The sequence below is a fragment of the Aegilops tauschii genome, chromosome 7 (genome assembly GCF_002575655.3).
Source record: "Aegilops tauschii subsp. strangulata cultivar AL8/78 chromosome 7, Aet v6.0, whole genome shotgun sequence".
NCBI classification, from domain to species: Eukaryota; Viridiplantae; Streptophyta; class Magnoliopsida; order Poales; family Poaceae; genus Aegilops; species Aegilops tauschii.
This window is the reverse complement of record NC_053041.3, coordinates 141,070,694-141,214,872: the sequence shown is the minus strand read 5'-3', so window position 1 is coordinate 141,214,872 and position 144,179 is coordinate 141,070,694. Positions and strand designations below refer to the sequence as shown.

The window sequence follows — 144,179 nt, the reverse complement described above, 5'->3', positions numbered from 1 at the left end:
GATAAAATCATGAGAACTGTCATGTTCTTCTAATTAAAAATAGCACTAGTTAGATCGGATCGCTTTCCTGATGGCTCACATGCAGGCTCTCAATGAAAGCACCAACGTCGGTTCTATATCCGGCGTATCTCGTAGTAGGGGTTCTAAGCTAGGCATCTTGGAGCGATGGTAACATGGACACAGGGTTTTACCCAGCTTCGGGCTCTCTCGAAGAGATAATACCCTACATGCTGCTTTTGATTGTATTCGTATGGGTGTAATACATGGTACATGTATCTACCACGAGATTGTAGTAATGAATATGAGATTGTCTATTAACTAGCCTGGCCTCGGTTTATATAACACACCGGAGGCCTAGGGTTTAGGAGAGTCCTCGTCTTGAGTGCCAAATCTTGTGGGATCCTCCTTGTATGCGGCATGGGCTGTACGAAGTGGCCCATGATAGAACCGCCATGGGGGTCCTCAGCCCGATCCGCCTGGCCGGGTGATGACGTGGTGAGTACCCCCTTGTCCAGGACACCGTCAGGGTTCGCCTGCGATTTTCGGCCCGGGCGTCACTAGGTTCGGCATGGCCGGATAGGAAGCCGTCGTCGCGTGTTGAGGTGCGTCCTCGCGATCTGTAGATCGATCTGGTACGACATGATTTGTTGTGCAGGTCCTACCGAGGGCCGTATGTATAATCCCGAGCTGTTTCACGCTCCGGTGGAATAGGCTGCCGTTCGGCTTGAATTGCCGCTTCCTCCCGACCACGTGGTGGTCTGCTAGTCGTATTGCGCGAGGGAGGTACGGACTTCAGTGTATCCTCATCGAACTGAGGTAGCAGTTTGTGCTTCGGGTAACTCTTGGCTAGGGGTTTGAGGCCGTATTCTTCGGCTGTTAGGACATCAGCCCATCTGTTGTTGAGCAGATCTTGGTCAGCTTGATGCTGCTGCCGCTTCTTTTCCAGGCTTCTTGCTGTGGCAATGAGCCGGCGCTTGGAGCGCTCCTGCTCGAAAGGTTCCTTTGGCACGACGAATTCCTCATCGCCGAGGCTTGCCTCATCTTCGAAGAGCGGGAGATAATTGTCATGTATGGCCTGTTCGTCAGGGCTAACTTGCCCGCTTCCTGGTTCCCCCTGTTCGGAAGTTGCCTCAATAGGGTATTCCTCGTTTTCGGCATCTTCCGAAGTATTATTTTCTCCGGTGCCCGTACTGCTGTTTTTTGAATGACATGACTTAGAGCGGTGCCGAGGACGCCAGCGTTTGTGCTATGTCTCAAGAGTTTTATACTCAACTGGATTTTCTTTGTCATCGTCGTTGGTTGTTTTGGGTATATCCACCATATACACGTTGTACGAAGAAGTGGAAGTCCAGCGTCCAGTATATGGTGGATATCGTGTGAGGTTAGGTCTATGTGCGGCTCCAACACCGGGGAATCTATGGCCTCCGTGGTGGGGTTGAGCCTCCCGTCCTTGGATGGCACAGTATGCATGCTTCGGATCTAAGGCCAGAGTAGTTACAGGAGCTATTTCCTGGATCCGGTCTGATGACAGATTTAGGTCATGTTCTTCGAGGTGGCCAGGAGCGGTCGCCGCGGTCTTGAATCGGGTGAAGATCAAATCTCCACGGATGTCCGCGACGTATTTCAAGCCCCCAAATCTGACCTGATGGCCAGGGGCATAGCTATCGATCTGCTCCAGATGGCCAAACGAGTTGGCCCGCAGTGGGAAGCTGCCGAACAAGAAGATCTATCCGGGGAGGAAAGTTTCTCCTTGGACAGCGTCATTGTTGACGATTGAAGGGGCCATCAGACCTTTTGAGGACGACATAGTGGAACTCTCAATGAAGGCACCAATGTCGGTGTCAAAACCAGCGGATCTCGGGTAGGGGGTCCCGAACTGTGTGTCTAGGGTCGATGGTAACAGGAGACAGGGGACACGATGTTTACCTAGGTTCGGGCCCTCTCTATGGAGGTAATACCCTACTTCCTGCTTGATTGATCTTGATGAATATGAGTATTACAAGAGTTGATCTACCACGAGATCGTAATGGCTAAACCCTAAAATCCTAGCCTGTATGACTATGGTAATGAACATTCCCCCCTCCGGACTAAGTCCTCCGGTTTATATAGACACCGGGAGGATCTAGCATTAGACAAGGTCGGTTACAAAGAAAGGAATCTACATCTTCGATCGCCAAGCTTGCCTTCCACGCCAAGGAGAGTCCCATCTAGACACGGGTAAAGTCTTCGGTCTTGGTATCTTCACAGCCCATCAGTCCGGCCCATGGCTAACAGGCCGGACGCCCGAGGACCCCTTGGTCCAGGACGCCCTCACCAGGGCTGCTAAAGAAATTCCAGCCTCTGAAGAACCTACCAGGGCAACCTCCAATGTTGCGCCTAAAGAACAAGCCAGGCCAGTTGAAGCATCTGCTACTGCGCCTGAAGAAACTGAACATGCCAGGGCAATTGCATCAGTTGCGCGTGAAGAAATTGACCCAATTTCCTATGCTCCTCCTGCACAGATGACAAGTATCAACCTTCCTTCTGCATCAGAAGCAAATAAGACCAAAGTTGCGGAGCGAGAAGCTACGAAGAAAAGGAAAGCATCTGCAGCCTCAGAGTCTTCAGCTCCGAAGAAAGTGAAGACTTTGACGAGCTCTTATGCAAACCCGATAGATGTTGTTCCAATATCAAGCATGCCATCAAAGGAGATTGTTCCCTTTGGTGAGGAATATATGATTCCTAGTGAATCAAATGAAGAAGATCCTTCTGCTTCTACGCTAGAGTAGTTGGATGAAGAAATTGAAGTGCATAATAGCCCTTCAACTCCGCTGGTATCATCTCCCATGCCTCAGTTCATAGCTGAAGAGGCAGGCGTTGAAGAAATTGATGAAGAAGATGCGGATGTGGATATTGGATACAACTCCGATTATGAATGATGACTACTGGGAAAGTCATCATCCCAATTCACCACTGACCACTCCTCTGCAACAAATTCCTTAGTTCCCTGTCCAAACTGAAGAACTACATACGGATTCTGATGGACGCCAAGCTTCACTTCCATCTGTTCCAGAAGAAGCACCAGCAACTAGTGCTGAAGAAATGGAGGCCAAGGCTGCTGCTGATGACATTGCTCCCGAAATTCCTCAGCCTGTGGCTCCAGAAGCTATGCATCAAGTGGCTGTGAAGACTTCAACTGTTAATCTTTAGCCCAAGCCACAAAATCCTCATTCCAAGAAGCAAAAGTTCAAAGCTGATGACTTCTTTGCTGAGCATATTTTCTTCACTGACTATAATCCATATGACTCTACTCGACTGTGTCGCGAGCGTTTTTGGACTACCAGCTAGATGAACTTCTATTACTCGCTGCTATTTGATAAGGACAAGATCTTTGACCATGAGCAAATTCCTCATGTGGATATTGGAATCTCTACCGTGCTTCACCCCAGTCCTCAGTGTTCTTCATGACGCTGGGCTTCTCAACTTCTACACCGACATCTGCGATTGGAATGAAGAACTCATTCTTCAATTCTTCGCCACTCTGCACATCACAGGAAACGTTGAAGATGTGAAGTCATGGGTATTGGACTGGATGACTGAAAACACTCACTACAAAGCACCAGCCTCTGAATTACTTCATGTCATTCTAGTCAGTCCTCCCACTAAAGGTGCAAGATGCATTTATGATGGACCAGAACTTTCAAATCATCTGATGCAAGTGCTGATGAAGCCTTTGAAGCCAGGCCAAGCTCCATGGACCACATTCCTCGTCAAGGAATTGCTCTATGTGCCAAGGACGATCTACAGAATATTGACCAAAACCCTCAGTCCAATCAAGGGCCACAACTCTAATGATGAAGAAGTTGTTGGCATAATGAAGAATCTGTTGTCCAACATCATCCATGGTATTCCTATCAACTACCACAATTTCTTCATGAGGACTTTGGCCAATGTAGCTCTGTCACCATTTGAGTTGAAGCCTTACGCTCTTTAGATTATGAGATTCATCAGATCAAGGTCTTCAATTCATTATGAGGCTGATTGTCAAAATCATCTCAGCTATTTGCCCCCGATTGAAGTCCTCAAAAGGACTATTACCTCGGCTGATGAAAAGGGCAAGGCTGCTGTCTTTGATGAAGGCACTCGTCCATTGGATGGACAGTATGGTGGTCTTTTTGTTAAGTTGCAACTCTCGCTCTTTTCAAGTATTTGTTGGATCGAGTTGTAAACTTAAGTCCTATGGTGGTCTGATACTTTTGCTCCATTTCTCTGCATGCTATTTCCTCAAGTTAGCTAATGCACACATGTTGAATTTCATTAGACACCATATTTCATCATGTATTTCAAATTCTTCATATCATATGTTAAATGCGTGTATGAATTACAAGATATAGGGGGAGATCTCCATGATTCTACTCTACAATGTACTTATTCTATTCAAAGCAAATTCCTCAAAGATACACATCTTCAGGGGGAGTTCTTCTATATCTTGCAATCAAATTCCTAAATATCAGTATTTACACTTCATATGTTTATCCCCGTTGAAAACATAACCTATATTGTCATCAATCACCAAAAAGGGGGAGATTGTAAGTGCATCTAGTGCCCCTTAGTGATTTTGGTGTATTGAAGACTTATAGGTTAAGGGACTAATGAGTTTGTGAGTGTACATAGGTCTATAAGTCTATGAGGAGTTTGATATTTACGATGAAAGTCGACCCCTAAAAATGAATGTCTTCAGCTGAAGACTTTGATTTTCTTGAATACTTTGAAAGTGAAGAAATTGGTGTGACCGTGAAGACTTGATATTCATGCGAGGAATATGAAGCATGAAGACTTATGTTTTCGTAGTTTCGTTTTCTCTTTCTTGAGTCATAGGAAACACCGTACTGTTAAAGGGGGTGGAGGTAAAACCAAGGAAAAGTTTCCAAGTGATGCTCATCTCAAAATCCTACACCTACCCAATCCGTTTGAGTGAAACCATTGGAAATCTCATACAGGTCAGTCAATTTCTTCAGTGACAGAGACGAAGATCTTCTGGTCTCTGAGGAATTTGCTCTGACTGAGGAGTTAGGAATTTGCCAGTGCGGATTGCCTACAAGTGAGGAACATGATAGCCTTGAGGAATTTGATACTCAAATATCCAACCGTTGCTGTGCTATGCGCCAGCTGTCCCAAAATATCTACCCACCTAACGGTCATATCATTGAAGGGCATTTATGTATTATCATGTCGGGCTGCTCCCTAGGCTATAAATAGCCGCCCCCTAGAACCACTAGTTGGTTGGCTGCTCCGAGAGAAACTGATGCTTGTCATTGAGAGCATCCCATCCTCCGAAGACTTTGAGCGAAAATCATCTAGTGAGGAAAAACCCAAAACCCAAACCAAACACCTACAAACCCAAAGTGATTGAGCATCATTGAAGAGATTGGCCCTGTGTGGAACCGACGCTTGTTACCTTTGAGGACTGTGCATCCGCCAGACGGTTAGGCGTCATGGTCTAGAACATCCAAGAGGAAATTGTGGATCGCCGAGTGACCGAGTCTATGAATGTTTGGAAGTCACCTGAAGACTTACCACAAGTGATTGGGCGAGGTCTATGTAACCCTATCTCAAGGAGAATACGGTCAGGACTGTCTGTCCAGGACTATGTGTCCTCAGGTTTCAATACCTAGCGGCTCCAACCAGACGTACGCATGTCACAGCTGTTGGAACTGGTCTACCAAATCATTGTCTTCACCAAGCTACAAGCTCTATTTCCTCAACTCTTTCATTTCCTCATTTCTGTGTTGAAGTACTTGATCGTTACTGTTTGAAGACTTTGACTGAAGACTTTCTCAATTTCCTCAATCCTAATTCTTCAGTCAGTTTGTCTTCAGCCTGCTTATCCTGTTTACACGCTACTTGTACTCTGTGTGTTCTTTCATTTCATCATGATGACTATGCTACTGCTCTGTTTTGCATTCATTTGAGTACCTATTCCGCTGCTAAGTAGTTCGTTGCTTAGGAATTTCCTTACCCTGGAATTCCTCAGCGACGAATTTTTGAAAATCGCCTATTCACCCCCTCTAGTCAATATAACGCACTTTCACAAAGCCCTTTAAGTCTGGGTATAATGGAAATCATCGTCCTCCTCCGGCTCCGCTTCGCCCGCGTCGTCGTCCTCCTATTCCGGCTCCGCGTCGTTGTGTCGGTGTACAAATAGAGGGGCACGCTTTTGTACCCCTTTACCTGTGCACGGGCAGTCGGGACCCCGCCCACGGCCACACCAAGCAGAACGGGGGAGGTAAGCCAAGGTAAGACCGAAGGCCAAGATAATCAGAGCAACGCCAAGGCCAAGACCACAAAGAGCAGAGGGACGAAGCAGGCTCCCCCGGCAAGACCCTTGCCGGGGCAGCCCCAGCGGCCCCGGCAAGATCCTTGCCGGGACAGCTCGCCCCACACCAACAGAGCGAGCCGCCCTTGAGCCCACGGTTCCCAACGCCATCATCCACGTGGGGCCAGGGTTCGGGAAGGCACCTCTGTGGTGGCATGTAGATCTTTGTGAAGACATATTCAAGATCAGATGAGGATTAGAAGACGATGATCCTCGGCAAGATCCTTGCCGAGGAAGGCCACCAGACCCCCGGCAAAATCCTTGCTGGGGACAACAGCGTGCCATGGCAAGACCCTTGCCAGGCCACCCGGCAAGGCCCTCGCCAAGGACACCAGCGGGGCCACCGCCAGGCCCGCGCCAACCAAGCGTCCACCACCGTTCACATGCAGCTGCCAGCCCAACCAGTTGGGCGGGCACCTGCGTGGCAACATGCAGCTCCCAAGCCAACTCGTCGAGCGCCTGCGTGGCGGCATGCAGATCTTCATGAAGGCTCCGCCACTGCGCCACCTCAGCTGCCTGCCTGCCTACATGGCACCACGCACCTCATTGGCCGGGGCGCGTGTCAAGGCGAGGAGGAGCGGCGACGGACGGGACGGGCCTCGCCCCCATCCCCAATAAAGCAAGGGGACACCTAAGCTATGCATTAAACGCGTCTTATCGTGTAATACGGGCGATAAGCTCAGGGCACTGTACGCCTTTCCACGCCCTGTGTGCCACTGTGGCAGCCCCTTTCGACTATAAAAGGAGGCCCATGGCATACTGGAGAAGGATTTGGCTCTTTCGAACCACGCACTGACCACAGCTAGTTCGAGAGCTCAAGAACTCTCTGAAATAGACCCACCAAAGCAGGACTAGGGTTTTACGCATCCTCGCGGCCCAAACCTGGGTAAACGATCCTTGTGTTGTCTGCTAGCCCTGCTCTCCTTGCAACCCTGCGCCCCGGCAACCGTAGCAGGGATTCTTGTGATCCCATAGGTGTCGTTCCACACCGACATCTTTGGCGCGCCAGGTAGGGGGCGCAATTGTGAGAATATGGTCTAGTAGTTAGCCTAGCAGTTCTTCGTGACCATGGCTCCTAAGAAGAAGACGGCCACGGCGATCGGCTCGTTCGAAGCCGAACGGCCCGTGCTGGTGTGGACGAGCAGCGGACCGATCGCAGACAGGACTCGGGCCGGGGCCCGGGAGCACCAGCATCCCCCAGGCAGTCGGAGCCTGGCGAGCGGCATCGTTCGCGCGCCAGACGACCGGCTCCATGTTGCCGGATCCAAAGACGGAGCTGGGGCCCCCGCAGGTGGCGCGGGGCCCTCCAGGAGTGTTGCTGTGCCACCCCCGGGTGGCGCAACGACCTCCAGGACGCCCACACCGGCGACCACCGCGCGCTCTTCCCATGGTTTGCGCGCCGAGCAGCGTCACCACGTCGATGACCCTGGCCACCACCGTGGGAAGAGCCCTGTGCGTCATCCGCAAGATGAAGGGGTTCAGCACGCTCGCCGAAGCGCTGGCGAAAGTGGCACGCGGCCGCTGGGTCGTAACAGAGCTCCTTCTAACATAGTTAGAAGTCGAAGCACGCTGCGATCCACGCAGCTTTGGCGTCCGCGCAGCTGCTCCTTGACTTCCCTCCTGCTGCGGAGAAGCTCGACGAGTGGACGGCCACCATCCGGAGCCTCATCGCCGTCACCAACAAAGACGATCCACGACCGGCGGGGCCCTCGGGTCGGTACTCCACCAAGCCACCACATGTTGGCGCTGGGAGGACCGGGGGAGCTGCGGCCACGGTGCACTCTCCTCCTCCTCGCCAGCCGCCGCGGGCGTCGGCCCGTCGTGATGATGCTTGTGATAACATCTTCATAGCATCGTTTGACCCGCGGACCCTCCGCGACCAGTGCCAGGTCCTTCGGGAACGAGCTCACGAAGACGCTCGAACCACCGTCGAGTGTCGGCGTGAAACACGCCGCCAGTCGGACAAGCGGGCGGGACCCGCTATGGACCACCCGGCACCGGGGGGCTCCGGCGGCCTACCTTACGAGGTGAGCTGCCCGGCCTTTACCCGTTGAGCTGCGGCAGTTCCAGTGGCCGTCCCACCGCACGTTCAAGCCCGACGTCGGCGAGAAGTACACTGGCAAGACCCATCCGTCCGAGTTCCTCAGCATCTACACCATCGCGATGCAGGCTGCTGGGGCTCGCGATGACAAGGTGCTTGCCAACTATTTCCCGCTGGCGCTCAAGCCCAATGTGATGTCTTGGTTGATGCACTTGCCAGTGGATTCCATTTCTTCTTGGTCGGATCTGTGCCATGAGTTCGTTGGCGCCTTCACAGGAGGCCACCAAGCTCATGGCCAGGCCAGTGATCTGCATATCATTCCCCAGAAGGAAGGGGAGACCCTGCGCAAGTACATCCAGAGATTCAGCCGGGTGTAGTACAACATCCCCGACGTTCATCCCGCCGCTGTGATTAGCGCGTTCCACCAGAACGTGCGCAATCTCAAGATGCGCGAAGAGCTGGCGATCACCAAAGTTAAGGGTGTGGCCGAGCTCTACGTTCTGGCCGATAGGTGCTCCCGGGCTGAAGAGGGAAGGAAGTACCCCGGCGAAGACGCCGGCGCGGAAACCGACTCTACCGATGAATACGGCGCTACCCCGATGAAGAAGGGCCGGCGTCGCAACAGGAAACGCAAAGGCAAGGCCATGCTTGCCGTTCAGGGATCTGACGACACCGGTGCCGGCAAGAAGGTCAAGGCAGACGCCCCCGGCAAGGAGATTGCCGGGTGCACCGCCTGCCGGGCCTTGGCGGCTACCGACAAGCCAGGAAGCTCCGGCAAGCAATACTGCAAGATCCACCGCACCAAGGGCCACGACCTCCAGAACTGCCGGCAAGTCAAGCTGCTTGCTGAGAGGCAAAAGGCTGAGTACGAGAGGCGGGACAAGGAGAAGGACCAGGACGCTGCGGAGGGATCCGGCAAGAAGCATGGCGGCCAAGGAGGCCGCCCCGGCAAGGACAACCAGCAAGAGAGGCCCGCCCGGGGCCGCGACAAGAAACTAGAAGACGATGATCACGACGAGGACGACGAGTCTGGTGAGCAAGGGTTCCAGAAGGCTATGGAGGTCATGTGTGTCGATGGCCGCGCCTCGCTGCATACCTCTCACCGCCAGCTCAAGCAGTGGGCGCGTGAGATTACAGCAGCAGAGCCGTCGTTCGACGCACAGAAGCCGCTGAAGTGGTCCAGCACGCCCCTCATCTTTGACGCCGAGGACCACCCTGACCGCACTACTGCGGTCGGGTGTTTGCCATTGTTGGTCTCACCAACGATATGCAACCTCAGCGTGAATAAGATGTTGGTTGACGGCGGGGCCGGCCTGAACCTGATCTTGCCAGTCGTGATCAAAAAGTTGCAAATCCCTAATGGAGACCTCGAGGAAACGGGCACGTTTCAAGGGGTCAATCCGGGGAGGAGCCAGCCGAAGGGAAAGGTCACACTGCCCGTGACATTTGGAGGAGAGTTGAACTACAGGACAGAGAGGATCGTCTTCGACGTGGCCGAGATCCCCTTGCCCTACAACGGGATCCTCGGCCGCCCGACGCTAGCCAAGTTCATGGCGGCGTCACACTACGCTTACAACATGCTAAAGATGCCCGGCCGTTGACCATCATCTCCTTCCCATCCGACAAGAAGGACGCGCTGATCTGTGCCGACCAACTCTACCGGGAAGCAGTTGCAGCAGCTGCCATCAAGGCACCTGCTCCTGCTGCTCAAGGCCCGGGAGGGAAGAAGAAACCCGGCAAGACCTCTCGCACCCACTCCGGCAAGCGCACCTCCTTGGAGTGTTGTGCTACCTTCAAGGACGTGCCAGAGAGCTCTACCGACAAGAGCAAGAGATCCAGGGCCGAGCCACCGCAGACCAAGAAGGTGCCCGTCAAGGAGGATGGCACGTGAGGGGCCTTCACCATAGGCTCCACTATTGACAGTAAATAGGAAGGCGCCCTCGTCACCTTCCTGCGGGCGAATGTCGACGTGTTTGCATGGCAAGCATCCGACATCCCCGGCGTTCCCAGGGAGGTGATTGAGCACCACCTAGCTGTCTGCCTCCATGCGCGGCCCGTCAAGCAGAAGGTTAGAAAGCAGGCTCTGGAGAGGCAGGAGTTCATCACAGAGGAGATCAGGAAATTGGAAGCGGCAGGTTTGGTGAGAGGAGTGCTCCACCCGACGTGGTTGGCCAATCCGGTAGTGGTGCGCAAGGCAAATGGGAAGTGGAGACAGTGTATTGATTACACAGATATCAATAAGGCTTTTCCTAAGGACCCCTTCCCGTTGCCGCGCATCGACCGGATTGTTGACTCCACAGCCGGGTGTGATCTGTTATCATTCCTCGACGCCTACTCGGGCTACCACCAGATCTTCATGACGAGAGAGGATGAAGAGAAGACAGCATTCATCACCCCATGTGGTACGTATTGCTTTTTACGGATGCCTTTCGGGTTGAAGAGTGCTGGCTCAACGTTCGCAAGAGCAGTCCAAATTGGTTTTGAACCTCAGCTCCATACAAATATGGAGGCCTACATGGATGACATAGTGGTCAAAACCAAGGACGGGCCAACTCTTGTGCAAGATCTGGAAGAGACATTTACCAACCTGCGCAAGATCAACCTCAAGCTGAACCCTGAGAAGTGCGTCTTCGGCGTTCCATCCGGAAAGCTTCTCGGGTTCTTTGTGTTGCGGCGCGGGATCGAGGCAAACCCAGACAAGATCAAGGCTATTGAGCAGATTGAGGCGCCTAAGCAGATCAAGGATGTGCGTCGGCTCACCGGCTGCGTTGCCGCCATGAGTCGATTCATCTCCAAGTCCGCCGAGCACGCCCTTCCTTTCTTCAAAATCTTGAAGAAGGCAGGCCCAATGGAATGGACCCCAGAAGCCGAGGCAGCATTGCAGGATCTGAACAAATACCTTTCCTCCACGCCAATACTGGTTGCGCCTAAACCACGAGAGCCGTTGCTGCTGTATCTGGCGGCGACAAATCAAGTGGTCAGCCGCGCTGGTGGCACAGAGGGAGGTCGATGAGAAGGCAGTGACGGCGGCAGAACCAGCGGATGGCAAGCCCAAGATTCCCCCGGCAGGGCCTGGTGCCGGCAAGGTGAGGTCCCCGGCAGAGTCTGATGCCACCGAGGCGGTGCCCGCGCAGTCAAGTGAGGTGGTGCAGAGGAAGAAGATGATGCATCACCCGGTTTACTTTGTTAGCTCCCTCTTGCAGGGAGCTAGATCGAGGTACTCCGGTGTGCAGAAATTGCTCTTCGGCCTCCTTATGGCCTCGAGGAAGCTGTGTCATTACTTCCAAGCCCACGAGATCACTATCATCACCCGCCTCCTATTGCAACGGATACTGCACAACCCAGATGCGACTGGATGGATTGTGGAATGGGCCTTGGAGTTGTCAAGCTTTGGTTTAAGTTTTGAAAGTACATCGACAATTCAGAGCAGAGTCTTGGCGGAGTTCATTGCAGAATGGACCTCGACACCTGACGAAGAAATCCAGGAGACCACTCTCCCCGGCAAGGAAGCAGACCGCGACTGGATCATGTACTTTGACGGGGCTTTCTCGCTGCAAGGCGCCTGGTGCCGATGTGCTGCTTGTCGCACCCACCGGAGAGCACCTCAAGTACGTGATCTAGATGCACTTCCCTAGGGAGATGTCCACCAACAACACTGCTGAGTACGAGGGATTGCTTGCCGGTCTCAGGATCGCGGCAGACCTCGGGGTTAAGAAGCTCATCGTCAGGGGTGACTCGCAGCTCGTTGTTAGACAGGTCAACAAGTATTATCAGAGCCCATTGATGGAAGCTTACGTAGATGAGGTGAGGAAGCTGGAGGAACGCTTTGACGGTATCCAAGTGGAGCACATCCCCCGAGCGGAGAACGACACCGCCAATTACCTCTCAATGCGTGTCGCATTCAAGCTACCTGTGGAACCGGGTACCTTTTTGCTCCGGCTAACTCAACCATCCGTCGAACCATTAGCAGGGCAGAACAAGCGAAGAAAGTCAGGCCCCGGCAAGTACTTTCCTACCGAGCCCCCTGGGGCCGCCGGCAAGGGTCCTGCCGCGAACGCTGAGCCTGCCCAAGAGACACTGGCTCCGGCAGGGCGTCAAACCCTGGCCGTAGAGACAACCGCTCCCACGGCGGAAGAAATGCCTTTGGCCCTTGCCGTCGAGCCCCAGGCTCCGGCATGGGCGCAGCACACCGTCCAATTCCTCCAAACTGGGGAGCTTCCTGAGGAGCAGGAAGAAGTGGAAAAAGTAGCCCGTCGGTCCGCCCTGTACCAGTTCGTCGATGACATCCTATACAGGAGAAGGCCAAGCGGTGTGAAATTGAAGTGCATCATCCCCCGGGAGGAAGGAATGGAGCTGTTGGCGGAGATAAATGGAGGCATATGTGGCTCCCACATAGGGTCGAGGGCCCTCGCCGGGAAGGCGTTCCGGCAAGGTTTCTTCTGGCCCACCGCCCTCCAGGATGCGACGGCACTAGTAACCAAGTGTGAAGCGTGCCCGTTCCATTCAAAGAAGCTTCATCAACCAGCTCAAGCCCTTCAAACAATCCCTCTCTCCTGGCCATTCTCGGTCTGGGGGCTCGATATACTGGGCCCCTTCCCCTGCGCTATCGGGGGCTTTGAGTACTTGTACGTTGCAATCGACAAGTTCACAAAGTGGCCGGAAGTGGAAGCAGTGAGAAAGGTGACTGCTCAATCAGCCGTCAAGTTCTTCAAGAGACTGGTCTGCCGTTTTGGTGTGCCAAATAGAGTCATCACCGACAACGGCACGCAGTTCACAAGCCACACCTTCATGCAGTACATTCAAGACCTCGGTAGCAAGGTCTGTTTTGCTTCCATGGCACACCCACGGAGCAACGGACAAGCGGAGAGGGCAAATGCTGAAGTGTTGCGAGGCCTGAGGATGAAGACCTTTGACAGGCTGCACAAGAGGGGAAAGCGCTGGATTGATGAGTTGCCGACAGTTCTTTGGTCGATAAGGACAACGCCAAATCGAGCCACCGGCCAGACACCTTTTGCCCTAGTATACGGGGCAGAAGCAGTTCTCCCCATGGAACTCATATACGGGTCACCTCGAGTTCTCGCTTATGATGAGCTTGAGCAAGAGCCGTTGCGCCAAGATGACGCGACGCTCCTTGAGGAAGATCGTCTTCGGGCGGCTGTGAGACCGGCACGCTACCAGCAAGCCTTGCGCCGCTACCATAGCCACAAGGTTCATGCCCGAAGCTTTGAGGAAGGCGACCTTGTTCTTCGGCGCGTTCAGTCGGCCAAGAATTCCAACAAGTTGATGCCGAAGTGGGAAGGCCATTATCGGGTAATCCGAGTCACCAGGCCCGGTGCAGCCCGCCTCGAGACCGAGGATGCTGTCCCAGTGAGCAACTCCTGGAACATCGAGCATCTTCGCAAGTTTTACCCGTAAGGCACGGCTTGCCGGGCCTCCCGGCAAGCCACCTTTTTTACAAGCTTTGCCGACAAGGCATGTGACCCTTTGTACAAAGCCAGGTGCAGACCCTGAGCATAAATAAATGAAGTGCTGGCGCCCTATGTCATAGCATGCATGCTAGGTCGAGTCTCTTCCTTGGTTAGGGTTGATAGTGCTCAGCAGCGACTAACCCCTAGCTTAGAGGTCGAGTGCGCGTCTATCTTTTTCTCTTCTGTCCTCTTTTGGTTCGCAGGGCACGTGAGCACATCTGTTGAGCTGCTTGGAAGAAAGAAAACGGACCGGCGTCCCGACCCCGGCAAACCAGAGTTGCCGGGGGCTGCAAGCACGGGGATCCAACCGCGGCAAGACAAGGTTGCCGGGGGCTGCAGATCCAGATAAGTCTTTAACCTCCGTCATGCATTTCAGAACGGGACTGGGGCATGTGAAACCTCGTTTTTATCTCTAGGCTGACATGCTCCCCTTTTTCCTATACCTAAGGATTATTTCCTGGGTCCGGATTTGGTTGTAGCCGCGGCGGCAAGGAGGTAGAGCGAGGGGCCTAAAGCCCACTCCATCCCTGCCTCCGCCAAAAGCGCGAGAACGGTCGAGTGGAGTGGGGGGACGGCAAGGCCTGTTGCCGGCCGAAAAACGTTTATCTAAAACAATAACAAGGATTCGCTCCTTGTCGCAGGGACTTACCCATGAACGAAAAACCCGGCAAGCATCCTTTTTCATTAAAAACATCCCATATAGGTGCAGTTCATACGAAATGAAAAACATGAACAAAGGGGATTACAAGCTTTAAATTTAACAAGGGCCGCAGGCTTAAAGATTAAAAAAGAGATAAGGTGCCTGTGATCCCTTTCTTGTCCCTCTCCTCAGGAGGCAGGTCAAGGAGGCGAGAGAGCAAAAGGGGTGCCTAGGCGAGCTACGAGCAGCAGAAAGCACCAAGAGAACACCTCGGTGGCCACCCACGGGCGGGCCGGTGATGACGGTGCTGGCAAAGGAGCTGGAAGACGAGGTGGCAGGACCGGCAATACGCGATGAAGGCGTCGGTGCCCGCGTACTCCGAGTTGACGGCCTTGCCACCCGCCCTCTTCCTCTTCGGCAGCCTCCCGATGCCAGCCGCCCAAGGAGACGGCCCCGAGAAGTTCAAGGAGCTGGCCCCACCCCCGGCAAAACCCTGCCGGAGGAGCAGCCAGGTGCAGATGCTGCTGCTGCCGTACCCGCCCAGGCGCGGGGCGTCCGACGCCTAGTCGGACTCGTCCCCGCTGTTCTCCTCGTCACATTCGCTCGAGGAAGAGCTTCCATCGCCGGAATCTCCATCAGAGGAGCTCTCCACACAACATTTCAGGCGAGTTCCAAACTCTCCGAAGACCTTGACGGAGAGCAGGCCGTCCTCCATTAATTTGAAGTAGAGGACGAGCCCCGTCGTCAGGCTGTGGATGCGGGCGAACGTCTTCCATCCACGGCGGAGGTACATAATCCGAGGAGCCGGGAAGTCAACGTCGACCCGCGTGCCCCCGTTCCCACAGCCCCTCATGTGCAGCCTGAGGGTCTGGGGTGGGTCATGCTCCATCACCCGAGCAAACGGGGCAAGGAGACGAAGATGACAACGCGGAGACCGGCGCAGCCTGATGAGGAACTCGCAAGGCTGGTCTTCAACGTGGCCCTCCATCGGGAAGGGCATCATTGGCGGAGGCAAGGCCGGCGCGCCGCCCCGTCCTCCTCTTCCCCGAGCGCTACGGCCTCTGCCCCGGCCTCGCCCCCTCCCCCTTGGCCTCGCGGCCGGTTCCACCACCGCGGGCTCAAGAGGAGGAGGGACGCGCTATTGAGCGGCGACCCTCGCCGCCACCGTCAAGGGACCAGGATTCCCCTTCTCCATGGCGGGTGAGAGGAAGAAGCAGAAGCAGGAGGAGATAGAAGATGGAAGAATGCGGGATGCCATCCCCCTTCCCCCTCTTTATAAAGGAGCGGGGTTGGGGCTCGGCCGCCCCACTCGACCAATCCAGACACCGGAGGCGCAGGGAATCAGGACCGACCCGCTGCCCCAACCAGCGACGGCCCGGTTTCCCGCCTCCACCGCTTGTCACCCCAGGCGCATGAAGGATGCGTGGCGGACGTGCAGAACTGAGGGGACGGGTGAAGCGACCTCTCCCCACCCTGTGATCGTGGGGAGTGGACGCCTTGAAGACCGCACACCGGCCCCGCTCAGTAAATGAGCCACGCCTCCACACCTCCCCCTTTTTACGGGGAAGGCGCGAGCCGCCTCTTTACTGCAATATGACGCATGCGTGTGGAAACCGCCCCACGCATGCCGCCCACATCACACACACCCCTCCACGCTGCGCCGCGCGCGGGTCGTGGGAAGCGAAGCGCGCGAAGAGTCTTACCACGGTAAAAACCGCCCCGCCTGCCCGCGCACCGTTTTGGGCCTGGCCCAACAACGTGTCGCGCTTATGTGTGGCCCAGGCCCGGGGGCTCCTGTCGGTGTACAAAAAGAGGGGCACGCTTTTGTACCCCTTTACCTGTGCACGGGCAATCGGAGCCGCGCCCACGGCCACACCAAGCAGAATGGGGGAGGTAAGCCAAGGTAAGACCGAAGCGGCCTCGGCAAGATACTTGCCGGGACAGCTCGCCCCACACCAACAGAGTGAGCCGCCCTTGAGCCCACCAACGCCATCATCCATGTGGGGCCAGGGTTTGAGAAGGCACCTTTGTGGTGGCATGCAGATCTTTCTGAAGAGATATTCAAGATCAGATGAGGATTAGAAGACGACGATCCTCGGCAAGATCCTTGCCGAGGAAGGCCACCAGACCCCGGCAAAGTCCTTGCCGGGGACAACAGCGCGCCACGGCAAGACCCTTGCCGGGCCACCCGGCAAGGCCCTCGCCAAGGACACCAGCGAGGCCACCGCCAGGCCTGCGCCAACCAAGCCTCCACCACCATTCACATGCAGCTGCCGGCCCAACCAGCTAGGCGGGCACCTGCGTGGCAACATGCAGCTCCCAAGACAACTCGTCGAGCGCCTGCGTGGCGGCATGCAAATCTTCGTGAAGGCTTCGCCACTGCGCCACCTTAGGTGCCTGCCTGCCTACATGGCACCACGCACCTCACTGGTCGGGCGTGTGTCAAGGCGAGGAGGAGCGGCGACGAACGGGACGGGCCTCGCCCCCGTCCCCAATAAAGCAAGGGGACACATAAGCTACGCATTAAATGCGTCTTGTCCTGTAATACGAGCGATAAGCTCAGGGCACTGTACGCCTTTCCACCTCCTGTGTGCCACTGTGGCAGCCCCTTTCGACTATAAAAGGAGGCCCATGGCATACTGGAGACGGATTCGGCTCTTTCAAACCACGCATTGACCACAGCTAGTTCGAGAGCTCAAGAACTCTCTGAAATACACCCACCAAAGCAGGACTAGGGTTTGACGCATCCTCGCGGCCCGAACCTGGGTAAACGATCGTTGTGCTGTCTGCTAGCCCTGCTCTCCTCGCAACCCTGCGCCCCGGCAACTGTAGCAGGAATTCTTGTGATCTCATAGGTGTCGTTCCACACCAACACGTTGTTCTCCTCCTCCGGCTCCGCATGCTGCTCCGGCTCCAATGCCTCCTCGTCCGGCTCCAGCTGGTCCGGACTCCGGAGGCAGGGTGGCTGCGATCCGGGCTTCGTGCCGCTTCCAGATTAAAGCGTCACTCAGGTGGGAGTATGGCGTATGTTGTTACCTTCGGCCGGGCCATGGCCATCGGGTGACGGCGACCAGAGAAGAGGCGGCGGGAGGGGAATGAATGCAGCTACAGTTTGGGTTCACCATCCGGCTTAAATAAATGCGCACCATCACGTGTACCCGCGGGTGCACAAGTTATAACATACGGGTCTACTTAAGGGGCGTCACATAACTGGTGTGTGTGTGAGATTGTGAGAGACAGAGTGCATGTGTGCGACTCTACTCTTCGGACATGTACTCAACCTTTTGCATCGGGATATAAGTATAATGGTATTACACTTTAGCTAGTGATTTACGTGGCCATGTTAACGTGGTTGTGTAAAAAAATGTCACTTCCTGCTCGTGATTTGCGTTATATAATTATGAGAAGTTTGCTAACTACTAAAGTAAAGTGGAATTTGTCCATGTTATACAAGTAAACTAAGGTGAGTGTTTATCATACGGGTAAGGTTGGACGAAGGGTGGTAGGAACAAATGCTCCGCCTAGAGCATGTGTGTGAGATGGAGTCTTAGTGTGTGTGGGGGGTGGGTGGGTGGGTGCGTGCATGTGTGTGTGTGTGTGTGCGCGCGCGCGTGTGTGTGTGTGTGTGAAGCGGAGTCTTCGGTGGCAAAAGTAAGTTAAGTGTGCGTGGCTTCATCGTAGAGAGGTGATGTGTATGGTAGAGGCCACCAACGAGGGGGTGCGAGAGAGAAAAGGCCCATAGAGAGGGAACAGAAGGCATGTCACGTGAGAGGAGTCGACATTGAGAGGACGTGTTTGTTCAAGAGACACCGAGGAAGACTACTATATATCGATGGTGCATGTAGGCGGGAATTAAACAAAGGGATGGTCTTATTGGTTTCGGGGATATAGGGGAAGAGTGAGAGAGGGGGTAGCTAGAAGGAGATTGTTACGTGTGAATGTGTGTTTTACCCATCCAGGCGGAAGTTATGTGCACACAAGAAGAGAACGATTCGATGTGGGGTTAGAGTTGAAGGTAATTAACTACGTATGTAGACATAGGAGACCTTGAACGTGCATGTGCGAGAGGTATACATGTATATGTGGGATGTGTGTGTGCGCGCGCACGCATGATCGAGATAAAATAAAGAAGACATAAGTCATAAGATCAACGACATGGGAGAGACGGGTCGGTATGGCAATATACATGCATGTGAGAGTGCAGGGAAGAAGGCCCGATAATTGAGCATGTGTTTTTGCTTTAAGAGATAGTGGCGTGGGCTGGAGCATGCATCTATGGCGAGCAGAGGGAGCGAGACACAACGATTGTGCAAAAGAGATCAACCTATAGATGCATGTATGGAGAAACAGATATAGTGTGCGTGATAGGAAGCAAGAGTGCATGCGAGAAAGAAATGTTGACGGAGAAACTACAGATAGATAGAGAGATAGAGATGCTAGCTAGAGGGACATCGGCTAGTTTGAGTGTTGGAGATGACCGACGAGTGGTTCAGAGGGTGAAGTTATGTGTGTGTGAGAGAAAGATAAAAAGGAGGGCACATGACTGCATTTAGAGAGAAACATCTATAGTGTGCGTGATAGGAACCAAGAGTGAGGGCGAGAAAGAAGGTTGATGGAGAAACAGATAAATAGAAAGATAAAGATGCTAGCTAGTGTGTGTGTTAGAGATAAGAGTCGAGTGGATCAGGAGGCTGAGTTATGTGTGTGGGTGTGAGAGAGATAGAGAGAGGGTGCATGTGAGTCACATACAAAGAAATATCATACAAAAATGAGATCCCGAGAGATGGAGTTTTGTGTCTGCGAGAGAGAAAGATATTTCACAACGAGAGTGATAACTAGAGAGACATATCAGGGAACGCGAGATATCTCTAGGAAGAGAGTGTGTGTGAGCGACATACAAGAGAATGGTGGAGAGATATGAGACCCTCGGAGATAGAGTTTGTGTTTGTGTGTGAGAAAGAGATATTTAAGAGGAAGAGTTGTAGCTTCTCATAACTAAGGACCTCAAGACATCTCTATGTGAGAGGGGGTGTGTGAGTGGCACACAGGGGAATAGTAAAGAGAAATGAGACCCCGGGAGACGAAGTTTGTGTTCGTGCGAGGGAAAGAGATTCCACATGGAGAATCATAGTTAGAGACACATAGCAGGGAGTGAGATATACTTAGAGAGAGATAGAGTGATGAAGGTCGAGGGAGAGAGCACAATCAGTGTGTTACGAAGATAAAAGATCATTGTCGACATACAAGTAGCATGAGAGATACCCGAGAGACGATGAACGCGTATAGGTCTAGAGAGATACTCCAATATAAGCATGAGTGATAGCTATATGAGACGAATATCTGGACTAAAGGAGATTCAAATATTTAAACTAGAGATCACGACATCGATAATATCATAACGAAAATTGGTGTTTCAAACATGCATATTCATTTGAATTTGGGGACACGTGTAATGTTATATAGTTTATCAATATTCACTACAAAAAAAGACACATCCGTGACATTTTGGGCCGAAAGAAAAAAAATTCTATCATACTTATGACACTTCTATGACGATAATTGTGACAAAACCCGGTATCATCATAGATGTGGTGGGATCCTACTTCTATGACAAAAAATCACAACAGAAAATGGGCTTTTCGTCCTGGGCAGGCCGAGACTCAGCTGCATGACATTCTTTGGGCCATCCATGACGGAAAAAACCGTTGCAGAAGCGAGGGCGAGGAAAATTTCGGGGAGTTCCCTGTTATGGTGGGTGGTTGGGGGCCGAGCGATGCGCGTTTCTCTCGTACACATACGCGCGTGTGTGCGAGGCGTTGGGCTCTAACCGAACCCGAGCGAGATGTTGAGCTCTAACTGAACCCGAGCGATTGCACTGCAGGCTACGCGTTAGTGAACCCGAGCGATCGATCGATGGCTGTTAACTGAACCCAATCGAGCGATTCCTTTGCTACTGCTGCTAACTGAAGCCGATCGATGCTGCCTCTGAATGAACAGTGAGCGTTGCTAGGGGGTGTGGATGAACAGTTCCCAGTGGGGGTGGATGAACAGGACCCCGTGGTGTTGCCTCTGGATGAAGAGGACCCCGATAGATCGAGCCGGTTGGGGCTGGATGAACAGGACCCCGTGGAGGGCTGGATGAACAGGACCACCCCGTGGAGGGCTGGATGAACAGCAGACGGTGGAGGGCTGGATGAAAAGTACCCCGTGGAGGGGTGGTTGAACAGGAGCCCGTGGACAGGGCTGGTTGAACAGTAGCCGGTGGAGTAGCGCGCGGTGGAGGCTGGATGAACAGGAGCCCGTGGATGAACAGTCGTAGGTGGAAGCTGGAGGAGGTCGACGGTGGATGAACAGTAGCCCGTGGAGGCTGGAGGGTGTCGACGATGGAGATGAACAGTATCCCGTGGAGTCCCGTTTTGCGGTACGCCACACCTCTCCCGATGAACAGGACCCCCATTTCGACCGTAGTGCTCCAACACAAGTCCGTTTCCTCCGTTTTGCGGTACGCCACAGCCCTCCCGATGAACAGGACCCCCGTTTCGACCGTAGGAGGCCCGTTTCCTCCATTTTATGGTACGCCAGACCCCTCCCGATGAACAGGATCCCGTTTCGACTGTGTCTGGTCGAACACAAGGTCGTTTCCTCCGTTCTGCGGTACGCCAGGCCTCGTTTCCATCGGCTATTCCGTCCAAGCCCTCCCGATGAACACGGCGACGCATTTCATTCCGACCCAGCCGGTTGGCTCCCCATGAACACGACGACGACGCAGTTTCTCCGTTCCGACCCAGCCATGTACAAGAGCCCTGGCCGTACGTATGCGCGAGTAGGCGTTCGAGACCCCGCCCGTATGTACGTACGTGGTCGTATTTTCTTTCTTGCACACTGGCCACTGTACATATGTATACATGCTACGTGGGCACCTCTACATCGACCAGTATGTACGTACACGTTCGCGACCAGAATGACAACGCTACGTACGCTTCGACCAGGTGGGTCCCGACTGTCAGGCACTTCCTGGCGTGTGAAGGTATAGCTAGAGGGTCCCAGCAGTCAGGGGGGCGAATCGTTTTTTTTACACGGACGCACTTCCTTGCTTTGAAGATGTAGCTGGTGGGTCCCAGCAGTCAGGGGGCGAATCGTTTGTTTTTGCCCGGACACACTTCCTTGCGTGCGAAGATGTAGCTGGTGGGTCCCAGTAGTCAGGGGGAAATGTTTTCTTCATGAAATATGGTGGCCTGTCCGGCGGGTCCCCGCTGTCAGGTGCAGGAATAATTATTTTGCGCGTAATAAGGAGGCACTTCCTTGCGGCTACCGTGGACCCAGCTGGCAGCCTCTCCACGTAAATTACTCTTCCGATGGAAGTCGGTCGTTGACCACATTGATCATGCCATGCCGAGAGCACCACGGTGGTGGACGACGGCGAGGCCTAGGAAGGGGACGACGCGGAGCCGGGGAAGACGCGGCAGTGGATACCCACACGGAGAGGATTACGATGGTTCACTGGTTCGGCTGCGGTGTGAGGCTGTCGTCGCCGCAGAATAACATGGGGTGTGGGTGAGTGGAGGGATGGCTTGTCCGGCGGTGGGAGTAGTAGGGGGCGGTGAGGCCTCCGCGACAGCACAGCCGGCCATGGGAGGCAGGAGCAGGCGGCACGACCGGCGCTACTTTGGGCGGCTCGAGCAAGAAGACCAGAGGTTGAAGAAGCACGGCGCTATATTGACTAAGTTGACAAAGCCCTTGGTACGCATCAACTTAGTAGGCCCACAGGTCAGCTTCCGAAACGGTGCGCCCAATCAATTTTTGGGCGGGTGAAGCTAGAATATCCGAGATTGAAGAACAAGCACGGCATCCGTTCGATGGACATCCAACGGCCCCTACTGCTAGAACCGTGTGTTGTCTATAAGTTGACAAAGCCTTGCATATGCGTCAACTCTTTTTTTTGAGGGGACGCGTCAACTTAGTAAGGCCACAAGTGTGTGGCAGAGAACTTATAGCCCATTTGAGATTTGTAAGAATGTGCAGCCAATTTTTGAATTCGAATGGAATTTACTACAACCCATTTACAGTTTGTAAAAGTACAGCCCATTTCAACCAACCGTTCAAAACAGAATTCAATAAAATTTCCCACATTTTGATGGGATCCGAAATATTTTTATCCCAAAATTTCTAGTCAGATGAAATACAGTTTCAATATAAATTTATATTATGTAAAAATCGAATGAAACATTGCGCTCGCAACAATTAATGAAATTAAAATTTTCAATATCCAAAAATAATATTTTATAAAGTAATTACGTGTTTGGTGCATTTTTTATAGTTACTGCCCAGTTTTTATAATTACATCCCATTTATTATTTCTTAAAGCCCATTTTCTTGTTAAGCCTAATGCATCCCTCCTAGGAAAGATTTGCAGCCCAGCGGGGCGGAGAATAACAACTTGACCTTGCCTGGGTATTCCTAAGAAAAGTATAGCTGGGCTAGCCATTTTCAGCTTGAAAAAATTTAATATCTGGGCTGGATATCTGGCCTGGCCTAGACGGGCCACAGCCCGCGAAGTTAATAGCTGCAGCGATGTTTTCGTTGTTGTTCAGATGAGAAAAATTAATATCTGGGCTAAACATCGCTCAAGAAAAACTCTGCAGTGCTCACACCTCAAAAACACAAATACTGCTCGAGCTGCTTGGTCCCAGCTGTCGGCCGCTTCTTGTGCAATTCTCTCGTTTATTGACTACATAGGTTGACAATGGTGTGGGACCGTGATGTCAGGAAACTAGGAGGAAGCCAAAATATATAGTTTTATATACTAATAAGGAGGCACTTGCGTACGTGCGGCTATGTCCCTGGTGGGAGCCCACTGTCATCCTCTTCAAGTAAAGTCATCTCCTCATCCTCATGTCTGTTGACCATGCTGACAACGCGAGAAGGCGGCGCCACGGCGAGTGCAACAACTCGAAGGACGACGGAGAGGGCCTCGCGGGCCCTACGGATGATCTGATACAGCGACCGCTGCTCATTCGGGAAGCTAGGATCATAGGGCAACATGTCCGCGACGGCATTGTCGTTCGCTTGTGTGACACCCAAAATTTTATTTTTGATTTTATCAAAATCTTTTATTGGATTTGAGGAGGGTATTTAAATTTTCTTCTAAAGAACTCTCCCTCTCAAAATTTTCTTTTGTGACAAATATTTTGTTTGGATTCACCCAAGACATGATTATTGGTCTTGGAGGTTTTTCATCTCTTTTTGGCTCAAGGGTTTTTCATTTGGAAAAATATCTTCTTCTTTTTTGAAAATCTTTTAAATAGCCTATGGCTTTTGGAGTGATCTTTTGCCCCTTTCAAAAATCCCTCTTGCCATGACCCAAGTGGAAATCCCCTCCCAAGAGCCTTTCCTCATCTTTGGATCATGATATACTTCAAATCCAGCAAGTTGAACCTCTCCATGTATTTGTTTCCATTTAAATTCTTATAAAAAATATTCCTGCCTTCTACTTTGGCTATTGGAGGTTTACAAAGGAGCTACCCTTTCTACTTTGAGTTTTGCCTCCAAATCAATTTCCCCAGCTAGTCCTTAGAGTCCTCAACCAAGATCCATGAAGATCCACTGGTCTCCAGTTCAAATATTTCAAATTATACTTACTGCAAGTTTGGACCTTATTTGCCAAATTTGATGAAATTCATTTGAAATCTCCTCCTAAAAATCTGAGAAAATTCAGGCAGCCTCTGGGTGCATTGAGAGGTCACCTCACCAAGTCCCAGCTCCAGAAAAAAATTTCTTCATGCCAAATCATTTCGTCGAACACCTGCTGGACACTGTTTCTGTCAAGTTCAGTTTTCAGAGAACAGTTTCAGTCACTGCTGTCGTTTTCTTCAGAACCCGTTGTCGATCTCGCCAGTGCCGCGGTGGCGCCTTGCTCCCTATCCCCGCCTTCTTATCCCTGCGCCGCACGTTCGTCTGGAGGCTAGCTGGCGTCGGCGACGAGCAGGCGGAGGTGCGCCACCCCGTGAGCGACGGCAGCGGCGGCTTTGCGGCTGCAAGAGAGAGGCGCAGCGTGGACGGCGCCGCCCAAGTCACCGGAGACCGCCGCGTGGCCACCCACTCGCCCGTGCGCGCTGCCAACCTTCGTCGTGAACTGCTAGGCGCGGAGCGCGCTCTCTGCCGCCGCCGTGCCCGTACGGCCGCCCCGTCGAAGATTGGCGCATTACGCCAAGCCCGACCGAGGTTTAGCGGGGGAACGGCACCAGTGAACCTCCCTGATGCTGCCTGGCCACTTAAACTCCCTTCCCAACCCCTGCCTCGCCGTAATCTCTCGCCGAAGCTACCCCGTTCAGGGCCACCCCCTCGGATCGCCTATAAATAGAGGCCCCGAGCTCGAACTCGAACCCACACCACCTCTGCACTCCACCAAGACCACGCCAAGCCACTGGAAGAGCCCCGAGGGAGCCTTCTTCCCCAACTCCGGCCACCTCGACCCGCCACGGGATCCAGCTCGATTCACCCCCGTGCGTGCACCTCTACCCCTCATCTCTTGCCAGTAGCCTCCTAATGCATCCACTCTCCTGACCCGCGCTTCAATTTGGAGTTTGCAGCGCCCACTGGAGTACTCCAACCTCGCCCGAACCACCGTTCGCCGGGGAAAGTGTCGCCGTCGACGTGGTGCTCTCCGACGACCAAGTCCACCACCCACCGACGCGGAAGAACACGCTGAACCTCTTGGTACCCTCCGATCTCCCTGTCTCGCCGCGGTTCGACGTCGGCGACCACCGCAGCCTTCGGGCGCCGGCGAGCTCCGTTGGCCGTTTTTGAACCTGACGTGTGGACCCCCCCCCCCCCCCCGTCAGCCTCTCTTCTTTCTCTCCCTCGAACCGTTTTCTGTTGGCGCCTTCGGGCAAATACGTTTTCTCTTTGGGCTGGCGCCTTTTCCTCCGAACCGTTTTCTGTTTTCTCAGTTAAGTCCCTGGATCTTTTCTGTTTCATCACAGATTAGTCCCTGGACTAAAACACTTATAACTTTTTAATAAAAGATGATTTTTGAATGATTCTTTTTCTGTCAGTCTTGTATTTTTGTCTAGTTTTTTATAGTATTTATTTGGAAAAAATTTGGAACAATTTTTACGCACGCGATGATTTTCACGTTAGTATACGTTTTCGCTATACCATAGGTTCCGGAAGAGGTGACGGAGCTGCGAACTTCGCCGAGCTAGACTCCGACTTCTCCGAACCAGGCAAGCATGTTTGAACCTTTGATATGATAGGTGTTTTGCATGTTTGATTGAATGGTTTGTGCATGGCATAAGAGCATCGGTGAGTTTGACGTTGCATGCAAGGCAACTGACCATGTGTTTCGAAGTTAACGTGATCTCTGATGAGAGATGACCTGATCATGTGGTGACATGAAGGGTAGTAAGATGGTATTGTTGTAGCATGCCAGTCTTACGTCATCCGATAAACTCCAACGTTAACGTGGACTGAGCCACGTTATCGTTCTTCCCCTTCCGTGCTGCCATATGTTTTCTGCAAAGAATACGATTTAGTAAGTTGATAACCTCTTTCCGTGTACACACCAAATAGAGGGGCCGGGATGAGGGTTCCATGGCCCTGGATTAAAGCCAGTCATCCGGTCAGGGGGCATGGGTGTTTCTGGTTGGGACCGAGAGGGGGGCACCCCTTAGAGCGCGCGTATATAAATTTGATCCCATGCTACGCGAGGTTGTAGCCTCCCCGTCTCAAGGTTTTTCTTGAATGTTGCCGAGGGTGATTCCTGGCATCGGAATGTTGAATGGGTGTGTACTGGTTAGATGTGTTTCTCCCAAAACACCGTAAACGGAACTAGTCCTTGTGACTACTGAAATCCATTGGCTATGGTTAAAGTACAAACTCTGCAGAGTCAAATCTTTCCGAGTCATCGTGTCCGTGATCAAGGACCATGGCTAGTATATCCATATCTATGTCAATCCTCGTGGTAAATCCCCGGTGAACACGCTTGAGTGGTACCCCCGTTTGCATTGTTATTCCTGTGGATGGACTAACCTTTATTTTATCTCGTACTTGATTATTCCCGTGGAATGAATTAAATTCATGAGCTACTGAATTATTAAGTTGTGGAATATAAGCCCTTTATGTGATGTCGCTCAGACGTCCGACTGTGGCATGTTCGTTATTCACTTTTGATATAAGCCCTTTATGTGATGTCGCTCAGACGTCCGACTGTGGCATTCTTGTTATTTACTTTTGATATAAGCCCTTTATGTGATCTCGCTCAGACGTCCGACTGTGGCATGTCCGTTATTCACTTTTGATATAAGCCCTTTATGTGATGTCGCTCAGACGTCCGACTGTGGCATGTCCGTTATTCACTTTTGATATAAGCCCTTTATGTGATGTCGCTTCAGACGTCCGACTGTGGCACGCACTGTCATTTATTTTCCATCATAAGCCCTTTATGTGGCGTCGCCTTGACGCCCGGCTGCGGCATTGTTATTTCATTTGTATCCTTTCGAGGAGTCATTCAGACACTCGTCTGGCCCTCAGTATTACTTTGGGGTTTCGGGAGGACTACCGCCCGACTTCCCTTTATTTTCCCATGCATTATTATCTCGTTGTTTGAGTGCGCTCTATTAATCTGTTCGTATGCATCATGTTTACATTTGTTATATCTTATGTCCGAACTGTCTTGCGAGTACTTTCATAGTACTCACCTGGCTTGTTGATTTGGCCAGATGTTGACGAAGGCGATCTCATGGATGAAGAGTTTGATAGCGAGTCCGACGCCTAGAGGAGTCCCAGTCAGTCCCGTGCGATCCTGGATATTGGTCACTTGTATTATATACGCTTCCGCCACCCACAATAAGTATCCTCGAGCCTCACTCCGACGCTCGAAGAGCTGTTAGTTTCAGGAGTCACGTCACCCACTTCGCTGTGATTTATCCACCACCGCTTTTATCGTGTGTTAGTAGTTATGCCACCCTATCCGCCTTTATGTGTTATTGGCGTGCTTGTAATAAATTGTTGAGCAGTCGCCGCTCAACCTTGTATTATATCTAGTACTTCTGGTTTTTCTTATGTGATCAAGATATTGTCTACCAGTGAGAAGGAATTCTTCTCTACTGGTCCGTAAAAGGGATCGATTTCTCAATAAATATTTTCATTGGAAAACCGGTCGTGACAAGCTTGGTACGAGAGCCAGGCTGATTGTAGGAAGCCACTAGGTGCGATCGCTAATCGGTTATTATCGTCTTTAGTGCTTTTTCAGCATTTTGCAAATGTAGCTATTTTCTGTTGGTCATCATAAATTTATGATATGACTACTCAGAATTTTTGCCTACTTTTGTAGATGGCTGGCAACGACTGCGAGACTCGGGTGTTCACTAATGTGCCCGAGGGGTTCGTCAAACTCCTCGTCTCCATCACCAAGCTAGCGATCGGGCCAGCGACTCGTCCGGAGTTCACGCTCTATCAGCACAAGCTCAGCGACGACGGTACTATGCACCAAGCCGTGGTGCAATTCAAGGGAGGACGTTCTGCGTCTCGCCACTTCCGTTTTGTTGGAAGGGCCATGCCTACGGAGAGGCATGCCATGCAGATGGCCGCCCGTGAGGCGATAGCTCGCCTTCGGGATATCCTTCCTATGATGAAGACTCGTCGCTACCGCTACCTCCCATGCCATGTGCCATATACTTGTCACTATGCATTCGCCTGCCATAGGGGAGAGCGAGATGAAGCCATCAAGATGATTGTGGAGTATCTCAAAGCTCTGGAGGAATCTTTCGACAACCTCGTGGACGATCTTGTGGCTGCCCGCATGGACTTAGTTCGGGGCGGTCCTGCCAGCAGGAAGGAGCTTCTCCACACGGCACCGCCTCTGACTTTCGTCTCGTCCTCAGCATCTTATTCACCGGCCATTTTGGCCACTGCTCGCCGTCTGCCTACTACTGAGGAGTTCGACCGAGTCATCGCTCCTACTCCAGTCAGAGCTGCACCGCCTGCCGCACCCGCACGGCTGCCTGTCGCACCCGCGCCATCTCCTCAGCGCAGTGCTACGCGCCTGGAGCCTACTAGGGAGGAGGTGGAGGTTGAGTCTCCTGCACCGCTGGGTCTTACCCTCGGCAAGGGGAAGGACATCTTCACCATCTCCGACTGAGTGCGCCGAGTAGCCGCGCGATGTGCCTGCATGTATGTTATGTTTTATGTACGTTAGTTTGTAGTTTTTGGTGTGCGCTTCATGTAGAATCCCGGAGGGGTGTGCTAGCCTTAATAACATGTCAGGAGTGTGTACGCACATCCTGAGTGCTGTATCGTGTGTTTGCATTTCGCGTGTAAGATATGTGCTAAGCAATCCTTTTCCGTGCGCAGTCAAATATTTCCTTGGAAAAAATCTTGAGGTCTTTAAAAAAATTTGTCTTAGCAAGATTTTCCTTGTGCCACACAGTTCTTCTCATGAGTTTTGCAAAATAATACCCCAGAGTGGAAAATGTCTCGTCCTTGGACTCGTTCCCTGCCCAATCAGCCAGAAGAAGTTTATGGAACACAGACCAGCAACAACTTCACTCAGGGACAATCTAGTCAACAGGACAGTGAGGCAGCCTTATCTCAAGTATGCCGCCTTTTCGAACAAAGCCAGCAGCAACACCAAGAAATGATGAATCACGTCATCAATATGGGAAATCACCGTGAGCCATACCAACCACACTCCAAGTTGTCTGAACTGCAGAAGACACTCCCTACAACGTTTGCTCACACTGATAGGCCACTGGAAGCCGATGATTGGCTTCGTGACATCGAAAGAAAGTTGATTATTGCTCAATGTTCTGATCATGAGAAGGTGCTTTATGCACCTCACTACCTCACTGGAGCAGCAGCAGCATGGTGGGAGAACTTCCTACACATGCATCCCAGTGAACACAACATCACCTGGGAAGAGTTTAAGGAAGGCTTTCGTGGGGCACACATCCCCAGGAGCATCATAAAAATCAAGAAAAGAGAATTTGATGACCTCAATCAAAGAGGCATGTCAGTGACAGAATACAACGGTCAGTTTACCCAGCTATCTCGTTATGCCTATGATGAGCATATGACTGAGAACAAAAGGATGGAAAAAAAATTTGGACGGCCTGGCGCCAGCATTAAGATGCCAACTGGTCGTACACACTTTCCCAGATTTTAAAACTCTGGTTGACAAGGCCATTACTTTGGAGAATGAGCGCCGCAGTCTAGAAGATATTCGTAAGTGAAAGAGGGATAAGACAACTCTTGCTCGCAACAACCGAAGCAAGACTGATGTGTAGAGGATTGAAGCAAGAAAATCCACGACTGCTGATCTAAGGCCAACCAGACAATTTCATTCAAGGGACAAGGACTTCACATACCGTCCAGGGGTCACTTGCTATGCTTGTGGTGAAGAAGGGCACTATGCCAAATAGTGCCCAAGGCCAAGGAACTCAGCCCCCAAGCCGAACAATGGTGGGAACAATCCAGCTCCCAAGCGCAACAATTTCAACCCCAGCAACAATCACAGGATGGGTCACCTGAACCATGTGACCAGGGAAGAAGCCCGGAATGCCCCAGACATCGTGCTCGGTACGTTCCCTGTCAACACAGTACCTGCCACGGTTTTGTTTGATTCTGGAGCTTCTCACTCGTTCATTTCGAAGAGTTTTGTTTTGCAACATGGTTTTCCAATACTCCCTTTGGAAAAATCTATGATCATCAAGTCCCCCGGAAATAAGCAAATCGCTCAGGGTTACTACCAAGGAGTAACCATTGAGTTCAAAGGGCTAAAGTTTCAAGCTAATCTCATCGTGTTGGAAAATAAAGGACTGGATGTCATCCTAGGGATGGACTGGTTGACCACCAACAAGGGATTTATTGATTGTTTCAATCGGACTGTGATTCTCACTCATCATCACGGCAAGACAATAAAGGTTACAGCTCAAGAGAGACCACGGTCACGGCAACCAAAGCTGAACAAAGTGGACATTTCAGAATTGAGAAAAGTTCCAGTGGTCTGCGAGTTCCCAGACGTATTTCCTGAAGAACTACCAGGCATGCCACCAGACCGAGAGATAGAGTTCAGCATTGAACTAGCACCTGGCACCACTCCCATCTATAAGAAACCTTATAGGATGGCACCCTCAGAGTTGGTGGAACTGAAGAAGCAAATAAAGGAATTATTGGACAAAGGATTTATTCGAGCCAGCTCCTCACCTTGGGGTTCGCCAGTATTATTCGCCAAGAAAAAGGATGGGACACTGAGACTGTGTATAGACCATCGAGCTCTCAATATGGTCACCATCAAAAACAAATATCCGATGCCACGGATAAATGATTTGTTTGACCAGCTCGCGCAAGCCATGGTGTTCTCAAAAATTGATTTGAGATCGGGATATCATCAATTGAAAGTACGGACAGAAGATATCCCTAAAACAGCATTCACCTCCAGATACGGATTATATGAGTTCACAGTAATGCCGTTTGGACTGACGAACACCCCTGCATATTTCGTCCACCTCATGAACAAAGTGTTTATGAAATTCATGGACAAATTTGTTGTGGTGTTCATTGACGATATTCTGGTATATTCAAGGACACCAGAAGAACATGCTGAGCATCTCAGAATTATTTTGGGAGAATTAAGGAAACATCAATTGTACGCCAAATTTAGCAAGTGTGAATTTTGGCTAAGACAAGTTGGTTTTCTGGGCCATATATTGAACCAAGAAGGCGTGGCCGTAGACCCAGAAAAAGTCAAAGCCACACTTGACTGGAAACCACCAGCCAACGTGACCGATGTACGGAGTTTCCTAGGAATGGCTGGATATTACCGGAGATTTATTGAAGGATTCTCCACTGTGGCAAAACCAATGACCCAGTTACTCAAGAAGGACAAGAAGTTTGTATGGACGGAAGCGTGCGAGAAAAGCTTCCAAGAACTCAAGAAGAAACTAACAACGGCACCAGTTTTGACCGTGCTAGACATACACAAGAGTTTTAAGGTGTATTGTGACGCATCCCGGAAGGGCCTCGGATGCGTATGGATGCAGGACGGCAAAGTTGTCGCGTATGCTTCCAGGCAACTACGGAAGCATGAGGAAAATTATCCAACTCATGACTTGGAGCTAGCAGCAGTCATCCATGCACTCAAGGAGTGGAGGCACTTTCTGCTAGGAAATCGATGTGAAATATATACGGACCATAAGAGCCTTAAATATATTTTCACACAACCAGAGCTAAATTTACGACAACGACGCTGGTTGGAATTGGTCAAGGACTATGATGTCGGCATTCACTACCATCCAGGGAAAGCAAATGTAGTGGCAGATGCTCTTAGTCGGAACCCCAGCCCGGACAACGACAGTCCACAAAACTTGAGGCCTGAGTTTCAGCAGGAGTTCGCTAGACTCAACATGGTGTTAGTCTCTGAGGGCACCATATCAAATCTGGAAATACATCCCACCCTTATGGAACAAATTAAGAAGGCTCAGCATGGGCATCCCAGCATCGAAGGTATAAAGAGAAAAATGAACCTTGGCAAGGCTTCAGAGTTCGTCACAGACAATGAAGGAATATTATGGTACGGGGACAGACTTTGCGTACCAAACATTGAGGAACTCAAGCAACAAATCCTAACCGAAAGCCACACCGCTCCATACTCGATCCACCCCGGAGGAACCAAAATGTACAAAGACATTCAAGAAAGATTTTGGTGGCACGGTATGAAAAGGGATATAGCCGCATTTATTGCTTGTTGCGATTCATGTCAGCGCATTAAAGCCGAGCATCAGAAGCCAGCAGGGCTACTACAGCCAAACCGGATACCTGAGTGGAAATGGGATGAAATTGGAATGGACTTCATCATCGGACTACCTCGATCACAACGCAGAAATGACGCCATATGGGTCATCACAGATAGGCTAACCAAGGTAGCCCATTTCATTCCCGTGAAGACAACCTACTCCACTCAAAGGCTAGCCAAGCTTTATCTCTCCCGTATAGTTTGTTTGCATGGAGTCCGAAAAACCATAATATCCGACCGAGGCACTCAATTTGTCTCTAAATTTTGGGATCACCTACAACAAGCTCTGGGCACGCAACTAGCATTCAGTACAGCGTACCACCCTCAGACGGATGGACAAACGGAACGCGTGAACCAAATCCTAGAAGACATGCTGAGAGCCTGTGTGCTCACCTATGGATCCAGTTGGGATGAATGTCTGCCGTATGCCGAGTTTGCTTACAACAACAGTTACCAAGCCAGTCTGCAAATGGCACCTTTTGAAGCACTGTACGGACGGAGATGTCGTACCCCACTAAATTGGTCAGAAACAGGTGACAGTCGTATCTTCGGCCCAGACATGCTCAAGGAGGCCGAGGAGAAAGTTAAACAGATCAGGGACAGACTCAAGACAGCTCAAAGCCGACAAAAGAGCTATTACGATCAAAAACATCGTGAAGTCAGCTTTGAACCCGGTGATTTCGTATACTTACGAGTGTCTCCTATGAGGGGCCTGCAACGGTTCAAAATTAAGGGGAAGCTAGCCCCGAGATTTATTGGACCTTTCTGTATAGTTGCACGAAGAGGCACAGTAGCCTACCAGCTAGACCTACCCAAAGAACTGTCAGACGTCCACGACGTGTTTCACGTCTCTCAGTTGAGGAAATGTGTGAACAACCCGGAGAAGCATGTATCTCATGAGAGCATTGATGTGCAACCAGACCTCACCTACAGAGAGCGACCAGTAAAGATATTGGAAGAGTCTGAAAGGAGGACCCGTCAGAAAACGATAAAAAATTTCAAGGTCCAGTGGAGCAATCACATCGAGGATGAAGCTACATGGGAAAGGGAAGATTTCCTTCAGGCAGAGTACCCATATCTATTTGAGGATCAGCAGAAATCTCGAGGACGAGATTTTTCCTAAGGGGGTAGGTGTTGTGACACCCAAAATTTTATTTTTGATTTTATCAAAATCTTTTATTGGATTTGAGGAGGGTATTTAAATTTTCTTCTAAAGAACTCTCCCTCTCAAAAAATTTCTTTTGTGACAAATATTTTGTTTGGATTCACCCAAGACTTGATTATTGGTCTTGGAGGTTTTTCATCTCTTTTTGGCTCAAGGGTTTTTCATTTGGAAAAATATCTTTTTTTTTAAAAAAATCTTTTATATAGCCTATGGCTTTTGGAGTGATCTTTTGCCCCTTTCAAAAATCCCTCTTGCCATGACCCAAGTGGAAATCCCCTCCCAAGAGCCTTTCCTCATCTTTGGATCATGATATACTTCAAATCCAGCAAGTTGAACCTCTCCATGTATTTGTTTCCATTTAAATTCTTATCAAAAATATTCCTGCCTTCTACTTTGGCTATTGGAGGTTTACAAAGGAGCTACCCTTTCTACTTTGAGTTTTGCCTCCAAATCAATTTCCCCAGCTAGTCCTTAGAGCCCTCAACCAAGATCCATGAAGATCCACAGGTCTCCAGTTTAAATATTTCAAATTATACTTACTGCAAGTTTGGACCTTATTTGCCAAATTTGATGAAATTCATTTGAAATCTCCTCCTAAAAATCTGAGAAAATTCAGGCAGCCTCTGGGTGCATTGAGAGGTCACCTCACCAAGTCCCAGCTCCAGAAAAAAAATTCTTCATGCCAAATCATTTCGTCGAACACCTGCTGGACACTGTTTCTATCAAGTTCAGTTTTCAGAGAACAGTTTCAGTCACTGCTGTCGTTTTCTTCAGAACCCGTTGTCGATCTCGCCAGTGCCGCGGTGGCGCCTTGCTCCCTGTCCCCGCCTTCTTATCCCTGCGCCGCACGTTCTTCTGGAGGCTAGCTGGCGTCAGCGACGAGTAGGCGGAGGTGCGCCACCCCGTGAGCGACGACAGCGGCGGCTTTGCGGCTGCAAGAGAGAGGTGCAGCGTGGACGGCGCCGCCCAAGCCACCGGAGACCGCCGCGTGGCCACCCACTCGCCCGTGCGCGCTGCCAACCTTCGTCGTGAACTGCTAGGCGCGGAGCACGCTCTCTGCCGCCGCCGTGCCCGTACGGCCGCCCCATCGAAGATCGGCGCATTACGCCAAGCCCGACCGAGGTTTAGCGGGGGAACGGCACCAGTGAACCTCCCTGATGCTGCCTGGCCACTTAAACTCCCTGCCCAACCCCTGCCTCGCCGTAATCGCTCGCCGGAGCTACCCCGTTCACGGCCACCCCCTCGGATCGCCTATAAATAGAGGCCCCGAGCTCGAACTCGAACCCACACCACCTCTGCACTCCACCAAGACCACGGCAAGCCACTGGAAGAGCCCCGAGGGAGCCTTCTTCCCCAACTCCGGCCACCTCGACCCGCCACGGGATCCAGCTCGATTCACCCCCGTGTGTGCACCTCTACCCCTCATCTCTTGCCAGTAGCCTCCTAATGCATCCACTCTCCTGACCCGCGCTTCAATTTGGAGTTTGCAGCGCCCACCGGAGTACTCCACCCTCGCCCGAACCACCGTCCGCAGGGGAAAGTGTCGCCGTCGACGTGGTGCTCTCCAACGACCAAGTCCACCACCCACCAAGGCGGAAGAACACGCTGAACCTCTTGGTACCCTCCGATCTCCCTGTCTCGCCGCGGTTCGACGCCGGCGACCACTGCAGCCTTCGGGCGCCGGCGAGCTCCGTTGACCGTTTTTGAACCTGACGTGTGGACCCCCCCCCCCCCGTCAGCCTCTCTTCTTTCTCTCCCTCGAACCGTTTTCTGTTGGCGCCTTCGGGCAAATACGTTTTCTCTTTGGGCTGGCGCCTTTTCCTCCGAACTGTTTTCTGTTTTCTCAGTTAAGTCCCTCGATCTTTTCTGTTTCATCACAGATTAGTCCCTAGACTAAAATCCTTATAACTTTTTAATAAAAGATGATTTTTGAATGATTCTTTTTCTGACAGTCTTGTATTTTTGTCTAGTTTTTTATAGTATTTATTTGGAAAAAATTTGGAACAATTTTTACGCACGCGATGATTTTCACGTTAGTATACGTTTTCGCTATACCATAGGTTCCGGAAGAGGTGACGGAGCCGCGAACTTCGCCGAGCTAGACTCCGACTTCTCCGAACCAGGCAAGCATGTTTGAACCTTTGATATGATAGGTGTTTTGCATGTTTGCTTGAATGGTTTGTGCATGGCATAAGAGCATCAGTGAGTTTGACGTTGCATGCAAGGCAACTGACCGTGTGTTTCGAAGTTATCGTGATCTTTGATGAGAGATGACCTGATCATGTGGTGACATGAAGGGTAGTAAGATGGTATTGTTGTAGCATGCCGGTCTTACGTCATTCGATAAACTCCAACGTTAACGTGGACTGAGCCACGTTACCGTTCTTCCCCTTTCGTGTTGCCATATGTTTTCTGTAAAGAATATGGTTTAGTAAGTTGATAACCTCTTTCCGTGTACACACCAAATAGAGGGGCCGGGATGAGGGTTCCATGGCCCTGGATTAAAGCCAGTCATCCGGTCAGGGGGCATGGGTGTTTCCGGTTGGGACCGAGAGGGGGGCACCCCTTAGAGCGCGCGTATATAAATTTGATCCCATGCTACGCGAGGTTGTAGCCTCCCCGTCTCAAGGTTTTTCTTGAACGTTGCCGAGGGTGATTCCTGGCATCGGAATGTTGAATGGGTGTGTACTGCTTAGATGTATTTCTCCCAAAACACCGTAAACGGAACTAGTCCTTGTGACTACTGAAATCCGTTGGCTGTGGTTAAAGTACAAACTCTGCAGAGTCAAATCTTTCCGAGTCATCGTGTCCGTGATCAAGGACCATGGCCAGTATATCCATATCTATGTCAATCCTCTTGGTAAATCCCCCGTGAACACGCTTGAGTGGTACCCCCGTTTGCATTGTTATTCCTGTGGATGGACTAACCTTTATTTTATCTCGTACTTGATTATTCCCGTGGAATGAATTAAATTCATGAGCTACTGAATTATTAAGTTGTGGAATATAAGCCCTTTATGTGATGTCGCTCGGACGTCCGACTGTGGCATGTTCATTATTCACTTTTGATATAAGCCCTTTATGTGATGTCGCTCAGACGTCCGACTATGGCATTCTTGTTATTTACTTTTGATATAAGCCCTTTATGTGATGTCGCTCAGACGTCCGACTGTGGCATGTCCGTTATTCACTTTTGATATAAGCCCTTTATGTGATGTCGCTTCAGACGTCCGACTGTGGCACGCACTGTCATTTATTTTCCATTATAAGCCCTTTATGTGGCGTCGCCTTGACGCCCGACTGCGGCATTGTTATTTCATTTGTATCCTTTCGAGGAGTCATTCAGACACTCTCTGGCCCTCAATATTACTTTGAGGTTTCGGGAGGACTACCGCCCGACTTCCCTTTATTTTCCCATGCATTATTATCTCGTTGTTTGAGTGCGCTCTATTAATCTGTTCGTATGCATCATGTTTACATTTGTTATATCTTATGTCTGAACTGTCTTGCGAGTACTTTCATAGTACTCACCTGGCTTGTTGATTTGGCCAGATGTTGACGAAGGCGATCTCATGGATGAAGAGTTTGATAGCGAGTCCGACGCCTAGAGGAGTCCCAGTCAGTCCCGTGCGATCCTGGATATTGGTCACTTGTATTATATACGCTTCCGCCACCCACAATAAGTATCCTCGAGCCTCACTCCGACGCTCGAAGAGCTGTTAGTTTCAGGAGTCACGTCACCCACTTCGCTGTGATTTATCCACCACCTCTTTTATCGTGAGTTAGTAGTTATGCCACCCTATCCGCCTTTATGTGTTATTGGCGTGCTTGTAATAAATTGTTGAGCAGTCGCCGCTCAACCTTGTATTATATCTAGTACTCCTGGTTTTTCTTCTGTGATCAAGATATTGTCTACCAGTGAGAAGGAATTCTTCTCTACTGGTCCGTAAAAGGGATCGATTTCTCAATAAATATTTTTATTGGAAAACCGGTCGTGACAGCTTGTTCACCGGTGCTCGTTGAGGAGACGGAGGTTGCAGCACAGGTCCTCCTGTGCTGGTAACTCTTCCGCCATGAGGGCGTCGAAGTGTGGCCGCACCTGCTCTATGGTGAACACGGGATGAACCGGCTTGGATAGTGCGTCGACTCCTGGTCGGAAGCTACGTCCATCGTCTGATTGTCGTCGCTCAGCTCGGCGAGCTAGCTGGCGAGCCAGCATGTCCGCTGCTGGACTGACCCGCTGCCAAGCACGAGTCTGACTGCCCTGGCCCACCCAGACCGCCTCCCTCGCCCGCGCGAGCTTTCCGCCCGAAACGGTCAGCGCCGCCCGCCCCGCTTCCCGGTGCATGCGATTGCTCCGCCTTCAAACGACACAAGTGCCGTCCGTCCGTCCTTCTGCCGCCCACATTAATGATACGCGATTGCCGAGGCGGCTACTCCGGCGCCACACGTCTGTCCCTCCACCGCCCACCATTGCTATATAAACTGCTGCGCCGGCCATAGCCGCAGTCATCCCCATCCGTTCCCTTTCTCCTGTCCACACCACTACTGCCCACCATGGCTTCCTCGCTCTCCAGCGCTCTTTGGGACGAGCGGACGACGGACCACAAGGAGATGGCAGCCATTGCTGCCGACTGGCTGGCCGGCAGGCAGCCGGAGGATGACGACGTCCCAATGGAGAACATGGTAGTCGACGATCGGGCGCCAACCCCCTCCTCCGCGCCATCCTCGCCGGTGCATTGCACCATGACCATCGGCGAGGCTCGTGCCCAATATATGGACACGGTGAGGCAGAAGCGTGAGGAGCAGTTCTGGGAGGCGCAGGCCGACGCCGACTACAACCACCATCTCCTCCAGGAGCACCTGCAGGCGGAGGAGCAGATTGTCGTGGAGCGGGCGTAGCAGGAGGCGCTGCTCGACTCGTACCGCTCCGCCCGTGAAGGCCGCCTCGAGCACTGCGGCCGCCAACAAAGAGGGCGATGAAGCGGGCGAGCTACTGTTTGGCGAGACCGAGGACGTGGCAGAGGACAATGCCGGCTCCGATGAGTCCTCGCTCTGCTGGCGTCGACGAGGCCCTGCTCCGCCGAGGCCCCGCGGCGCGAACAACAAGGCAGAGGACACCGCCGGCTCCGCCGAGGCCCCAGCCTGCCGGCAACGAGGGGGAGGATTTCCCCTGCTCCGCTGAGGCGTCGCCCGTCGGCAACGAGACAGAGGACATCGCCGGCTCCGCCGAGGCCCCGCCCCGCTGCCAACGAGGCCGCGCCACACAGAAAACGAGGAAGAGTAGAACACAGTAGGTCACCGCCACTCAGGTCCAAGTAAGGCCACCGCTGCTACCCTCCGGTTGCTGGCACTAAGTTGTACATCATGGAGCAATTCTATGATTACAGGATGATTGAAGAGCGCTCCGTGGTTAAGCAAGCTCATGAGATACAGTCATTTGCTAGAGAACTTGAGCACTTCAGTTGTATGCTACCGGACAAGTTTGTTGCCGGAGGTATCATCACTAAGCTTCCTCCTTCGTGGATCTCATTGGCACTCTTGATGTGGAAGAAAAGGCGAGAGCAAAGGACACACATTCTCAAGGAATTGAGGGAGGATCTAGTGCCAATCTCGTACAGAAGAAGAACTTCCAGCCCCACAAGTTCAAGAATAAGGGCAAGTTTGATGGTAAAGCAAAGTTTGATGGGAAGAACAAGGTTGTGCAACACACGAACTTCAAGAAGAAGAATGACAAGAAGAAAGGTGTTTCTCATGTGGGGATCCTGATCATTGGGCTCCTAGTTGCCCTAATCACTATGACAAGCTAGGCGGGTTGACCACTGACGGCCGGTTAGCTTCTTGGCGGCGACGTGGAGTCAGAGAGCTATGTTGGAGAAGGACACTGCTTCTACTTAACTGCTGGTGCAGTTGGCTGACTGACACGTGGGCCCAACACGCATCTGGTCCACATGTCAGTTACACAACTGCACCTTCAGTTAAGTCACTGAAGCTTCTGTTCGGCTCAGCCGGACACAGGTGGGTAGCTTCGGTTAATTATACCTCCAGCGCACCCCTTTTTAGTTGAAGAATGTATGAAATGTAATGAAATCCGGCATGTTTATATGAAATCCGACTGTGTATGAATGAATTTATTTCGATTAGTTTGAATTCTTGTATCACTAGCATTGGATGAACATGCAAAACAATACGTACTAGCATTATTCCAAGGGTGATCACCTCGTTTGCAGCAGTTTCACATGTACTCCCTCTGGTCCTTTCTGGTCTGCATACAAGTTTTGTCTGCAGTCAAAGTATCCCTACTTTGACCAATCTTATAGAAAAAAGTATGCACTTTCACAATGTGTGAAGTAAAAAGGAACAGAAGGAGTACAAAGAGTTTGAGCAGCTTTTTAGCGTTCATGTACATTGCAATCAAACACACAAGCCTGGCAATTCATAAAGAACATTCAAAACAATCTATGATTATGCATCTCAGCGATTCACATGTCAGAGCCAATATTTACTTCACAACTAAAGAATAAAGAAAAAATGGATCGACGCTACTGGCAGCAAAGGGCGTCCCATTCAAAAATATCAAACGCATGTTTTCTTGCTAAAATCAATGAGCAAAATTTGACAAGGTTGTCCCATTCCAAAATGTCAAATGCCTACGATTGTGGAATGGGCAGGGTTTGCCATCGGTTCAGACATTGACATGGAACCTCGTGCTAAATAAACCATCTGTTCTTCTTGTGCAGTTCCACTAAAATCAACCAAATTCGCGCGGCACCTCCTTTCTTGTGGTGGAAATGAATGATTCGATGTATTCATGAGTATTTTGTGCAGTTCCCATTGAAATCAAGCTGAGCACCCCTGTTTGCACAAATACAAAAAAAGTGATTAGTATAAAGCAAATTGGACTATGAATTGATAGTTTAAACAGGCACCTACATGGTCCATGTAGAGCACACTTTTAGAAAAATGGAACTCACCGGAAAGAATCCTAGAACAACATTGTACTCGCGTATCACAGCAAGAAAATGGAAATTTGTCAGTCCCTCTGAGCTGAAGTTAGTTTGGTCTTGTGTGGGTAATGTAACCATCCTTCAACTGCTCCTTCTGATGAGAAGATAGACAGGGCTTCTTCATCCTGGCATAATCGAAACTAGTCACTTCACGTACTCCATAATCTTTTTCAGAGGAGGATGATCCTGTTGTGCAAAGACAAGAGGACAACTAAATGCTAGCATCCCTGTTTGCTCGAATAAAAAGGAAAAGAAATATTTAAAACAACACGCATGAAGCACTTCTCAAGGACAATACCACTTTTTGATGACAGTATCTAAATAGTAGCACAACACCAATAGAGATGACAAAGCTCAATCATATGGATGAAATCGGTGGGCGAGTACCAACCTTTGTCAGGAGGCTAATTGTGTAGAGCATACAGATGAAGCACTTCTCCGAAACCATCTGTTGCTATCTACTGTGGTGGCCATGCTTACTATATACTCCTCGATTAGTTTAATGTTTCCAACATCTTCTTGTGCAGTTCCACTAAAATATATGGTATCTTCAAAGAAGATCCCTGTTTGCACAAGTAGAGATAATTATGTATTACATTAAGAGTGGCATCAAATCAGTGGCAAAACAATTGCTCGTTCCAGCCATAGCAATAAATTAAGATGCAAAACTATATCATTACTTGTGTCATCACAGTTCCAGTGCTTCATTACAGCACCGGGAGTTGATTTTTGTTTTTCTTCCGCTTGTTCTTCCCCTTCATCACTTGGTTCAATAACAGATACGCTTCTCCTTCAATGTAAGATTTGGCATGTCAATTAGGTTGCACAAGTATAGCACTAAACAATGACATTAATTTTCTGATGAAAGTGGCAAAATACAGGCCAACCGTTGTGAAATATCCTTATCTTACCTTAATGGGATATTACGGTGCACATACAGATTGGAAGTCTTGTCTCCATTTGTGAAGTTCACTAAAATCAAGCAACATTACCATACAAGTAGCACAACATATGAAAGCACACTACAGAATCATGTGAAAGAAGGCTAGTACTGACCTCTCATGATGCGGAATTCAAAAACCTCACAAGGAGAAGATCTGAACCAAATTTGCCAACACGGATAGGAAGTAAGATCTCCTCTTGTGCAGTTCCACTAAGATCAAGGAATCAAGCAACGTTATCGGTGTGACATTTTGGTTGAACTGCACAAAACACTCTTAAAACAAAAGTGTTTTGTGCAGTGCAACAAAAGGTCACAATGGCAACGAGGTGAAGTAGATAACCCTGTTTACACAGAGGTGCAAAGGAAACAACTAGTGGTCAATAACGGTGGATGACACAGAAGCCAACAAAAAGAAGCATCTACCTTATCTAAATGGGAAAGAAAGCAAGACAGTAGCATTTCTCAAACGGTGGCATTGATTAATATTAACAGAGAGATTATATTAACAATAAAATTCGTTAAACATGTAATTTGCTTTTAAATGTGGCATTGCATCAATTTTCCAGCGGCATTATTAGAGGGTGTTTGTTAACAGGGACATTTTGGTGGAGGGACTAAAAAAACTCCGTGTCAGTCCCATCTAAACCAAACAAGAGGGACTTTTAGGGACTAAAAGTGGGCATTTGGGACTAAAGAAAGAAGACTGCGAGGGAGAGTCTTTTTGGGACTTTTTCCAACAGTTGCCCCTGCCACGCATCGCACCTTGTCTCTATTAGTTCATTACTAGGGGTAACATAGTCTTTTAGCATGTCATTTAATAACCTCTAGTCCATGTTTAGTCCCTGGAACCAAGCAGGTAGGGACTAGGGAGTTTTTAACCAAACAGGGCCTTAGATTAACAACAGCTAAAGAGTTGCACGGGACAGTGGACGCACCAGCACCATGTGCATCTACCGATGTACTGGGGTGATGCACAGTCTGTTGCAACAAAGAACAAAAAACCAAGGAGCATAATTGTGTTGGTCCCAGTTTTGTTATCTTTAGACACCTTTCCCTATGTGAGCGCAGCAAATCTAGTCCTGCTCAAACTCTACAGCCTTGTCCCCCAAACAAAAGATCAGTTCGTTACAGATGTGCGTACTGCGTTTGTCATTCTTTTCCCTTTTCGACCAACGTAGGTGCTGGATAGCCAGTCTGTACTAGTACTTTCCCCACTTCCTTTCCTCTTTGAACCACATCCTAGATTTATGCTATACAACTTTCCCCACTACTTTCCCCCATTCCTGTCCTCTTTGAACCATGTCTTAGATTCATGTGATACAACTTTCCCCACTACTTTCCCCCTTCCTTTCCTTTTTGAACCACGTCCTAGATTCATGCTATACAACTTTTCCCACTACTTTGCCCCATTCTTTCCTCTTTGAACCACGTCCTAGATTCATGGTATACAACTTTCCCCACTACTTTCCTGTTTGATCCAACACCTAGATTCGAGTGCAAAAGCAGAAAAAACCCACATGCAGCTAGAGCAATGCATGTGGAATAAGTAAATTATACCTTAAGGTTCTTGGGGTGTGGTTCGGTGGACGACCGGAGGCCGTTCGACCCACACTATGTACGGCGGCGAAGAAGAAGGGGTCGGAGGCCCTCCCGCGCCGCCGTTGGGTGAAAGTGAATAGCTGCACCGGTAGTGGATTCCCTCCCTCGCCGACGTCGACAGCGTTAAGCCTCCTTCCCTTCCCTGCAGACGGATCCTGCCAGCTCTTTGACCAGCGGTGAGGGGAGAGAGAGAGAGGCCAACGAAGTCTTGTTTAGATCTAGAGAGGGTGAGAGAGTGTGAAGAGAGCAACTACAAGCAGACCAGCAGTGAGGGGAGAGAGAGAGGCCAACGAAGTCTTGTTTAGATCTGGAGAGGGTGAGAGAGTGTGAAGAGAGCAACTACAAGCGCTGAGGCTCCAGCGTGTATATATATACTGGAGAGAGTGTGAAGAGTGCAAACCCTAAAAAACAAGCGCCAAGTCTGTAGCTTATATGTGATGAGGTGATTATACGGTCACTACGAGATCGTATAGCTCCGTATCCATCCATTTTGACCAGTCAAAGAATCCTCCTGGCACAAATTATGCTCAAGTGTAGTTATCGAACCCGAGACCTCAAGTTTGATGAGCGAACAGGCTAACCAGCTACACAACCCTCCCGTTATGTTCAACGAGAGGAAAATAACCTTTTATACATTCCTGCATTCGTGTGACAAGCATGCCGTGTTTTTTTTGTGTGGGAGTCATTGGGATTTAAATCATAATCGTGTCATGTGGCTTTGGTGGTAAGACTATCCACAGTGGTGCAGAAATAATGCAGCCTTAGTCACCTTACCTCTCTTCACGTAGTATGTTGGGTCCCACCAGTCATAGGGTAAAACAAACAAATTAATAAGAAAAATTAAAAGCGCCAGCGGTGTAAAATACCTCACACATCTCGCTACTTCTCAGGAACACTGTCCAATTGATACCTCTGTTTGCTCACGTACTATTTTAAGTGAATCCTTATTACAACATGCACACAATTTTGGGCACTTGTATTCGACCTAAGTCAGTGTGCCATCGTATCTCGTATGAATCCCTCCATCTAGGTGTAATAAGTCACGTTAAAAGGTGCAGCGGGACCAAGGTGCAAGTAGATTGGAGGAGAAGGAGAAACTTGACTGGTCATTCCTCCAATCAAAGCCCTGATTTCTGCCTCTAAACGCAACAATTAATCCAAACAACTAAGAGATGTCGTTTTAGCTACCATGCAGGGCCACGTGTTAACTCGCATGCAAGCCGACTATGATTTCTTGACTGATCAACGCGTAGTTGTGCTCCATGCATTGGGTTTCCGGGGGAGATAACAAGGCAGAGTAAGGATCGTTTGGTTACATTGCTTAGGCTGGTCATAGTGGTGAGTAACTTGGACTAGTAACATGCATATGTTACTTGTCTATGTTACTACTACGCGAAGTTTGCCATCGGAAGCGAGCTGATCTGGCTCTCCTGAGCTAGCAAGGTTTTTCTAGCCCACCCAAGCTAGCTGGCCCACAAAAGCTAACATATTTTAATAGTTCCAAACGCCTAACCTTGCCCAGCTATGCTATAACCTGTTCTTGCTAATTATCCGAACGCTCCCTAAGTAACAACGCTCGCTAGCAAGGAGGCCAGGAGGGGATTGAGATGCGAAGTTAATGGACGACGCCTAAACATTTTGGGAATATCTGATTTCCGTAGGATGACTTAACACCTAGACGGAGGGAGTACTACTCCTCAGTCCAAGTTTGATGGAATATTCGTCACCTCTTCTCTTCTTGTACGTACTCCATTTGTATCTCACTTCCTATGGCTTCGCACTCGCACGATTTTCCTATTCTATGAACCTGTGTGTGTGTGTGTTTAACAGCATGTGTGTGTTAGAGAGAGTGACAGATCGACCTACTCCTACAGAGAGATGGTGTGTAGTGTACGATTTTAGCCGTGAGAGTCGGTGCATCCTCCCGTTTCCGGGCGTCCGGTAGGGACAGGCGGATAGCTGCCACGTCCGCTCCTGACCAGCCTGGCCCACCCAAAGCCCCTCCATCGCCCGTGGGCACTTCCCGCCCGAAACGGTCAGCGCCGCTCCAAAGAATCGGTGCCGCATTCATGCCCGGGCAGAGCGGACGCGACCTCTCACTGGCGCCTGCGTTGAAGGGAGAAGCGGATTCAAGAGTGATGGTTGCTTCGTCCGACCAAATTACTGCTGGGTCTATGTGATTTGACGGCTCATTGGTCATTATTACTGAGGTGGTAGGACTGCTAGATGTCCCACGCTTTCGGCGAAAGGAGGTACTCCCTCCGGTCCTTTTTTGTATGTGTCTAGGAAAATTTTGTTTTTTCCTGCAATGCTCTGCGCATTGGCATTTTTTCGCTGCTCTTTCTGACCATGCCCTCCATCCCTTTCCACCGCATGCGTGCCAACAATAATCCCATCTCTCTTTCCCATGTGCTTCGTATCTTCCCAAGGCAGAGAGAGTTGCTTGCATGCAGAAACAGGAGAGAGAGGAAGAGGCGCATGTGTGCAGAGAGATGGACAGGGGAGAGAGAGAGAGCCGACATGCATGCAAAGTCTGAGCCAATCTCGCATGCAACCAGGGACTCCTTGGATGAATCCAGGGGCAAAACAGTCCATTTTTTGCTAATTGGTCCTCTCCTAGGTATGCGGGCTGGACCTTAGACACAGAGAAAAAAGAACCGGAGGGAGTACTACTAGATTACAATTTTCTCCATTCTTACGGTGGAGGAGTGCAAGAGCAATAAAAACACGCAAGCTCAGTGATTACATGGCCCACCTCACACTATCACCATATTTTCTGGACACCGTGCGACACCTAACTCTTTACATAGTACTCCCTCCATACCTAAATATAAGTCTTTGTAGAGATTCCACTAGGTGGACTACATACGGAACAAAATGAATGAATCTACACTTAAAATGCATCTATATACATCCGTATGTGGTTCATGGTGAAATCTCTACAATGACTTAAATTTAGGAACAAAGGAAGTACTTGTATAGTACGTATTGTAATTTATCAGCGAGTTAGTACAATGCTATGAAGCTTCCAGCTTCTGTTACATGCATCTTGCATCCAAGGTTGCCCGTTGCAACATTTCATCAAATACAAAGGAGACTAACATGCATGCTATTGCATCTCAATGATTGACAGATCATAACAAATATGTACTCCCTCCGTTCCAAAATAAGTGTCTCAACTTTATGCTACATACGGAGCAAAATGAGTGAATCTACACTCTAAAATACGTCTATATACATCAGTGTTTGGAGTATGTACTAGTAGTTCATATTGAAATCTACTAAAGGACATATATATTCCAAACAATATGATAATCTCTCTAACCAAGGTAGTAGGGACGAGAAGTAAACGGAGGGAGTAGTAAAATTTTCTCCTCGTCCTGCGAGCCACCGCGTGCGTGGGCGAGGGGGCGGGCGTAAGGCGTACAGTACTACTACTAGTAAGCAAGCTTCACCTCATCCCGCGAGCCACCGCGCCCATGGGCGGGGGAGACGGCATACTAAGCAAGCTTCTCCTTGTTCTACGAGTTGACGGGACACGTCAAAAGTACTCCAGTGTATAGAGCCTTGCCTCGAAGGTAGGCCCCACATGGTTTGCCTCTTTTTTAACATAACGCATCACGTCGCAATTTGATTGTTCACCCGTGGTAGACGATCCTCCCTCCATCTAGTGGACAACCAGTACACGTGTCAAATTACCATGTGGGCTGCCTTTTCGTACAGAAATGAGCTCCCGTGTACCCGCGCGGGTGTGGTTGGGAAAGAGACGGGAGTACGTGCGCCGTGCGTGCACCTCTTCTCTTCGTGCACGTCCCCCACCTACGTGGGTGTGTGTGAGAGATACAAACCCAGACAAATGGCATGTGTGTTCGTGAGTGTTTTTTGTTTTGGGGGGGGGAGGTTGATTTCATGAATGTATTTGTGGGAATATGTGTCGATGACATCTCAAACAAAATTTTGCATGCAATGTGTGTGAAATGGATCGGAGACCTATCCATATCATATATAGAGGGTCGGGCAATCCACGAGAAGAGAGGGAGGGGTCATAGATATCGATAGAGTCGAAGAGAGGATCAAGTGGGTGGGTGCGAGATCGATGAAGAGAGCCATCGAAATTGTGTGTGTGTGCAAGTCAAAGATATAGGGTGACCGACCTACCGGAACGTCAGAGGGCACAGGTCAAGTTTGTGTGTGGCAGGGAGACATGACTAGAGCGCTCGATGTATCGGTGTGCGTGTGTGTGGGAGGGGGTGGGGGAGGGGTAGGCAGAGACCTAACTATAGAGGTAGAACGACTCGTATATGTGTTGAGAAGGAGAGACCCAGCTATGTCTTGAGGGAGATCGGTCGACATCCATACATAACTGAAGGACGGGAAATAGGATGGGACAGAGAGAGGAGAGAGAGAGGAAGGGAGAGGGGTAGAGTGCTGGATGGGTGATGGAGTTGCTTCTCGAAGATGGTGGGAGAAGCCTACTAGACAAACTGAGGGTGGAACTGCAATATTATCAATAAGAGTGGGGATGTGTTTCTGTGTGTACCTGTGAGTGATAGATCTGTCGGGACGCATCCATGGATGATGAAGGGGAACCATGTGTTTGGTAAGCAAACCTAACTAGATCAGTAGATCAATTGTTGTTTGTCGGAGGAAGGGAGAGACATAACTAATGAGGTAGATCGATCGACGCGTGGGGAAAAACGAGTTATAAGGACCTAGCTAGCTATATGTATAGCGGGAGATCGGTCGGTGTACGTCCATTTTTTAGAGGCAAATAAGGCCCGGCGAGACGGATAGACAGAGAGAATGGAGCTAGGAGGTGGTGCGAGAGGCCCAGCTACTAGCTAGATAGGGGGAGGAGTGTGCGGTTGTGAGATCGATGAAAAGAGGGGCGAGAGTTTACACGTGTGTGGGACCGTATGAGAGACATGAGGCAAGGATACATAAAGGAGGAGATTGAAGGTGTGTGTGTATGTTGTAGGCAAACATCGCTGGAGAGGTTTATCGATTGGTGTGTGTCAGAAAGGAGTTGTGGAGACTGTGGGAGAACGACCTAAAGAAAAAAAATGAATGTGCGCGTTGGATAGAATGCTGAGGGAGGGGGAGGGCGAGGAGGGCGTGTGCATGCACGAGAGAAAGTTAGTGGTAGCTACAAAGGTTAGAGGATTGTGTGGGTGTAAGAGATTAACGAAGATCATAATTTGATATGAAAGTGGATTCATATATTTGAATAGGAGATCATAGTGTTTTAAACATATGCATGCATGAATATAGCGGTGATACGTGTGTTGTGGTTTTGCACATGTTATACCATAATGTGATAATGCATGGCATTTGCAACTCACAGCTAAATGTCGAACAATCTAAACCATACTATACATCGAACAATCTAACATTTTGTTTGAATTTGTGATAATGTGTGGTGTTTGCAGCTTACAACTAAATATCGAACAATCTAAACAATACTATATATCGAACATTCTCACATTTTATTTGAATTTGTGGTAATGTGTGGTGTTTGCAACTCACATCTAAATACTTGTAGGCGTAGGGGGCGGGGCACCATACATAATGTGATAAACACATTATACATATGATACATGGTTTAGATTATGAAGATCTAGCCAGAGCTTGAAATTTACTATGATTTGAAATCAACATAAAGTGGATTCAAAAAATCGAGTTCGAGTTCATATAGTACACATAGTTCATATGGAACTCGAGACTAATCATGTGGTGTGCTGTGAAGATAATACACAAACGATGGTTTAACTTGACAATAATGACGATTGTAGTCTTATTAAAACAGAGAAATGAATTCAAATGCTTTGACTTCACAACAATCATTATTGTAGATCTTATTCAAATAGGGAAACGAATTCAAATTTAGTTCATATTGAAGCGGTATTATATACGTTTGGAATGCACTAAAACGTTCATTTGATTACTAGGTTGCATGCATTATACATGTAGCGAAATATTTTAAATGAACATAACATGAATTCAAAGTTTTGAATGACATTTGTAATGCAAATTGATTTCGTACAGTACACGTTAGGCTTGTCCGGAGATTTCAACCCGCGCCTTGTTACCCCGAAATATTTAAGATATATCTTTTGTCTCGTTGTGCTCCGACAACACCCTCCATCTCAACCCGCGCCTTGCTATTCCAAAATTACAACGCGCGCGAAAACTCCCAGCTCCTGTGAAATCCCAACACGCGAAATGCCCGTGAGACCCCTGAACCGAAAGAACCGCCTCGAATCGGTGGGGGTACTTTCATAACTTACCCACATTTCGGACAAGCGCGTCCCTAAGCCATGGTTCCCCACTCTCATCCCATCCGTCCACCCATTCGTACACTGAGGCCGGGAAAACCGCGAAGCCCCACACCCTCCTCCGTCCACCACTCAGCCGGAGCCTCTTCCCCGATGACGTCGTCCACAACAACACCTCGACGTCCCTCATCCACCGTACCGGATGAGGATCCGTCGTCAATCTGGTCGTCCCGCTGGTTCAGCCACCCCGTCCTCCACTTCCAAGGAGCTGCCCGACATTCCCCTCGTCTTTCACGCCACCTCCATTCCCACATCGCCGTCTTCACCTGCACCATCAGAAGAGCATCATCATCACCGTTTCCTCGGATGAAGCTGCGGCCTAATCGGCGCCACCAAAGAGGTTGTACACTAATCGCCGCATTTTCTTCTTGATTCAATCTCACGGTGCTGCCGCTGCTCGGTCCCGAGCCGACACGGCGTGGCTCCATCCACGGCGGCGTCGCCGGCCACTTCCTCCATGGCGTCGCTCCCTCGGCGGCGACGTCCACATCAGTAGGAGTTGCTGCTGCTTTAGCTCTCGCTCGCGCTGCTGCTCTGCTCTTGCTCTCGGTCCCCTGTTCTTGTCTGCTCTTGCTCTTGCTCGCGCTCACGCTGCTGCTCTCGCTCTTGCTCTTGCTTGCGATGCTGCTCTGATTTAGCAACACTTCAGTCGACTGAATCGACTTTTGGGTCAGTCGATTTTCATGGGGTGGGGGGGGGGCTTGCCGGAGTCAAGGAAGAACCAGTCGCAGCGGGGAGGGGGGCTCGCCGGAGAGGTACCCCACTATCTATCTTAGGGTTAAGGGCGGGGCGGTGGTGGGGCGGTGGCGCGGGGATCGCCAGAGAAAAAGCTCAGCACGGGGGGCCTAGAGGGATGGCCGGGGCGGCAGAGGACCGGTGGTGAGGAGTGTTTTCGGGGCGGGCGGGGCGGCACACCGCCGGCCGCGAGCGGCGGGGGGGCGGCTGTTTGGCCGGTGGTGGCTGGCGGCTCAGGGGGGTGGAGGTTGAAGATGAACTGCAGGCCCTTGATTTGTATCCAACGGCTGCAAAATCGACTGACCAGAGATGAAAAAGTCAGTCGACTGACGTGTAGCCTCACCTCTAGCGCGTTCAATTTCGACAGTAAAATTCAGTTTCGGCAGCAAAATTCAGTTTCGACAGTTAAGTTCAGTTTCGACAGTTAAATTCAGTTTCGACAGTTAAGTTCAGAGATGAGCGGCTGATGTATTTTACATCTAGCATTTTGTGGTTATGTATTTTACGTCATCTATTGGAGATGCTATTAGAATTCCACTCAGGTTAACGGTGTCTCTCTTGTCCTGCTTCAGCCTCGGCGTCGTACAACTCACCACAACTTCTCCAATGACGAAACCCTGCATCACAGCGGAGCAGTACCTCGGGCTCGATCTCTAGACGCCTAAGATCTTCTTCCCCTCCTCCGACAGCCAAGTCAGCCGGAGCATCCTCACCGGCCCACCAAATCACGCTGAGATCAACATGGCTTCGCCAAACAGGTTGTACACTTGTTGCATCCCTTTTTACTCTACATGTTATATATATTGTCCAGTGAGCACACAGAGTAACGGGAAATACGATTATTTTATCCTACTATATGACAAGCAGTGAGGTACCAGGCAAGTTAGCTATCCGTGATGGACTCTCTTGAACGCCATCCTTATTTATCTCTGCGTGTTTGAGCTATGCATTTGTTGATGGCCCTGGGAGCTGAGCTAGTAGGGAAGTGGCTTGGGTCCAAAGTAATAGAAGTAGCACAAAAACATTTTTTTAGTGTAGGCTTTTCCTTGCTCAAGCCTGCCTACTAGAATCGCCAGTGCTTGAAAGGAAAAGTGCTTGAAAAACATAGGAATTGGAAAGTTTCCTATGGTACTACTTTTCATGAATTTGGTGCAAAGGAATGGAGCAAACGAAAACTGTAGGATTTGTTCCTTTAGTGCCTCCTTGAAAGAAAAACCATAGGAATTTTAATTTCAACTTGTCCTCCTTTTCAAATTCCTATTCATGAAGCACAAGACTAAGAGATAGTAGCATAATAGCATTATAACCGTACATTTTCTTGTGGTTTGACTTAATCTCACCATGCTTCTCTGCATCCTGTGTTCTTCCAATTCTTGTTAACCAAACACCCAGATTGGCAAAAATCCTGTGTTTTTAAATTCTCTGTTTTGGACGTGCATTCCTATCCTATTCCTTTCTATTTCCTATCCCTGCATTGTTAGAATCCTCAAATTCAAACAAGCCCTTACACAATTACTTCTGTTACGGATATGTGTCAAAGAAAACCTTGTGTGGTTTGTCCTGCTCTTGCGGTGCTGTGTTCCACCCCAGCTCAGCTGCTCCAACGACCGAAGGGTTCACCACAGCAGGGATCCGCTCTCCAGACTGTCTTTCGCCGCCTCAGATCTTCTTCCCCACCGCCGGCAGCCACGACAACTACATTACCATCAACTGAGCAGATGACCTCGAGGACTACACGGGTCCGCAAGAGAGGTCGCACTCTTTCATGTCTGCTTACGTTATGCATCGCTTAATATGATGACATGCTACTTTATCGTTGTGTTCACCTATTAGACTCCGAGTCAGGTCCAAACTTATGCTGAAACTTGAGTTTTTAAATGGTTGTGGGGTACATATTGGGGCAGCAATCAGTACTATCTGTCTACTATCTGGTTAATCTCGGGTGTCTACTATGAGTTTCATGTTGGGTGCAAAAAAACATTAAAGGAGCCATTATCTGTATTTTTTAACTAAAGCTATTATCTGCCTGCTATCATTGGTTTTGGGTCTATCCACAGTTTGCTACCATCACTCTGGATTTGTGCATGCACTCCTTACATAATCTCACTATGTTTTATTCCTATGCATGTTAGTTATTGTACACAATGGAACTGAACATGTAGAGCAAAAGATACGAGCCTTGCGTGGCAATAAAATTTCATGCAGACCTCACTCCATGGTGGGCGCAAAGGCGGCCCCCCTCCACCCATTTCGGATCATAATTAAGAGGAAGATAACTGTTCTGAGGGGGATTCAGAAGCAGAAGACCACTCCTATTTACCCCGTGAGGTCTTCGCTCTAAGTTGGCATGCTGATGTTGGTAATACCATGCATATGGTGCCTTGCATTGCTTACTGTATACATCAAAGATGTCATCTGCTTAGTTTAGACATGCTTTGTGTCAATGCCATCTGTTTAGTTTCTTTATCGTATGTGTGAATCATGCAATGCCATCTTGTTTAGCCAGGCATCATATATGTGAATTTTGCAATGCCACCCTGGTTAGCCAGTCATCTTATATGTGAATTATATCATGACATCATTTTTTATTACGTTTTAAATTTGTCAACAATTTTAGTACATTCAATTACTCTTCCTGTGCATCAGCCATTCGGCACGGTCATGGAAAAATCTGGAGTGGTGATACGTCCATTTTGCATCATGCTTTTATGTTGATATTTATTGCATTATGGGCTGTTATTATACATTATGTCACAATACTTATGCTTATTCTCTCTTATTTTACAAGGTTTACATAAGGAGGGGGAATGCCGGCAGCTGGAATTCTGGGCTGGAAAAGGAGCAAATATTAGAGACCTATTCTGCACAACGCCAAAAGTCCTGAAACTCCACGAAAGTTATTTTTGGAAATAATAAAAAATACTGAGCAGAAGAAATACCAGAGGGGGCCCACACCCTGGCCACGAGGGTGGGGGCGCGCCCTACCCCCTTGGGCGCGCCCCTGCCTCGTGGGCCCCCTGTTGGCCCTCCGGTGCCCATCTTCTGCTATATGAAGTCTTTCGTCCGAAGAAAAATCATAAGCAAGCTTTCGGGACGAGACTCCGCCGCCACGAGGCGGAACCTTGGCGGAACCAATCTAGGGCTCCGGCAGAGCTGTTTTGCTGGGGACACTTCCCTCCGGGAGGGGGAAATCATCACCATCGTCATCACCAACGCTCCTCTCATTGGGAGAGGGCAATCTCCATCAACATCTTCAGCAGCACCATCTCCTCTCAAACCCTAGTTCATCTCTTGTATCCAATTCTTGTCTCTAAGTCTGGGATTGGTACCTGTAGGTTGCTAATAGTGTTGATTACTCCTTGTAGTTGATGCTAGTTGGTTTATTTGTTGGAAGATCATATGTTCAGATCCTATATGCATATTAATACTCCTCTGATTATGAACATGAATATGCTTTGTGAGTAGTTACGTTTGTTCCTGAGGACATGGGAGAAGTCTTGCTATTAGTAGTCATGTGAATTTCGTATTCATTCGATATTTTGATGAGATGTATGTTGTCTATCCTCTAGTGGTGTTACGTGAACGTCGACTACATGACACTTCACCATTATATGGGCCAAGAGGAAGGCATTGGGAATTAATAAGTAGATGATGGGTTGCTAGAGTGACAGAAGCTTAAACCCTAGTTTATGCGTTGCTTCGTAAGGGGCTGATTTGGATCCATATGTTTCATGCTATGGTTAGGTTTACCTTAATACTTCTTTTGTAGTTGCGGATGCTTGCAATAGGGGTTAATCATAAGTGGGATGCTTGTCCAAGTAAGGACAGCACCCAAGCACCGGTCCACTCACATATCAAATTATCAAAGTACCGAACGCGAATCATATAAACGTGATGAAAACTAGCTTGACGATAATTCCCATGTGTCCTCGGGAGCGCTTTTCTCTATATAAGAGTTTTTCCCGGCTTGCCCTTTGCTACAAAAAGGATTGGGCCACCTTGCTGCACTTTATTTACTTTTGTTACTTGTTGCTCGTTACCAATTATCCTATCAGAAAACTATCTATTACCTATAATTTCAGTGCTTGCAGAAAATACCTTGCTGAAAACTGCTTATCGTTTCCTTCTGCTCCTCGTTGGGTTCGACACTCTTACTTATCGAAAGGACTATGATAGATCCCATATACTTGTGGGTCATCAAGACTCTTTTCTGGCGCCGTTGCCGGGTAGTGAAGCGCCTTTGGTAGGTGGAATTTGGTAAGGAAAAATTTATATAGTGTGCTGAAATTTACTGTCACTTGTTACTATGGAAAGTAATCCTCTGAGGGGCTTGTTCGGGGTATCTTCACCCCGACCAGTAGAGCAAAGAGTTGCGCCTCAACCTACTGAACCTACTGAAAATGAAAATGTCTACTTTGAAATTCCTTCGGGTATGTTAGAAAAACTGCTAGCTAAACCTTTTGCAGGAGACGGAACAATGCATCCTGATGAGCACCTAATATATGTGGATAAAGTTTGTGGATTATTTAGGCTTGCAGGTGTGCCCGATGATGTTATTAAGAAGAAGGTCCTCCCTTTATCTTAGAAGGGAGATGCATTGACATGGTATAGGCTATGTGATGATATGGGATCATGGAACTACAAACGATTGAAATTGGAATTTCATCAGAAGTTTTATCCTATGCACCTTGTTCATCGTGATCGCAATTATATATATAATTTTTGGCCTCGCGAAGGAGAAAGCATCGCTCAAGCTTGGGGGAGGCTTAAATCAATGTTATATTCATGCCCCAATCATGAGCTCCCAAGATAAATAATTATTCAAAGTTTTTATGCTCGGCTTTCTGATAACAGTCGCACCATGCTCGATACTTCTTGTGATGGCTCTTTTATGATGAAGACTATTGAATTCAAATGGGATTTATTAGAAAGAATTAAACACAACTCTGAATATTGGAATCTCAACGAAGGTAAGGAGTCAGGTATGACACCTAAGTTTGATTGTGTTAAATCTTTTATGGATACCGATGTTTTCCGTAAATTTAGCACTAAATATGGACTTGACTCTGAGATAGTAGCTTCTTTCTGTGAATCTTCTGCTGCTCATGTTGATCTCCCTAAGGAGAAGTGGTTTAAATATCATCCTCCAATAGAAGTAAAAGTAGTTGCACCTATTAAAGTTGAAGAAAAGATTATCACTCATAAGGATCCTATTGTTCCTACTGCTTATGTTGAGAAACCACCTTTCCCTGTTAGGATAAAAGATCACGCTAAAGCTTCAACTGTGGTTCGTAAAAGCAATATTAGAACCTATACACCTCTTGAGCAAGTTAAAGTTGAACCTAATATTGCTATTGTTAAACATATCTTGTCTGATAATATTGATGGGCATGTTATTCATTTCCGTGACGAAACTGCTAGAATTGCCAAACCTTGTGCTAAAGATAAACATAGACCTGTGGTAGGCATGCCTGTTATTTCTGTTAAAATAGGAGATCATTGTTATCATGGCTTATGTGATACGGGTGCCAGTGCTAGTGCTATACCTCATGACTTATACAAAGAAATTATGCATGATATTGCACCTGCTGAGATAGAAGATATTGATGTTACCATTAATCTTGCTAATAGAGATACCATATCACCCATTGGAATTGTCAGAGATGTTGAAGTCTTGTGTCGGAAAACTAAATATCCTGCGGATTTTCTTGTTCTCGGTTCCCCACAAGATAGCTTTTGCCCCATTATATTTGGTAGACCCTTCTTGAACACTATTAATGCTAAGATAGACTGCGAAAAGGATGTTGTTACTATTGGTTTGGGTGATATGTCTCATGAGTTTAATTTCTCTAAAATTCGTAGACAACACCGTGAAGAGGAATTGCCTAGTAAAGATGAAATTATTGGTCTTGCTTCTATTGCCGTACCTCCTAATGATCCTTTGGAACAATATTTGCTAGACCATGAAAATGATATGTTTATGAATGAAAGAAGGGAAATAGATGAAGTATTCTTTAAACAGGAACCCATCCTGAAACACAATTTGCCTGTTGAAATTCTAGGGGATCCTCCTCCACCCAAGGGTGATCCCGTGTTTGAGCTTAAACCGTTACCTGATACTCTTAAATATGCTTATCTTGATGAGAAAAAGATATATCCTGTTATTATTAGTGCTAACCTTTCAGATCATTAAGAAGAGAGATTATTGAAAACTCTGAAGAAGCACCGCGCTGCTATTGGATATACTCTTGATGATCTTAAGGGCATTAGTCCCACTCTATGTCAACAGAAAATAAATTTGGAGAAAGATGCCAAACCAGTTCGTGATCATCAACGACGGCTGAATCCTAAGATGAAAGAAGTGGTAAGAAAGGAAATACTAAAGCTCCTTGAGGCGGGTATAATTTATCCCGTTGCTGATAGTCACTAGGTAAGTCCTGTCCATTGTGTCCCTAAGAAGGGAGGTATTACTGTCATTCCTAATGATAAAGATGAATGGATGCCGCAAAGAATTATTACAGGTTATAGGATGGTAATTGATTTCCGCAAATTAAATAAGGCTACTAAAAAAGATCATTACCCCTTACCTTTTATTGGTAAAATGCTAGAAAGATTATCCAAACATACACATTTTTGCTTCCTCTAGATGGTTATTCTGGTTTCTCTCAAATACCTGTGTCAGCCGATGATCAATCAAAGACCACTTTTACTTGCCCGTTCGGTACTTTTTTGCTTATAGACGTATGCCTTTTGGTTTATGTAATGCACCTGCTACCTTTCAAAGATGCATGATGGCTATATTCTCTGACTTTTGTGAAAAGATTTGTGAGGTTTTCCTGGACGATTTCTCCGTCTATGGATCCTCTTTTGATGATTGCTTGAGCAACCTAGATCGAGTTTTGCAGAGATGTGAAGAAACTAATCTTGTCTTGAATTGGGAAAAGTGCCACTTTATGGTTAATGAAGGTATTGTCTTGGGGCATAAAATTTCTGAAAGAGGTATTGAAGTTGATAAAGCCAAAGTTGATGCTATTGAAAAGTCAGGCGACTTGCATGTAATAGTCGACTGACCCAAATGATGAAAGTCAGGCGACTTGCATGTAGATATTCCAATATATTCGGTACTATTATCGTAGGTGCTTCGAGACGTACGTGCAAGCAGTGCTCCTCAACCCATCAAGCTAAACAACATGGCACTCATAATTCCAAACTTAGTTGCTCAAATACGAATCTTGATGCTGACATGTACTAAAACTGAGAACGTTTAATTGGTCAGTTAATGTTCCTACTTTACTTTCGAAAAGCACATGCGCCACATATCGAGGGACAGCAGGGAGTTGCGTTCTTTATGTGCTCTGGTTCATCATGTGTGGCCAGCAACATTCTATTATCCAAAATCTACTTGCTCTTCTTTAGCATGCTCCTCTTCTGTTCTTCCTTTGTAAGTACTCTCTCCGTACCTAAATATAAGTCTTTGTAGAGATTCCTCCATGGACTACATACGGAGAAAAATGAGCGAATCTACACTCTAAAATGTATCTATATACATCCGTATGTGATCCATAGTGGAATCTCTACAAAGATTTGTATTTAGGAACAGAGGGAGTATAATAGTTGTACATTATGTTCTTTGTAATGAAGAGGAGCAGGGACATTTGAAGTGTACAGGTCTATTCTGTCGCTTGTCATGGACGCTTTCAACTCTTCGTGTTGGTCTTCATATCGATTGTCATGGACGCTTTCAACTCTTCGTATTCGATCATATGTGTCGCCTTTGAGAGTTAGGCTGATAGTAACAGTACCGCGCCTTCAGTTGTAGGGAGCTAGTATGCAAAGCTTTTCTAGCCGTACCGGCAATAATAGCACATATATTCCAGCAAGTTCCACTTTCCTGATTTTACTCCTGATGCTTAGGGTTTTCCCATTATATCTACACTACAATCTGCGTAGGTGCTTTGTGTCCTACTAGCAGCTGTCCACCCTTTAAAGCTAAAAACACACCAATCATACGTCCTAAGGTTCTTCAAATATGAATGTGATATGATACTAACATTAGCTAACAGACACACATTTAACTGGTTAGCTAAAGCTCCCAATTGAGTTTCCAAATGCATGTGGCCACATATAGAGAGACATCATGGAATTGCAGTTCTTTGGGCACTCTGATTCATCATGGGTGGGCAACCAACATTGTATAGAAAGAAGGGGAATCTCAATAATATGCTTCCCCTTCTATTCTTTAACATGTTCCTCTTCTGTTCTTCTTTAGTAAGCACACTATGTTCCTTGTCAGGAAGGGGAGCAGGGACATCTGCAGTCGACAGCTCTATTGGGCCGGTACTGCTAAATGATTTCGCACTTCGAGTTGGTCTGCCATAATACCCCGGAAATGGTGGGAGCCACATGGTCTTTGATAGACTAAACTGATAGTAACAGTTGTGCTCCTTTAGATGAATAGAGCTGGCATGTAGGTGATCGATAGGCCGCATATTAGTAGCGCAAAACCCTGTGTTTTCCGGCCAGTTCCGCTTTCCCGATTTATTTATGGTGGTTATGGTGTACCCCTATTATCTACACTATGATCTGCCTATTGGCCCTGTGCTCTCGTTATCATGGTTTGGCAATAAACTTTCTATACGGTATATTATGAACCTATCATCTGCCAACTATCCTTACATCTGGGGCTCCCAACAGGGAGCCTATTTTTTTGTGTAGTTATGCCAGATTATATTAATATACTCATCAATATTACAGCACACATGGGCTCTCTCATCAGAATCCAGTGATAGCACACAAGGGTTTACAGGGAGCCTCTTACAATATCCTCTGCATTACAAAGATAATCTCACTACTATTTATGTTTTCATGCTTTACATATATTGTATGTAATCACAATGAATATAAGAATGCGCACATCAGAAGAATACTATGGAACAGTTCAATGGGTAACAAACTTGGCATCAAGGGATTGAGGTCCATTGTGGTTGCAATGAAACCCGCATGCTCCCAACCTATAGATTCGTATTCAGAATATACTCCTAATGACTATTCTGAGCTCAAGGAGTCAAAGGCAGATGGCCTATCATATTCACCCAATAAGGTGCCTGTTCTAATTTGGCAAGGTTTTATTGGTTGCACATATCTTGCATAAGGTGTCTTGCAATTCTTTTGCTTCATTGCACCGCCGTCTACTTAGTTTACTCATGATATATGTGAAGATCCCATGCCCATGCATTATCAACACCTATTCCATTTGTCGTCATACCATGTTTTTCCATTCAAATGTTGTTCTTGTGTTTCAGACATCCAAAAGGAAGAGGGTGATTGTAGAAGCTGAAGGAGTACAAGCAAAGTCCTTGAAAAAGGTGGTGCTACCGGAGAAATCACATAGCACCCGACGTATAATGGCGATAGAATCAGCGCCGCAAAACCTAGGATATCGCAACTATGCTGGTCGCTGCTTTGCTCTTGTGAGTACCTATTGTCATATCGCTATCCTTACATTCATACCTAGTGGATTATGTGACATCATTGTGCCTTATAGCTTGCTTATCCACTGTTCGCTCCAAATTATCAGATCTATATTAATTCTTAAATTAATGTAGAATAAACCCAATGCTTATGAAGAAATTTAGTTCTGCATTGTTCTTGTAAGTATCTGTTGTCCTTCATCACTGTACTTATATTTGTCAGCTAGTTCTTCATGTACACTTTGCAGCTTATTTTCCCTTGTCCTCCATTTTTCTACACATCAGATCTACATTTACTCTTGCCTAAATATTGAATAAAATCAATGTTACTAAATAAGTGTAGCTCCACATTGCTCTTGTAAGTGCCTTCCACCTGTATGCTGTCTTTACATTTGTACTCTACATCTTAAGTTAAATAATCGCCATTTGTTCCTATATTTTCACATCCATATTTAATCTTAAACAAATGTAGAATAAAGGCAATGCTCTTGAAGAAGAGTGTGCGGTAAACTTCTTGAATTGACCCCCCATCAATATGGACAAGGGCTTTATAGAGCCTGTCTTCACTACTAATGTAAGTTTGTCCTCCTCGAGCCTTCAAACTATGAACAATGGTCTGGTGAAGCTGGCCGCTCCTGCACAATGCCATTTCCTGTCGTCTTAACTATGAACAATTCCTATTGTGTTAATGCTATTTTTAAACTGTGTCCCTTTATTTCTGACAAAGAAATGAGATGAATTTACAGCGATGATGCTTATACGTGCAAAACCTGTTATCTACCTACTTGATTCTCTTTTAGGGTGACAACACTGCTGCTAGGAAGAATTGCCGCAATGATAGTGAGACGAACCCATTGTTTGTCCCTCTAACATATATTCCAGAGAAGAAGGCAACACATCTTGAGGGTAGGGATACAACCACAAAGTCATATCTTGATGTAGTGTCGAACTTACTCAGTGACACAAGCTCGACGAAGTCGCCGCCTGAATCTGTTCGACTTCTTCAGTCTGAAATTCAAGCAGAAAGACATGCTTCCGCTCAAATCTGACTGGAACTCCAATCTCTATGCAAGATTAACCATAAGTATAGGACGTCTATTGATTCTATGCAGCTTAAGTTGGTGGATATAAGCGTCAAAGAGGCGCAGTCTCATCAGATTGCTAAGCTACTTGCGCTGCAGCTCCTGGGTCAGGCTAACCATTCTTGAACTGTGTTGAAGTGCTGTCGGTTCTCTATATTATTTTGTCGGCCTGTTAACTTCCACTGGTGGCGACCTATTAACTTCCACTAGTGGTGACCTGCCCAGTTTATGGAATCTGTTGTTTCATTGCCCTTTATAATTATCACTGGCGGCGAACTTTGATGCCCAGGGGATGTAATATGCATTAATTTCTTTGTTGTATAATCTAGGTTTATTCTTCGTCACGATGTTGTAACTTATTTGTTGTTTCTACTGTCGTCGCTCTCAGAAAAGGTCGTAATCTTTGCACAATGAGCCAATAGGTTAGGTTTATAAAATAATAATTTCTGTACTAAAACTGGTCGGTCGCCAATCGCTAGTATGGGCCGAACCATGGGCCTACAATCATCTTAGGCCATTAGTTAGGTCTAGTTTTAATCTGGCCCACTATTACTTTCAGGCCTTTAAAAGGCCGAGTAAAATGCTTGCCTTAATTGGGCCGGAAAATTATATAGGCTTTTAACAGATTGAAAACTAGATTCAGCCTTAATTACGGCGAACAAATCACGGGCTGACAGCGCGCTGTAATATAAATCGGCCCATTCGGGTGACGGGCCATTAACAGGGTGAAATGTTTCTGGGCCTTGGCTGACCCAATTACATGACAAGCGGGAAGCAGGCCGGATGTATAACGGGCCTAAATTAGGCCCAACACTCTCAAGTGCCTTTAACGGGCAGATAGGCGGTTTGGGCTAGAATGTATGCACGAAGACTACGGGTCGTTAACACTACAAAAAAAAATACACTTCCGTGATGATACGTGTTTGTCACAGTAGGTCACGTTTTCTGTCATGCATGTACATCCATGACAAATTTATGACAGAATGAAGATAGTCATACCTGTGCTGTCGTAGAAGTGTTCCATGACATTACCAAAATTATCATCACGGAAGTGTCCACTTCCATGATGATAAATCGCGCGTCACAGAAGTGCTTTCGTCAAGGGTGACCGACACGTGACATCCACCGTAACGGAACATCGTTAAGCTATCGGGTCCGGTTTTGGATCCGATAACCCGTTAACAGCCTGGACCAATGGGGATTTTCCACGTGTAAAATTCTGTTGGCTGACGGAAACACGTGTCAGCTCCGCGTTGGCACAGGTGTCACTCATCCAATGGGCGAGATGCGCCTATGATATGTTGACACGTGGACCGGCCCAAAAGTGGCCATAAAGTTTAAATGGCCCGGCCCAACTAAAGGCCCACAAGATTTTGCGGTCCATAATGGGCCAGCCCAGCAAAAGGCCCACGAGATTTTGCGTATCATAATGGGCCGGCCCAGCTAAAGGCCCGTGAGATTTTGCGGGCCATAATGGGCGGCCCAGCTAAAGGCCCGCGAGATTTTGCGGACCATAATGGGCCGGCCCAGCTAAAGGCCCAACATTCTCAGTTAAGGCCCGTATGGCTAGTGTGAAATCGACCCGTCAACGGCCTGTCCTAAACTTGTCATCATTGCGGCCCATGGTCACTTCTGGCCCGTTAATAGTCCGCTAAGTGTACGGGCCCAATTACGGCCCGGTGTATTTCTGACCTGTTAAAGGTCCTGCTTCATTTGGGCCCATTTACAGGCCATTGAAACTTTCGGCCCATAAACGACCATGAAGGATTTGGGTCCTATTCGGCCATGTCTGACATTCGGCCTGGTAGAGGCCCACTATAGATTTGGGCCACTTTTGGCCTGTTGTGATTTTCGGCCTGTTAACGTCGGACGAAATCCATGGGCCATATGTGGCCCAACGTCACATCGGGCCCATTAACGGCCCATATAAAAATGACGATAATCTAGCCGGACCGAACTTCCGGCCTGTTAAAGGCCCGTGTATTAGGTCGGCGCATTTACGGCCCGTCCGAATTTCGGCCTGTGAAAGATCCGCATCGTAAATGGGCCCAATCTCACTTTTGGTCTTTTAAAGGCCCATGTTTTTTATGGGCTGGAGATATTTACACCTGTAAACGGCCTATTGTTACTGAGGGCCCAAATTATGTTTAGGCCTGTTAAAGGCCCACTATGGGCACAGGCCTACCAGAAAAATATGAAAGCTTATGCTGATTTAGGCCCAGATATTTTTATTGGGCTACATGCAAATTTCGGCCCATAATCGTTTTTAGCCCAATTGGAATGGGCCCGACGAATGTTGGCATGTTGGGCTCGTACGAAGCTTTCGGCCGAATACATTACTAAGATAAACCTACACTATACAAAAATAGCATTGTAATTATTGCAGCCTTTGGCAGCATTATAAATGTTGTATCACAACAAAAGGCCTGTTGGCATAAAGTTTATAGTCCTTGCAGATAAAAGCACCATCATATGTATAGAAGCACAGATCATTTGACCTGAGTGCTAATGTTTCAGGCTGTAGAATCTGATGGAGCAGCACTATCTTCACCTTTTTTCTGCCATTGCTCTTGAACAACGAAGCGAATGTCTGATAGTCTGGTTTCAAAACCATTCATATCTTGACGACATTTTTCAACCACTATTCTTGTTTCCAAAACGACGTCCATTAGGGATTGGACTTGTGTCTGGAGCACAGACATATCACTCTGTCTAGCAGGAAGATTTTGTTCAGTAGGCGATTTGGACGAGGTTACCTTGACAACCAACCCAGAATTACGCAGGAAGGTGCTTTTTGCACTGTTAGTGGAGAGATAATGACGCATTGCAGCAAGAGGTGACATTGTGCCTGTGGTACCCTCGTCACCTTCAGGTGCTTGTGGCTGTTCAATCATTTTTTCCATAGCTTCCTGAAAGTTTGAACTTGTAGATTAGTGTACCACATAAGTTACTAATGAGATAAAAACAAACAAAGTAGGTTACACGTTTATACATAACTTATTTTGGTGAACTACTGTAATACATTAGCATGTATTTTAGTGCCAACTACATAATAAAATCACTTTCGGAACATATGTCCATGTAGCATGCCTACTGTATTGTCTATTTCCTCACATTCGTTGACATCTAAGGATAAAGAGACATGGTTTAAAGTAGGATGAACATAGTATGACATCATTCATATCATGGGCAAACAGATATAAAACAAACAGGCTATTTTATCATTGTGTGAGCACATGAATATAACAACTAGAATACAGATCAAGACCAAAAGAATATCCTTCATCTCTTTTAAACCATGTAAGGTGAAATGATACGTTAAGACAACTGTGTATAAAAGTGAACAGAGTAACTGACATTGGCTGCAAACCAAGTAGTTAAATGAACACATCACAGTACCAATCAGTTCAAAGGCAGGAGGAGTAAGGACTTACAACAGCGGCTTGAACTGGTGTGTTCATGCCCTTCATCTTGCTGGTGTAGCAATCCTTGAAGATTCGCACTGCATTCAGTTCAGGTTCTTTTTGGTCCGCATAGGCTTTCCTCTATATTTGGAACAAGTCAATATAGATACGATAATATGGCACAGAAAAAAGAAGGAAGTAGCAGCTATTTACAAGAGCCTCGTAGTGTGAAATATAGCTACGAGATCATGTTGTCTATTGGAATTTCACTTTAGAACGGTTGGTCTTGTTCTTCAAACAGTTAACCTAGAAGAAGATACACTTGTAAGGCACATACATAAATACAAGTTCAATATGTGGTCTGATCAAATACATATAGCCTACCTCATACTTTGGATCAGACCAGTGTTTAATGAGGGCTGTCCAGTCTTCATCTGTAATATATTCCACTAGAGATGTTTGGGCGATTTCATTGTTAGCCTTGCCTTCAAAGTGAGATTTTCTAAGGTGGTATCGATACTGTCGCAGAGCAGACTGAAAAACATGAGTGCATGCATGTTTAGTTGCATCATCTTTCGGATCCAACTTGAACCTCATCTGTTGAAAAAAGAATGTGAGTCTTATTAGGAGGAAGCTAGAAAGTATGGGACAGAGCAAGACAATATTACTAATTGCGATGAATAACATTACTTACGGATAAATGGTCAAGGAAGGTGTTAAACTGGGTATTGTCTTTCTCATTCCTGTACTGGATCCACGTTGGGAGGATACATGCATGACACCTAACGGCAACGGCTGCCTCTGATACTAACTTGGCTGACTCTGTAGCATCACGTGGCCTTTTTAAACCTGCCTCAAAATGGATCTCCATTCTTCCCCCTTTAGATTTTGTTAATCTGTCAAGCATTATCCCTGATGTCTGTTTCTGCTTGAGTCATGGTGCTAGTTCAACAACGAATATGTAAAGTGTTAGTGTACATGAAACTGTGAGAGTACATATAAAGGAGCATGCAACTGTAACTTGATTCGGTCAGGTACCATCTTGGTGTTGATGCTCATGAGGTTCATCTGATCTTGCCAAGTCCTATTGTGTCAGCAGTGCTTCGGAAGTAGTGTTAGGTGTGAAGGCTGCTTGGGAACTGGCTAGTTCCAGAGCAAACAAACGAGTAACTCGTTGAGATGCTGGTACAGTTGAAGCGGATGCTGCAGCTGGTGGAGCAGGTGATACTGTGTTTGTAGATTTAGCCGGTGGACTTGGAGCTTCTACTGCACTATAAGTACCAGCAGAATCTGGACGGCAGATCCTTTTCTGTTTCACCCGACGAGTAACACCACTCACTACTATATTATTTTCCTTGCTCTTTTTTGACTTTGCCATGTCAAGCCGTACCCACAACACAAAAGAATAAAATCGCTCTTCAGAACTCATTGATGCATGATACAGACAAGCAATACTTTGATGTAAGACAACCGTATGAGGATGGAATATGTAAGAAAAATAGGACGGCATGACATATTCACAGCTACGATGTGTAAACTAAGCAGAAGGATTTTCAAGAAAATAGAAGTAATGCAAGCTAGACATCATATGAAAGATGCAACCAATATTACTCTGCCAAGTTAAAAGTGTCTTGTCATAAGTGGCAATTCGAAAAATTAGAAGCAGTACAGAAATCAATGCAAGATGCAACCACTATCAAACTGCCATGTTAAAAGTGTCCAATCATGAGTGACTGATGCGGGATACACAACAGCACTACTTTGATGTAAGAACATAGTATGATAGATAGATGCAGTGTATTCTAGACACAGAACACCATGTCATATGCACATGTATAACGTATGAACTCAGTAGGTGCAATTTAATAAAAATAGAAGAAATACAGGCTAGACAACATATGCAACATGAAACCAATTATCACACTATCAACTTAGAGCAAGCACCTGCGATGGTGGAGTACGGGAGATGAACTCATCATGTAGACTTGGGACTTCAACTTCAGTAGCAGTAGCAGTGGCAAATCTAGAGAGTCTCTATTTGCGTCGGTGCGAAGGACCACCAACATCCCCTAACTTACTCTTTTCCTTCCTATTTTCTGATATTGCCTTATGAAGTCAAAACCACAAGAATATGAATAAAATTAGCTCTACATAACTGGTTGATGCATGATACAGACGAACACTACTTTGATGTAAGGCAAGCGCAGGATAGGAGGATGGAATATATACAAAAAAAGATAGCGTTTATATTCACACGTACGATAGGAGGATGGAATATGTATGAAAAAACAGTAAGCGGAAGGCATTTCAACAAAATTAGAAGAAATGAAAGCTAGGCACCATATGAACATGCAACCAATATCACTCTATCAGGTAAAAAGTGTCTCGTCATAAGTGCCATTTCAAGAAATTAGAAGCAGTACAAGCTAGAAGACAATGCAAGATGCAACCTACATCACAGTCCCAAGTTAAATGTGTCTTATGGGTAAGTGATCATTGCAGGTATAAGTTGTAAGCTACGCAGATGCAATTCAACATAATCAGAAGCAATACAAACTAGACATCATACGGAAAACGCAACCACATATAACAGTTCCAAGTTAGAGCAAGCACCTGTGATGGTGGAGTAGGGGAGATGTGCTCATCATGTACACGTATGTTCTAGAAACAGGAACACGTGTCATATTCACAGGCATTATGTGTAAAGTAAGCAGACGCAATTCAAAAAAGTTAGAAGCAATACAAGCTAGACATCATACGCAAGATGCAACCACATATAATAGTGCCAAGTTAGAGCAAGCACCTGTGATGGTGGAGTAGGGGAGATGTGCTCGTCATGTACACGTATGTTCTAGAAACAGGAACACGTGTCATATTCACAGGCGTTATGTGTAAACTAAGCAGATGCAATTCAACAAAGTTAGAAGCAATACAAGCTAGACATCATACGCAACATGGAACCACATATAATAGTGCCAAGTTAGAGCAAGCACCTGTGATGGTGGAGTAGGGGAGATGTGCTCATCAGCTACACAGCTACGTTGACTGTCTAGCCTTGCGTTGTCTTGCGAATCTTGTTGGGAGGATGGCGGAGTAGAATCTGTAGAGAACCTCCATTTTAGTTGCTCGGAAGGACCACCATCATCCAATGCCTTGCCAATTTCCTTCAGCTTTATTGATTTTGCATTGTGAGGTCAAACCGACAAGAAAAAGGAATATAATTCGCTCTTCAAAACTCATTCATGCATGATAGTGACGAACACTACTCTGATGAAAGGCAAAGTCATGATACGAGGATGGAATATATACGAAAAAATGGACGGCTTGACATATTCACACCTATGATGTGGTAACTAAGCAGAAGGCACTTCAACAAATTAGAAGCACTGCAAACTAGACACCATATGAAAGGTGCAATCAATATCACTCTGCCAAGTTAAAGTTGTCTCGTCATACGTGGCGTTCATCAAACTAGAAGCAATACATGCTAGAAATCATATTCAAGACGCAAACCAATATCACACTGCCAACTTAAAGGTGTTCCATCATAAGTGACTGATGCAGGATACACAAGAAGAGTAGTTTCATGTAAGAACATGGTGTGATAGACAGATATTGTATGTACCAAAAATAGGAAAGCGTGTCATACACACGTATCATGTGTAAGCTAAGCAGATGCAGTTTACACTAATTAGGATCAATACAAGCTAGACACCATATGCAACATGCAACCAGATATCACACTGCTAAGCTAGAGGAAGCACCTTGGATGGTGGAGTAGGGGAGCGGAGACTTGGACCTTGTAATGCACTATCAGTACAAGGAGAATCGGTACAGATGCTCCGTTTTATGTTGCTGCAGAGGACCACCATCATCGCCTTCCTTGCTCTTTTCCTTCCTCTTCCTTGATTTTGCCTTGTCAAGTCAAACACACAAGAAAAAGGAATAAAATTTGCTCTTCAGAACTCATTGATGCATGATACTGACGAACATTACTTTCATGTAAGGCAGCCGCATGATAGGAGGATGGAATATGTATGAAAAATAGGACGGCGTGACATATTGACATGTATGATGTATAAAGTGTAAACTAAGCACAAGGTGCTTGAACTTGTTAGAATCAATGCAAGCTAGAAACCATATGAAAGATGAAACCAATATCACTCTGCCAAATTAAAAGGGTGCCCTAACAAATGTATTTGACCAAATTAGAATCAATACATGGCAATAGGCTAGAAATAATATGCAATATGCAACGAATAAAGGTGACTCATCGTAAGTGATTGATGCAGGATACAGAAGAGAGGTAGTTTCATGTAAGAACAAGGTTAACACATAGATGTAGTGTGTACCAAAAATAGGAAGGCATGTCATATTCACAGGTATAATGTGTAAACTAAGCAGATGCAATTTACCCTAATTGGAAGCATTACAATCTAGACACCGTATGCAACATGCAACCACATATCACACTGCGAAGTTAGAGCAAGCACCTATGATGCTGGTGTGGGAGAATTGCGGTCATCAACTAGAGAGCTACATTGACTATCTTCATTTAGCCTTGCTGTTTCTTGAGAATCATGTGGGGAGGATGACACTGCACTCTTTAAACGAGTATGGCGTCTCACAGTAACCCACCTAGGTGACTGTCTCATCATAAGTGATCGACGAGGGTTACAAAACAACATGAGTTTGATGTACGAACATGGTTAATAGACATATGTAGTACTCCCTCCGTTCGGAATTACTTGTCACAAAAATGGATGTATCTATAACTAAAATACATCTAGATACATTTATTTCTTGGACGAGTAATTCCGAACGGAGGGAGTATGTATCAAAAACAGGAAGGCATGTCATTATCAAAGGTATAACGTGTAAAGTAAGCAGATGCAATTTAACCAAATTGGAAGCAATACAAGCTAGACACCATATGCAACATGCAACCACATTTGACAGCGCGAAGTTAAAGCAAGCACCTGGGATGGTTGTGTGTGGCAATTGAGATCATCAACTGCAGAGCTACGTTTACTGTCTCCAACTGCTAACACTGCATCCTTTAGAGCGCTGAAACGCTTAGTGCTTATCTTTGAATTACACTGGAGCGACTTCTGTCTTTTCTTTTCAGCATTCATCAACACTGCGTCAGAGTCTGAAATACCCATGCATAAAAAAACAATAGTGTGATTATGGGTGAAGTGTGTGCACAATTAGTACAGTGTAAAAGGTAGCAGATAGCAGGTCGGTGAGAAATAAATGACGGGAGACATATGATAGCTCTGCAACATGCATGGCACACTAAGTTACTACATGATTCTATGAAAATAACATTCGACTGAAAACAAATAGGTCAGTCCATTTTTTCTGCACCGTCCGATGTACAAAGAACGGGCAGATCGCCTTCATCTACCTCCAGCTAGTCAGTGTTGACGATCTTCCTCGAAACGGCAGCGACCACCGGCCCAGTCCCCTGCCTGCGCCCTCCCCTCGACCTCACCGCACCGCCGTGCTTGGCACCGCCCCCCGGCAATCCATTCAAGCCCCGCCGACCTCCAAATCGGGCGCAAGCAGCTCCTGCGCCCCACACCCCTATGATAGACACTGATGCGCCGCTTCCCCGGCGAACAGGCGGACTAGGTGCTCTGCGCACCTAAGCGGGTGCTGCTTCTTTTAATTGCAGTTCGACTGAACCTGAATTGAAATCCAGGAGGGCTACTGACCTCTAGCAAAGGTGAAATAGTAAAGGGAGGAAACCTTGTGCATTTAGTATCACGAAGAAGATGCACTAAGAAGCGCTCAACTAGTTTCTTTCGTGGGATGAATACGGTGTGAGCAGAGACGTAAGGTTTGCACGAATAAGGGAAGAGGAGTACCTCTTTCTGCTGGCAGTGTTGTGTCATCCTTCTGTTTTTCCAACGATCTTCTTGTGGTTCGCCGGAAACGAGAAGTTGTGGAGGACGGTGCAGCCTTGGACGAACCCATGGCCAAGTTGTTTAGTGTGGTGCGGTGGCTGTCTGTCGGCGGCGGGGAAGCAGATCCGAGGCGGCGAACGACAGCGTAGTGGGAACAGCTCTGGTGCTGTGGACGGTTGCGACAGTGGAGCGGCAGCAGTGAGGCGCAGGACGGCGTGGTCGGAGTAGTTCTGGTACGGCGCACGTCGGCATCAACGTCGTGGAGGCAGTTCTACATCGGCTTCAGCTGCTAAGTCCTTGAGGGCGTTGCGGTTGCGGTTCCGTTGGACGACGACGTCGGGGTACCGGCTCCGGTGTGATGGAGGAGGGCGACGGTGGATTGGGCGCTATGGGGTGGAGGACGGAGGAGGCTGGGGTTTCGCGGCTGGTGGAGAGGGCGTTGTGGCGCCCACGGAGTATGAATGGGGAAATGGAGGGAGGCGGGGAACTAAGGGGAGACAATGTTTCAGTTTGGGACACGCTTGTTTGAAATTTGGGGAAAGTTACAAACTTTGCCCCATCTAAACTTTCGGACATATTGCGGGTTGGGGTAGGACAGTAATCTCAGGTGTCCCAAATGTGGGCGCGATAGATTTCGGACGAGCGCATGGGTGTTTAGGCGCCCACGGCGTATGAATGCTTCTCGGAGGCGGTTGAGACTGGCGTCTTGGTAAAGTTACAAACCTACCCCGGTTTAGACCTTTGGACATCGGGCCGATAGGCTACACGGGCCAGAGTGAGGACAGTAATTTCCTACCACCAAACATTAGTCTCGCGTGGTTTCGGGTGACTAGAGGCCTATTTGGCGCTTTGTTCAATATTTGGGAGCAGAAGCATTAACGTTTTCAGTTCTCTTGAATTGAACATTCAGGATTTGTCAAACTTCGCAAATCTTTACTCTTGAAAATCCTAAAGCTACGATTATTTTGGAATGGAAGTGGTACATTTGAATATACATTGTACACGAGTATATATTAAAAAATATGCAACTTACCTCAGTTCATGCATGGTTCCAGATATAATCTCCTTGGTTGCAAAAAAAAGTTAGACATGCGTATGAATATATATAGCATGTTCAAATGCACAACAAAGATTGATGCCCCCTTTTACATCTGATTTACAAATGCCATTATCTCGGGTTCAAATAGATGACTGCACTTCCTATGAATTTGAATCTTCGAAACCCCCTTTATGTTGAATTCGACATGTATTCTATTTCGTAGCTAGCAATTTGGAATGTATCCATGCAAGTGACAAATGTATAAAGTGCTTCACACTAACAACATGGAGTGCACTAATTAATGTTTATATATGAATTGCAAAAGCATGCATTGCCTGTATTTCAAACCACTCTCACTCTATGGATCGATAATATGAAATCAACACATGCACATGCTAGAATTCAATAGAGTATGGGTGTCGATAGACCGATTTTCGTCCATACGCAATTTGCAGAATTCATGATCTCATCCAAAAATAATAATGCCATTTATATTTTAATTTAATGCGTAGAACCGCCTTTTACACGTAGATGCACTATGCCTCGACCCGTTCTCACAAACGCGCTATATATCTCTCTATCTACCGCATAAGTGCACACACTTTATATGCATCGGCATTTCTCTTTCACACATGCTCACAATCTCTCTCGGGGTGTCGAGGAGTCTCACGCACATGCTCTCTCTATATCTCTCTCTCTTTTTGACTACTATGTACCACTCTTTTCACTAATCTCAGTTGGAAAACACTATTTCTCTCACATGCATATATACACACGCACGGTCTCTACTAGCCCTCTATACGCACATATATGTGCCTACGTGTCTCCCGCACGCACATTATCTTTAGGCCTCTCTCGCACACATTTCCCTCCCCCCCCAGACACAACTCTCTCTTAGTAATTGGCAGATATGATTCCATCATATCATTCGGTAGGATATCCCTGACTGTTAGGCTGGATGGTAATACGAGGCAAAGTTTTACCCTAGTTCGGACCCTTGCAGTTGAGGAAAAGGCCTACTCCTTGTACTGTATATTAGTGATAGGCGTGTGTACAAAGTACACGTGGATACCAGGCATTGTGCGTGTGTGTATACTATCGACGAACTAGCCCCCAAGCTTCTATAACATACTAGGGGCCTAGGGTTACAAATCATGTATAGTCGGCTTATCACCAGTGGGGATAGAGTCCTCCGCGACTCTGGTAGCTAGCTTCGTGTTGTACGCCGAGTCCTCCACATGGGTCTTCGTATAACGCATCTCGATCCAACCTATGTGGCGCAGGATGGAACTGACCCATGAGTCCTCATGTTGACCCACCACAACTAGAAATGATGTGCCCACCACACCACACACGCAATCGACCACTAAGAAAATAAGCATATACAATAGTACAATGTTATACATGAAAGTTAATTGCATAGTGCATCCAAAAATATTTGTTCTGCATTGTGAATGTTTATATTCTCCTAAAATATTAGTCACGGGAAAGAGAAACGAAGGGCATATCTCTCCTTGTCTCCATCGGACATCCCCTCTTTCTACACCACTTTCATGTACGCACACAAACTATCTCTCGGCCCTCTAAAAGTATGCATGCCCACGACACATTCACGCATGACGGTCACTCTATTTCAAGCTAAAGCACTATACGGTCACTGGAGTTCAGAATATGCTCATTATGGTCACCGTATACATTCTCGTGGTGATCATACGGTATCTAGCTCACGATACGTCTCCGTATTTTCTTGATGACACTGACGGACTTTGCATTTTATTCGTGCTCCGTATTTTGTTGACGACACTTACGGTCGTTGTATTTGAAGTGAAAGCACGATATGGTCACTGGACTTCAGAATAAGCTCATCACGGTCACCACATACATTTTGTCGTGCTAACCAACATGTGGTTGGATGGTTAGGAGGACAGTGGTTTCTTGAGCCCACCAGGGTTAAAGTCCCGGTGCTCGCATTTATCCTGGGTTAATTTCAGTATTTTCCGGCGATGTGCGTTCGGTGGGAGGAGACGTTCCACTCGACTACGAGGCACCTATGGTGACTTTGTAAAATCTCAAGATCATATGCTGGCCCACTCTCTCGAAGGTGCTCATAGGGGTAGGGTCTGCGTGTGTGCGCTTATAGCGGTGAGTGCTTGCGCGTACATATGAGCCCTTGCGTCTATACCGTGTTAAAAAATACATGTCATGATTATACGGTCACTGGCTCACCCGTACAACTCCGTATTTTGTTGATGACACAATCAAGTGACCAGTCAAACGTTCCACGTGGCGCAACTAGTGTTGCACCATCGGGGCGCGTAATTGTGGGGCCCACCTGTCAGCCCGTATATGAAAGAAAGAAATGGTAGCTTGAGTCTGTACTGCGTTAATAAAATACATTTTAGGGTGATCATACGGTCACTAGCTCACCATACAGCTCCGTAATTTGTTGATGACACGATCAATTGACCAGTCAAACGGTCCACATTCAGCAGTGCACATTACCATAGGGCCCACCCGTCAGCGCGTATATGAATGACAAAAATGGTAATAAATTAGTTGTCGGTGGGTACTCGAAGTCGTGAGACCTCTGGTTGGCAGTCGCCGGCGGTGGGGGCGCGTTGATTGGGCGGTGGGGTGGGGATTGCCGGAGAAAAAGCTCGGCGCGGGGGGCCTAGAGGGATGGCCAGTGCGGCGGAGGATCGGCGGTGAGGAGTGGTTTCGGGGCGGGCAGGGCTGCGTGGCGGCACGGGCCGGCCGCGGGCGGCGGGGGCCGGAGGTTCGGCCGGTGGTGGCTGGCGGCTCAGGGGGTGGAGTTTGATGATAAACTGCAGGCCCTTGATTTCGTATCCAACGGCTGGAAAATCTAATGACCAGAGATGAAAATGTCAGTCGACTAACGTGTAGCCTCACGCCGCACGTACACATGCACGCACGCAAGACACGCACGCATGCAGGCGTGCAACACTGACACATACACATAACGAACACACGCACGCATGCAGGCGTGCAACACTGACGCGTACACATGCACTCACGAACACACGCACGTACGCACACATGCATGCAACACTGAAACGTACCCTTGCACGCACACAACACTCGCACGCCTGCATGCACACAGCACACGACGCAAGACACACGCTCAACCTATACGTGCATGCACCCTTTGTTAAGGACATGGATTGTTACGGGTATTAATCAATCTTATCTGTGATAAGCAGAACATTGATGTTTGTAGCGGTCGAACGGGCTATCAACATAGTAGGCTTACCTACATGAAAAGGATGACGTCACACTCAATGAACAATCATCGGTTTATGAAATGCCCGCTTCTGACCGCCCTGGCCCACCAAAGGTTCCTTTGCTGTGCGCTGCCTGCGTTGCGTCACTGACATGCAGGCCATGTACCCAAAGAGCCCACACGTCAGTGGAAGAACAGCGCGCTGTCCTACGTCAGAGTTGAGGGCGCCACTCACTGCACGCCCGACTGACCACGCCTGCTTGCCGCATTCAAACGCCTCCATGAAACCCGCCCGTGTGGAAGCCGAGAAACCCACTCTGGACACACGTCCGTTCATGACCGGGCCGGCATTAAACGCAATGCCGGCCGAGCTCCTCCCATCCGCCGTCTATTTAATCTCCTATTTAAACGAGGCCAAACGCCGGCCAAGAATCGCACACCTCCGCCGCTCCCCTATCTCCTCCTTCACCATTTTGTCTACTCCTACAATGGCTTACGAAGAGTAGTTATTCCGCATCCAAGCCGGCTGGGTGGCCCGCCGAGCCCGCCGGATACGAGCTATGCAGCTCGCTGATCCACCTCCCTCCCCTCGCCCGACGGAGCCAGTTGCCGCCCCAAGCCGGCGCGCGGTTCAGCAACTCGCCGCTCCAGGCCAGCTCGACGAGGAGCGGCGCACGGGCGCCGTTGCTGCCGTCCACGTCGCCGCCTCGTACCGCGTCTCCCGTTTCTGTGGCCGAGACTCCCATGCCGGCGGCCGCGCCATGCAAGCAGCGACAGAAGCCGGGTGCGCGTAGAGCGACGAGTCGGTGGCGAGCGCCTCCGCGTCCGCCGCCATCATCGAGGAGAAGTAGAACACGGGTGGCCGTCGCCGCTCGGGTCCCATGAAGGCCACCACGGAGGCGACGCCGGCGTACACAGCAGGTGTCTTGCCGGATCCATTTCTTGGGAGGACCTTCATCGACCCCGCGTATACCTCCAGGGCTCCCGGCAGTCCGGTGATCGTGCTGCCGGACATAAGGAACACAAATCGATCGGCGGGTGACCATTTAGGCCAGGTATTATATACCTGTGCTGTCTAGAACTAGCACCGCGTAGTTCATTTGAATGTAATGAAATCCATCATGTTTGTATGAAAATCTGGTATCTTATATGATTTCCGTTGTTGTTTATATGAAATATCACCGTGTTTGCGTGAATTTGGTCCGGTTGGTTGACTTGCTGTCATAATGTGTGCGGCTACGATTGGATGGCGTAATTTGCGGGTCGCCGGTCGGTCTGCGGGTGGCTCGGGCGGCGTGGTGGGACAAAAAGAACACAGCTCGTGCGAGCTCGTCTCCAACGTGTGCGCTGGAGGATGCATGAGAACCCGAGCCATTCCTCGTTCATCGGTGGCAAAGGCACCCGTGGACAAAAGGGTCGCCAATATTTTGGCTACCCCGAGCAAGATCCAAACAGCCTCTCCCAACAGATTCAAATCCCTCGTTCGTCGTGGAATTTTGCCATGTGTTGTTTTCATGGACTAGCAAGATCCCCGTGCATTGCACGGAACATCAAGATGCATCTTTTTACAAAACACCTGTTGTGATTGACCCATGCAGGAGTAATCCCATTTTGAAAAAACTAATGATTGCTCGAGAATTTTATCGGATAAATGGTATCTCGAGAATTTTATCGGACTCCATTTTTGTATACAAGGCCACAAACCAATATTACAGGTACCAAGGCAAAAATTAATGTCTTCTAAATCAATGTTGCAAGCCACCTTGTTTCCTTGTTTGCCGTGTAAATTAATATGTATTCTTCTCTTTCATGCACATCAAGCCAATGCTCACACTCCCGCATGCATGCAAGGGATAATTAATGTCCTCCTCTGCTAGTAGTACTACGAGGCAAACACCATTAATATTGCATCGATAGTGTTAGTGGCCTTGTATATCTGCAAATTGTAATTTTGATAGTGGCCTTGTATATAAAAATGGAGGGAGAAAGATGAGAGATAAGGTGAGGAGGAGTGGGGCGTGGTGGTGACTGGTGGTCGGACTGGGCGGAGGCATGGGGATGGCGGCACATTATGTCTAGGTTTGTATCTCTATAGTCCCTCTCACACACACCCATGTAGGTGGGGGACGTGCACGAAGAGAAGAGGTGCACGCATGGCGCACGTACTCCCGTCTCTTTCCCAACCACACCCGTGCGGGTACACGGTGGAGCTCATTTCTGTACAAAAAGGCAGCCCACGTGGTAACTTGACATGTGTACTGGTTGTCCACTAGATGCAGGGAGGATCGTCTACCACGGGTGAACAAACAAATTGCGACTTGACACGTTATGTTAAAAAAGAGGCAAACCATGTGGGGCCTGCCTTAGAGGCAAGGCTCTATACACTGGAGTACTTTTGATGTGTCCCGTCAACTCGCAGAACAAGGAGAAGCTTGCTTAGTACGCCGTCTCCCCCGCCCACGGGCGCGGTGGCTCGCAGGATGAGGTGAAGCTTGCTTAGTACGCCTTACGCCCGCTCCCTCGCCCATGCGCGCGGTGGCTCGTAGGACGAGGAGAAAAATTTACTAGTACTCCCTCAGTTTACTCCTCGTCCCTACTTCCTTGGTTAGAGAGATTATCATATTGTTTGGAATATATATGTCCTTTAGTACTCCCTCCATTTACTTATACGAGGCCACTATAAAAAAATACATTTTGCATCTATACAAGGCCACAAATAGTAATCGAGACAAAAGTTACTACTCCCTCCTTTCCAGTTTATGGATCAATTTCAAAATCTCTCCAACCAAGGTAGACGGTGAGTGGTCGAATTAATTTCGTACTCCTAGTTTGCACAAGTAAGTAGTATGCTCGTTTTTCTCAAGAAGTTATGTTTACCGAGGCATTAATTAGAACGAATGCATGAAAGACCACTAAATTTCCATGAACTTCTACATGCATTGGTGAGTTTTCTCTTGACACTGCTTGCACATGTGATGGTACTAGTACTAGTACTCCCGATGCAAGCAGTGTCAAGAGAAAACTCACCAATGCAAGTAGTAGAATTGAGACTTATAAAACAGAAAAACGAATGTTTTTTAATTGAGCCCTATAAACCCTAGTGGGTACGTACTCCGTAAAATCAGATTTTCCCAAAACTAAGTCGCTCAACCTTTATTTGCTTGTTTCCCTTCCTGCCTCCTTGCCTCGAACAGACTATGCCAAACTCCCCTGCCTGCCGCGCGGGAAAAGACCCGCCCTCACCTTTTTTTAGTCCGGGTTTGTATTGATGGATCGCGCGAAGCAGCAAAAACCCAAGCCGTGTCTTGTACTCCTCCATCGATGCTCGCTTTCATGAATTCTGTACTTCCTGTCGCCGACATGTGGGACATATAGCAACCGGGTCAATGTGTCAAGCACCAAATAACAGTGCAGAACAGCAGGGGGACGCACCCCAGTCGTACCGCCCCAATAGTAGTAGTAATGAGCAATGAGACGTCAAATCACAATGCCGCACCTTCCCAGACGGACGAAGCAACCATTATTTCACACTTCGGTTCGCCATCATCTCAAACCACGCAGTATTGCTTCTGCCTCAAGAGGGACAGGCGCATCGCCTTGGTACATCATGACACGTGGGACCGCATGACAGGTCATGCTCCCCCGCCGATCGCTCGGTAAAATCACCTCATTTTTACTACTATACTTCCTCCGTATCAGTTTACATGGCATGCACGTCGTTCTAGGCTGAGAATTTAACTGGCTATATATGTGATGAACAGTATATGTTTAGAAACTACATCCGCTTAATAATCCAATGATATACTTTTTGTGACATAGTAACTCAGATTTAGTTAGTCAAATAGATGACCTAGAACTACGTGCACGCCCTATAAACCGAGACGTCTAAAAAACGAGATGGACTGGGTAGTTCAGTACGTATCTTTTTAGATCAATATAGTCGGGATTCACCAAGGAGCAAAACCAAGTGGTAGGTTGCACCTGTCGTGTTGGCGTAGCGACTCAAGCAGGGTTAGTCTGTACACGAAATGGCGACACACTTAACAGGACCCCTTTGGCTGACATGTGGCTCATGCACCGTCTTGTTCCACGTGCGATGCACCAAATTACAGTTCGGAGCAGCGGTTGGAATTGGAGGCACCCCGGTCGTAGCGTCGCGGTAGTAGAAAATGAGCGATGAGGGGTCAAATCACAAAGCCCCACCTTTCCTGCATTAAGCTGGATGGACGAAGCAACCATCATTTCACTCTAGGGCGCAAGAGCATAAAGAAAAGAGAAAACCAATTATGCGTGCGGCAGCTACCTAGGGCACCCTAGGGTAGGGGTCTCCACTACAGATCATTTTTTTGAAAGCGCCTCCACTACAAATCGGCTTCTCCCTTGTCCTCTTGAAGGAAACCGATGATGCGTGCGGCGGTAGGGTTTGTAGGAGTACTACTAGGGCGTGCGGGGCCACGTCATAGTAAACGGGAGAGGGAGTGAGTTCGAGTCAACGCCTTAGATATGTGTGGGCCGCTTGGTTTCAGGGGAACGAGGCAGCATTTTGGGTTCGGGGACCAGTGGAGATATAGTACGTACAAAAAATTGTGGATGTAGGTTCGACCGAAAGGCAATGATGCATGGGCCCTGCATTTTATATACCCGGGGCCGCGTGAAATTTGCTACTCTACTAAAAACTAGTAAGGTACACATGCATTGAACGCATGAGATTTCGAAACCAAATTATGAATAAATACACACTATAGCATGTAAAGCTTTGAGTCATATATGCATGATGTAGATGTTCGTTTAGTTCTTATAGTTCATCTCATTCAAAATCAATTAGTTTTATAAAAAATGTTAAGATTCTTGGGGTTGTGCATTGTAAAGCATAAAGTAAAAAACAAATAATGGCAATTCATTTTAAAAAAAATCAATTATGATACGGAAGATTCTAGAACGAAGGAGAAGTGCTTGTGTTTTGAGGTTTGTGCATTATGCTTAAGTTCAACCATGGAGTCTTCTAAATTGTACATGTGGCAGATCTGGTGGAATGTTGATGATATCCAACGGCCAGTAGTGCTCGGATTTGCCATCTCTGCACTGTCGGATTAGCTTCATCCAGCGACCATCTTTCAAGTTATTCGCACACTATATAGTTCTTGTGCCATAGTTGCATGTCTTGGAAAAAAGCTACTAGTGGGTTATACTAGCTATTTAGGAATATAAGATGTATACATGGAAGTTGTAGGGAAAGAGATGACATGGAGTATCTCAATTCCTATGAGTAGGGATTGGAAAAGAGATGTCATTTCGTTTACATCATAGGAACTTTTCTATTGAATCTAGAGATGACATGTATCTCAATTCCTATGAGGAGGGATTAGAAAAGAGATGTAATTTGGTTCATATCATAGGAACTTTTCTATTGAATATACGATAATGTTTATTTTCCTTTTAAATTATGGGAGTATAGGAATCCATTCATATGAACCAAGTGGCTCTAAAGCTATAGAAATGATATCATGTTTATTTCCTTCGAAATGTGGAGTATATGAATCTATTCCTATGAACCAATTGGCTCTAAAGGAAAAATCCTATAAAAATCATATCATATAGAGTTCCTATGATATTCCTCCACACCAAAGGATGGTTGAAATTGTTGCAGGTGATACGATGGTCTTTCTTTGTAGACTCCTCCCCCATCTTTATAGTTACCTCTCGAAGATGAATGAAATGATATATACAGGGTATTCTACATGTGCAATTTGGTACATGAAAACTTGGTAAAAGTTTGCGAGGTTCGAATTTTCAATAAAGCTATATGCACTGCATTTTGGAACGGAGGGAGCATACAGCAGTGTCTAACACTCGCGTGGAAGATTTGTGTGTAGGAGGAGTGGCTGTTTTGTTAAATGACATGGCAAAATTGACACTGTCGGATGCCGATCTAACGGTTCTTACGGCGTTTGTCAGGAAAAGGCTTGTGGCGAACGTTTGTCGTATAATGATTTATGGACACATGCATTGCATTGATACGTGCCCCCCTCTCTCTCTCACGCACACGAACCCTCCTGAGTCCTCTCGCACCCACCGTCTATCTACAGGTAGACATCACACACATATGTGCTCTTCACACCCTACCCTCAGAACTTCTAAAAAACAAAAGACGTTGCGCACATTTTATTTTAGCTCACACGTCACACACTTATACTATTACTCTTGTCGCGAATGTTCTTTGGGCATAGTATATTGTACTATCACGAAGAGAAGCGGTGCACGCATGCACTAGTTCTCTCACACCCACTCGCGGGTACACGTAGGAGCGCATTTTTTTGAAGCTGGTACAATAAAATCACTCCACTATATATATAAGTAGGAGCCTTAGCGCTTGCTTTACTAGGGTTCCTCTCGTTCACTTTCTCATGCTCTCCAGATCTAAGCAAGACATAGGTGTCCACACTCTCTCTCAGCTCACGGCTGGTCACAAATCCGGCCGGACAACCTCGACCGGGGCAGGGGTGTAGGTGCATCATTCACGCTGTCGGCGGCGGCGAGGGAGGAGACCAACGGCTGCCCGCGCGTCCCGATCGGCGGCCGTGCCGTTCTCTCCGAGAGATTGCCGGCTCCGGAGGGCCTCCGACCCGTTCTTCCTCCCTGCGGTATTGTGGCCAAGATGCGGCCTCCCGACGACGTCTTTGCCACATGCCGACGACCCTCAGGTATATATTCCTTCGAAACCTGCCTTGCTCTACTACCCCAGCTCCCCACTTGGCTTCGTGTGGATCTTTTTCTACTTCCGTCCGTTTTTCCAAAGCCACCTAGACTTTTACTATTATTAGAGGTAAAGCTAGTTCATACAGTCGACTCTAAGAGTTGGTTCAAACAGGGAAGAAAGTAGGAAAGTTGTAGCATGAATCTAGGACTTGGTTCTAAGAGAAAACGGGGGAAAGTAGTAGATACTGGCTAACCAACAGGTCTCTTGGTTGAAAAGACGAAGAAAGCATGGTGGATGGCGAAGGGTGGGGGAAGTGGACCTATCTCTTGGTTGAAAAAGGAAAGAAAGTGACGGGTCTTGGGGGACAACGCAAATGAGAATGAGCAGATCTAGATTTCCTGTGCTCACATAGGAAAATGTCGCCGAGGAGATAAAAATAGGACAAATGCAGACATGCTGCCTGAGTGTTTGCCGCTCTCGGCAACCACATCTGCCTCACCACTTTACGCCTTTGCTGTCCCTACACCCATATCGCTACCGTTCATGTAAAATCACATGAAGCATTAAGCAATGCTACCTAATTTCACTATAAGTAATGGTCTAGTGCCGTTGATAAATTGAAGCAATGCCACCACCATTTTATGAAGTGCTTCCGTCTTGCTTCATTTCCCATGAATTGTGTTTTTGCAGTTACACTTAAATCTCACACCACTAACATTGCTTCATCCCAGTGGAACTGCACAAATTTGATTGCACATTTACTGACCATGTGCTGCTCTCATGACAGTAATACTAATGCTATTGTTCTGCATGTTAATCTAGTGGCAGTGTTGATGTGATGTGATGCTAATTACTTAAGGACACTTTCATACTGTCAATCTAGTGCCAATTATAACACAATAGATGCTGCTATTAATCATACGCCACTGCAAATATCTGTCACTGTTTAAATAACCATATTTCGTATTTGCGCAAACAGGGATGTCTATCTCCATATCGTTTCGGGATGTTTGTCTCCGTATCGTTTCTATCCGCGCAATCAAAAGCACACACCTCAGTTCTAGTAGAACTGCGCAAAATGAGATGGCTATCCCTCGTTGCCTTCGTCTAACCACCCGTCTTCCAGGTATTCCTACATTGGTAGTTACTAGGTAGAATGACCAACGCAATCTAAAAGAAGCTGATTCATATGTTTTACTTCCTGATTGCAGTGCATGGACGAGCGAAAACATCTGCATCCTAGTCCTGAATGCACTTTCCTCCAGTTCATCCATGGACCGAGGACAAGCTGGCACGGCTGCACGGAGGTTTTTGGGACAGGTGCGCGGACAAGAGGCATTGTGGTCTGCTTATTTCTGCAAATAGCGGCGCATGACTTTCAGCTGGTCGGTACACTGCATGGTTCAGTTCAGCATTCCAGCTGAGAACACAATTATAATTGGTTATTCTGGAATGAGAGAACCTAACCCTGGATGGTGGCAACAAGAAAAAATCAGAGTGAACTCCAGGAAATTTAAGCCTGCCAGGAGGCCCTTTGCTCAGAGAAGCCTTGCTTGTTTTTTCCTGATTTGTAAACCTTCTCACAACTTTGTCTTTTTCTATTAACTAGTATATGTTTGTTATGTTCTATGAATCATTGAGATGTATAAAATTGCTTAACTTATGCTTTTCAAGTTTTTTTATGAAGCCGAGTTTAATGTGAGTGTTCCACATGAACGCTGGACTAGCGTGTGAACGTTTGGAATTTACATTGTGGCCTCAGTTAACTGCATGAACCACGGTAACAAGATACATAGTTGCTTATATGTCAGACAGCAGATTGTTGATTGTTAGCTGGTCGATAGCCTAGTGTTGAAGCGAGCTGAGCCAATGTATCGTGTTTTGGACAACTGCTTACAAGTGGGGTAGCACCAACAGTGTTTACAAGTACTTATGTATACGTCGGCGCACAGTTCTCAAACGAGTACTCTATTTCATCAAAAAACACACTGCTCGTATGATAAAACTAGTGAGGACGCATCTGTTTCGGCAACAATTACGATGATTCATGGGCACACAAAAGTAGCAGCAGTTCCCATAGACGGATTCAAACAGAGTACTAGCCCCAGAGGGCTCGATAACAAACAAGGTTCAGATAATTAGACAGAATCCAAACTACTATTAAACACTAGCTGGGGCAAGTATTTCATGCCTCGATCTAATTTGGGTTGGACACAAGACGGACCTTGCCATGAACATCATCGAGGACGTCCGGCAGCAGCTCAATCCTGTGAACCTTCATGAAGACAACCTTGTGGCCTTGCCACTCATAAACTTGTTTGTGGAGGCATGCCACGTCATCTTCCTGCGTAAGCTTGACAAGAACATTATGCCTCACAAACGAAGGAGTAGATTTGAACTTCTTGTGCTTCAGTACACCCTGGACAACACGCCTGACAACAGTGAGGCTGGAATACAACTCTTCATTGGTATAAGCACAAATGGCTTCCAGGATCCAACAGCCTAAAAACTCTGTTTTCCCAGTGCGTATATTCAGGTCATCCGCCTCATAGCGAGTGACATGTACAACCACACAATCCTTGTCTGCATCAGGGCTCTAATTGAAGCAAAAACAAATTCTGAATTACTTTCCAGCATAAGAAACACAAGTTATTTAAACCACTATGTATAGCATGGCATCGAAGCTAATAAAATTTTGCATTATTCATCACCACATACTTAGATGAAAAACCACAATCGAGATCGGCAAAGAACAAAATCACCTTGGGCAGCTCAGCGGGCGGACACATCCTCGAAGGGGGAAAACTGCTCCTGCAGTGCCACGGGGGCTGTAACCTCAAACGGGGCGTTGACCATCTCAGTAGTGGCCGTGAGCGTATCTGGGGTCGGCTCGGTGGCTGCCTCCATCTTCTTCGAGCTCTCTGTCTCGTGGGGATCAGCCTCCTGCATCTGCTCCAATATCGGCAGATCTTTGCCTGGTTCTCCTTGGTCCATCATGAAACTGAAGAATACTAGGAGACCACTGAAAGGAAAACACAATCGCAATGATAATGAAACAAAAAAGAGAGTGAGGATCGGTTACTGCTTTGCAAAAGTTCTTTTTTTCTCTGAACGAACATATACCAACATCACGGATCCGCTTACCTTCCCTTCGTTGGGAGAGAAGAACAGTGGAAGATGCGAGTGTTGCCTTTCTTGAAGACGGTGAGGGAGAAGGGGATTCACCGAAGTGTGAAATGATGGTTGCTTCGTCCGTCAAACTTAGACTGCAAGGAGGTGGGGTTTTGTGATACGACGGCTCGTTATTGCCGCGCTACAACCGGGGTGACTCTCCGCCTGCATACTGCCTTCTAATTTGGTGGATGGCATTTGGGCCCGCGCGCTGCATAGCCCGCATGTCGGTGAACAAAAGTATAACGGCATTCAGTAGAGGGAGACGTTTCGATGACCTAGGAGGAGCCAGCAGCGGTATTGTATCCACTTTCCTAGTAGTAATTGTTTTTCTAGGTAGCTGTAGAGTGTCTCCATTGTACTAGTAGTAATTGTTTCTCTGGGCCCAAGACAAAACAGACCATCCACCCTAGTAAATAGTAAAATCAATTCAAAAGTCCATATATTTACTGAATGAGAGGCGCTACCCACACCTAGCACACCGCCCCCCCCCCCCAAAACCTGGGTGTTCTTCTTCCTCCTCACTCCCACCCACCTCACGTCAGCTCGCTCCACTCGTACCCCCAAATTCCTCACCTCACTCCTACAGAAAACCCCAGCTCCCCTTCTTCCTCACTACTACAGAAAAACCCCAGCTCCCCTTCTTCTTCACTCGCACTACAACTAGGCTCGTCGTTCGTTACTCTGCTCAAATCCGTGAGCGCGACGTGACGCCCTCGAGGAAAATGGAGTCGGCTGACCCCAGCGCCAAGAAGATGAGGCTCCCGCCAGCAGCGACGCCTGTTGTAGATCCCGCACCTGGCAGCGCGGGGAAAAGCGGCGCCCCCGCCCCCACCGGATCCCAGGAACCCGTAGAATCTCGGGTGGACTGCATCAGCAATCTCCCGGATGCCGTCCTTGGGGAGATCATCTCGCTTCTCGCCACCAAGGATTGCTTCCGCACCCAAGTCCTCTCAATTCGGTGGCGCCCTCTATGGCGAGCCGTGCCCCTTAATCTCGACTGTCGTCAGCTATCTCTCTTCAATGATTTTGAAATCCCCAGAGCCATCATCTCCTCCCACCAGGGCTCCGTTCAAAGCCTCTGCATCCATCATGCTACCTGAGCAAGCATACCATGCCCTGCACGGTGGACGCCTAGCTGAAATCCCCTGAATTCACAGAACTACAGCTCCTTGAGTTCTACTATTCCCCTGGAAATCACCTACCAGATACCGAACGCCATCTACCTGTGCCCTCAGCACCGATGTCCATCTCGCGGTTTTCCTCCTCTCTCTCCACACCGCCACCTTTGCATTGTGCGACCTACCAGACAATCTGGTACTAAACCTTCGGCTCCCATTTCTGAAGAAACTTTCACTTGTGCGGGTTCGTATATCGGAGGCCTCATTGCACAGCATCATTCACTCCAGTTGCACTGCCCTGGAGTGCTTGGTGCTTGTTTTCACAGTTAGAATCGGTTATCTCCAAATAAAGTCGCCTAACCTTGTAAGAATTGGAATTTGTTTTGACGGAAGGCAGCTCATCATTCAAGATGCCCCTTCACTTCAAAGGTTGATCCTTGATTCTAGTTATTCACCGTTGCAAATAATCGTCCTCTCTGCGCCTAAACTGGAGACCTTGGGTGTAATACATGATCTCTATGCTCATTTCAATATGGTGTTTGGCTCCACAGTTCTTCAGGTACTTTACATTATCATCTACACTTGTAACCATAAGCTGCATTTTAAATTTCTGCGCATAAGTTATATGTCATCTTGGAGTACACATTTTGTACTAATATTATGTTCTATGCTCAATGAAGAGTTTCTCCATGGATGGCCTATCAATGGTGCTGGATTCTGTCAAGATCTTATATATACAAATGAATAGTTTTGATCTGAACAAGATTATTGGCTTGCTGCAATGCTTTCCATGTCTGGAGAAGTTGTATATAAAGGTGATAATTTCACGCACATTGGAAGCCCGCATATAGTGTACTAGAATTAACCGTTCCGCTGTTGCTCTTTCGACACTCTTTTTTTAGACCTTAACTGTTTTCAATCTTCATGTCTATTTAGGCAACGGGACGGGGTAAAAAAGTTATAACCAATCGGTGGATTCGTAACCATCGGGATTTTCTCACTTCTCATGAGATTCGATTGAAGACAATAACGCTAGAACGATATGTAGCCAACCGTGCAAACACTAGATTTGTCACATTCTTCCTGCTGAATGCGAGGTTACTATTGTCCATCAGGCTTAAGTTTATCAGTGGCATGGTTTTGACGGATGGGTATGTGGAAGAGTAAAAAAAGGAGTTTCAGGTGGGCAAAAGAGCTTCTGAACGTGCCGGGCTTCTATTTACAACATATAGTGGTCATAATCCAGTAAATTTTACGACCCAGGATGTTCATTCTATGGACCTGACCGATCCATTTGACTGTGACTACCAAAAACAGTGTTGGAGTTAGATGTTGTTGCCCTTTTCAACCTGGGTTTTTTTGTAAACCTGATGAACAATTAACCCTCGTACTTTTGTACAGTTTGTAAGCTGGAGTTAGATCTTCTTGCCCTTTTCAACTCGGCTGTGACTGTCATATTTTCTTTGAAGAAAGGCAAATGGCTTGTCGGTCGTTTAATTTAGAGTGAAATATTGTAACAACTAACAAATCCCAACCAGTTATTTATACTAGTTTTAGCGACGGATCAGGGTAACAACGGGGCTGTGCGGGGGCTGTGGCCCGTCTAGCCAGGGTTTTATTTATGTTTACCACATCATGAGCCCAGTTGTGTTTTCTTCTTGCTGAAAATGGCTAGCCCAGTTCTATTTTTTTTAAGAAATACCCAAACGAGGCCTGCTTGCTTTATCGGACCTGCTGGGCTGCAAATCTTTCAAGACGAGGAGAGTTTCATTCGGTTTGCCCAGAAATGGGCTGTACATTTTTAAAACACATCAAATCGGGAATTGGTTTCAATTCTTTTTCATTAAAAGATTTTAAATTCCATTGATTTTTATGCGTGGACAATTATTTGGATTTTATATTTATATAAATTATTTTTCAAAATAGTTTGAATGTGAATCGATATTTCGGGATTAAAAACAGTTGACCGCACCGAAATATGCAAAAAATTCATATACTTTTTAACCGTGGCCAAATATGGGGTGTAAGGCTAACAAAAAGAAGATGGGCTCCACAACAATTCTTAAGAATTAGCAAATGGGCTGTACATTATTAGAAATAATGCACACGAGAGAAGTGATTATTGGATGTCCATCCAACGGCTGTCGTGCTTCTTCAATCTCTGCTTTTCCTGCTCCAGCCGCTCAAAGAAGCGCCGGCGGGACTGCCTGCTCCTTCCTCCCGTGGCCAGCTATGCTGCCGCGCAGGCCTCATCGCCCCAACGTACTCCCATCGCTGGCCTAGCCATCCCTCTACTCACCCACACCTGCTGTTATTCTCCGGGGACGGCAGACGAACCAGTAAACCGTCGTACTCCTCCGCGTGGGAAACAACTGCCGAGTCTTCCCTGGCTCCGTGTCGTTCCCTTACTAGGCCTCGCCGTCGTCCACCGCCCTGGTGCTCTCGGCGCAGCCTGGTCAACATGGTCAATGAACGACATCCATCGGAAGTGGACTGTACGTGGAGAGGATGACAGGTGGGTCAACGGACGCACGCAAGGAAATGCCTCCTTATTACGCGCAAAATAATGATTCCTTCACCACACAGCTAGGACCCATGGGAAGGGCTTCTGTATTTCGCGGAAAAAACATTCCCCCCGCTGACAGGTCGGATCCACCAGCTATATCTTCGCACGCAAGGAAGTGCCTCCTTATGACGCACAAAAAAATGAATACCCCCTGCTAGCTGGGACCCACCATGGTGGGTGGCTGACTTGTGGGCCTACTAAGTTGACGGGGACAGAGGGCTTTGTCAACTTAGTCAATATGAACGATTCTAGCTCCAGTGACCGTACGATGTCCATCCAACGGCCATAGTACTTCTTCAACCTCTGGTCTTCTTGCTCCAGCCGCCCAAAGCAGCGCCGGTCGTGCCACCTGCTCCTGCCTCCCATGGCCGGCTGTGCTGCCGCGGAGGCCCCACCGCCCCCATACTACTCCCACCACTGGCCAGGCCATCCATCCACATACCCACACCCCCTGTTATTCTGCTGCGACGGCAGCCTCACACCGCAGCCGAACCAGTGAACCCTCGTACTCCTCTCCGCGTGGGCATCCACTGCCGTGTCTTCCCCGGCTCCGCGTTGTCCCCTTCCTAGGCCTCGCCGTCGTCCACCGCCCCGGTGCTCTCGGCGCGGCCTGGTCAACATGGTCAATGAACGACATCCATCAGAAGTGGACTGTACGTGGAGAGGCTGACAGCTGGGTCCACGGCCGCACGCAAGGAAATGCCTCCTTATTACGCGCAAAATAATGATTCCTCCACCTGACAGCTAGGACCCATGGGAAGGGCTTCTGTATTTCGTGAAAAAAACGTTCCCCCCGCTGACAGGTCGGACCCACCAGCTATATCTTCGCACGCAAGGAAGTGCCTCTTTATGACGCACAAAAAAATGAATACCCCCCTGCTAGCTGGGACCCACCATGGTGGGTGGCTGACTTGTGGGCCTACTAAGTTGACAGGGACAGAGGGCTTTGTCAACTTAGTCAGTATGAACGATTCTAGCTCCAGTGACCGTACGATGTCCATCCAACAGTTATAGTGCTTCTTCAACCTCTGGTCTTCTTGCTCCAGCCGCCCAAAGCAGCGTCGGTCGTGCCGCCTGCTCCTGCCTCCCGTGGCCGGCTGTGCTGCCGCGGAGGCCTCACCGCCCCCATACTACAACCCACCGCTGGCCAGGCCATCCCTCCACTACCCCACACCCCCTGTTATTCTGCGGCGACGGCAGCCGAACCGGTGAACCCTCGTACTCCTCTCCGTGTGGGCATCCACTGCCGTGTCTTCCCCGGCTCCGCGTTGTCCCCTTCCTAGGCCTCGCCGTCGTCCACCGCCTTGGTGCTCTCGGCGCGGCGTGGTCAATGTCGTCAACGACCGACTTCCATCGGAAGAGTACTGTACGTGGAGAGGCTGACAGCTGGGTCCACGGCCACAACCTATTTTTTTGTGATTTGCCAAGTAAGTCGCTTTGTCAGGCTTGTTGGGCTGCAAATCTTTCAAGACGAGGAGAGCTTCATTCGGCTGGCCGAGAAAATGGCCTATCAGTAATGAGAAATGGGCTGTACATTTTTAAAACACATCAAACCGGCAATTAGTTTCAATTTTTTTTATTTCGATATTTTAAATTGCATTGACTTTTATGCGTGGACAATTTGTTGGATTTTATATTGAGATACATTTATTTTTAAATCAGTTTGAATATGACTCGAAATTTCGGGATTAAAAACAGTTCGGACCGCACCGAAATATGCAAAATTTCGTATAATTTTTTAACCGTGGCCACAATATGGGCTGTAACGCTAATAGAAAGAATATGGGCTCCAAACAAACCTTAAGAATTAGCAAATGGGTTGTAAATTATTAGAAATAATGGCACATGGGTTGTGTGATGTTTCCACAGATTTGAGGCTTTCCTAAAAAAAGGTTGACGCACAGGCAGTGACTGTTGGATGTCCATCCAACGGCCGTCGTGCTTCTTCAATCTCTGCTCTTCCTGCTCCAGCCGCTCAAACAAGCGCCGGGGGGACTGCCTGCTCCCTCCTCCCCGCGGCCGGCTGTGCTGCCGCGTAGGCCTCACCGCCCCACCGTACTCCCATCGCTGGCCTAGCCATCCCTCTACTCACCAACACCTGCTGTTATTCTCCGGCGACGGCAGATGAACCGATAAACCCACGTACTCCTCCGCGTGGGAAACAACTGTCGAGTCTTTCCTGGCTCCGTGTCGTTCCCTTCCTAGGCCTCGCCGTCGTCCATCACCCTGGTGCTCTCGGCGCGGCCTGGTCAACGTGGTCAACGACCGACATGCATCTGAAGTGGACTGTACGTGGAGAGGCTGACAGCTGGGTCCACGGCCGCACGCAAGGAAATGCCTCCTTATTACGCGCAAAATAATGATTCCTCCACCTGACATCTGGGACCCACCGAAAGGGCCTCTGTATTTCGCGAAAAAAATGTTACCGCCACTGACAGCTTGGACCCACCAGCTATATCTTCACACGCAAGGAAGTGCCTCCTTATTACGCACAAAAAAACGAATACTCCCCCTGCTAGCTGGGACCCAGTATAGTGGCAGGCTGACTTGTGGGCCTACTGAGTTGACGGGGACGGAGGGCTTTGTCAACTTAGTCAATATGCACGATTCTAGCTCCAGTGACCGTACGATGTCCATCCAGCGGCCGTAGTGCTTCTTCAACCTCTGGTCTTCTTGCTCCAGCCGCCCAAACCAGCACCGGTCGTGCCTCGTGCTCCTGCCTCCCATGGCCGGCTGCGATGCGGCGGAGGCCTCACCGCCCCCTACTACTCCCACCGCTGGTCAGGCCATCCCTCTACTCACCCACACCCCCTGTTATTCTGTGGCGACGGTAGCCTCACCACGCAGCAAACCAGTGAACCCTCATACTCCTCTACGTGTGGGCATCCACTGCCGCGTCTTCCCCGGCTCCGTGTTGTCCCCTTCCTAGGCCTCGCCGTCGTCCACCACCCTGGTGCTCTCCGCGCGTCGTGATCAACGTGGTCAAGGAACGGCTTCCATCGGACGTGGACTGTACGTGGAGAGGCTGACAGCTGGGTCCACGGCCGCAGCAAGGAAGTGCCTCCTTATTACGCGCAACATAATTATTCCTCCACCTGACAACGGGGACCCACCAGACAGGCCACCGTATTTCATGAAAAAAATGTTTCCCCTGACTGCTCGGACCCACCAGCTACATCTTCGCACGCAAGGAAGAGCCTGACAGTCGGGACCCACCTGGTCGAAGCGTACCTAGCGTTGTCATTCTGGTCGCGAACGTGTACGTACATATAGGTCGATGTAGAGGCGTGCACGTGTCGTAGTAGAGGCGCGCACGTAGCATGTACACGTACGTACAGCGGCCAGTGTGCAAGAAAGAAAATGCGGCCACGTACGTACATACGGGCGGGGTCTCGGATGCCTAATCGCGCATACGTACGGCCAAGGCTCGTGTACATGGCTGGGTCGGAACGGAGAAACAGCGTCGTCGTCGTGTTCATGGGAGCCAACCGGCTGGGTCGGAACGGAATGCGTCGTCGTGTTCATCGGGAGGGCTTGGACGGAACAGCCGATGGAAATGAGGCCTGGCGTACCGCAGAATGGAGGAAATGGCCTTGTGTTCGACCGGCCATGTTCGAAACGGGATCCTGTTCATCGGGAGGGGTCTGGCGTACCGTAAAACGGAGGAAACGGACCTCCTACGGTTGAAACGGGGGTCCTGTTGATCGGGAGGGGTGTGGCGTACCACAAAACGGAGGAAACGGACTTGTGTTGGAGCGCTACGGTCGAAACGGGGGTCCTGTTCATCGGGAGGGGTGTGGCGTACCGCAAAACGGGACTCCACGGGATACTGTTCATCTCCACCGTCACCCCCTCCAGCCTCCATGGGCTACTGTTCATCCACCGTCGACCTCCTCCAGCCTCCACCTGCGACTGTTCATCCACGGGCTCCTGTTCATCCAGCCTCCACCGCGCGCTACTCCATCGGCTACTGTTCAACCAGCCCTCTCCACGGGCTCCTGTTCAACCACCCCTCCACGGGCTACTTTTCATCCAGCCCTCCACCATCTACTGTTCATCCTGCCCTCCACGGGGTGGTCCTGTTCATCCTGCCCTCCACGGGGTCCTGTTCATCCAGCCCAAACCGGCTCGAACGATCGGGGTCCTGTTCATCCACCCCCACCGGGAACTGTTCATCCAAACCCCCCAGCAACGCTCACTGTTTATCCAGAGGCAACGCCACGGGGTCCTATTCATCCACCCCCACCGGGAACTGTTCATCCAAACCCCCCAGCAACGCTTACTGTTCATCCAGAGGCAGCATCGATCGGCTTCAGTTAGCAGCAGTAGCGAAGGAATTTCTCGATCGGGTTCAGTTAACAGTCATCGATCGATCGCTCGGGTTCAGTAACGCGTAGCCTGCAGTGCAATCGCTCGGGTTTAGTTAGAGCCCAATGCCTCGCTCGGGTTCTGTTAGAGCCCAACGCCTCGCACCCACGCGCATCGCTCGGCCCCGACCACCCACCGTAACCGGGAACTCCCCGATATTTTCCTCGCCCTCGCTTCTACCACGGTTTTTTCCGTCATGGACGGCCGAAAGAATGTCATGCAGCTGCGTCTCCGGCCCGCCCAGGACGAAAAGCCCATTTTCTGTCATGATTTTTTGTCATAGAAGTAGGACCCCACCACATCTATGATGATACCGTGTTTCATCACAATTATTGTCATAGAAGTGTCATAAGTATGACAGAAAAAAATTTCGTTCGGCCCAAAATGTCACGGATGTGTCTTTTTTTTTGTAGTGTAAGAGGCCGAAAGTAACTACATACCATAATTAGGCCTAGGTGCAACTCGGGCCTTTAAATGGCCAAAATTGAAACCGGGCCGAAAGAGGCCCATATGTAGACAGGGCCGCTGACAGGCCGAAACTAATATCGGGTCGAACTGTTAAACGGTCCATTAAGTGGCCGAAGAGCAAATCAGGACGCCAATGGGCCCAATGGCATAATAGCTGTTAAAAAGGTTGTATCTGTTATGGGCCGTAATTAGGCCCTAGAAATGAAAGTCGGTTAACGGGCCGGATCAGGTATGGACCGTATTTAGTCCAAACTATTGCGGGCTGTTAACGGGCCGGATCTGATACGGGTCGTAAATTGGCCCAGAATATTGCAGTTATTTAACAGCCCGTATCTGATGTGGGCTATAATTTGGTCCAGAAAATGTTAGGCTGTTAATGGGTCGGCCCATTAGATCTGACAAAATATTGTGGGCCTATTCCTGGGTTGGCTTTTAAACCCATATGGGCCTCTATTGGGCCATCCAACGTGTCAACGTTTCATTGGTGGTTCTTGTCAAAGAAATGGTTGACATCTGTCCCAACATTGAGCCGACACGTGGATCGTCGACGAATGAGAATTTTACATGTGGAAAATCGCCATTGGTCCGGGCTGTTAACGGGTTATCAGATCCAAACCGGAACCCGATAGCTTAACGGTGACCCGTTACGGTGGATGCCACGTGTCGGTTACCCTTGACGAAACCACTTCTATGACGCGTGATTTATCGTCATGGAAGTGGACACTTCTATGATGATAATTTTGGTAATGTCATGGAACACTTCTACGGCAGCACAGGTATGACTATCTTGATCCTATCATAAAATCGTCATGGATGTACATGCATGATAGAAAACATGACCTACTGTGACAAACATGTATCATCACGGAAGTGTATTTTTTTGTAGGGAAGTCTCTTTACTCGTTCCGTAATACATCATCTTGTAACTAACTCATTAGTCACTTTGCTTGCAAGGCTTCTTATGATGTGCATTACCGAGAGGGCCCAGAGATACCTCTCCGATACTCGGAGTGACAAATCCTAATCTTGATCAATGCCAACCCAACAAACACCTTCGAAGATACCTGTAGAGCATCTTTATAATCACCCAGTTACGTTGTGACGTTTGATAGCACACAAGGTATTCCTTCGGTATCTGAGAGTTGCATAATCTCATAGTCGAAGGAATATGTATTTGACATGAAGAAAGCAATAGCACTAAAAATGAACAATCAATATGCTAAGCTAACGGATGGGTCTTGTCCATCACATCATTCTCCTAATAATGTGATCCCGTTCATCAAATGACAACACATGTCTATGGTTAGGAAACTTAACCATCTTTGATTAATGAGCTAGTCTAGTAGAGGCTTACTAGGGACACGGTGTTTTGTCTATGTATCCACACATGTATCAAGTTTCCGATTAATAAAATTCTAGCATGAATAATAAACATTTATCATGATACAAGGAAATATAAAATAACAACTTTATTATTGCCTCTAGGGCATATTTCCTTCACCAACTACTATCTAAACAAATGACAGTGGCACGGCAAACATTCTAGCACAAGAATAATCTAAACCTTAATTTAATTACTTCTACAAAATAAAGAAATTGTAAATTTCAACCCATGGCCTGCAATGCAACACAACTCCTAGTCTTCACCTCCTGTATTAATTCCTTCTGGAAATAATTTAACATTGCTTTTGTAAATAATACATAAAGTCAAATATTTTGTCCAAAAATTCCAAATAGGTCACATAAATCCCAAATTAAATCAACAAATAAAGAATTTCATTAAAAAGTTAGCAAAAACAATAAACTAAAAAGAACCTATAGTTTAAAACTTACCACTCGTCAAAGTTGTTCAACAAAACAATTTAAATAAAACAAAATAATTTAAACAGAAAATCCCATGGCAGCCACATTGAAGGCGTATTTCAAAACTGCGTCTCCAGTTACGTTCCGCTTCGGCATGGAAATGAGTCGTCGATAGGTGGGCCCCAGTGATGTCGCTTGAAGCTACGTTAGTATTTCCCCAAAGAGGAAGGGATGATGCAACACATCGGCGGTAGGTATTTCCCTCAGATATGAAACCAAGGTTATCGACCCAGTAGGAGAACCAAGCAACACAACGTAAACAGCCCCTGCTCACAAATAACAACCACGCGCAACCCAGCGTGTTAAAGGGGTTGTCAATCCCTTTTGGGTAACGGCGTCATAAACAGTGCGCGGACAGGATAAAGTTGTAATAGATTAAATAAATAGATCACAAATAAAATAAAGTGCAGCAAAGTATTTTTGTATTTTTGGTTTAATAGATCTGAAAACAAAAGCAAGGAAAAAGTAGATCGCAAAGCAAATATATGAGAAAGAAGACCCAGGGGCCGTAGATTTCACTAGTGGCTTCTCTCGAGAAAAATAGCAAACGGTGGGTAAACAAATTACTGTTGGGAAATTGATAGAACTTCAAATAATTATGACGATATCCAGGAAATGATCATTACATAGGCATCACGTCCAATATTAGTAGACCGACTCCTGCATGCATCTACTACTATTACTCCACACATCGACCGCTATCCAGCATGCATCTAGTGTATTAAGTTCATGGAAAAATGGAGTAATGCAATAAGAACGATGACATGATGTAGACAAGATCTATCAATGTAGAGATAGACCCCATCGGTTTATCCTTAGTAGCAACGATACATATGTGTCGGTTCCCTTTCTGTCACTGGGATCAAGCACCGTAAGATCAAACCCACTACCGGGAACCTCTTCCCATTGCAAGATAAATAGATCAAGTTGGCCAAACAAAACCCAAATATCGGAGAAGAAATACGAGGCTATAAGCAATCATGCATATAAGAGATCAAAGAAACTCAAATAACTTTCATGGATATAAAAAGATAGATCTGGTCATAAACTCAAAGTTCATTAGATCCCAACAAACACACAAAAAAAAGAGTTACATCATATGGATCTCCAAGAGACCATTGCATTGAGAATCCAGCGAGAGAGACAAAGCTAGCTAGAAACTAACTACGGACCCGAAGGTCTACAAGGAACTACTCACGCATCATCGGAGAGGCACCAATGGAGGTGGTGAACCCCAACCGAGATGGTGTCTAGATTGGATCTGGTGGTTCTGGACTCTGCGGCAGCTGGATGAATATTTCGTCGAGTCCCCTAGGGTTTCTAGAATATTGGGGTATTTATAGAGCAAAGAGACGGTCCAGGGGGGCACCCGAGGTGGGCACAACCCACCAGGGCGCGCCTGGGCCTCCTGGCGTGCCCTGGTGGGTTGTGCCTCCCTCGGGGCACCCCCTAGGCGCAGCCAGGGCCCGTTGTGTTCCTTCTGGACCATAAAAAATCTCCATAAAGTTTCATGGCATTTGGACTCCGTTTGATATTGATTTTCTGCGATTTAAAAAACGTGGAAAAAACAGCAACTGGCACTTGGCACTATGTCAATAGTTTAGTACCAAAAAATGATATTAAATGACTATAAATGATTGTAAAACATCCAAGATTGATAATATAACAGCATGGAACAATCAAAAATTATAGATACGTTGGGGACGTATCAGCATCCCCAAGCTTAACTCCTACTCGTCCTCGAGTAGGTAAGTGATAAAACAGAATTTTTTATGTGGAATGCTGCCTAACATGTCATATCATATTTCTTTTCTTTATAGCATGGACATTTGGACTTTTAGTTTTTCAAAGCAATAGTCTAGTTTTGACATGATAATTTAGATACTCAAGCATATCAACAAGCAACCATGTCTTTCAAAATATCAACGCTAAAATAAGTTATCCCTAGCCCATCATCCTCAAACATTGATCATGAAACGCACTTGAATATTAGCTAACCCAATACTTAAGTACGATCATATTGCCTCCTAGTTGGTGCTCCTATAAGAGAAGATGGAGACTCAAATTCAAAAATAAAAATTTCATAAAGTAAAAGAAAGGCCCTTCGCAGAGGGAAGTAGGGATTTGTAGAGGTGCCAGAGCTCAAAGCGAAAAACATAGAGATAAAAACATTTTGGGACGTGTATCCATCCCACCAAAGAAAACGACTTAGAGTTCCAAACACTTTCCATGCTAGATATATCATAGGCGGTTCCCAAACAGAAAATAAAGTTTATTCCTTTCTCCACCATACTTTGACTTTCCATGGCTAACCGTATCCACGGGTGCCTTCCATACCAACACTTTCCAAGGAATTTATTATTTGACAACATAAAGTAAAAAAAATTGCATTTCGGGACTTGGCATCCCTAATACCTTTGCCTTACTCTCGTGCAATGACAAGTGAATAAACACTCATCTTGAGAATAACACATCTAGCATGGAAAATATTAGCCACCCTTCACCGTTCCGCGAGCGAAACAAACACACAAAAGAGAAGTTTATTTTGAAAATTAGAGATGGCACATACAAATTTGCTTACAACGGCAAAAGAATACCGCATATAGGTAGATATGGTGGACTCATGTGGCACAACTGGTTTAAGGGTTTTGGATGCACAAGTAGAGATCATACTTAGTGCAAAATGAAGGCTAGCAAAAGATTGAGAAGCGACCAACCAAGAAACGAATAATCTCATAAGCAAGCATTAAGCGTAAATAACACCGAATAATGCACCACAAGTAGGATATAATTTCATTGCATGACTATTGACTTTCGTACTTGCATAGGAATCACAAACCTTAACACCAATACTCTAACTAAAGCGTAATTACTCACCAACATAACTCACATATCACATCATCGTATCTCTAAACTATTACTAAGAATCAAGTTTATTTTGTCCAATGATCTTCATGAAAGTTTTTATTATATCCTTCTTGGATATCTATCACTTTGGTACTAATTTTCATGTGTTGCTTCTTATAAGCTCAAACAAATATAAGTGAAGATCATGAGCATAAGTTTTTCTTCTTTCTCTCTAATTAATTTAAGTGAAGCAAGAGAGAATTTCTTGAAAATTTACTAAATCTCAAATCAATCTAAGTGAATCAAGAGAGCATTTCTTGAAAAATACTAAAGCACACCGTGCTCAAAAAGATATAAGTGAAGCACTAGAGCAAGTCCAGTGCTCATAAAAATCTAAGTGAAGCAAAGAGAGCAATTCTAGCAAGTCATGACATAATTTTGGCTCTCTCAAATAGGTGTGTCCATCAAGGATTGATGACTTAAAACACAAAATAAAACAAGCAAAGACTCATATCATACAAGACGCTCCAAGCAAAAAACATATCATGTGACAAATAAAAATATAGTTTCGAGTAAAATACCGATGGTCGTTAGAAGAAAGAGGGGGTGCCACTCGGGGGCATCCCCAAGCTTAGTTGGTTGCTCATTTTTGTATAATAGCTTGGGATGCCTAGGCATCCCCAAGCTTAGGCTCTTCTATCCTTCCTTCACCCATCGTAAGACAACCCAAAACTTGAAAACTTCAATCACACAAAACTTAACAAAACCTCCGTGAGATCCGTTAGTGTAAGAAAGCAAACCACTACTATAAGTACTGTATCAAACCAATTCATATTCTGTTTGTATTATATCTACTATATTCCAACTTTTCAATGTCAAAAACTCATCAAATAAAACCATAGAGCCATCAAAATAAGCACACAACAAAAAGAAAACAGAATCTGTCAAAACAGAACAGTATGTAGCAATCTGACTTAAACAAAAACTTCCGGAACTCCAAAAATTCCGAAAAAAATAGGACGATCTGAGCAATTTGTATATTAATCTTCTGCAAAAAGAATCAGGGAAAAATCTCTTTCTGATAAAAAATAAGAATTATTTTCGTGAGAGCAAAGTTTCTGTCTTTTTCAGCAACATCAAACAACTATCACCCAAGAAGATCCTATCGGTTCTACTTGGCACAAACACTAAATAAAACACAATCATAACAGTAGCATAATTGTGCTAACACTCAAGAACAGAAAGAAAAAAGAAAAAAGAAAATTGTATTCATTGGGTTGCCTCCCAACAAGCGCTATAGTTTTACGCCCTTAGCTAGGCATAATTTTTATTGATGCTCACAAGGATGATAATAATTGAAACACAAAGAGAGAAACATAAAACATGTGACAAACACATTTAAGTCTAACATACTTCCTATGCATAGGAATTTTATAGGAAACCAAATTAGAAAGGCAAGCAAGATCTAGCATATGCATGGAAGAAAACAATAGCAATCTCAACATGAAGATAGATAATTTAGTAACATGAAAATTTCTACAACCATATTTCCCTCTCTCATAATAATTACATGTGGGATCATATTCAAACTCAACAATATAGCTATCACATAAAATATTCTCTTCATGATCCACATGCATGCAAAGTTGACACTCTTCCAAAATAGTGGGATCATCATCAAATAAAGTCATGACCTCTCCGAACCCACTTTCAATATTATTCCAAATAACATATTCATCATGAGGCTTAAATAAATTTTCAAAATCATAAGAAGAATCACCCCAATCAAGATCATTACAATAAGTAGTGGACATAGCAAAACTAGCATCCCCAAGCTTGGGGTTTTGCATATTATTAGCATAGTTGACATTAATACAATTTATAGTAAAATCATTGCAATCATGCTTTTCATTCAAGGAGCTATCATGAATCACTTTACAAATTTCTTCCTCACAATTTTCAGATTCACGAATCTCAAGCAAAACTTCATAGAGATAATCTAGTGCACTCAAATCACTAGCAATTGGTTCATGATAATTGGATCTCTTAAAAAGATTAGAAAGTGGGTGAGGATCCATATAAATAGATTATTAACAAGCAAGGATGCAAGCAAATAGAAGGAACATGGTAACACAAGTAGAGATAGCAAACAAGAGATCTGATGAGAAAAAGGCGAATGAAAAATAGGGCGAATAAAAAGGGCAAATTTTTGTGAAGTGGGCGAGAGGAAAACGAGAGGCAAATGGCAAATAATGTAAATTGCAAGGAGATGAGATTTGTGATTAGGAACTTGGTATATGTTGAAGATCCTCCCCAGCAACGGCACCAGAAATTCCTTTTGATGTCGCTTGAAGCTACGTCGGTATTTCCCCAAAGTGGAAGGGATGATGCAGCACAGCGGCGGTAGGTATTTCCCTCAGATATGAAACCAAGGTTATTGAACCAGTAGGAGAACCAAGCAACACAACGTAAACAGCCCCTGCACACAAATAACAACCACTCGCAACCCGACGTGTTAAAGGGGTTGTCAATCCCTTTCGGGTAACGGCGCCAAAAACGGTGCGCGGACGGGATAAAGTTGTAATAGATTAAATAAATAGATCGCAAATAAAATAAAGTGCAGCAAAGTATTTTCGTATTTTTGGTTTAATAGATCTGAAAATAAAAGCAATGAAAAAGTAGATCGCAAAGCAAATATATGAGAAAGAAGACCCGGGGGCCGTAGATTTCACTAGTGGCTTCTCTTGAGAAAAATAGAAAATGGTGGGTAAACAAATTACTGTTGGGCAATTGATAGAACTTCAAATAATTATGATGATATCCAGGAAATGATCATTACATAGGCATCACGTCCAAGATTAGTAGAACGACTCCTGCCTGCATCTACTACTATTACTCCACACATCGACCGCTATCTAGCATGCATCTAGTGTATTAATTTCATGGAAAACAGAGTAATGCAATAAGAATGATGACATGATGTAGACAAGACCTATCTATGTAGAGATAGAACCCATCGTTTTATCCTTAGTAGCAATGATACATACGTGTCGGTTCCCTTTCTGTCACTGGGATCAAGCACCGTAAGATCGAACCCACTACCGGGCACCTCTTCCCATTGCAAGATAAATAGATCAAGTTGGCAAAAAAACAAATATCGGAGAAGAAACATGAGGCTATAAGAAATCATGCATATAAGAGATCAAAGAAACTAAAATAACTTTCACAGATATAAAAAGATAGATCTGATCATAAACTCGAAGTTCATCAGATCCCAAAAAACACACCACAAAAAGAGTTACATCATATAGATCTCCAAGAGACCAATGTATTGAGAATCCAGCGAGAGAGAAAGTCATCTAGCTACTAACTACGGACCCGAAGGTCTACAAATAACTACTCACGCATCATCGGAGAGGCACCAATGGAGGTGGTGAACCCCATCCGAGATGGTGTCTAGATTGGATCTGGTGGCTCTGGACTCTGCGGCGGCTGTATGAATGTTTCGTCGACTCCCCTAGGGTTTCTAGAATATTTGGTTATTTATAGATTAAAGAGGCGGTCCAGGGGGCACCCGAGGTGGGCACAACCCACCAGGGCACGCCTGGGCCTCCTGGCGCGCCCTGGTGGGTTGTGCCTCCCTCTTGGCACTCCCCAGGCGCAGCCAGGGCCCGTTGTGTTCCTTCTGGCCCATAAAAATTCTCCATAAATTTCGTGGCATTTGGACTCCGTCTGATATTGATTTTCTGTGATGTAAAAAACATGGGAAAAAACAACATTCGGCACTTAGCACTATGTCCATAGGTTAGTACCAAACAATGATATAAAATGACTATAAGTGATTGTAAAACATCCAAGATTGATAATATAACAGCATGGAACAATCAAAAATTATAGATACGTTGGAGACGTATCACCCAGTTGTTGGGTTTTTGTTTAAAATTGTACGGTCAGTGGAGCATCGGCTCACCGGTGGCCGTTTGCCGCCATAGAGGGCACGACAGAGCACGGGGGTGGGTGCATTGGAACAGCGCAAAGTGGGGGATCCTTCTCGTACTCGTAGCTTCTCCTGATACGTTGTGACGGCATCGCTTCCTTCCTCTCCGACAATGGCGGTCTTCGGGCTCCTTTGAACTCCAGCAAAGCGTCGTGGATTGGGGAAGCTCCCTAGGGGCTTTTGGTTAGTGAGGTGTGGCGGTCCTAGTGGTGGTGGTGGTGTGGTCGGAGGTTGTTGACACTCAAAAGTGTCACAATCATAAAAGTGGCTTAAGCTATGTCAACTTTAATTTAAACTTAAGATTGGATGTCACTTCGGATGGCTCGCTTCAAGAAGATCAAGATGGATACGAAGATGGTACAAAATGGACCTCGGATGTAAAAGTTATCACAATATCAGAGAAGCTCATGTTGACATCAGACTATAAAATGGCATGATACTCAATTAAGATGACCTCGCTGGAAAAAGTTTCAACATGAAAGTTGTGTGTCTCATAGAAACGGTTGATTTTAATATAAAAAGTCTTAATCTAAGGTCGTATGCAACCTGTGGAGTCAAAACAAGGTCAAAAACACAAACTGTAGAGTCATTTCGGACCGACCGGGCAGATTTCATTCGGTGAGACCGAAATGACTCGGAAATTCCGAGTTAGATATAGAGGATTACAGAAAGTTTGCCACGTCCACTCAGTGAAACCGAGCAAAACCACTTGGAGACTCCAAGTTGATCCAAAAAATTGTCAAAGATTCCTGTCCGAGTTAGGTTAGGGTTTTTGCCATTTTGGACGGAAATTTTAGTTCTTTTCTTGTATGGGAAGTCCAACCGCCTCATAAATAGTGAGAGGTGACGGCCTGAAAACGCACAATCAAATATTCAATCTACCACTTTTATCTTTACTTTTACCTTCTCCCTTGTATCTTTCTTCTCGTTCTTTCTTCATTCTTTTTCTTGTAGGGCGACGATCCACGAGGCCCTAGGGGCGATCACGTCGACGGGATCCCTCCCGGGCATGTGGGCTTTTGGGTCTACCAAAGGGCCCACCGGATTGCTTGGTACCACGCTTCTGGACGGGTCTCCTTCAACGTGAGCTCCGGTGCATCACTCTCAGCATTGGAGTTACACAATGATATGTTCATGTGAGAACACACTTTTTTGTGACTCTGCTGGGAATGAAGTTTCGAACGGTCTTTAGCCCATTCTTGCTACGAAGAGATCGCCATCTAGGGTTTGCTATCTATAAAGGTAATATGAATACTCAATCTCCTTATGTAGATGCAAATAATTCATATGGTATTACTAAATCGTTCAATGACTATACTCTATTGGACAGCCCTAGTTTAGTCAATCATGCATCTAATTACGTGGAAGGGCCGATTCGAAGTAATTTTCATGCTTCAACTTCTTATGATACTAGTGACATGCACTATATGTATTCTAACTCCCATGCATCGGCAACCCCACAAATCTTTATGCCGATGAACAATATGGTGAGTTTGTTAATAAATTTGAAACATCACAGGTTAGAATTTCCTTTGCCATGCAAGAAAGTATTTTACCCGTTTATTCATCGGCAACTAACTTGCAATATACTAGTCCAACCACGCCGACGAAGGGGAGAATTGGCCATGGTAGCTACTACTAGCTATTCACCCAGTTACTCTCAACCGTCATATGCTACACCTCATGTTAGTAATTTTTGGCACCATACGCAATTGTAGATGTTAATTCGGCTCCGCAGCTTCATGGTCATAGCCAAATAAGTGAAAATTTTGCAGGAACGCACATGCATTCACCTAATATTGTAGCATATAATGCATGCTATATGCAATTGCATAATTTAGGAAATACTCACAAATCATTGTCAAAAGATTCTAAAAGTACTGTGGACCTATCCCTTCAGAAGCAGTTGTGGCTGCGTTCAAAAAGAGCTTAGCACAAAATAAGAGAATTAGTGCTCTTTGCCTTCAACAATATGAAAAGGGGTTGTTTCCTGATTATGATGCAATAAAAGATAGAGTTCTACAAGAGGATGAATCTTTGCCAATTGATAGAACTGGCGAGCAAAAATATGGTTCTACAACAATGCATATGCCTTCACCAAGTACTACATCATATTATACATCCCCTATACAATTTCAAAGTTTCAGCAACACTAGTGTCATTACCGAAAAAATGTAAAAGAATTGGGGGCAATCATATTCGGAGTGGGATAAAATTGAGAAAAAAATTAAAACCAATTTTGCTGCTCAACACCAAAAACAAATAGAAAAAGGATTGGCTCAAATAAAAGCATTGCTAATTGGTAGAATCAATGGAAAGAAGGATGATTCTGAACATGAAAGTGCTTCGGTTGAAAAAGCCAAATCAAGTAGTATATATTTTGAATCCATCAAATCAAAAGAGGTAAACATTATTGAGACAGGGCATGGTAAGCATAGGAAAAGAATTGTGCTTGATTTTTCTAAAGTTAATGGAACCTACTTCCTGCCATATGAGTTTCGTTCCGTAGAAATTTACAAGCCTCAAGGACAAGAACAAGTAGCCGGACAAAATTCGGTTGACCAGGATCTTCAAGGTCATGATGCACGAAATCAAGAAAAGTATGATGAAAAGGCATTGGGGAGCCATCCAAAGACGGAACAATATATTGTTCAAGTCACACCACCATTATGCTCTCCCAACATATTTGAATAGGTATGTCTAGTAAGTAATTTACCTATTTTCATATTTGATCACAACTTTATTGTTGATGCATCTATTAGAAAAATTCTCATAAGTAATTTTGAAAGACCAATGAAGAAGGGTAATTTACTTTTTAGCAATAAGATTGTTATAAAGCATATTAGTCAACCCATTGCGCTAGTTATAAAGACCGATACTGACTTATTGTTGCAGTCAAGGCTTTCCCCAGTGCATTATCTAAAGTTCATATCTAATTGGGTAGCTTTGCTTATTTCTTAATTGGCTTGCATTTGGTCTCAATTGAGACATATGTGTTCTAACTATTTTTGTTTCAGAAACATAAAGCCAAGTTTAGATTCTTTTGAGAAAACCGATGCTAGTATAATATCTTATCCAATGACGTCGGGAAAATAATGCAAAAGAAAATTCATAGCCGAATGGGGAGATGTCAAATCTAAACCATTCATTTTCTCAATTCCAAAGCCGTTCTCACAACAAGATCGGCTAGAGAATCAAAATTATACCTTCAATTTATACATGTGTGCTCAAATCTTTGATTTCTTGTTGAGAAATTATAATATTAGAATTCTTGATTACCACGTCAAGCCATCAATCGAAGGATGAATGTATTGTAGGTTGCATCATTTGTTCAAACATAATTTTGAGGATTGCAATATGTTTCATCAAATAGTTTAATCGGCCATTGATAAAGGACGATTGAAATTTGTTGAAACACCAAAGAATAATCAGTCTATTCCGATTGGTCATGATGGCAAGAAGTTTTTGCATCGTCTGCTTCAAGCCGATCCATTTAAAGAGAAGGTAAAACTGCTGGTGATGGAATCAAGCTTCTAGTAAAGAGATTGTTCAATTGCACAATGAAGATAATCTTGAGGGCGAAAATTCCATCGAAGATACAATGAAGATGCCACGCACTGGGGGGCAGCAATCAAATCCAATGTGTCGGGGATATACCCCGCGGTATAAACCGCCGAATGTATGACCCGGCTGGAGTTTGGCAATTCACTGGCGACCCGCTTGGACCTGGCCGTTTATGATTCATTGGTAATCTGGCAGACGGGTCAGAGGAGCGACAAGACCCGGTGGCCCAACGGGAAGATCATGAAAGGCCGGCTCATGTTATGGTGGGCCGGTTTAAGAGGAAAGGCGTGAGGAATATTTGTCTTACAAGGAGTTAAGACCTGGACTTGTATCCGGTTTGTATTAGAGATAGACTAGTCCTAATTCTAATAGGACTCCACATGTAACCCGCCCCTTCAACTTATATAAGGAGGGGCAGGGTTCCCTAAAGAGGGAGAAGGAAGAAGAAACAATCTCTAGGGCTAGACACAAAGAGCCGGTTTACCGGCGACTCCCTCATGATGATAATGAGACCTAGCCACAAACAGCATATAGGGTTATTACCGGATGATGTTTCCCGGGGCCCGAGGCTGTCTAAATCCTTGTCTTGTGTTGCGTCTCTCGATTCCGATCAACCCCTGTCAAGCTACCGCATAGATGCGCGGCCTCACGACTAAGTCCTCACACTAGGACATCTGCCGTGACAAAACCACGACAGTTGGCGCCCACTGTGGGGCTCGCGCACGGTGGTGTTGAGTTCTTGGAGGGATCTTTTCTAGGGTTCGAGAAGCTCGCAATTCATCGGATGGAGAAGAACCGACAAGCTCATTATCTTGAGATCAAAATCGTGATTAAACTTCGGAATTTGCGTATACGGGATCAAGAGTGAGTTCAAGATATTCCGAATTTTAAATGAAGAAGTTCGTAATTTGCCGGGGCCAAACCGGCGTGGAAAGCTCACATCAAGTTTATCAGTAAGATTGACGAAGTGTTTTCCGGCGGCGGGGTATGAGATTAAGACTGTTTTTGGTTATTTGTGTGTGCCGCCGTCGCGTTGTACGATCCGCTGAGATCGACAGAGGTTCAAGAGAATTTCGACGGCTTGCTGTGCGCCGTATCCAGCAATCAATTCAATCGCAATTTCCGCCAAGACGTCAAGTACCAGGAACGAAAGCCACTTCGAGTTACAGCGGTTTAAGTTTTTTCACCGAAGACAGTTATGGCTAGAAACAGACAGAGACACGGATTCGTTCTCACGTGAAAAAAAAGAGGGAAATCAATCACGATGTGGAAGTGAATACAGAGTTGACCCGGTTTCCGCACTGCCTTCCTTGGCAGGCGTGGCCTCTGAGCCGCCGTGGTCGATCCCCCCGAGGCTTGCCCCTGCGGCCTCTTCACTCTGCCCGCCACCGGAGCATCACCGTTCCGCTCCTCCGCTGCGGATTTGCCGGGGCCATCCGAGCCGTATCTGCTACTGAGGCTGTTGTGCGCTGCTCCGAGTGGCCGCCGCTGCTCCAACCTATTGCTCGAGCCCGACCTCCGCAATCCCTGCGCCAGCTCCGCGCCGCATTTGTGGTTTGCCTCCTCCGAGCCGCTCGACCTGTCTGCGCCGCCCGCTGCTGTTGCCGCGTCTCACTCCGGTGTTGAGTCGCCCGTTTTCTACTGCGAACCACTGTTGCTACATCTTGCTCTCGCCTTGAGTCGTCTCGCTGCGGGTTTTCTCGGCCGCGCACGAGCTCGCACCTACGGTTCTGGTCCACGGCGTCGAGCAGCCGTCGACCGCGCCAGGTCAACCTCGCCGCTGCCCCGAGCCATCTTGTTGAGCCGTGCGGTGCCTCGCGCCCCCGCCACCGTTTCACCCTTACGGGGAGCCGCCCCGCGCCGACCGGCCTGGAGCTGCTATTGCAAGCCGCCGCGCCAACCGGCCCTCCGCCGCCGAACTGCCTGCAAGACGCAGGTGTGCCTCGGCCTCGCTCCCCCGCTGACGAGCCGCCGCTCTTCCCAATGGGCTGCTTCTGCCCCGTCTACCGCTGTGACCCGCTGCGGATCAATCTGCCTCGCCTCGGTCTCGGACGCGAATCTCCTCCGCCACCGGTGCCGTCCGCGTCTGAGCTGCTCCGCCAAGTGGCCTTTTCCACTGGTTCAACCCTGTTCTAAACCGCCTCCAATGTAGCCATGGAGAGCCGCCGCTGCCTTTGCAAAACACTAGCGCCCAGATGTCAAGCTGCTGGCAACTAGACCAACGCCGGCCTCGCTCCGCTCACACCGGTGTGCCTCTGAGCCACCTGTCTCAGCTTGCAAGCTGCGCCCGCGCGGCAACCCGCATCACCGCCCCGTCGAGGCGACTCGCCTCTGCTTCCGACCTCGAGCCAGACTGCCTTTGCCGCCATGGCCTCGTCACGCTGGGGCCAACAGCGTTGGCTTCCTTTCTTCGTTGGTGTGAAGAGCCATGCCCTGTATGTTCTAAAGCAACAAAAAAAAGGTTGACTTTCCAAGCTGGTCAATCGAGATGGAGAAGTTCTGCAGATCTGCTGCTGAATTGCTGTTGTTTTCCTCCATAAAAAAAGAGAAGCGGAGATGCGGCAACGTCTGGAAAGGCCAGACTGCCAGGACAGATCGAAGCACAAAGCTACAGCTATGGCAGTACATGGATGTGACAGCGCCGCGTATGGTATTGGTGCTAGTATCAAGTATAACAAGGCTTCAATTAGTATGGATGTTACAGAGCCGCCGTTATGGCCGCTTCGTTCTTCACGTGGAGACCTCAGGCATTTGAAGACAAGAGAACCAATCAATTCTTTTGTCAAAAACAAAAGCAACACTATGCATTATCCAGCGCCGGCATCCGTGTTCATCCGGCAAAAAATACCGGGTGTTATTTTTTCAATGAATTTTTTCAGTACATACAACAGTTACTCTGGCCTGTAATATTTTTATGCAGGACGGCTATTAAAAGAAAAAGGGGTGGTATTATATCGCGGAGGCACGTTCGGCTGTGCCGCGCAGCTTCACGGACACGCGTATCGCGGTCCGATTTACATCAACGCGCCGGCCGACTCGCCCGTCCGCACCGCCTTACAACGCCATGGACGACTCGTCCGTCCGCCCTCGCGGTCGGTTCACGCGTCCGCGCCGGCTTACAACACGGAGGACAACTTGCTCGTCCGCACCGGCTTACAACACCGTGCCAACTCATCTGTCTGCTCCAGCGGCCGACTCACCCGTGAGTGATTTCAGTTTCACCTAGTGATCCTCAACTTCATGGCGGGTTATTCCCGGCCAAATCAAATCAGGTGCTATCCATCCAAAGTCTATTTTATTAGCACGTGTTATTTTTTGTCGAAAAACAATTACTTTGATCTGTGTATTTTTATATACAGGACAATCATTCACTACAAATGTGGTTTATACCATGGGTATGGAGCACGGGCTGACTATATTCCGCCCGGTGATAGTCCGTAACATATTACCCGATGAATGGACGCGCACAAACCGCCGCCCGTACGGCCTGGTCTACATCAACATACCGGGCCACACCTGTCTGCATGAGCTGTTTATTGAGTATAAAGCCAGTCACTGCTTGGGTAGCCCGGTTTTCTTTCAAATTGGAGGTAAATTATCATCAACCGCCGTCTGCACTGGGTGGTTCAATGGGCAGGCGCACAAGTCGCCGCCACTACAGTTTGGTTAACTTCAAATCACCAGTTGGAAGGAACCATTGGCCGAGTTGCTGACACGACTCATACGGGATCATTTATAACCCGCTGCAGTCACCTCAAACCTTCTATGGATTCACATCGTGCTATCAACACCGATGATATACAAGTTATGCCGGTTTATATCACGGTCAAATACGAAGAATCTCAAGACAACTCCTTGAGTCGTCTTAAGACTCGGGGGCTACGATGACATGACTCAGCAAATCTTGCCAGTTTCAGCAAATTTAAGAACCCCAAGACGATGGAGGGAAAGATAACCCGGTCCCGGAGGCTACTGTTATATTGATGAAAATGTAAAGGCCGTCCGAAAATTTTCGGCTTAGAAAGTATATGACAGTTACAAAATCCCGGCTCAATAAAGAAGTTCCGGGTCATCAGAAAGGATTTCGGTTTAAAATCCGGCTCAAGGGAAGTCAGTTTCACTGAAGCTCTCAATATCCGGTTTACAATCCGGTTCAAGGGAAAGCTATTCTCCCACAAAGCTCTGAAGCGCTCAAATCCGGTTTAAAAATGTCCGGTTCAAAAATGAGTTAACTTCTCGCAAGTTCGAGTTGAAAGGCCGTCAGAAAATTTTCGGCTAAAAATGAAGATTCCGGTTTACAATCCGGTTCAAGGGAAAGATGTCTCCCATAAAGCTTTAAAGCTCTCAATATCCAGTTTAAAATCCCGGTTCAAGAAGAATTTATCTCTTGCAAAAAGTTAAAAGTTGCCGAAGAGGACCTGCTGCCGTGATGCGCGGTTCAAACATGGGAATCTGCCTTATTGGCTTATAATATTATTGATCGCGTGGGGACTTCTATTTATAAAGCGAAGTTCTACTTACCCATTGGTCCGGCTTATAAAGCCATATATAAAAATCACTTGGGGGCTTGGTTGTATCCGAACCATAGCTACACCTCTTGATCGGCGCAATGCCACAACATCACTGGAGCTTGGTCGTATCCGAACCATAGTCACACCTCTTGATCGGCTCAAAGCCAAATCAATCCGGGGCCAAAGAGAGTGTTGCAAAACAACAACTCAAACATAGGCACCGGCTGAGCACAGCTCAAAATGTTACTTGGGGATTCTTTGCTATCGAAATGAACAAGGAATCTACACTTGTAATAGGCTATCAAGCTATGGCTTGGAAGCCTGGTGTATACACCTAAAACCCCGGGTTAGCCTGCCTATTTAAGTAAGTCACTCCGCCCAGGTAAACCTGGTATGACCCTTCGAACTTTGACAAGTTACTCCAGAAAAGGACCCTGAACTTGTCAAGTTAAAACGATGATTGGTTAAGGATTGAGGACCATCTTAAAAGGCTTTGTGAAATGGTTTAACTCAGTGGCCTGGCAGCCCATGAAAAGCCTCGAATTTGGGGCCTGGCAGCCCGTGAAAAGCCTCGACTACAAGGGTTTCATTTGCTTTTGTTTGCTAAGTTTTTCTCCTTGGATGAGATTTCTACTGTTTTGATAAACCGGCGTTCATTAACCCGGCTTGGCTTTCAACTACAAGTTGTCAGTACATGATCAGTTATAATCCGGTGCTTATTAACCCGGCCTGGTTTCGACTACAAGTCACCAGTATTATATACGGATAATCCGGTGTTTATTACAACCCGGTACGGTTTTACTATAAACCGGCAAGACATGGGAGGAGTTATCAATACTCAAGATTTGGGTTATCACCCTTACTACAAAAAGTTGGTAAACCAACGATGTGATTCAATGTCACAGGTATGATATATTTCATATTTGATTATTCTTAAGTGCAGCCTTGGTTATAAACCCGGGTTATATGTTGGGCATTATGACCCGTCCAGCGGTAAACCGCCAGGACACTTAAACTTGTTGTATGCAGAAACAGGTTGAATAAAGCATGATGATAAATTATCCGGTGTTTATTAAACGGGCCTGGCTTTTGACTATAAATCGCCAGTATGATGATAAATTATCCGGTGTTTATTAAACCGGCCTGGCTTGGGATTATAAGTCGCCAGTATATATTTGGATTGCGCTATTGGAATCATGCGCTCAAAATCATTGGATTATATTATTCAAATCTTCAAATAGCCAACATGGCTGGATTTTTATTATGGTTATCAATAACCAGTATTATGATTAAGGTTTTCAAAGTCGCTTTAGCACAATGGCTATCATGCTATCAATGGATATGATTTATTCTATAATGGAGGGAATACTCCCGAGTCGCTGAAGGCTTACAACCCGGCCCTTGGGGGCTATATTATTCAAAGTTGAGATTATATCAAATAGGCAAGTCTCATGTCACTGCAAGCATGCACCATGACACTTGGGGGCTAATGCAAAGTCATTTTTGCTCATCTTATTCAAGATCCGACTCATCACATTATAATGAGCCGGCCCTTGGGGGCTAATGCAAAGTCATTTTTTGCTCATCTTATTCAAGATCCGACTCATCACATTATAATGATCCGGCCCTTGGGGGCTACCAATTGCTCCTGTCAACAATTCAAGGTGCACAAGTCTTAATCCATTATATTGAAGGTTTATTGCTCAGTTGGTAAAGCACAAAGCTCTTAACCTTGTGGACGTGGGTTCAAGCCCATGGTGGAGTTACATCATATGATGTTATTTTCAATGAAGCATGATCATATTTATAAAGTCCCTGCTCATTATTGCATAATGACTCGGCCCTTGGGGGCTATACTAGTTGAAGTTTTTTGAGCATCAGGCAATGACAAGTCCCAGGTTGCTGCAAGCATGACAACCCGGCACTTGGGGGCTACATAATATGGAATATTCAGTTGTGACTAATAACTGTGATGAACAATCTGGATTTCTTCAAGGTTGCAACATTTATATTGAAGCAAGTCTTAAGCCATCACTTTGTCCTGCTCAAGACTTGGGGGCTACAGGTATTATATTGTTATCGAAGAAATATTTTCAAATTCTCTATTTGAGCAAACCAGATTGACCGGCGTCACCAATCCTTATGACCCTGTGGCTGCAACCCGGTGTCATCAATAATCATGAACCGGCGTTGGCAACAATGATGAACCGGCGTTCGCAACAATGATGAACCGGCGTTGGCAACAATCATGACCCAGAATTATCAGTTTATTATAACCCGACAATGGTGGTAATCATAAACCGGCAAGTTCTACATCTTCAAGCCGGCTGAATATCAGTTGAATATTTGAAGACCAATATTTTTGTCAAATCATAGCATTGAAGGCCGATTTAAATGGATTCTTTATTTGCAATATTTCTTCTACAAGCAAATTGATTATGAAGCTGCTCTAATGACCCGGATTTTCTAGAAGAAGGAAATAACAAGGACTTAAGGATGATCAGATGTCGGCTTACAAGAATATTTAACCCGGAGTGCAACCTGTCAAATTCGTCCTTGTGTTTATGTTGCAGGATCAGTTTAACATGGATAAATCCAAATTAAACTGGGGGCTAATGTCGGGGATATACCCCGCGGTATAAAACGCCGAATGTATGACCCGGCTGGAGTTTGGCGATTCACTGGCGACCCGCTTGGACCTGGCCGTTTATGATTCATTGGTAATCTGGCAGACGGGTCAGAGGAGCGACAAGACCCGGTGGCCCAACGGGCAGATCATGAAAGGCCGGCTCATGTTATGGTGGGCCGGTTTAAGAGGAAAGGCGTGAGGAATATTTGTCTTACAAGGAGTTAAGTCCTGGACTTGTATCCGGGTTTGTATTAGAGATAGACTAGTCCTAATCCTAATAGGACTCCACATGTAACCCGCCCCTTCAACTTATATAAGGAGGGACAGGGTTCCCCAAAGAGGGAGAAGGAAGAAGAAACAATCTATAGGGCTAGACACAAAGAGCCGGTTTACCGGCGACTCCCTCATGATGATAATGAGACCTAGCCACAAACAGCATGTAGGGTTATTACCGGATGATGTTTCCCGAGGCCCGAAGCTGTCTAAATCCTTGTCTTGTGTTGCTTCTCTCGATTCCGATCAACCCCTCTCAAGCTACCGCATAGATGCGCGGCCTCACGACTAAGTCCTCACACTAGGACATCTGTCGTGACAAAACCACGACACAATGGTTGATGAAAGCAGGCCAAAAGAAAACAAAGGCCGAAATAAGCACAAGGGTAAGCGATCAAAAATTACCTTCGCTGAGCTATTGGATAAATATCAAAAGAAGAGTGAAGAAAAAAATGCTTATCATCCAAGTAATTTAAAAGCATCAAAATCACCCCCTAGGCGCAAATCTAAGAATCGGTATTGGCCAAGTGAGAACCTCAATGCAACATATTCATATCCTTATTTTAGGCCGCCAATGCCAATGCCGTGGATACCTCCCTATGCTCATGTAAATCCATATCCATCATGGGACATGTAAGATACAATGGCACATTCTCTATCTTATTTAAGACCATCTCACCAATATTATGCAGCTCTGAGAAGATCAACATTTGAACAATCACATCTTAAAGACCGTTTAGATCATAAGGAATCGGTTCGGAACTCAAGGAAGAAGAAAGAGATGGCCAAGCAAGTTTACCGTGTTAAAAGAGATGGTCGTAAGACTGCTACTTCATATTTGATCTCAAATGAAAAAGAGCCAATTAAAGTGTTGACATTGGCTACTAAAGGCAATGAGATGAAGCAATCAATTGCCCAGAGTCAAAGTGCCAAATCTGAAGAAAAAAAGTTGAGAGTGCACAAGGCCAAAAAAGAATTGCATTGGTCACAACAAAATCACAGCCAAGGTGTCCACTCGACTTATCATATTGGAAAAGGAAGGAATTACAAAAGCTTAGTGCACAAGAGCTGATAAAGAAGAACATGGCATGGGTTCCTAAGGGGGCCAATCAAAACAAAATGGTGCGCAAGCTTCTATTGCAACAAGTACAGCAAAAGTGAAGAATGAGAAGAATGAAAGTAGTAAACAATTCAACCGAAGGTTTCCATCACCGCATCAAAATCTTCGGTTAGCACATCATGCATATTCATCAAACATACCATTGATGCCTATGTCATGGAACTCATCCTCAGGTATGATTGGTTGCCCTCCATGGCCTTATTTTGATCCATGGTTGCAATATAATTTCTTACATCATGACAGGGTATTACAAAATCACTATACATTTGATTAGCATCAGTTTTGTTAGTGATCCAAAGGGCCGAAATACTTGATTTGTCATTTCATTTGTTTATTTCGGATATACATGCTTTGGTGGATGAAGTCTACATGGACCTTATGGAGGTGGCCGATATTTATCTATCTCCCTAAGAATATATCTATGAATGGCTAGTCTGGTATTCTAACATCATCCTTAGTGTGATTAGAGATCGAGACAAGTGCTTGCATAGTAACTTTTCAAAATGATGCCATTTAAGATATTATGCATAGACCAATTCATCAAAATTGCAAGTGGACTTATGTTTTGATTGGGTGTGCTTTGGCTTATTAGTTTCCAGAATTTACGTAAGGCCAAATCATCGTTGATTTTATTATTGAGCATCATATTGACATCATGCATAATATTGATTTTATCTTTGTCACTCTAGCACCATGGAGCTTATATGTTGATGGTTACATTTGTAGCAATGGCCAAGGTGTTGGTGTTGTTTATATATCTCCTTATGGTGCTACTTTGTGAAGCCTCATGTCGCTTAAAAATATGGGATAAGTATATTTTTCGTCCTTAAACTCTTGCCAAAGTTTACAAATCGTCCCTCAACCCTGAAACCACTAAGAGTTAGTCCCTCAACTAATTAAACCAGATATTTTTCATCCTTTGTAAAGCTTTGGGCGGTTTTAGTCTAACGTGGATACCCGGTTTTGAGAAATGCTGCCGACATGGCCCGGTTTTAGTCTGGAGATCAAAACCGGCAGCTAAGTAAACCGGTTGGCCCACCTGGTAGTAACCGGTCAACATGCTGTGGAGCACGCACGGGACATGGCCAGGGTGTTGTTGGGGAACGTAGTAATTTCAAAAAAATTCCTACGCACACGCAAGATCATGGTGATGCATAGCAACGAGAGGGGAGAGTGTTGTCCACGTACCCTCGTAGACCGACAGCGGAAGCGTTATCACAACGCGATTGATGTAGTCGTACGTCTTCACGATCCGACCGATCAAGTACCGAACGCACGGCACCTTCGAAGTTCTACACACGTTCAGCTCGATGACGTCCCTCGAACTCCGATCCAGCCGAGTGTTGAGGGAGAGTTTCGTCAGCACGACGGCGTGGTGACGATGATGATGTTCCACCGACGCAGGGCTTCGCCTAAGCTCCGCGACGGTATTATCGAGGTGTAATCTGGTGGAGGGGGGCACCGCACACGGCTAAAATACCGTATATCAAGTGTGTTCTCATGTGCCCCCCTGCCCCCGTATATAAAGGAGCAAGGGGGAGGCCGGATGCCCTAGGCGCGCCAAGGAGAGAGGGGGAGTCCTCCTCCTAGTAGGAGTAGGACTCCCCTTTCCTAGTCCTACTAGGAAAAGAGGGGGGGAAGGAAAGAGAGGGAGAGGGAGAGGGAAAGGGGGCTGCGCCCCCCTCTCCTAGTCCAACTAGGACTCCCCTTGGGAGGGGGCGCGCCACCTCATGGCTGCTGCCCTCTCTCTCCCCTCAAGGCCCACCAAGGCCCAATACTTCCCCGGGGGGTTCCGGTAACCCTCTGGCACTCCGGTTTAATCCGAAACTTCTCCGGAACACTTCCGGTGTCCGAATATAGTCGTCCAATATATCAATCCTTACGTCTCGACCATTTCGAGACTCCTCGTCATGTCCGTGATCACATCCGGGACTCCGAACAACCTTCCGTACATCAAATCACATAAACTCATAATATAACTGTCATCGTAACTTTAAGCGTGCGGACCCTTTGGGTTCGAGAACTATGTAGACATGACCGAGACACCTCTCCGGTCAATAACCAATAGCGGGACCTGGATGCCCATATTGGCTCCCACATATTCTACGAAGATCTTTATCGGTCAGACCGCATAACAACATACGTTGTTCCCTTTGTCATCGGTATGTTACTTGCCCGAGATTCGATCGTCGGTATCTCGATACCTAGTTCAATCTCGTTACCGGCAAGTCTCTTTACTCATTCCGTAATACATCATCCCGCAACTAACTCATTAGTCACAATGCTTGCACCCATGGAATCTTGGTGCTGATCATGTTTTGCTCGTGGAAGAGGCTTAGTCAACGGGTCTGCTACATTCAGATCCGTATGTATCTTGCAAATTTCTATGTCTCCCACCTGGACTAAATCCCGGATGGAATTGAAGCGTCTTCTGATGTGCTTGGTTCTCTTGTGAAATCTGGATTCCTTTGCTAAGGCAATTGCACCAGTATTATCACAAAAGATTTTCATTGGTCCCGATGTACTAGGTATGACACCTAGATCGGATATGAACTCCTTCATCCAGACTCCTTCATTCGCTGCTTCCGAAGCAGCTATGTATTCCGCTTCACACGTAGATCCCGCCACGACACTTTGCTTGGAACTGCACCAACTGACAGCCCACCGTTCAATGTAAACACGTATCCGGTTTGCGATTTCGAATCGTCCGGATCAGTGTCAAAGCTTGCATCAACGTAACCCCTTACGATGAGCTCTTTGTCACCTCCATAAACGAGAAACATATCCTTAGTCCTTTTCAGGTATTTCAGGATGTTCTTGACCGCTGTCCAGTGATCCACTCCTGGATTACTTTGGTACCTTCCTGCTAAACTTATAGCAAGGGACACATCAGGTCTAGTACACAGCATTGCATACATGATAGAGCCTATGCCTGAAGCATAGGGAACATCTTTCATTTTCTCTCTATCTTCTGCAGTGGTCTGGCATTGAGTCTTACTCAATCTCACACCTTGTAGTACAGGCAAGAACCCTTTCTTTGCTTGATCCATTTTGAACTTCTTCAAAACTTTGTCAAGGTATGTGCTTTGTGAAAGTCCAATTAAGCGTCTTGATCTATCTCTATAGATCTTAATGCCTAATATATATGCAGCTTCACCGAGGTCTTTCATTGAAAAACTCTTATTCAAGTATCCCTTTATGCTATCCAGAAATTCTATATCATTTCCAATCAGTAATATGTCATCCACATATAATATCAGAAATGCTATCGAGCTCCCACTCACTTTCTTGTAAATACAGGCTTCTCCAAAAGTCTGTATAAAACCAAATGCTTTGATCACACTATCAAAGCGTTTATTCCAACTCCGAGAGGCTTGCACCAGTCCATATATGGATCGCTGGAGCTTGCACACTTTGTTAGCTCCCTTTGGATCGACAAAACCTTCCGGTTGCATCATATACAACTCTTCTTCCAGAAATCCATTCAGGAATGCAGTTTTGACATCCATTTGCCAAATTTCATAATCATAAAATGCGGCAACTGCTAACATGATTCGGACAGACTTAAGCATCGCTACGGGTGAGAAGGTCTCATCGTAGTCAATCCCTTGAACTTGTCGAAAACCTTTTGCAACAAGTCGAGCTTTATAGACAGTAACATTACCATCAGCGTCAGTCTTCTTCTTGAAGATCCATTTGTTTTCAATGGCTTGCCGACCATCGGGCAAGTCAACCAAAGTCCATACTTTGTTCTCATACATGGATCCCATCTCAAATTTCATGGCTTCAAGCCATTTTGCGGAATCTGGGCTCACCATCGCTTCTTCATAGTTCGTAGGTTTGCCATGGTCTAGTAACATGACCTCCAGAACAGGATTACCGTACCACTCTGGTGCGGTTCTTGATCTAGTTGACCTACGAAGTTTAGTAATAACTTGATCTGAAGTTTCCTGATCATTATCATTAACTTCCTCACTACTTGGTGTAGGTGTCGCAGAAACTGATTTCTGTGATGATCTACTTTCCAATAAGGGAGCAGGTACAGTTACCTCATCAAGTTCTACTTTCCTCCCACTCACATCTTTCGAGAGAAACTCCTTCTCTAGAAAGGATCCATTCCTAGCAACGAATATCTTGCCTTCGAATCTGTGATAGAAGGTATACCCAGCAGTCTCTTTTGGGTATCCTATGAAGACACATTTCTCCGATTTGGGTTCGAGCTTATCAGGTTGAAGTTTCTTCACATAAGCATCGCAACCCCAAACTTTAAGATACGACAACTTTGGTTTCTTTCCAAACCATAGTTCATAAGGCGTCGTCTCAACGGATTTTGATGGTGTCCTATTTAGAGTGAATGCAGCCGTCTCTAAAGCATAACCCCAAAACGATAGCGGTAAATCAGTAAGAGACATCATAGATCGCACCATATCTAATAAAGTACGATTACGACGTTCGGACACACCATTACGCTGTGGTGTTCCGGGTGGCGTGAGTTGCGAAACTATTCCGCATTGTTTCAAATGTAGACCAAACTCGTAACTCAAATATTCTCCTCCACGATCAGATCGTAGGAATTTAATTTTCTTGTTACGATGATTTTCAACTTCACTCTGAAATTCTTTGAACTTTTCAAATGTTTCAGACTTATGTTTCATTAAGTAGATATACCCATATCTGCTCAAATCATCTGTGAAGGTGAGAAAATAACGATATCCGCCACGAGCCTCAATATTCATCGGACCACATACATCTGTATGTATGATTTCCAACAAATCTGTTGCTCTCTCCATAGTACCGGAGAACGGTGTTTTGGTCATCTTGCCCATAAGGCACGGTTCGCAAGTACCAAGTGATTCAAAATCAAGTGATTCCAAAATTCCATGAGTATGGAGTTTCTTCATGCGCTTTACACCGATATGACCCAAACGGCAGTGCCACAAATAAGTTTCACTATCATTATTAACTCTGCATCTTTTGGCTTCAACATTATGAATATGTGTATCACTACTATCGAGATTCATTAAAAATAGACCACTCTTCAAGGGTGCATGACCATAAAAGATATTATTCATATAAATAGAACAACCATTATTCTCTGATTTAAATGAATAACCGTCTCGCATTAAACAAGATCCAGATATAATGTTCATGCTCAACGCTGTCACCAAATAACAATTATTTAGGTCTAATATTAATCCCGAAGGTAGATGTAGAGGTAGCGTGCCGACGGCGATCACATCGACTTTGGAACCATTTCCCACGCGCATCGTCACCTCGTCCTTAGCCAATCTTCGCTCAATCCGTAGCCCCTGTTTCGAGTTGCAAATATTAGCAACAGAACCAGTATCAAATACCCAGGTGCTACTACGAGCATTGGTAAGGTACACATCAATGACTTGTATATCACATATACCTTTGTTAACCTTGCCATCCTTCTTTTCCGCCAAATACTTGGGGCAGTTCCGCTTCCAGTGACCAGTCTGCTTAAAGTAGAAGCACTCAGTTTCAGGCTTAGGTCCAGACTTGGGTTTCTTCTCCTGAACAGCAACTTGCTTACTGTTCTTTTTGAAGTTCCCCTTCTTCTTCCCTTTGCCCTTTTTCTTGAAACTAGTGGTTTTACTGACCATCAACACTTGATGCTCCTTTTTTGATTTCTACCTCCACTGCCTTTAGCATTGCGAAGAGCTCGGGAATTGTCTTATCCATCCCTTGCATGTTATAGTTCATCACGAAGCTCTTCTAGCTTGGTGGCAGTGATTGAAGAATTCTGTCAATGACGCAATCATCCGGAAGTTCAACTCCTAGTTGAACCAAGTGATTATTATACCCAGACATTCTGAGTATATGCTCACTGACAGAACTATTCTCTTCCATCTTGCAGCTATAGAACTTATTGGAGACTTCATATCTCTCAATCCGGGCATTTGCTTGAAATATTAACTTCAACTCCTGGAACATCTCATATGCTCCATGACGTTCAAAACGTCGTTGAAGTCCCGGTTCTAAGCCGTAAAGCATGGCACACTGAACTATTGAGTAGTCATCAGCTTTGCTTTGCCAGACGTTCATAACTTCTGGCGTAGCTCTTGCAGGAGGCTTGGCACCTAGCGGTGCTTCCAGGACGTAATTCTTCTGTGCAGCAATGAGGATAATCCTCAAGTTACGGACCCAGTCCGTGTGATTGCTACCATCATCTTTCAACTTAGCTTTCTCAAGGAACGCATTAAAATTCAACGGAACAACAGCACGGGCCATTTATCTACAATTAACATAGACAAGCAAGATACTATCAGGTACTAAGTTCATGATAAATTTAAGTTCAATTAATCATATTACTTAAGAACTCCCACTTAGATAGACATCCCTCTAATCATCTAAGTGATTACGTGATCCAAAGCAACTAAACCATGTCCGATTAACACGTGAGATGGAGTAGTTTCAATGGTGAACATCACTATGTTGATCATATCTACTATATGATTCACGCTCGACCTTTCGGTCTCTGTGTTCCGAGGCCATATCTGTATATGCTAGGCTCGTCAAGTTTAACCTGAGTATTCCGCGTGTGCAACTGTTTTGCACCCGTTGTATTTGAACGTAGAGCCTATCACACCCGATTAACACGTGGTGTCTCAGCACGAAGAACTTTTGCAACGGTGCATACTCAGGGAGAACACTTTTATCTTGAAATTTTAGTGAGAGATCATCTTATAATGCTACTGTCAATCAAAACAAGATAAGATGCATAAAGGATTAACATCACATGCAATCAATATAAGTGATATGATATGGCCATCATCATCTTGTGCTTGTGATCTCCATCCCCGAAGCACCGTGCTCGTGATCTCCATCTCTGAAGCACCGTCATGATCACCATCGTCACCGGCACGACACCTTGATCTCCATCGTAGTATCGTTGTCGTCTCGCCAACTTATTGCTTTTACGACTATCGCTACCGCTTAGTGATAAAGTAAAACTATTACATGGCGATTGCATCTCATACAATAAAGCGACAACCATATGGCTCCTGCCAGTTGCCGATAACTCGGTTACAAAACATGATCATCTCGTACAACACATTATATCACATCATGTCTTGACCATATCACATCACAACATGCCCTGCAAAAACAAGTTAGACGTCCTCTACTTTGTTGTTGCATGTTTTACGTGGCTGCTACGAGCTTAGCAAGAACCGTTCTTACCTACGCATCAAAACCACAACGATAGTTTGTCAAGTTGGTGTTGTTTTAACCTTCGCAAGGACTGGGCGTAGCCACACTCAGTTCAACTAAAGTGAGAGAGACAGACACCCGCCAGTCACCTTTAAGCAACGAGTGCTCCGAACGGTGAAACCAGTCTCGCGTACACGTACGCGTAATGTTGGTCCGGGCCGCTTCATCTCACAATACCGCTGAACCAAAGTATGACATGCTGGTAAGCAGTATGACTTATATCGCCCACAACTCACTTGTGTTCTACTCGTGCATAGCATCAACGCATAAAACCAGGCTCGGATGCCACTGTTGGGGAACGTAGTAATTTCAAAAAAATTCCTACGCACACGCAAGATCATGGTGATGCATAGCAACGAGAGGGGAGAGTGTTGTCCACGTACCCTCGTAGACCGACAGCGGAAGCGTTATCACAACGCGATTGATGTAGTCGTACGTCTTCACGATCCGACCGATCAAGTACCGAACGCACGGCACCTCCGAAGTTCTACACACGTTCAGCTCGATGACGTCCCTCGAACTTTGATCCAGTCGAGTGTTGAGGGACAGTTTCGTCAGCACGACGGCGTGGTGACGATGATGATGTTCCACCGACGCAGGGCTTCACCTAAGCTCCGCGACGGTATTATCGAGGTGTAATCTGGTGGAGGGGGGCACCGCACACGGCTAAAATACCGTATATCAAGTGTGTTCTCATGTGCCCCCCTGCCCCCGTATATAAAGGAGCAAGGGGGAGGCCGGATGCCCTAGGCGCGCCAAGGAGAGAGGGGGAGTCCTCCTCCTAGTAGGAGTAGGACTCCCCTTTCCTAGTCCTACTAGGAAAAGAGGGGGGGAAGGAAAGAGAGGGAGAGGGAGAAGGAAAGGGGGCTGCGCCCCCCTCTCCTAGTCCAACTAGGACTCCCCTTGGGAGGGGGCGCGCCACCTCATGGCTGCTGCCCTCTCTCTCCCCTCAAGGCCCACCAAGGCCCAATACTTCCCCGGGGGGTTCCGGTAACCCTCTGGCACTCCGGTTTAATCCGAAACTTCTCCGGAACACTTCCGGTGTCCGAATATAGTCGTCCAATATATCAATCCTTACGTCTCGACCATTTCGAGACTCCTCGTCATGTCCGTGATCACATCCGGGACTCCGAACAACCTTCCGTACATCAAATCACATAAACTCATAATATAACTGTCATCGTAACTTTAAGCGTGCGGACCCTTTGGGTTCGAGAACTATGTAGACATGACCGAGACACCTCTCCGGTCAATAACCAATAGCGGGACCTGGATGCCCATATTGGCTCCCACATATTCTACGAAGATCTTTATCGGTCAGACCGCATAACAACATACGTTGTTCCCTTTGTCATCGGTATGTTACTTGCCCGAGATTCGATCGTCGGTATCTCGATACCTAGTTCAATCTCGTTACCGGCAAGTCTCTTTACTCGTTCCGTAATAAATCATCCCGCAACTAACTCATTAGTCACAATGCTTGCAAGGCTTATAGTGATGTGCATTACCGAGTGGGCCCAGAGATACCTCTCCGACAATCGGACTGACAAATCCTAATCTCGAAATACGCCAACCCAACAAGTACCTTTGGAGACACCTATAGAGCACCTTTATAATCACCCAGTTACGTTGTGACGTTTGGTAGCACACAAAGTGTTCCTCCGGTAAACGGGAGTTGCATAATCTCATAATCATAGGAACATGTATAAGTCATGAAGAAAGCAATAGCAACATACTAAACGATCGGGTGCTAAGCTAACGTAATGGGTCATGTCAATCACGTCATTCTCCTAATGAGGTGATCCCGTTAATCAAATGACAACTCATGTCTATGGCTAGGAAACATAACCATCTTTGATTAACGAGCTAGTCAAGTAGAGGCATACTAGTGACACTCTGTTTGTCTATGTATTCACACATGTATTATGTTTCCGGTTAATACAATTCTAGCATGAATAGTAAACATTTATCATGATATAAGGAAATGTATAATACTTTATTATTGCCTCTAGGGCATATTTCCTTCAGGTGCGGCGGTGCTCACTCGGAGCACGGCCGGGCACGGGGGAGCGGACGAGGAGGACGCGCGTGGGGCTGCAGGAGCGTGCACAAGCGAGGCTGCGACCTTGGGCATACGCGACCGTGGTGCAGGAGGCCGGCCGAGTTCGCGGTCATGGCGCACCAGTGGTGTCGGCTCGAGGGGGACATGGGCTAGGCGCCATGGACGCCTCCATCCTGTTGAGCTTGGTGCATGCCATGGATGCGGGGGATCTATGAGGTCGCCAAATCAAAGCGGGAGAGCCTCAATAGCTGGCGCCCTTATCATCTTCTCCACCTCCGGTGACCGGCCCCCTCGCCCGGCTCTCCTCCACCGTGCCTCCTTGATATCTCCGGCTCTCCTTTTGGCCCCCGGTGTGCTGCTCATCATCATCCCGTAGAAAACCATCACCGAGCGCCGCTCGATGCTGCCGCCCCTGCACGCGGTAGCCCACTCTCTGGCTGCCGGCCGCTGCCACCACATTCTCTGCTCCGCCGCGGCATCACTCCTGATGCCCGCAGGCTCATGCAGGTGATCCGGGCTGCCGGCTAGAGCTCCTGGCGAGTGGCGGAGCAAGCTTGGCCACAAGCTGCAGGGAGGGGAGGAAGGAGAAACGGGAATGCAGGGGCCAGCGGGCGGCCGCATAGGGAAGCAGCAGGTGCGGCCATCCAAGCGTGTGCCCACCACGTACATCAGCATCGACGCGGCCACCTTCCGCCTCACGGTGCAGCACGTCACCAGCGCCAAAGCCAAGTGGCAGGTCGGCGACGATGCCAGCATCGATTTCCTCCTGCCGACCTTCGACTTTGAGCACTTGCTACCGACTACCGTCAGACACTCAGACCCTGCGGCAGTCACGGCCCAAGTCGCTGTGTACGCCTTTCTGCACCCGCTGGTGGAGCAGTCGTGCTTCCCGACACTGCTGGGCTCCTCGAACGTCATCTTTGACAAGAACTAGGTGACCCGGATCGAAACTGAAGCTGCATGGCCCTGCGCCACACTGCCCTTCATTCCCTTCGACGGGAGGTCCTTTAGTCGCTTAACTGACTGACCTGGTGGTCAAAACTAGGCCACGTGGCCCGTATTAGTCCAAACCGGTGTCCATGTCAGACAATAACCGCCTGAAGCATTATCAAGGACGAAAAATATCCGGTTTTAATAGTTGAGGGATTGAGTTTTTATGGTTTTGGAGTTGAGGGATGATTTGTAAACTTTGGCAATAATTCAAGGACGAAAAATATATTTATCCCAAAAAATATTTATGTACAAATGATCAACACCGAATATGCATTATTATTGGGATTGGAGCTTTTACTTTGCTATAGGTGCTATACATATTCAGGCTTTCGGTGATTAGTTATTAGTAGTGCAAGAAATATCAAAAATTTATCAATGTTTTGCTGAATCACTTATAATTTATCTTGAGGCATGTTTAGATGTAAAATTCTCCTTGGGTTGCTTTCAAATTGTTCATATATCTAGACATGACAATTGGAGAGAGTTGGCACAACAAGCATCTGGCTACCATGTTGATCATAGTGTATTGCATATCTATCAATAGCCGATGCTTAGTCCCGTCGAAATTGGTAAGGCCGAACTGAAGCCGACCGCTTCGGCCACTAACGAAATTTTATGCAGGCAAAAGCAAGGACTAGAGGAAGTTTATTCTTGATTATCTGAAAAATTATAGCAAAAGGGTGAACAATATGGTTCAGAGGATGGCTTCGAGATATATATCTATGGAAGTTTATCACCAAATTGTTAATGAAGTTGAGAATGTTTCACCTAAGTTTGCATCAAAGGATCAAAGAAGTATTGACCGATATATACTTATTGTCCTAAGCACATTTAAATGGTTGATGGAGTGTTGACATCGTCCTTATAGCAAGCACGATACAAGTTATTTTTTGGCACGTCAGCTTTGGCAAAAAACAGGGGGTAGCTGTTGACGCTCAAAAGTGGCACAATCATAAAGGCTTAAGCTATGTCAAGATTAATTCAAACTTAAGATTGGAAGTCACCTTCGCATGGCTCTCTTCAAGAAGATCAAGGTGGATATGAAGATGGTCCAAAACGGAGTTCGGATGCAAAAGTTGTGACAATTTCAGAGATGCTCATGTTGACATCAGATTATAAAATGGCATGATACTCAATTAAGATGGCCTCGGCTGGAAAAAAAGTTTCAACATGAAAGTTATGTGTCTCATTGAAACGGTTGAGTTTGATATAAAAAGGTCTTAGTCCGAGGTTGTGTGCAACCTGTGGAGTCAAAACAAGGTCAGAAATAAAAACTGCAGAGTCATTTCGAAATGACGAGCTGATTTGATTAGGTGAGACCGAGTTGACTCATAAATTTTGAGTGAAACCACTCAGACATTTGGAGTTAGATACACAAGATTACAGAAACATGGCCACGTCCACTCGGTGAGACCGAGCGAAACCACTTGGAGGCTCCGAGTTGATCTGAAAAATTGCAAAGATTCATGTCCGAGTTAGGTTAGGTTTTTTGATGTTTTGGACAGAAGTTTTAGTCCTTTTCTTGTACGGGAAGTCCAACCGCCTCATAAATAGATGAGAGGTGACGGCCGATTGAACAACACACAATCGAACAATCAATCTACGACTTTTATCTTTACTTTTACCTTCTGCCTTGTATATTTCTTCTCGTTCTTTGTCCGTTCTTCTTCTTGTAGGGCGACGATTCACGAGGCCTTAGGGGCGATCAGGTCGACCTAGGGCAGCCCATAGCCTCCATGCGTCTAGAGGCGGTCCCTCCCGGACGTGTGGGGTTTCGGTTCTACAAAAGCGCCCACCAAATTGCTTCTGTACCGCGCTTCCGGACGGGTCTCCTTCGACGTGAGCTGCGGTGCATCACCCTCGGCGTTGGAGGTACACGGTGACGTGTTTGTGTGCGAATAGAGGTGGAGGAAAAGCCTTGTCGGCCGGGGCGCCCAAGCGGTGATGCTCCGCTCTATTCCGCGGCGGCAGGCTGTCCTGGGCATGCTCGATGGCCTGTGTGACATGTGAGAGAGGAGAGGAGGTGGTGCGAGTGAAGTGTGAGCCGAGGGGCCTTTTATACCCGCGGCATGGGTGTTGTGGACATGGCACCACCATGGATAAGCTTGGATCAATTGTGGTCGCGCTGGCCTCTGCCAAGCCGTAGTGGGAGACATGGGGGGTCCTGGTGAGTGCTTGGGAGCTCGTGGCTGGGGCTGTCCAGGCTGTGGAGGAAGACGACGACTACGGCACGTCATAGGTGAGCGGCATCGCATCTTCCGGCAAGCCTAGGGGGGCTGGTCGTAGGGCGTCGAGGGGGTTTGCGGAGGGGGTGTGCATGACGGCCTGCGCGCGATAGCGAGCCGGGGTCGGCAGAACGCGACGAAGCCATCGGGTCAGTTGCGCGCTAGCGTGCAGAGCGCGATCTCTGCATGCCGGTGGCATGATCCGCACAACACCAAGGGCCCTGGCTCATTTTTGGTGCTTAGCACCATGTCTGGTGTGTGAGGTCAGTGTGTTGGTGATGTCTAGGGGGGGTCGTGACTTCGTGTACTAAGTTGTATAAGTGTGCCAATTTACAGACTGTTTGGACCCATATACAGGGTACTAGTTGTTGCTGTACAACTCAGAATTGGGTCCAGAAACTGAAAGAAGATGGTGTGCTCATAAGAAAAATCTCCTGGTGGGTTAGTGGCATTTCTAGCTTAGTTTGACCCAAAGAATTTATAGAAATTTATTGGGAATATTAGAGCAACAGAAAAACTAGTTGCTTCACAACTCACGGGTATTTGGAAGCTCAAAACCTTTCTAGAAAAAGAAAAACTTTCGAGAATTTTTTGGGAGAAGTAACTATTCAGATGGTTAGGGTCGGTGATAACCAGAGTATGTTATGTGAGTTATGTTTTTGATTTGGTCCCAGGAAAATCAGTGCAAAGAAGATCCAAACTAAATCGCATAAAATAAACTCCAACTTGATCTTGACAAAAAAGGGCCAAATTTCAGGGTGTTACAATGTCCTACATTCTTCGCCTGGATCATGCCGGCATCTTCTGCTAGAGGTCCAGCTCGTGGAACTTCACTACCTCGGCCTACAAGCGGTAGTTCATGGATTTGGCACCCCCACCATTGCAGCGCCAATCTAAAAATTCTAAAAAATTGCAGCGCCAAAAGCCAAAGATAAAACCATTTGCTGGGATTGAACTAAGGATAGAAGAGTAAAAGTGCCAATTTCCTGTGTGTATTGCCTATTGCTTTTTCTTCGTGCATACTCTGCAGAGCCCATTCATGCCCATCCACCACTAAATCAGTTCATGACGTCGAACTGAGGAAATCAACAGAGTTCTTGATCAATTTCATCAGGCATACTGAATTTCCATTCCGTTTGTCATGTCTTATATCGGGCATACTGAATTTCCGTTCCGTTTGTCATGTCTTATATGGCTGTCCACATAACAACGCCACAACCACAAACACGAACAGTTACTGTTACTGTTCTGACAAGGTAACACAGAAGATCAACACCACGGAACAAACAACACATTCACCACAAATCAAGTAATCACGTCACACTTCAGGAAATCAACAAGTTTTGACCATTTCTAAAAAATAAGCTCAGGAGCAGTTTCACTGCCAAATCAGTTCATTACCTCAAACTAGAGGAAATCAACAAAGTTTAATCACGAATTTTCACCAGCAAAGTAGTTCATCATACATTTTTTTGGAAAACCGACAGAGTTAAGGATCAACTTCTCCACCAAACGCCCGCCCCGTGCTAACCCGGGCCGGCTCGCCTTCTTAAAGAGGTTCGACGGCCTCTGCTTCCGGTGCCTCAGCACGCTCCACCACCGCAAAGACTGCAGAGATCCCTTCCGCTGCATCATTTGCAAGCGCCAGGGCCACTCCGGCAAGCACTGCCTGCAAAATCCCAGAAACAAAGGTCGGGGTGGCTCTGCCAAAGAGCGCCTCGGCCCCTGGCAGCCCCCTCAATCCATCCAAAGCTGCATCCGCTTCCCCACCCCTCCTCCGCCGCCCCCTGCGCCGCCCGTTGAGATGGCTTCCGTCGGTTGCCTCTCCCACGTCGACCACTCGCGCCGCCCCCGGTCTAGGAACAAGGTCGTCGTCTCTTCGCCGGCCATGGACCACGCCATCTTCGTCCTCCGCCACCACGCTGTCACCTTGACTGCCGTGAGGGGGAAGGGCACCACCAACCCGCTAATGGTGGGCAAGGCCATCGAGCATCAGGTGCGCGTCTCACCGCACCTGATGCGGGTCACGGATCACGACCCCGAGGACTTTTACGTCCACTTCGACCTGTCGGCGCTGCGCGACAACGCGGTGGCTCGCGGCTTCATCATGGTGGAGGCCGTCCGCTTCAACATCGCCCCCTGGCAAGAGGATGACCACGCCTAAAAGAACATGCGGTGCCCCCGTGTTTGGTTTTGGTAATTGATGACAATCTCTATGGACTAATGGTTGCCTTGAGTTATATTTGAAGGATTTGTCCATAGGCATTTCTTGAAGTTCATGTGTTGGTTTCAAGGAGTTTATGTGGTGATCAAGGTGTTATTAAGGAATTATCCAAAGATTGGTCATGTGAGAGTTGAGCTTATTGCAAGCATGTCTTGGAGAAGAAGATTGTGTGATCATTCATGTATATCTTCAAGACATCATCCAAAAGAAGAGAGTTGAAAAGATTCAAGGTTGATCAAGACTAAGTCAAGAGTGAATCAACTTGATCAACTCACAAAGCGTAGAAGATGTACCGAGAGGGATCAAGCGATCCCATGGTGTGGTAAGCATTGTCAATTACGCTTTGTGTACTAACCCATGATCTTCGTGAGAGTTCTTTGTGGGGTTAGGTTGCGGTGTGCAAGTTCAAGTGAAGCATCATGAAAGAGATCAAATGCTTGAAGCTTGCCGTCCATTGTGGTGACAATGGACTTGTGAAGATGTTGCGGTGTGCAAGTTCAAGTGAAGCATCATGAAGAGATCAAATGCTTGAAGCTTGCCGTCCATTGTGGTGACAATGGACTTGTGAAGATGTGCGGAAGAGTGGCTCACCCATAGTGGAGTATGGGGGAGCAATCAACTAGTCTTCATCGAGCCAACGCAACCAAGAAAGGTGGTCCAACTTGAGGGAGTCAAGATCGTCATCATCTAGCTCAAGTGGACCATGTGCAAGGCAAAGGTTTGCCCTTGATAGGTTTTCTATTTTACCGGTCTCGTGATGGTAGTTGGAAGACCGGGTTATAGGATCGATTATCGTACTATCAAGGGGGGCTCTCGATGAGTAGCTTGATCGTATCATTCGTAGAGAGCTCAAACCATTGCATGCTTGCATCATCTTTCTTGGTTCTTGTTTGGTTCTTCTCTTTGTGAGTTTTGGAGCCTATGGTCATCTTGATGACAAGCTCGAGTTCATCAAAAACGGAGTTCACTCGCATCTTCTATGATGTTTTCGATGTTGGAAGGTTATGCCGGTTCTTCTCGGTTGGAGGTTTCACTCCTCTATTTTGTTGGCATACCTTCCTTGCCTCTTATTACTATAACAAGCTTGAGTTTGCTCAATTCGGAGCTCATATGCAGAAGTTATGGCAGTTTTGGTTTCCCGTGGAGTATTCTTGTTTTTGTGGAAGTAGCTTTAGGATGGTCCTAGCGGTAGTATCGCGGTACCCAGCGGTAGTACCGCTTAGGGGTCACAAGCGGCAGTACCGCTCCGCAGCGGTAGTACCACTGGTGGGTCCTCAGCAGTAGTACCGCTACGGTACCAGGCCCCTACCGCGTCGACTCGAGGGGTCATTTTTCGTGTCGGATAGTGCGGTACTTCGCAGCGGCAGTACCGCTCACGAGCGGTAGTACCGCCCAACCACCGCGGCAGTACCGCTCGGGTCTGTCACTCTCCTGCCCTCCAGACTCCACGGTAGTACCGCCCGGGGGAGCGGTAGTACCGCTGTGATCAGCGGTAGTACCGCTGCCTCCTGCGGTAGTACCGCCCTCTGCGGGGCTGTTTTGGGGGTAACGGTTGGATTGTTCCCCCCACTATATAAGGGGGGTCTTCTTCCCCATTCTACCTTATCCTTTGAGCTCGTGTTCTTCCCCCATTGTTGACCTTCTTCGAGCTTGCTAACTCTCAATCCCTCCATGGATTCTTGCTATTTTTTGAGGGAAAAGAGAGAGGAGATCTAGATCCACATTTCCACCAATCACTTTCTCCTCTATGTGAGGGGAACCCATTGGATCTAGATTTTGGAGTTCTTGGTGTTCTCCTTCTTGTTCTTTCTCTCATTTTCCTCCCTAGCATTAGTTGCTTCGGTGGGATTTGAGAGAGAAGGACTTGGGCACTCTGTGTGCCCTTGCCATTGCATTTGGTGCATCGGTTTGAGTTCTCCACGGTGATACGTGGAAGTTACAAGTTGAGAAGCTTATTACTCTTGGGTGCTTGGTACCCTTGAGCTTGTTCCTCTTGGGTGCTTGGGCGCCCTAGACGGTTGGTGGTGTTCGGAGCTCAATCATTATGGTGTAAAGCTCCGGGCAAGCGTCGGGGTCTCCAATTAGGTTGTGGAGATCGCCCCGAGCAATTTGACGGGTACCGGTGACCGCCCCCAAGGGTTGCCAAAGTGTACGGGTTCGGTGACCGCCCCCAAGGGTTGCCATTTGTATGGGTTCGGTGACCGCCCTCAAGGGTCCCTTAGTGGAATCACGGCATCTTGCATTGTGCGAGGGCGTGAAGAGATTACGGTGGCCCTAGTGGCTTCTTGGGGAGCATTGTGCCTCCACACCGCTCCAAACGGAGATTAGCATCCGCAAGGGTGTGAACTTCGGGATACATCGTCGTCTCCGCGTGCCTCGGTTATCTCTTACCCGAACCCTTTACTTATGCACTTTACTTTGTGATAGCCATATTGTTTCTTGTCATATATCTTGCTATCACTTAGCTATTTATCTTGCTTAGCATAAGTTGTTGGTGCACATAGGTGAGCCTAGTTGTTGTAGGTTTTGTGCTTGTCAAATTAACCGCTAGGTTTATTCCGCATTTGTTCATGCCTAAACCGTAATTATTTTAAAGCGCCTATTCACCCCCCCTCTAGGCGACATCCACGATCTTTCAACGCCGCGCTCTTGAAACTCAACTTGCACGTCCGCGTCGTCATCGAGAAGCTATCGATGCACTTCTGGTCCATTGAAGGCGCGGAGGAAGCTCTGGGTGACCTCTGCCTCGTCGACTGCCTCGACAGCCGCACCTACGAGCGCGACCACATGAAGATGTTCACCTGCTGGGTGTGGGTTTGGGATGTCGCGCACATCCCGACCAGACACACCCTGTGGGTGACCAAGCGCGGCACCATGCGGGTGGAGGAGATGCTCGGCTACTCTCCGCCGGACCGCAAGGTGGCCCTCCACCAAGCGTCAAGCGCTACGACCTGCTGATCCACGTCGACCGCGTCGAGGACTGGGCGCCCTCCCACTTGTCGCGCTCCTCCCATTCTAGACAGAGCGGGCTGCCCTCCTCAGGCTCGGACGACGACGCTCCTCTCCCCCGCACCGACCTTGGCGTCTGGTACAAGGGCATGGAAGACGGCCAGGGGCGCGGTCGTCGCCAGGCCCACGGGGTGGAGCCGTCTGGCTGCCACGGCCTTGCTCTCCACGGGCAGCAGCGCGACCGCGACGACGATGGGGGCCAAGGCGGTGGACGGCGCTCCTCGAAGGACACCCTGCTAGGCAGAGTCCGCGCTTCTGTCGACAAGACGCCTGCGGCCGACGCCTCCTCCTCCAGGCGCAGGAGTCGCACGCCGTCGTCGCGTCACCACGGCAGCACGCAGCAAGGCCGCGGCCTGGAGCGGCGCCACGAGAAGCGCTCCAATGACTTCGCTGCCACCGGTGCCACCCCGCCCCTGCCCCTGCATCCCGTGACCCCGCCTCCACCTCCACCCTGCTCCGACGAACCCATTGCCGACTTCTTCGCCAAGGCCAAGCAACCGCTCGAGACGCCCCCTAGAGTCGATTGCATGCAGTTTGAGCTCGATGCCACGATCAAGGCCACGCTCTCCACGCCCCTCATCTTCAGCGCCCCGAGCCCGCCCCGAGCCTTTCAAGCGCAGCCTTCTTCCTCGACTCTGGAGGTGCAGCTGGGCGCGGTCACGCGAGGCGTCAGCGACATGGTGATCGCGCCGGAAGACGCTGCCCCGGATCACGGCCTCTTCACCGAGCCGCCGCCACCGATCATCAAGACCCCCCCTCCACGCAAGTCTGCACCACCCAAGTCTTGGGCAAGAGCCCCCTCTGCTCCTGTGTGTCAGAGCGCCAGGCAGGCGATGATGAACTGCTCGGTCCCCCGGTGGCCGAGCGTGCTGCATTCCGCATCATCCGGGAGCTGGGCTTGTTGGGGCCTAAGGACAAGATGACTCCGCAGGCTGCTGAAGCGATCATCCGTCGTTTCAAGGAACCCTTGTCCGTCGATGACATCACCTGCATTGCCAAGCTCACTCGCCTGGACGAGGCGGCCCTCCTTGTTGCAGCAGGCCTCGCGGGACCTGACGGAGCTGCCACTGACGGCCAGTAGTTATCTATGTTAGTCCTCGATAGTATTAGTCTCCGAGTGTGGCTGACCTTCTGTCAGTTAGAGTTAGGATCTAGTTTCCTGATGATGCTCTGTAACCGTATCTGTAGATCGTCGTTTAGTTGGCGCCGGCGAGATTTGGTGCCTATTGGTGGTCGCGGGCGCCCCCTGTTAGGATGACTGTGTACCTGTTCTTCAGTATCATCAATTCAGTAAACCTTTCGGAGAAATTCTGGTGTCCTCATGATTGAAAACCTCTTCCCAATTCTATCCTGGAACGTGCGGGGACCGAACTCGCCCGCGAGACGAGCTGTTGTTGCTTAAGTTGTCGTTTCCCACCGTCTTGGCATTCTCTGTCTGCAGGAAACAAAAATCTCCACCTGGACTTGCTGATTTGGACAGAGTGGTTGGAGGTGCCAAGCTCAGAGATTGTGTAGTTCTGCCTGCCTTCGACACCAGAGGTGGTGCTGCCATCTTCTGGAACACTGATGTAGTGGAGATCAACTCCCAAGCGATCGGACAGTATGCTATAACTGCTCAGGTCAGCCTCAAAGCATCGGGTAAATCGTTCTGGCTGACTACTATCTACGGGCCGGCTGATGATGAGAGGAAAGAGGATTTTCTGACAGAGATAAGAAGTACTGCACCTCCAGTTGGACAGCCTTGGCTGATTAATGGAGATTTCAACATAATTTATGAAGCGAGAGACAAAAACAATGACCGTATAAACCGCAGAATCATGGGCGGATTTAGAAGTGCCATTGACTCGGCTGAGCTCAGAGAAATCAAGTGCAAAAACAGAAGATTTACTTGGAGCAATGAAAGGGAGAGGCCAACCCTTGAGAGCATTGACAAATTTTTCTGTAACATCAGTTGGGAAAGCGCTTTTTCCCTCAGTCATCCTGATGGCCTCTTCTACTGCATGCTCAGACCACTGCCCTCTCCTCCTAGCGGATGCCACCTCCCCAAGGAAAAAAGCTAAGTTCCGGTTTGAATCCTTCTGGCCAAAATTTCCCCACTTCCACGAGACAGTGGACAGAGCATGGAACAGACCTGTTAATCACTCCTGCGCTTTCGTAAGGCTGGAGCAGAAGCTATTGAGGACAGCAAAAGATCTGAAAATTTGGAGCAAGTCCCATTTCAGTGACGCAAGATTGTAATTCCACATCGCCTCTGAAATTATACTACGCCTCGATGTCGCTCAAGAATCTCGGCTGCTGACCCCTCTCGAACTCACACTGAGAAAGAAACTGAAAACAAGACTGCTCGGGCTCGCAGCTATTGAACGCGTCAGAAAGAGGCATGCATCCAGAATTACTTGGCTGCGCGCATGTGATGCAAATACAAAAAATTTCAATCCAAACATAAATTCAAGGCACCGCAAAAACTTCATCGCTGCTCTGAAAACTGATGATGGAGTGGTCACTGCTCATGATGACAAGGAGGACTGCATTTTTGAACACTTCAACAGCCTACTGGGCTCCAAGCAGGAATGTACAAAAATGATAAATTGGAATGAGCTCCAGCTGCCGTCAATCCAGGGTGGGGAGTTGGATAACCCATTCACTGAATAGGAGATTTGGAACGCTATCAAAGCCATGCCCCCGGAAAAAGCACCAGGACGGTTTCAACGGTGTTTTCTTTAGAGCTTGTTGGCCGACGATCAAACATGACATACTTGCGGTTTTCCATCAGTTCCACCACCTAGCGGGTGACTTCAAACCTCTAAACAAGGCCTTGGTTGCTCTTCTGCCAAAGAAAGATGGCGCTGAAAAAATTGCAGATTACCACCCAATTAGGTTAATTCACTCAGTGGCCAAGCTCATCGCAAAGGTGCTGCAGCTCCGACTATCGCAGGTGATCGAGCAACTAATCTCACCAGCCCAGTCAGCCTTCATGAAATCCAAATGCATCCATGATAGCTTCCTATATGTTCAAAATGATGTCCGTTCGCTGCACCGTCGCAAACACCCACCCTGCTCATCAAACTAGACATAGCCAAGGCTTTCGACAACGTCTCCTGGGAGTATCTGCTCCAACTCCTAGATAAGTTAGGGTTTAGTGCTAGATGGAGGGACTGGATTTCGACGCTTCTACTTAGCTCTTCTTCGGCTTTCGTCCTAAACGGCTGCTCTGGACGTGATATCGACCACCGTAGAGGTCTGCGGCACGGAGACCCGCTCTCGCCCTTGCTTCTCATCCTCGCCATTGATCCACTACATCGTCTCCTAGAGAGAGCTGAGGAGCGGGGCTTGCTCACCCCCTGCCGGGTAGGATAGGGACACTTAGAACTTGCCTCTATGCCGACGACCCCATGATCTTCGCCAACCCCTCACGCTAAGAGATCAACAACCTGCTTCTGCTGCTTGATAACTCCGGGAAGGCCACGGGGCTCCGCATCAACCTGGGAAAATCTTCAGTGGCACCGATTAGTTGCAGCGACATCGATCTTCAAGACGTGCTACATGGATTTGGCGGTCCGGTGGTCGGCTTCCCGCTGTGCTACTTAGGCCTGCCCATTACCATCTCCCGCGTCCGCCTGGTCCATCTCCAATTCATAGTTGATCGCATAAGAGCCAGACTGGCGGCTTGGAAAGGACGCCTCATGTCGATAGCAGGCCTAGGGTTCTTGTCCGTTCCGTCCTAACGGTGTTGCCAACCTTCGCTCTAACGGTGCTGCGGGCTCCAAAAAAGCTGCTCAAAGACCTCGGCAAGTGCAGGCGGCGCTTCCTTTGGGCTCACGACGAGGAACTCTCCGGTGGCAAATGCAAGGTCAACTGGCCCACGTCTGCTTCCCGACGGACTACGGTGGCCTCGGCGTTCTTGATCTGCCGCAGTTTTCTCGCGCGCGTAGGCTCAGGTGGCTCAGGTTCCGCTGGCGCAACCACGATCGGCATTGGGCGGGCTCGGAGCTGCCCTGCGACGACTCAGACAAAAAGCTTTTCGCTGCAGCAACAAAGGTGATTATTGGTAACGGGGAAACTTCCTCGTTCTGGAGCTGTGCGTGGCTGGGATCAACGACCCTGCGATCCTCCTTCCCGGCTCAGTACGCCCACGCGCGGAGAAAAAACAGATCAGTTAAGGAAGCCCTCTCTGCAGGCACCTAGATCCGCGACCTTGCCCATGGAAACACAGACGCCCTGCTCCATGATTTCCTTCTGTTGGCCAGGTGCATCCGTCTTGCCGATGTGCAGCTGCAGCCAGAGATCCCGGACGAGATCACTTGGAAATTTACAGCTTCAGGAAACTACACTGCTGCCTCAGCATACAACATGCAACTCTTTGGCATGATCAAATCTCCTCTGAACAAACTTGTTTGGAACACCTAGGCCCCTGGAAAAATCAAGATCTTTTGTTGGTTATTGCTCAAGCAAAGAATCTGGTGCAACGACAGACTACAAAGAAGATGATGGCCAAACGGATACTTCTGTCAATTGTGTCTCGCAAACCTGGAAACGGTGAAGCACCTCTTCTGGCAGCGCGACTTTGCAAGGGCGGTATGGCAGAGGCTAGCGGCGTGGACCAGATGTGGCGCCGTCGACCCGGTCAGATGGCAGCTGCTACCAAACTCCACTCTAATCGCCACTAAGATGATCGACGACACCAGCCCAGCTTTCAGAAAAGGTGTCAACTCCCTCATCCTCCTGGCGCTGTGGGAAATCTGGAGAGAAAGAAACAGCTGCACTTTCAGGGACAACGTGGCCTCCGTCTCTGAGGTCGCTGCATCCATCAGAAGAGCGATCGACCTATGGCGCGCCGCGGGCGCGACATGTCTAGAGCCCCTGTTCGGGGACACGTCAAGAGATATGTAACTTTGAGAACCTAGTTTTCTTAATTTCTCTCTGTTTTCTTTTGTCTTCACTCCTTGACCTACGGGTCACCCCCGCCATGTATGCATTCCCCATAGCTCTCTGCTAAATCAATGAAAAGCTAGGAATCCCTGGATCTTTCAAAAAAAAACTTCCCCACCAAAGTACAGTTGATAATATCAAGAAGTAAACACATAGGATAAACACAAAACATTCACCAAAGCAAAGAAATGCCTTATCCCATATGACTGTTCACAAAGTTAAACTCAAGGATAGGCACAAAAAGAATCACGGAACAGCAAGCAAAAATCATCAACCCGTAACTGCCAGTTCACCAACTCCATGACGTCAAACTCGAGATCAGTCAAATTTTCAGAGAGTAGGCATGAATGCCCAGCTTTTTACAGAAAGCTTAAAGCAATACTCCAGATCAAGGACGAGAAAAGATAGACAGGCGAGACTAGCTTACGAGTTACGACAATCAAAGTAGTTCATCAGGCCAAACTTGATACAATCAACAAAGTTCATGACAAATTTCACCACTAAATTAGTCCAGCACGCCAAACTTAAGAAGATCAACAAGGTTTCATGACCAATTTCAGCACCAAATCAGTTCATCATATGCCAAACTTGAGGAAATCAACAGAATTTCATGACCAATTTCACCACCAAAGCAAGTTCATCATATGCCGAACTAGAGGAACTTAACAGAGTTGGCGACCAACTTCACCACCAGACAAGGAAGAAAGACACCAAACATGACCACATCAACAAGGCGTCTCTCGCACTCTCGCGCTGGCCATCCTCCATGAGCACTACCACTACTACTCGATCTTGACGTGGAAGACATCCTTGCGCTCGTCCTCCTTGACCTTGAGCAGGGTGACCCAGAGCACGCCATTCTTCATCTCGGCCTTGATCTTGTCCATCTTGTACGCGTCAGCGGGCACCTCGATGCGGCGGTTGTACTTCGGCACCGCGGAGTCGTCGTCGCCGTCCCAGGGCTGCTTCTCGCCCTCGCCCTTGATCACCAGGATGTTCTTGTCCGCGCGCACCTCCACGTGCTCCTTGGTCAGCCCCGGCATTGGCACCTTGAGGTACACCGCGTCGTCGTCCTCCTTGGCCACCCACCGTCCGAGCCGCGACGCCCCAGTACCAGCAGGGGAGGAGAGGCCGGCCTTCATCAGAGACAGCAGACGGGCCATGCTGGTCGGCGCGCCGAGCGAGTCGAGCACGTCTGCAGAATCAACACCAAGGACACCAAAAGCGGATCAGAGGGCTGATTTGACTCACGGTGTTGAGACTTCAGCACGAACGCAAAGAAACGGCGCGCCACAGGTGAACGCAAAGGAACGGAAGCATACCCTGCGAGAAGAAGCTGGGGGTGACGAGGTCGCGGGCGCTGTAGTCGTCGTCGTCGTAGTAGTAGTAGCGGCTGACCTCCTTGGCCTGGGTGTTGTACGGGCGGCGGGCGGCGGTGACGGCGGGGGAGCGGAGCGGGCAGAAGGCCACGGGAGCACCGGACTTGAGGAGGCTGGCAGGCGCGGAATCCTCGCCCTTGCAAACGACGGCGGAGGCCATGGTCTCTCTCCCTCTTCTCTCTCTCTTCTTTCCCTCTCTTTCTCTTTCTCTCTCTCTCTCTCTCTCTCTCTCTGCGGTGATGATTTGGATTCTTGTGGCTGAGCGAGAGGGGGTGGGAAATGGAGGGGGGTTTTGTAAAAGAGGAGCGGGAAAGCTTACTTGGGGGAGGGGATGCTGAACCTCTTTGGTTTAGAAGGTTCTGGAGAGACCTGTTGGGGTCTCGAGTCCTCCAGAATGATCGGGAGACCACAGCCTTAAGATTCGTGCTGCTTGATGTAGTACGATCTGGGGCCATGGATGAACGTATTTATTGATCTGCTGTGGTGCGCAAGGCAAGAGAACTTGTTCCTTGATGTACTACTCGGTTATGAGTGATTTGCTTTCTAAAGTTGGAGGTTGTTATTTGCTTCATGTGAATAACTACTCGGTTGCGAGTGATTTGCTTTCTCTAGTGTGCTTTGCGCTTGGCAATAAAGCAATCAACTCCATTTTTTGACAACGGAAAAATGGTAAATGCACACTTTGTTAAAATTCAGGATATTATACCCTCAAAAATAAAATTTAGGCAATCAACCAAACATGCTTTGAGGTCAAGACATATATGGCTTTATTTAATACAATTTCCATGAAAACAATATATACTCTGTTTTTAAAGTGTGGAGTTTACGTTCAAACATGTTCAAACAACTTGATGACATCAGACATCACACATTTGTGGACCCATTACTCATAATGTATTATTATTATTATTATAAATTACTATTATAAATTACTATTAATTGTTCTAATGGTTTGAGTACATAGCCAATGATCAACACATGCACACACAGATACAATACTACCTTGGCCCCCACCGAGACTAATGAGGTTGTTAGACTCACTAGTTTGCTAGTTACAAGGATCAAAAAACAAAAGTGAGTGAAAGATTTGGTTGCGGCAAGAAAGTAAAAGCAAATAACTAAAAGAAAGTGTCGAGTGAGATTGAAAGATTACAAGAAGAAGATGGACCGGGATCCGTAGGTACAATAGTGGTTTCTCTCCAAAAGATACCATGGCGAACAAATTATAGGTGAGCATCGATTAAATTGCAATGTTTATGAGTGCAAATATCCATGGCATAATTAACACATGAGCATCCGTCCCAATATCTATAGACTGCTATACAACTGCATCTAGAGCTAATACTTCACCCCCGAGACCGCTATCTACCATGCATCTTAAAGTATTAAGTAAAACATAATATTGCATTAAGTATGGTACATGAATTAGATGATATAATGCCTTTCACCATACGCTAAAAGGACAAATAAGCAACCATTGTTTTATCCAGTGGCAACAACACAATACAAGTCTTTTCCATGGCGGTCAACAAAACAATTTAAATAAAACAAAAATGACTTAAACATAAAATCCCATGGCGGTCACGTTGAAGGCGTATTTCAGAAATGCGCCTCCAGTTACGTGCCGCTTCAGGGTGGAAATGAGTTGTCGATAGGTGGGCACCACCTGTCGGGTTTTTGTTTAAAATTGCACGTTCGGTGGAGCAGCGGCTCACCGACGGCCGTTCACTGGCGTAGAGGGCACGACAGAACTCGGGGGTGGGTGCATTGGAACATCGTGAAGTAGGCGATCCTCCTCATACTCGTAGCTCCTACGAAGACAGTGTAACGCCATCGCTTCATTCCTCTCGGCAGTCTTCGGGCTCCGGCAAAGCATCGCAGATTGGGGAAGCTCCTTGGGGGCTTTTGGTCAGTGAGGTCTGGCGGTCCTAGTGGTGGTGGTGGTGTGGTCGGAGGTGGAGGAAAAGACTTGCCGGCGGGGGCGCGCAAGCGGCGGAGCTCCGCTCGATTCCTCGGCGGCAGGGCGTGCTGGGCGTGCTCGATGGGCTGTGTGACGTGTTAGATAGGGGAGGAGGTGCTGCGAGTGAAGTGTGAGCCAGGGGGGCTTTTATACCCGCGGTGTGGGTGTTGTGGACATGGCGCCGCCGCGGATAAGCTCGGATCAGTTGAGGTCGCGCTGGCCTCTGACAGGCCGTAGTGGGGGACATGGAGGGTCCGGGTGAGCGCTTGTGAGCTCATGGTTGGGGCCGTCTGGGTTGTGGAGGAAGACGACGACTACGACACGTCATAGGTGAGCGGCGCCACGCCTTCCGGCGAGCCTAGGGGGACCTGGTCGTAGGGCGTCGAGGGGGTTTGCGTAGGGATGCACGTGGCCTCTTGCGAGCGATGGCGAGCCGAGAACGGCGGAACACGACTGTAGGATCGAAAGTATGTCTAGAGGGGGGTGATTAGACTACTTGACCAAATAAAAATCTAGCCTTTTCCCAGTTTTAAGTCTTGGCAGATTTTAACAACTTAGCACAAGTCAAGTAATCAACCTACACATGCAATTCTAAGAGTATAGCAGCGGAATGTAAAACAATTGCATATGAAGGTAAAGGGAGGATTTTGAGGGAGCAAACGCAATGTAGACACGGAGACTTTTGGCGTGGTTCCGATAAGTGGTGCTATCGTACATCCACATTGATGGAGACTTCAACCCACGAAGGGTAACGGTTGCGTGAGTCCACGGAGGGCTCCACCCACGAAGGGTCCACGAAGAAGCAAACTTTTCTATCCCACCATGGCCATCGCCATGAAGGACTTGCCTCACTAGGGTAGATCTTCACGAAGTAGGCGATCTCCTTGCCCATACAAACTCCTTGGTTCAACTCCACAATCTTGATGGAGGCTCCCAAGTGACACCTAACCAATCTAGGAGGCACCACTCTCCAAAAGGTAATAGACGGTGTGTTGATGATGAACTCCTTGCTCTTGTGCTTCAAATGATAGTCAACCCAACACTCAACTCTCTCTCATAAGATTGGATTTGGTGGAAAGATGATTTGAGTGGAAAGCAACTTGGGGAAGGCTAGAGATCAAGATTTATGTGGTTGGAATGGAATATCTTGACCTCGACACAAGTGTAGGTGGTTCTCTCTCAGAAAATGTATGATGGAAGTGTAGGCATGTTCTGATGGCTCTCTCCACGAATGAAGAGTGGGTGGAGGGGTATATATAGCCTCCACACAAAATCTAACCGTTACACACAATTTACCAAACTCGGTGGGACCGAATCAGAAAACTCGGTCAGACCGATTCAGTTCATAATGTGACCGTTAGGCATTTCGGTGGGACCGACATGTCAACTCAGTGGGACCGATTTCATTAGGCTTAGGGCATAACGTAATCTCGGTGAGACCGATTACACAAACTCGGTGGGACCGATTTTGGTAATAAGCTAACCAGAGAGTTGGTCAGGCAAACTCGGTGGGACCGATTCGCTCATTTCGGTTGGACCAAAATGTTACGAAGGGGAAACAGAGAGTTTGCATTGCGAACTCGGTGGGACCGATCGCTCATCTCGGTTAGACTGAAACGTTACGAAGGGAAACAGAGAGTTTGCATTGCGAACTCGGTGGGACCGATCGCTCATCTCGGTTAGACTGAAACGTTACGAAGGGAAACAGAGAGTTTGCAATCCCATCTTGGTGAGACCGAAGTGACTAGGGTTTGTGGCAATGGCTATGTAGACAGAACTCGGTGGCGCCGGATAGAAAGTTTCGGTATGGCCGAGTTTGACTTTTGGTTTGGGACAAATGTGGATATGAGAAAGTGGTTGAGGATTTGGAGCATATCACTAAGCATTTTGAGCAAGGACCTCATTAAGCAACACGTCATCCCCTTTTAATAGTATTGGCTTTTACTATGGACTCAATGTGACCTTGGATCACTAAAAGTAAAATGTAGAGTCTTGAGCTTGAGCCAACATGTGTCCTTAGCATTTTGAGGGGTCCACATTCCTAATCCATGCCATGCCAATCATTGAGCTTTCCTGAAATATTTATCTTGAGATAACATTAGCTCAATGAGCTATATGTTGTTAGTAATTACCAAAACCACCCAGGGATAGTTGCACTTTCAATCTCCCCCTTTTTGGTAATTGATGACAACATATAGATCAAAGCTTCAACAAATGATAATAAGATTGAAATACAATGTCGCTTTGAGAAGTATGTGATAAGCAAGAGCTCCCCCTAAATTTGTGCATTATTTAAAATTTTCTTTTGAATGCAAATGCACAATCGGTTAGGATCATGGGTCACTCTTCCATGTCACATATATCTTGGTGGAGCGCTCGATAAACATTAGAAAACATGCACTCATCACCAAATAAAGTGAATGGTCATATAGAGATATAAAAGATAGTATCATCCAAGTAAGCATTAAAGTAGCATATGATCAATCACATGATCACACAAGTATCTCACACAAGGACATAAAGTATCTCACACAGGCACACAATAAAAAGTTCAACCAAAAGCAAAGAAGCAAAACACTCTCTCGAAGCCTATGATCTATACATATTTCTCCCCCTTTGGCAACAAGTTACCAAAAAGTTCAAATATGCATAGTGCTATACGTCTCTCAGGCTTGGTCTTTGGGAGGTGGTGTAGAGAGAACTCCAAGGACGAAGGCATCAGTTGATGTAGTTGGAGCTTGTGGAGTGGCTGTTGGAGGTGGCACTGGAGCTGTGGCTGCTGGTGCTAATGATGTTGCTCTTGTATCAGGTACATGCACTGCAGCAGACCTCTCTCCTCTAGGCACTCGCTGAAATGCATCAGTAGTTGCCTTCCCTCTCTTCTCTTCTGCTTCCTCCTGAAGCTGCTCAACTGATGTTTGAATCTCAGTTACCTTCAGATCAAGATCATAAAATTTGGTTTCTATGATCCTCTCCAAGCTCTCCTGGTTTTGAGTCAGGGTGGCCAAGCCCTTCTCAATCCTCAGTGTAGACTGGATCAGATATGCAAGTTGATCTTGCTTGCTCTTCAGGAAAACTTGAGATGCCTCTTCAACACTTGGCATCTTGGCAGCTTTCTCAGCCTTTGCTTTGGCTCTCTTCTCCTGTGCTTGAGCTGATGATGGTTCCTCCTCATTCATCACTACAGTGTTGTCTTCAAAATCAGGATATAAGGGTAGATGCTCCTTATCCAACAGATATGTTCATGTGCCCATCTTGGAGTTGATGAGCTCCTGAATGTGTGGAGCATACCCACAGCTTCTCTTCTGGTTAGAAGCAGTCCTCTTGATTGTCTCTACAATCAGACTCATGACCTTGAACTTCTGAGGAACATAAAAAAGCTGTAGCTGGTTGATAGAATGCCCTCTGATCATCTTGTGATCTCCTGACTTGGGTAGCAGAGTGTGCCTAAGGATTGTGTTGATGGTAGGCAGACCGGACAACAAGTAATGTACTAATCCAAGCTTGTGAGTCTCCAAAGCTTTATCTGGGATCTCCTTGTACATGTTTGCCATAGTGTTGTGGTCCTTCTTCTTCTTGGCATACACATCCAAGTCATCTTCATGTTCTTCTGGGGCATTGATCAGCTTGGCCCATTCTTCAACAGTGGACTGGTACCTAGTACCTTCTGACATCCAAACTATCCTCATGATCAGCAATGGAGTAAAACTGCATGATCAACTCATCATTCCATTTTGTGAGCTTCTGCCCAACAATTTTGTCAACTCCACATGCTTTAAAGCTGTCATAAACTCCTGGAAAGTGATCTTCTTCCTCCTTGATGTATTCCCAATCAACCCATCTCATGTCACATACAATTGGCTTCTTGTCAAGCAAAATTGTTTCATAGAAGTCTTGCTGTTCCTTTGTATGAAACCTGTAGTCAACTGCAGTCCTCCTCCTCACAGAATAAGGATCGAACTGTCTCCACAATCTCAGTCCAGCATCCTTTCTGATATGCATGTCTTCAGCCACTGGATGGGCATCATTGTGGTATGGAATCTTGGGCTTCAATTTTCTCAAAATAAGAGAATCATCATCCTCTTCTTCAGCTTGAGGCACTGGGGCCTTGTTCTTCTCTTCTGCAGGAATACTTCTGGTGTTCCTCTTGGGATTACTGGACTTCTGAGCTTGAGCTTTGGGAGCAGACTTGGGCTTTGATGGAGCAGCCCCTGACTTTATAGCATCTCCCATAAGCTTCTGAGCTTTGGGTGCTGGAGCATCCTTTTCTTCCCCCTCTGCTGAATCCCTTACCATAGTAGACTTTCCAAGAACTTTTGCAGTAGTGGTTCTTGCCCTCTTCTTTTTCTGGTCATCACCTGCTGCTTCACCATCATCTGATTCTATGGTGAATTTCATTGTTTCTCCTGTTGCTACCTTCCTTGGCTTTGACATTGGGATCCTCCTGGCAGGTGCCTTCTTGTTCAAGCCTGGCTTTGTTGCAGCAGCTGTGCCATACTCCTTTTTCAGCACCTTCTTCTTGGAGCTTACTTCCTCCTCAGTAGCCACATAGTCCTCATCCTCTGAATCTGAGGTTCTCTTTTTCCTGGTTCTCGTGGCTGCCTTTGCCAAGTTGCTTGGAGTACTCCTGCTGCCATCATCACAAGTGCTTGAGGGATCTGAACCCTCACTCAGCTGCACATGTTCCTCAGACCTGTTCTAACTGTCACTCTGATCAGACATCTTTGCAAACTTACTGAC

At 47.3% G+C, this 144,179-nt stretch overlaps 1 protein-coding gene across 1 annotated transcript; it reads right to left on the bottom strand.

The window, feature by feature from the left end:
* Positions 1–136,624: 136,624 nt before the first annotated feature.
* On the bottom strand, positions 136,625–137,760 carry LOC109780124 (26.2 kDa heat shock protein, mitochondrial). The gene is made up of 2 exons (XM_020338705.3): positions 137,423–137,760; positions 136,625–137,295 (listed from the first exon to the last, which is right to left on the bottom strand). The coding sequence occupies exons 1-2, from the start codon at positions 137,637–137,639 to the stop codon at positions 136,883–136,885; spliced, it is 630 nt and encodes a 209-aa protein (XP_020194294.1). The 5' UTR covers positions 137,640–137,760; the 3' UTR covers positions 136,625–136,882.
* Between the last annotated feature and the right edge of the window lie 6,419 nt (positions 137,761–144,179).

Bases quoted from the DNA above. Each gene is read 5' to 3' on its own strand.
- LOC109780124 (XM_020338705.3), bottom strand. From the start codon at position 137,639: ATGGCCTCCGCCGTCGTTTGCAAGGGCGAGGATTCCGCGCCTGCCAGC. The intron at 137,296-137,422 runs GTATGCTTCCGT...TTGATTCTGCAG, and splicing joins CCCCAGCTTCTTCTCGCAGG to ACGTGCTCGACTCGCTCGGC.